The sequence below is a fragment of the Gymnoscopelus microlampas genome, assembly GCF_963454915.1.
Source record: "Gymnoscopelus microlampas genome assembly, chromosome: 8".
NCBI classification, from domain to species: domain Eukaryota; kingdom Metazoa; phylum Chordata; class Actinopteri; order Myctophiformes; family Myctophidae; genus Gymnoscopelus; species Gymnoscopelus microlampas.
The window spans coordinates 33,517,641-33,646,420 of NC_139945.1; the positions used below are offsets into that span (position 1 = coordinate 33,517,641).

Sequence of the window (128,780 nt, forward strand, 5' to 3'; positions counted from 1 at the left end):
CTGGGACTATTTTTAAATAGTTAAAATAGGCGATACAAGCTCACAATGCGATTTACAATTTAGGCATTTAGGCATTTAGCAGACGCTCTTAATCCAGAGCGATTTACAGTAAGCAAGGTAATACATCAAATGCATAGAAATAGTAATCTAGGATCATAATATGTAAACCAAGAATCATCAATCTAACAGCTTCCTATCCCCCCAAAAAATCTATAATCTCTACATTGAAACTATTCAAACTATAGGATGGCAGGTCAACAATGGCCTGGCATCTGTCTACATAACATGGTATCTAATTACATTTTAGCCTTTGCATAAGCTTGCAAGCCTGCAATGCGTTGCTGTCTTCTATTTTTGCACATTTGGCACTGCACGTGTGAGTATGTCACAAGTGTTGGCACACGTGTCCGTCTCCGGTCCAGTGTTCAATTTGTATAGGCTATGTACTGTAAACGGCACTTTTCTGACCTCTGACCTCACTGGACGGTCCGCCACACTTTTTTTTACACCTGTGCCGCTTAGCGGAGAGTGTGGCGTTGTAGAGGGGGTCTCCCCGAACGCGTGAATATGTCACAAGTGTTGGCACACGTGTCCGTCTCCGGTCCAGTGTCCAATTTCTATAGGCTATGCACTCCTTTGAACAGCATTTATCCATTTAGATACATTTTTTATCTTTTAAAAAACGTTTTAAAAGATAGAAACATAATATGTGTTGTATAGCTTCGTTTAAATTCTTAATTTATAGTTTTAATGTGCAAATGAACCGTTTTTCAATGGTTTTCAATGGTTTCTTTTTACTCTAGAGGATACTCTTATTCTGAAGAGATCGTCAACCGGAAGTCTTATTTCTGCTCCGTTATTTCTGCTCACGGAACACAGCTCAGTGCAGCTAGAGTCTAGAGCAGTGGCCCTCAAACTTTTTCATGTCAAGGACCCCCAAATTGACACTTATTAGCCCGCATGGCATTTATTTCTCTGGGACCCCAATTCATATTGTAAAATCAATGTTAATTTAACTCTAGAGTGTCCAGGTTCCATTTGGACACTCTCAGACAGACCCATAAGGGTCCATTTGGTTCCTATCCATCATTTAGCTGGGGACCCCCTGGCCTGGAACCCCCTCAAGTACCCCTGGGGGTCCCCGGACCCCACTTTGAGAACCAATGCGCTAGAGTCTAGAGTCCGCCTACTACTGTATCCGGTATTTTGTACGCACACACCCATGGAGATATCCTTTCCGAATTAGCAAACTGGACATATTAGACTGAATGTTTCCTTTATCCTCATCTTGCGCTGAAGTGGTTAATGCATGTTTTGTAATAATAATCCAAATCTACAAAGTTAGCAACTATGTTTTCAAATAATTGTAGTGGAGTAAAAAGTACAATATTTGCCTCTGAGATGTAGTGGAGTAGAAGTAAAAGTACTGAAAATTGTACTTACAGAGTAGTACTTGAGTAAATGTACTATTTACTACAACGACCACAATGCAACATTCTGCCTTGGTAATAACGCGTCACATGTACATCCGGAGCATTGCGCTTGATTTCCCCGCCTTTTGGGTCCTCCTAGACAGCCAGTCAACAACACAGGACGTCTTTCATGTTTGTGTTTTTATACTTTGTCCTTTTTGTTTACACGTTAGACCCGTTTGACACAATAATGTGAGCGGCTGACTGTTAAACGACGGTTAAACTACCAGCTGGACATGTTGCTTCCGTCCGACGTAGCGAGGCTTGTATTGGGTAAGTATTAAGTCAATGTACCCGAACCCGAGCTCTCTGGCTAATGTCAACCTCTACTTCACTGCCAGCTGGGCGGCAGGCTAAAGTTAGCATTTTGTTAGCAAAGTTAGGCTGGGTTAATTTAAGTCTGAGCATAATACACATTGGTTCCATTTGTGTACACTCACTCAGAGTTGAAAATGGATACATGATTAACACCTGTCTTTTACTGTCCTGCGCACACACAGGGTATCTACAAGAAGAAGGATTATCCTCCACCAGTACATCCTTCATTCACGAGAGCCCCAGTTTAATAGAGTATGCTGAACACAGCACAGATGATGGATGTATTCCTGCTTGTGTATTTGTAAGTGGGACTGTTTTTGTTTCTAAATAAATCACACCCTTCACAAACGGCATACCATAGTTGTCATCAACATGCACCACCACGCATAACTTAAGAGTGATTGTGTACCTAGTACCCATAATGACCAATAACAGCCATCTAGACTCCTGATTTTCTTAAATGATTATTATAATACTTGTCTTATGCATGCATTATGCAACTGGCAATTGATTATTAATGCACACTGGGGAAATATCATTTCAGTCTCTGTTTGGCAAAAACCTGATCACCATCTTGAATGAGTATGTTGCTGCCAAAACTAAAGGTGAGGGGGTTTCTTTTTTATTATTTAGTTAGTATACACTGTACAGTACAGTTTATATACAGCCTAACTCATGATTTTGTGGCTATAATGTTTGTTTGGGTGTATATAAGGTTTCTCAAACATCTTGTTTGACCGCTCAACAGAGACCAGTCATGAAGTACCTCCCATAATGACTTCGCTTTGGAAAAAGCTCGATTTTACACTCAACCAAATTAAGTAAGATTTTCTTTATGTTTTCACACAATGCAGTATACTAATGATGATAATGATACCAATGAACATTATGAATGTTATTCTGAACTTTGGGTGTAAGATGTTAATCTGCCCATGAGAGCTTTTTAGACCTCTGTAAAAAAGATTCTCAATTAGATTTGTGGCAAAGCTAATTGTAACGTGTTATGTCTTCCCCTAGATCATTGCAGAACTCACCAGCTTTATCGTCATCTCAAAGAGGTACGTTTTACAAGTTGAAGTTTGAGTGAGATGTTTAGGCCTTTAATTTCGCACTGTGAAATGATTATTTGTTGATTTTCGACGTTTTGACCATGTTATTTTGTTGACACACACACACACACACACACACACACACACACACACACACACACACACACACACACACCACACAGAAGTGATTTCATCAACATGCCAAACACTGCTTTAGGCAGAGTAATAATAAACTTGTAGATGGAGGAGATAGGAGGGGTCAGCCCTTTTCTTTTATTAAACCACGTGTAAGCCCTATTTACTTTGTTGTGAGATGAACAGCGAACTAGCTAATGTGCAAGCTCACAATGTGTCACATTGCGACGCATTGTGAGCTTGTAGATGAGTTATTTTCTCTATAATGACGCCAGGCTGAAAGTAGTTAATAATCAAGGCAATTGATGCATGAATTGTCAAACGTTTTCATTTTTTCCCCCACTCAACATGTGTAACTATAAATGGCCTTATGTAATGAGCCTCTTCCCTTTTGCAGCGCGTTCACGGACGGCAAACATGAGAATACAGCAAGCCTTGACCATGTCCCCCACTGGCAGCCTTGCATGCACCACAGATACTGAGATAGGCTCAATCATCACCAGCAGCCTCGTCCACACTTCCCACGGTATGCTGGGCCATTCCACTCCTGTCAACTACTCAACACATGAGACCAGAGCCTCCTCGGTCAGCAGCACACCCTTTCAAATTCACGACGGCAGCAGATTGGTCACCATGGGCAGTAAGTACTTTGAACATTAATATTTGTTGCTGTAATATTAGGCAGTGCTGCTGGTTGGGGGACATTTTTGTCTGGGCTTCACATAACAGCATGTAACTGATTTAATCGTGTTTGTGGTTCAGGCAGCAGTGCTAAAATGTAATTTAGATACTTCGCACAGGCACATGACTATATTAGAGGATCATCCCAGGTTAGAAGGTTACTTTGGGGATAAAACAAGAGAGGCGAGGTTGAGATGGTTTGGGCATGTGCACAAGGAGAAATGAGGAGTACATCTGTAAAAGGATGCTGAAGATGGAGCTGCCAGGCAAGAGGAGAAGATTGGTTGGAGTGACAGGAAGACGCAGAGAACAGAAACAGATGATCTGCTGTGGCAACCCCAATGGGAAATAACCGAAAGAAGAAGACACAGATATAAATACAATTTTAAAAGATCAAAGGAGTTGTTTTTTATTTTAAACTGGAGTAAGTCATATGTTGTCTGCCAGTGGTGGGTCTTATTATATTTGTGATGCACTTCATTGCTAAAATTGGTAAATATTTGCTTTAAAGGGGATTCACCAGTGCACATTCCTGCCCCTGACCCCCGAATAACACCAGCCCAGATGTCTCCAGGACGACGGAAATGGTGAGAGATATTATTTTGTTGTTGTCTTTGGTTGTTTTTATGTTTTAGAAAGTACTAGTGAGCTGAACAGCAAACTAGCTAATGTGCATTTAGCCATTTCTAGTTATGTGATTAATTTATTATTAATTCTTCACTTGATTAGGGACTGGTTTTGTCCCTGAAATTGATGCACTATTAGAAAAGCAAGAGGCGATGCAATATACTGTACCAGCAGAAAGCCAGTTGTGGTCAGCTGAATGGATAGAGAGGCCACCTGGAAGACTCTGTTGAAGTGACCCCTAACTGCTATCCGGGAGCTGTATTACCCATTTCTACCTGTTGTAACCAGGGGTTGCGCTAGGATTTTAATCTGCCGGTCCCAATGTCCGGAAGGATTCAAATTATCAAAGGATTCAAGACATCTGACAAAAATAACGGTCATAATTATTTTTATGCATTAATGACAGTGCGTAAATACAGCCTAACACCTAGGCCTACAGCATTATATTTTGGATTGAGCTATTTGAACATGAACCATCATAATATACACATTTTATATCGCAGGGTTATCTTACACAAATACATTAATTACCTACATTACCATTTGCGCATGCTGTGTGCGTAATGGTTTCTCAATAATCAATTGCGTTTGAATGCATTTTCTAATCAAAGGGCACTGCACAAAATTGGGCATTTCAGATCAATCCTTCATAACGTGGCTCAGCTGACCTGTTAGGGCAATACATTATAGACCACTACTCAGTACTCACTCACAGGAGGTTTTACTGTATAGTTAGACAGTGGGTGCCGTCCGTGCCGGTCCTATTAGTTAGGATGAGTAAATGCAGAGGATAAATTTCACGTATGTGCAAATGTACTGTAACAAAAAAGACCCCAAAGGAGTGGGGACCATATTGTATTGGGCACATACTGATGACATCAGCAATCTGCTGTATATATGGCGATATAAGTGGCAAGGACTGACAGATGCAGAGATCTCCATATATGGGCATATTGGTGAGATTGGCGGTGCGACCGGTGTGAGGTCCACATAGCAGCCTGAACCTCTATTTGTAATCTGTAGTCTGATATCTCTTCTACTGTGTTCAGGGATTCCCCTAGGAGGAGAGGTGGTGGTCTGGGTGGGTCCAGTGGTACCATGATGAGATCCAGCATGACTGTCAGTAGCCTCACTGTAGAGCCCCAGCCTGAGCAAGATGTCAATGAGAACTCCAGCAGGGCGCAGGTAATGATTCCAGCCGTGTGTGTGTGATCGTGTTACGAATGTGTTGTTGTTTTTAGCTGTAATGTCTTTGCTGCTGCATCAGACTTCTGATGCGAAGTCTGAATTGTTAGCAGAGGAAACTACAATAACTAGTGCCTCATAAGCCATACGCTGCATGAAACCCTGGTCATACATTTTGTGCTTTACCAGCATATTTTGTGTCCACAGCAAATGGTGATACAAAATGCACGAGAGAAGATACTGGGTGACAGGTCATTACAAGAGAAGTTGGCTGAAAACATCAACAAAATCCTTGCGAGGTAACAAATATATAAGATTTTTTTTTTATTTCCTGGTCCCGGTACCACACTTGGCATCACTTGTGGGACAGGTGACTGCTTTGTCAAATGTGACTTGAACAAAAGCCTGTTGTGAAACACGCCTGTCTTCTGTCTGTTGTCTGTGTGACAGTGATCCAACCCCTCAGACATCAAAGACATCCTGTAGCACGATGGAGACGGACCAGTCTATAGATGAAATCCTGGGACTGCAGGTGCCGACCTTTTACTCCCCATGCTAGACTACTATAGCAGACTCTACATTCAACTTATTTAGTATGGTGTTCATGTGCTCATAATTATTTGGTAAGAATTCCTTAACCAACTGACATTAGACAAAGCCAGATTAAAGACAAAAGCAATTATGCTCATAATCATTGTAACCAACCTTATATACTAAGTTGACCTGAGTCCTCCAGGGGTCTATACTAGGCCACCTACTTTAATTATTTCTAAACTCTGTCTAGACCAATCTCTTCACCGAAAGTGGCCAATCTACAAGTTCACAACGTGTCGCAACATGTTAGATCTGCTATTTTCAGTGGATGTTCGCCCCAGAATAGGGACACCAGGGTTCATGTGGTTAAATAAGCTGTAATGAATGTCTGCGTAATTGGACCACCTTCCATTGTGACATTTCTCCCCAGGGGGAAATCCATATGAGTGATGTTGCCATCCATGACATATTGGAACAAACAGAAAGTGACCCTGCATTCCAGGCTCTATTTGACCTCTTTGACTACAGTAAGCATTTTCACCAGTCATATTTTTATTTTCATGCAGAAATATTTTCATACAAGAATAAATGTGGTTAAAAAAACAACAAAATGGTTAAAGAACACCCGCATAAAAGCTATAGTCTTAAGTGATTCTTTAGTATAAGTGTCCAACCACAAGCTCTCTTTTGACAAGAGACATTGTGCAGTTTCTCAGGTTTTCAAAATATGTAAGTTTTAGCTTGATTCCTATCTATTTGCAGATAAAACGAGAATCACTGAGGAGCCAGAAGATGGTGTTATGAGCAGTAGCCCTGAGGATAATACTGCTGAGTCTACTAGCAGGATTCCTCAGGATAAAGAACAAGGTATTTATTTCCTGATGTATGTAAATTGGTTCATACGGTATATACAGACCATAGGCTGTTCTTCAAAGTTGCACCAACTTAAGATCATGTGTGGGAATGTGTGCAGTTAGACCCAATACCATTTCAGAATTATAAAATGTTGTGTGTTTTGTACCCAACATTAAATTTGATTAATTAAATGAGAATGAAGGACAACATTGGACAATCGTTGCAGTAATTTAACTCATGTCATCTTCCAGTTACGGCTCCCAGAGACAATACAAGTGCTCAAGATACAACATGCACTGCTGGGAGGACAAAGTATGGACAAGAGCCCAATAACAGAAAAAGCAGAAAGCCCGCTGCCCTCAGTTTGTTGAAGAAGACGATACTTGGGCCGAGTAGCAAAAGATCCAGAATAGAGGCCAGCACGGCCAGGCTGATAATCTCGCAGCAAGGAACCTCCTCATCTACTGCTGCAGTGAACTCTAACAGGGGAGACAAGGACTCTCTCTTCAGGGGTGATGGAGTTGTAGCACCCATGGATGTTCAAGAACCTCTGGATCCTCCCCCACCACCTCCTATCCCTCCTTCTCCTACTTGTCTCCCTCCTCCTCTGCCCCCTACTTGTCTTCCTCCTCTTTCTACTTGTCTCCCACCTCCTCCCACTACCCTCCCTTCTCCCCCTCCTCCTCTTCCCCGTACTTGTCCCGCTCCTCTTCCTTCTACTTGTCTCCCTCCTCTTACTTCTCTTCCTTCTCCCGCTCCTCCTTCTCTCCCTTATCCCCACCCGCCTCCTCTCCCTCCTAGCAAAACAGCCTCTCAGGAGGTTTTGGAAATAACAAAAAAGGACAGCTGCAGCTCCTCCACTGGCCTCAGTGCATTGTCTGCTACATCTGCTGCAAGTGAGACTATATCACCGTCAAATGAGTTCCAAATACAGGAGGATAAACAAGCACAGAGGACAGGAGCAGGTCGTAATGCACAATTATCAACATTCCATGTTCCTACTATAAGTATAAGTTCTCAGTTCACTCCTGCTGTTGTTTCACCTGTGCCAGACAAAACATTCAAAACCCCTGCGGAGACTGTTCATCTACCTCATGCAACTGTGGCAGTGCCCAGCGAGGGCAGCTCGCTGAATAGAACAGCAGCCGCTTCCTCATTAACTTCCCCTAAATCAGCCTCATCCACACCCATCTCTTTCTCCACGCCAGTCACAGCTATGCCAGGTCCATCAATAGTCCTATCCAGCACACCCAGCCAGGGCCCGGTTGACCCTGGGAATATAGTGTCCCTGAAGATCATCATCAGCGACGAGCAGGAGGAGACTTCTTGCTCAACTGACCGTGTGTTGACTCAGGCCATTTCCAGCATCTCAGACGACAAGATCCCGACAATATTCCTCACCTCCCCGGCCAATTCACCTGCCAAGGCCCCACACAGCACACCCTTAACAGCCAGCCAGGACGAGACCATTCTGGCAGTCAGCAGCCTGCAGAGTTCGGAGGTTCTCCAGCCTGAAATGACAGATGTTAACTCTTTTAGCAGGAAAGCTGGGTTCATTGTAGGTTCTCCATTAACTGGGACATCTCAGGCCCAGCCCAGCTACATAATTCAGTTACCCATAGATACAGTTAACCCCACCCTCCCAGGGCCCACTACCAGCTACATCCTGGTGACTGACCCTTCTGCTACAGACCCCCTCGCCAGAAATGTGTTGGTACCAACTGTGATCTCACAGGGGCAGCCATTGCCATCAAGCCAGTACACTCTGGCCACACCACCCAGAGGCCAAAGCCACCTTACTGGTAAGAGAATTATTCAAACCTCAGTCTCATGCCATATTCAAGTATCCTTGAGCACACTGAACCAAATTCCAAATTAATTATGAAGTTGTTTTTGGCAATAGATTATTGCATTTTATTGAATCGTGAACTATGCTTTTGCACTCACTATTATTCATCCTATTGTTCATCCTCATTTGGTCTTCATTCCTTGAGCAAGATGCTGAATCCCTGCCAGCCCTGTTTTGTTGCTGATCTTTGATTGACTTTACTGTGAATAGGTGAACGAGAAGCATTTCCTTTCCCGAATCAGTGGCACTTTTTCAAAGATATTCTATATTATCGTTTATGCTCTTTCAGGATCAGCGCTTGTCTTCCAGTCACCTGTTGGGTCCATGATGCTGCCCGTGTCTGTTATGGGTCAGAATACTGCAAGCCCAGGGAAGTTTCAAATGGTATCCAATGAGGTAAGCAAATATTGTTTTTTACATAGAAATTAATTAATGTATTAATTTGTAGTGTACAACATCAATAAAACATAATAAGCAATGTCATATAACACACGCTGTCTTTTTCAGCTTGTTACTGTGCCTAGCCCTGTACCAATAAAGCAGCCAAAATCTGTCAAAAATAAATCCCCCACAGTGGCCCAGAAACAGTCAGCAGTCTCAAGTAAGATTTATTTATAAGTCACTGCATTACATTTGTGTCATCCTGCATTGGTCATTAACAATCTTCTTCTTCTGCATTTCAGGCAAAACAGGAACTGCTGAAGAAGAGTTGGTCAGCAAGGTGGTCAAGGTGGTCAAGGTGATCTCGACAGAGAAGACAGGCCAGCAGAAGTTAGCTGCCGGCATGAGCCCTGGTCATCGTAGGATCCTCTGCTTTGACGCTGCTGCAGACCCCACACCACCACATACCACCAAATCAGCACTACCCACCACACCTCCAACAACAAACACTCCTGTGTCACCTCCCCTTCAGCTCACTGAGAAAGCTAATACTGCACCAGTTCGTCGAGGAAGGCCTGCTATTTTGGGTGGCAACAAGCCCAAAAGGACGATTAAGGCTCTCGAATGTACGGACGATACTCAGGTTGGGCAGGGGTCAGAGGTGGCAAAAGAGATACAGGAACCCCTGCCTCAACAACAGCAACAGAACGACTCTGTGAGAAAGACGCCACGCAAAGAGGGTCATAAAGTCCTTGATCAAAAATCCAAAATTGCAAGCGTCAGTGTGGTTGACGGCTCACAGCCTGAGTCCTCAAAGAAGTCAGAGTCTGCAGGGAGATCAAAATCGTATGAAAGCAAACGCATCAACGAGGACAACAGCAGTCAGGCAAAACCTAAGGAATCCCATAGTTCAAGGTCAGCATCGTCTGACTCAAGGAGATCAAAATCATTTGACAGCAAACGCAGCAACGATGACGACGACAGTCAGGCAAAACCTAAGGAGTCCCGTAGTTTACGGTCAGCAACGTCTGACTCAAGAAGATCAAAATCTTTTGATGGCAAATGCAACGATGACAGTGGCAGTCAGGCAAAACCTAAGGAATCCCATAGTTCACGGTCATCATCGTCTGATTCAAAGCAACGATCAGGGAACAGGAAGGAGAAGGAGGAGACCAACGGGAAAGAGCCTGCAGAGATGGCTCCAGCCAAGGCACGCGAGGGATGGCCAGAGAGGAGGGCTTCCTCTCAGGAATCTCCTAGTGTCACAGCTAACAAAGAGAATGAGGTGGAGGGGAGCAGGCCAGAGCAGCAGCAACAACTACTATCGCCTTCCTCAACACCACGAGAGTTCAGCCCACCGCCTGTTACTCCACCGACCCCCAACAAGCAGTCCAAATCCAGTAAGACTACACCTAGGACTCCGTCTAAGACCAGCTCCCTCACAAAACAGGCATCTGAGATGCTCCAGGACTTCAAGGGACTCAACCCTCCTTGTACACCAGGCAAGGGGTCAGGCACGGGCTGTCCAGACTTTCCCCTGCCCCGTACCCCTGGGATTGATCGTGTTCAGGAGGACTCGGTAGACCAACCCCGGACCCCCGCCAGACAAAGGCACGGCAGAGATGGGGAGGGAACTCCCAGGCATCTCCTGCCACCTACAACCCCAGAGCTGCCTGCCTGCAGCCCAGCCAGTGAGGCTGGCAGTGAAAATAGCATCAACATGGCTGCTCACACTCTCATGATATTGTCACGCGCCACCATTGCCAGGACAGGCACACCATTGAAGAACAGCCTGCGCCAGGATGGGACAGAAGAGATGCCTCCTACATCATCTAAGACCTCCAAGAAGCGCAAGCAGCCCTCTCCTGCTCCTGCCAGCCCCCAAGCCAAAAAGGTGTCAAAGCGTTCATCCACTGACAAAAAGAAGGAAAAGGTGAGTCTTATGTTGAAATCTGCACTCTATAGTGTACACTTTGATTAACCGACTCTTTTGATGCATTTATTTATTTTATTTTTATCAGTGGGAGAGGGAGCAGTGCATTGAATGCAGCACTGTTGAAGAAGAAATCTGGTGAAATGTTTTCATATGGAAATGAAAACTAATGCACCTGGGGATGCAAAAAGTCTTATTCTTCATGTCTCTCAGTCCCTGAGATATGAAGGATTTATTTAACTTTGACCTTGCCATTATTGTGCCTTTGACTGTTGATATTTTAGACCCAAAATGAATTATCTCTGTGGCAGTCCTGCTGATCCCTCCCACCAGGTTTCATGAACATCTACCCCTCCATTCTCAGTTTTGACTTACACCATGATTGTGAGTCTGGTGGTCTTTAACCTTTTCCAACCCAAAATGTAATCATCTCTTTGGGGGAGACAATTGCCCACCAAAGTCATGTCATGAAATTCCTGTCTGTCTGTTGAGTTCACACTTCGTTCACAGACAGAATTGGTCCATTAATGACATTTGATAGCATGTTGTGTAATGTCTCCTTTCCTTTCGATATGACCAATTGTGTAATTTTGACCATGGCCTTTTCAGCCCCAAAGTTAATCATCACTTCGGGTATACCAAATAAGTATCACCTTAGAATAAATAGTAAATAGTCTTCCCAAACATTTGCACTTGTAATCCGATTCCTTAGTAATGCTAATACAAATCAGCCAATGTTATATAAATACCATTTAAATACCATTTATATAACACATTGGCATGGTTTTTAGATTGATGCTATGTTCATTGTTTACCTGGTATCCTAATTGTTTGAGGCTCTACACTGTTCTCTCTGCACTACTTATGTAGCCTCGGAAACCCAGCCTTTTTTTTTGTTTCAAAAGAAAAACGTCTGGGCGAACGGTGCAGGAACGATGGTCTTAGGACCTTGTTAACTCCTAACCAACCAGAGTGCAGAGGGGCGTCGCTCTAAATTTGGTGACGTCAGCCTGCTCCGTGCACAGACCTGGGGGGGAGGGGAGGCGGGGACATAGATTGGTGAAGCAATCGGAGGACGCGCCTGCTCCGGGCGCCTGGGTTTGGATCCGCCCTTCGAGACCATGGATTGCTCTCGTTCTCTCAGTCTACTACTTATGTGACTTGACTAGAGTTCATGCTATAATTGTAATGCTTTCACTTTTTATAGAAGCAGAAGAAAGTGTTGGACTGCTTCCCAGATGACTTGGATGTGGACAAGTTCCTCTCCTCTCTTCACTATGACGAGTGAATATGATCACTAATCACATCATGAGAGGGTTCCCGGATGCTTACATTGCTGTCCAGGAATAGAGCAAGCCATCTACTCATATCAGTGCCTGTGAATCTTCTTGGATACTTTGCCTGAGACCTTATATGACAGATTCTGGCGGAATCGTGGACCTCTGTCACCGCTGTTTTTTCCCTAATAAGTCATTTATGTCATTATCCATTTATGTACTGATCTAAATGGCTGCAGAGTTGATCAAGAGCTTTTTATTACAGCTTGTAAATTGTACAGGATATACTGACGGTTAAGAGCTCTATTTCAGAACATACAGCTAACATTGACTTGTGCAATTAAAATAAATTCTGCAAATATCCGTGATGGTACTTTGCAGTAAAGTGAAAAATCGTATCTACTCATGTACTCATCTTGTTCTGGAAAGTCTAGTTCACTCAAAAATGTAATGTTAATATGTTTATAGATGTGAATGCAACATTGTGTATATATAAAAAAGAAAACGTTTTTAAATGTTTGAGAAGGATATTGTCAGTTTGAAAGCAGAGACAACAAACTGTTTCAAACCTGCTTACTCAGGCTTTAATTGGACATTCTCTAGAAAAATGTTTTAATAAACAGATTAATTGAAACCTTTTGACTTTATCTTTAAATTCACTGCAGTCAGTGAAAACCACCTTATGTCTTATTATAGGCTGTTAATTATAATCATACATACTGGGATTTATTGGTACCTGGTTAGGCACAGTAACAAGCTGAACAAGACAGCATGTGTTATATATTGCTTATTATGTTTTATTGATGTTGTACTTTACAAATTAATACATTAATTTCTATGTAAACACCAATGTTTGCTTACCTCATTGGAAACCATTTGAAACTTCCCTTGGCTTGCAGTATTCTGACCCAAACAGACACGTGCTGATTCTGAAAGAGCTTAAACGATAATACAGAATATACTATTATTGTCCCATACATATATGAACAATTCTGACTATTTAGGGAGAACTTGAATGCACATTAAACAATATTTAATAATATTTTTTTTTTTTATTAGATCAATTCATCACCTCAATATAGCCTGGTAAACCCTCCCTCCGGAAATCTCATTTCTATTTGATTTCAGGAGAGATAGAAATGAGATTTCCGGAGGGAGGGTTTACCAGGCTAACCTCAATAGCCCTATCTGATCAGTCACAACTCTACTCGTGGCAAGAAATTGGGCCACTTCTCACTTCCTTCACCGGTGTTAAGTGCCATTCACACTTACTGAGCACTATAACTATATTGTTCACCATTGTATTTTTTTTCATAGTCTGTGTGAACTTCACTTGACTTTTTAAAACACATTTTAAAACTATATGTGTATAGTTCTAGTGCTCAGTGTGAATGGCCCTTTACCAATGGGCCATGATCCAACCACCCAAATTGTGAGGAAAGCTTTCGCAGAAAATAGCAGATCAACAAGCTTAATGTATAACTTGTTGATCGGCTATTTTCAACAAAAGCTTTCCCCACAACAGAAAACAAAATACACTAGCATAGAGCCCTGAGGGACTCTGCTCTAGTCAGGGTGCTGATAATGTGCATGTTGGCTCCCAGGAAAGACTGTGCTAAACTAAACTAAATGAAATGTAACCAACCAACATTTGCCATGTCACATATGTAGAGCCTAGCGTCATTATTTTTAGAAATGAAAAGAATTTCTGGCAGCGGTGGGATTTGAACCCACGCCTCCGAAGAGACTGGAGCCTTAATCCAGCGCCTTAGACCGCTCGGCCACGCTACCTTGTCGGCGTTGTGACGAAGCTTAATTATTGTTTCATTATTTTTGTGACATTTACTTCTCTGTCATAAGGGGTATTAATTTATCGAATAAACAAATAATGATCAAAGCATTGAATAGTTTCTGACGACAACTCTAAATGATCTAATATGATGAAGTAAATTTGTCCACCTCCTATTGGACCACATTAATGTACTTCTGGGTCGGGTCTACGTCCTTATATCACAATAAAAGTTTTACAAAATTGAAGACTTACTAAAGGTATCGTTTAATTTTGTGCCCATTTCAACACGGATGAAAACTGTAAACGCAATGTATTGATTTACATAATGTGTACACAAAGTGATGCTTATCAATAGTTTTAAAAAAAAATCAAAAATAGCTCCCCGCAATGACAGAAAACAGAAAATACACTATTATTGAGCCCTGAGGGACTCCAGTTACCCATATGGGATTTAAGTGGTCACTTAAAGTGGTTAATGAATACATATAGCTGAACACTATCGTGACATTTTATTTTGTTAACAGACTGATGACTGACAGTTCGTTTCCGGGTCACGTGAGGAGGACAGGATAAGGTATGACTGTCCATTTCACCATCCTTTGGGATTAATTTACCCTGTTTGTGCTTTGTCTTCTTCGTTTTTATGACCTAACGGTAAAAGAGGAAGTTTTTTTACGTCTTTTTGTAATTTTGAGGCTTCTAAATGTTAAGCCTTTATGTTGTTGTTTACCCCAACAACCTATACTTGACTTATCATGTTAGCACCGTGGCTAAGCTAACCCCGGTTAGCATGATGAGGAAGATGATTCTACTGTAACACGCATCTGTCATCTCATCATACACCACATGATACTTGCCTTTAAAAAACACCCCATTAAGCTGTCTGTGCTTCATCTGTAATGTAATGTCATCATTCTGCCCATGATTTCTGTTTTTTTTTTAGGGATTTTAAATGTGTCACAGGGCTGTCAGAAAAATAAAAAGGAAAAATAGATAAAGATTTAAACCAGGGGTCTTCAACAGGGGGTCCTCGGAGTTACTACAGGGGGTCCGCCATTTTTTTTGTGTGAAATGATTTTTTGTTTTACCTTAACCGGTTACATGTCGGCTTTCCGACGGTTACTACCGCACGCGGAAGCCACGTCGGAGTAGTGGGATGTCGGAATGGAAGACGGTAACCTAGCATCCCTTTTCTGAGTAGAACTTTAGCCACAAATAGCAGATCTACAAGCTCACAATGCCTCGCGCTGCGAGGCGTTGTGAGCTTGTAGATCTGCTATTTTTGGCAAAGAGGTAAAGGTGTAGAGGGGAAAAAGAGCAGACCAAGTAAACAAAAAAAGTATAATCTGAAACACAATTTTATGCAATATAAAGGGGGTCCCTGCTTCATCCGATTACCACAGAGTCACAGACAACTTGAGATATCCTGTTTTTGGTAGGAAGTTGGGGGGGCGGGGGGTGCCCCCACTGCCCCAGCAGGACGGCACCTCCAAATCTGGATAACAATGCCTGTGCTGTTGTATGTACAGTGAAGGGGAGGTCACAGAATGGGAGAGTCTAGAGATATAGGACCATTGGTGGAAAAAGTACCCGCATTGTTTTACTTAAGTAAAAGTATCAATACTGCAAAGTAGAAATACTCTGTTACAAGTAAAAGGAATTAAATTAAAACATTTTAAAATGTACTTAATTAAAAGTACAAAATTATTGGTATCAAAATGTACTTAAAGTAGAAAGTACTCATTATGCAGAAGTTTTAAAATGTATTACATTTGTTTTTGGGCTGAAGTGGATGTTTTGTAATAATCAAAATCTACAAAGTAACCAGTAACTAGGATAAGTAAAAGTACTGAAAATTGGAAATACTCCAGTAAAGTAAAAAATACCTAAAAATTGTACTTAAGTAGAGTACTTGAGTAAATGTACTTAGTTACTTTACACCGCTGACAGTGTGCGTACAGTGAAGGGGGAGGTCACACAGAATGGGAGAGTCTAGATAGGGCAGTGAAACATCGTTTGGTTTTGGTTGACCCCCATCGCCCCACCCACATAACTAATGATCTCATCCTGTCCTTAGATTACCTGACCCACTAGCTGGTTGACATGGCAGCAAATGGAGCAAGTTGTGAACAACGGGCGGGAGCTAAAGACAGACAGAATGGCAACTCCGCAGGTTGGTTTCTAACAAACTAAAGCTGGCAATATATTGTTTTTAAATAAGCACGTTGATGTGAGGAAATGTCTTCAGGAGCACTTCACCCAATTTCAGCCTAATCTTCATATAATTGGTCCTCCTCACTAATGCTCATTATGGTATGATGATGAGCATTAGTGATTATAAGATTATAAGATGCTGATGACACAATTTCCATCTACTCACTCTGTGTCTCATCAGTGGGCTATGGAAAGTTCAGAAACCTGCCTACCAATGACATCATCGCTGGGGATTTCAAGCTAATGGAAACTACAGCCTTTATCTTCCTGGGAAGTTAGCATATTGAAATAGAAGCCATGTTCTTGCATTCATTTAAAAAAAAAGAAGTTTGAAATCTTGTTTGAAATGACCAAACCTGCCTACCAATGATGTCATACTTAATCAAGTTTCTGAACTGTCCACAGCCCTCTTCTGGGACACAGACTGAGTAGACAGAAATTTTACCATTTTATAATGAGCAGGAACAATTATAAGAAGATGGGTTCGAAAATTAGTGAAGTGGTCCTTTAAGAAAATGCTATGGTTGTTATCAGTAAAAGCAAGTATCACTGATTACAACAGCAATACTTGCCTATCATTAACAGAGAGGAGGCCGTAAAAGTGAAGGAAAATATGGTTTACTTTCTGTTTTACCTTGATTTGACTTTCCATAAGCATAAGGGTATGGGATTGACGTGTCTTGGACATAAACATATCTGGTGCTGTTATATGTGTCATGGATTTAACATTCGCAACTGAACAACCTGCTCAAGATATGATGTCTAGCAACAATGAAGAAGTAAGTATTACACTAAATCAGGGTGACGACAATTCTGATTGTGTGTGTACTCCAGATGCTGCAGCCAGAGAGAGGAGACAGAAGGATAAGGAGGGGCGCTTGTCTCTGGTTTTGTGGAAGAGGCCTGTCACCACGCTACACTATTTCCTCCTAGAGACCCTCGTCAAGTTAAAGGAGTTGACTTTAAAGTAAGATTTTGAACCGTTGGTTAGTTCTTGGAGACTTGTGGTTGTGTGTCAGACCTGTGGTTGAGCACTATTGTGGGTGTTAGCTTTCAGCTTGTGAAGGTTGTTGCAAGGACTCTTCTCCACAGTCTTCTCTGTCATTGTCCTTTGGGCAATGTTCAATTGAGCAGACATTTCTTAAATAGTCTTGAAATAACAGGGTGGCCGTGGGGGAGGGAAAAGACTTCATAGCACCCGTTACCAGTCAGCAGATGAAATAGGATTAATTATTTTTGTGATGGCCACCGATTTTACACACACACACACACGCACGCACGCACGCACGCACGCACGCACGCACACACACACACACACACACACACACACACACACACACACACACAGTTAATAAGGTCTTCCATGTATTTTACATGTTTTGATTTTGCCTGCCTTCCTGTCTAGATTGTGGCGAACCCGGGGCACAGTGTTGTTTTTCTTGGTGGTGTGTTCTGTCTTCTCCGTCACCTATTACACTGAAGGAGGCCACCAAGACGTATGTCTTCTTCCCATTTGTTTTTCTTAGCCTTGTTAATATTTAACTACACATCTCTGTCGTTTGTCTATAAAGATGTTTAAAGGTGAAAGATAAGTCACTGTTTGCTCAGATAAACAACATTCCCTGAAGAAAGGTCATCTCATTATGACATTTTCAGGTCATAATATTATCCCTTGATTATTAAGGATTTAGGTTTAGTATCTTGACATGTTGTAGGTTGACAAATGTGGGGGTTTTTTTTTCATTAACTGCCCAATTTGAGGGACTAAAGTTTGATTATAGAATCTGAATGTTTCGATATGTATCACTACTGTAGTGCACAAACATTAAAGCATGGGTGGGCAACTAACCTCTTTTTGATATACCAGGTGATCAGATAGGGCTAGTGAGGTCATCAATTGATTTAATCAAAAAACAACCATTACTAACCATTATTGATTGCACAAATCTTTTCTCCCTAGATAGTCAGAATTTACTCTATTTACTCTATTCAAATATTGACTCATTCTTTCTAAGGTTTTATTAACCACTTAACCAATATTCAATTTGATATTGTGCTTTGTCATCGGACAAATAGCGCTGCTATGCAACGTGTCGTGAACTTATAGATTTTTTGGAACATTCACAAATTAGGCATGCTAGGTTGAAAGCAAAATGTTATGTAAAAAGGATGCCCACCCCTGCATTAAAGTCAGAGTTACTGAGTTCAATTTCGTCTAGGTTCTCTCATCACAATTATTTGACTCTGACCCATACTAAAGTTTTGAATATAAATTTGATCAAAAGAAGTAAAAAAAATATTCACCTTCAAATCCAGATTAAATGTTCCCAGGCAGACTAGCAGTGATGAACATGTCATGCAGTAATCATTCCTACAGCAAGCATGTACCACAAATAAGTACTAACACGCCATACAGGCAATATTATTGAAAGCCTAAAACGTATGAATTATACTTTTTTATTTTATTAAAGCCTTAAGTAAAACTACCTAACACAATCTGAAAACATCTTGAAGTGCAAGTCAAATGGGAAAAAAGTAAATCAAATATCAAACTAAGTCATAACATTGAAATAACCCTGTCCATTGTCCTTCCCTCCGTGCATCTTATCCTCTTCACTTCCTCTCCTGCAGTATGTCCGGTACCTGGAGAAGAGGTTTCTATGGTGTGCCTACTGGGTAGGCCTTGGCATCCTGTCATCAGTTGGCCTTGGCACTGGCCTGCACACCTTCCTGCTCTATCTGGTAAGAGAGCGCTTCATAGAGCATGTTGTAGGGTGAAGATGCCTTTAAGGAGCCACTTGGAAACTGGTGGGTAGCCTGCCTGGCTGCACAAGCACCACCTTGCTACTGTATGACCAGACTGTAGAATGGTTAGAATGTAAAAAAAGGGTTCGAAAATATAGCGTTTTATTTTTATGTTGATAATTATTCAGCTTTCAGCAATTTCTGAAGTTGAACAGCTTCCTGGCAAAGTCGAGACACAGTTGAGAGCCCTTTGTGTATCCCGGCCCCGGGTACCTCTGTCCTACATATGATTTTGCAAGCCCGTTTCGGAACTCTTCCCAGTCTTTTAGTCTGGCCGTCAGTCAAGGAACTGTGCCAGACTGGGACTGCATACTCCAGCACCGGGCGGCGGGCGCACGTAGCCTGTGTAGATCAAAACCAATTCAGGACCTTGGAACCCAAATGAAATAAATGATCAAATAAAAACATTTACTCGAGGCCATTGTTTTCTATTGGCCATTGTGTGGTCCGTTTATTTATACAGATACAAATGTGCAGCACTGAAATGAAATCTGAAGCCTGAGTTATACTTAGTTGTGTGTGGGTGTCACATAAGGGGTAAAAATAGCTGATCTACATGCTCATAACGCATCACAGTGTGACGCGTTATTATGAGCTTGTAGATCAGTTCCTTTTTGGTGCACGACACCAAATGTCTGTGTAAGCTAGCTCTACCAGGTACCTATTCTAAAAGCCACCACATGGTGGCCCCATGCTCCTTGTCTGTTGTCATGAACAGTGTGCCCACTGGCGCAAAGCCCTTCCATCTGTCACCCACATCTCTATGGACGTGGCCCACAATCTCAGAGTTCAGTGACATTTGTTCCCTGATGAGCGATCTCAGAATGACTTTGTGGTTGAGTCACAGCGCGATGTGACACTCGTCTTGGTTGTGGTGAACCTGAGCAATTGAGGAAAGGGAAAGATAGGGAAGTGATTCTGCACACGTGCCCACATTTAGGGAGGAGATGTGGCCTTTTTTTGTAGAACATACGCAGATGTTTCTCCACTGACTCAGCTATTTCCATTTTCATGAAATTGGTGGTGGTGGTGGGGGACATGAAGTATGAAGTTTTGGCTCAGAAACAAGCAACTATTTACCTCTTCTGTTTATGTCAACTGTCTCTACTTAAACATTCTGTGTCCAGCCTAACTTCTGGAGCTGTGTGTGTGTCCAAGAGGTGTCTGCTGACCCCTTCTGGTGATGTCCATTGTCTTGTCGATGTATCCTCTAGTTTAGCTGTGTGTGTGTGTGTGTGTGTGTGTGTGTGTGTGTGTGTGTGTGTGTGTGTGTGTGTGTGTGTGTGTGTGTGTGTGTGTGTGTGTGTGTGTGTGTGTGTGTGTGTGTGTGTGTGTGTGTGTGTGTGTGTGTGTGTGCATGTGTAACCCATAGTGCGTGTCATCATGCATCTTCAGTAGGTGTGACCTCACTCGGGAGGTTTCTTTCCAATAACATGGCGCCATCATCTCCCCCATATGGAACAACCTCACCTCCCGTAAAGCTACATTCTTTTCAGAAATGGCTTATCCCTCAAACTAGTTTTATGTCTGATGCTGGGTTTCAATTATTTTGTCTGTGGAACCACATCCCCAAAAGTTTTTTTTTCCCCACCCCCGTTGGAGCCAAATTGGTTTTGAAGTTTATTGTGGAATCTAGTCTGTCAAAATGCAACATCTTACTGCTTTTAAAAGGTTATCAACCAATGTATTTGTTTTTATTAGGTCTGTAGCATAACTTGTGGCTTCACACAGACTTCAGCTGCTGCTGACCTATTGCAGTTTTCTCACAACCATAATGATGTGTTCCAGGCTAGCAGTAAAATGCCATTTTAGAATAATTTGCCAGTGAGATTGTAGACTTGTGAGGAATGAGTGTAATCTCCCCAGCAAATCTTATCTTATTTTCCCCCTCTCTCTATTTTAAGAATGTATGAGGTATGTTCATAACATGGTACCCACCGGCTCGGGGATGAGATCAACAATGGTCAGGAAACTCCCCTAATTGATTCCGAAGGGCCACAGACCACAAATGTCCCCCTGGAAGAGTTATTCTCTGGCTTAAGATCAGGGCTCAAGAATTAATAGATAACCCCATAGAGAGGAGATGAGATCATTCTCCTCTTGGGGGGGAGTGTATATACACACACACACACACACACACACACACACACACACACACACACACACACACACACACACACATGATCTTATGATTAATCATCATTTTATGCAGGTCATTCTTATATACAAGGTAGTTGAAAATGCATGTAGTATGGGAAAGGAATATTTTCCACTAGCCAAACACTGAAACATTTTTACCGTGGGAGTTTTGTCCACTACAGTCAGTGTCTTTTCTTTGACTAGTAAGAGTGAATTTGGTTAACATTGAATTCCAAGCTGTGAGCAATAACGTGTAAAGTTCCCTGCCAATTTGAAGTAAGGAGCAACTCTTTTGGCTTCAACAAACAAAGCAGGTCACTGCTGCCCCCGTACACCCCCTATCTGATGAGTAGATGAGAATATGGTTTCAAGTAACGAAACAAGGGTTTAGTCTAGTCTTGTTACAGCTGACTCACCACATTATGGCGAAATGTGTGTGAATCTTTAATGGAGTGCCTGTCTGTGGTGAAAGAGACCTGTATTGTGTAAACAGGCTACCCTATGTCTTTCTATTCAAAACCCTGTGGAGAATGCTTCTGGCAGAGTAGCGGTAATCAACACTGACTAATTGTGAGCTGTCTGTCTACAGTGTCTCAGTGTTGGCTAGCCTATATCACTGTAAGGAGGCATAATAGAGTTGCTGTGCTATGGTTTCAGGTGAGCCTACTGTTACCTAGGCCAGGTGGCTAAGCCTAACCAGCCTGCTTCTTGATGCTGATGAATGGTATTGCATACCAACCTGTCAAAGGGGGCTAGGTGATTCAACTAGGTGTGCATGGGCTTGTGTGCTCATGCATCGGTGGAGAAGATGTGAAGGGGGGGGGGGGGTCCTCCTCCGAACAGTTAGCAACTTTTACATTGTATTAACCCTCCCTAATGGTGTAGAAATGTGTCTATACATGCATGTATACGCACCATATATACACACATTTTTGACGTTTAGCTGACACTCCCATCTTGGGGCCACAACCGAGGGCTGTAGGGAAAAAAGTTTTACATTTCGTAAGGTAAGGTGTTTGTCACTATTAAGTTCGTCCACTGCTCACAGTCAGCCAAACAACGTATCTAGTATGAATCACTGTGTCTGTTTGCATGTACAGTAGGAGTGTTGCTGTGTTTAGATACAAACATATGTAGTTTCCAAATAATGTAATAATTAAACTTCCTGTCCTTCCTTCCTACAGGGTCCTCATATAGCGTCAGTGACCCTGGCAGCTTACGAGTGTGGCTCCACAGACTTCCCTGAGCCTCCATACCCAGACCAGATCACCTGTCCCCAGATTATTGGGTCAGAGAGCATCACGCTCTGGTCCATCATGTCCAAGGTCCGCCTGGAAGCCTGTATGTGGGTGAGTATTACTAAAAAAGAGAAAAGTCTTAACAGTTTGGCCTCCCTGTCCAGTCCTTAGTTAATATTGCTAGCAGAACATTGTGCAGTTTTTGAGCAAAACGTTAGCTTCTGTGCTGTTTCTGGTGAGTCTGTTCTCTCCTGCAAGTTAAGCGGCATTCATATTATAAGCCATGGCTGCATCAAAATGCAATTAACTTCAGTGCCAAGTGTTTAAACCAGTGGTTTCCAAATGGTTTGTTTTGGGCATGTCATTAAAGGCACAAATTGTACATTTGAAAAAGAAAATCCCACACAAATCTTCCAAATTAGCAAAAAAAAAGCAGATCTACAAGCTCACAACGCATCACAACAAGATGCATTGTGAGCTTGTAGATTGTCTATTTTCACTATAAATAGAAGGTAGGTGTGCCTTTTTTTTTAGATTTTGACTTTTTGATTTTCAAAAAACACTGGTGAAGGCCAGAGCTATTGAGTTATTACACTCCCATAGACGTCCATTGTAAATGAAGAATATACATATAGTATTTAATAGATTATTCCCAAAACCAACTCCAGGTTGATTTGGAATTCGTGTCAGAGATAACAACAAGAACAAAACAAATGCAGAAGTAATGCTTGCCACACTGGGCAATCAGTAGTTCCAAACACTACTGTGTAGTTCCAAATACTAAATCCTCTTAATGGCTGTTGATGGATCATGTGATTGCCTTGCGGCAAGATCAAAGAGTGTTGTAGCTCTCTCTTTCAACGGGTCTGGTGTAGGCTATGTCTGCTGTCAGTTTCAGTGAGTTACTTTACACCGGCCATTGTTACGTTTTGGGTTTGTGATGTTATGCACGCAGCTTTGATTGCTCTACTTTTGTGGAGACATAAATACAAACCCAAACAAGATTATCATTATTTTATTGTGGCATTCATTTTGTTTTAGGGCAAGATTATTAGCTATATAATTTTATTGTGGCTTTCATTTTGTTCATTGTGTTAAGAAAATGCCTACAGTAATCACCCACACTTAGATCACAGGTGCCACAGACGTTTGTCTGAGCTCAGCACTTCCTCAATTTGCAGACTGAAAAAAGCGTTTTAAAATTCTACTTTATTTGGGTTACCTGCATGTGTTGAAAGAAAACATTAAATGTTTTTATATGAATGGATCATTTCCTGTATGTGCTATGCGGGTGAATGCAAGAAGATGTTTTTCTTTTTTGAAGAGACTGACTGGGTGATGACAAACATAACTTTCATACATGCACCATAAACTGTGCAAGTGCAACCTGAACAATGCTGTTGCACATTTTGGAGTGTTAACCACATGAACCCTTGTGTCAATATTCTTTCCATTTTATAATAGGTAAACATTTGGTGAAAATTGCAGATCTACAAACTCACAATGCATCACGTTGTGAGCTTGTAGCGTGCCTATTTTCAGTGAATTGATTGGTGTAGAGGGGGATGGGGAGATTTTAAGATGTTAATAAGTGTGTGTGTGTGTGTGTGTGTGTGTGTGTGTGTGTGTGTGTGTGTGTGTGTAGGGTGCTGGCACAGCCATCGGGGAGCTGCCTCCATACTTCATGGCTAGGGCAGCTCGCCAGTCAGGTACTGATCCAGAGGATGAGGACTATGAGGAGTTTGAGGAGATGCTGGAGCAGGCTGAGGGTGCCCAGGTCAGAATCACCAATATGCTCGCTCATTCATTGATACATTTTTTAAAATTTTATTTACCTTTATTTATTCAGGGTAATCCATTGAGAGCACGCTCTCTTTTGCGAGGACGCCCTGAGTACAGCACAATATACAATACAAAGCAATAAACAGTGAAGTAAGATATAGTTAAATATAGAAAAACATTAAAGAAAATAATAATAATAATAATAATACAGAGAATACAACATGATGTAAGATCACATTGGGAATGCAAAAAAATACATACACATGCCTCTATGGTAGTCCTGGCAACTTTTAGATTGTGAGGGGATTTTGAGGTATCTTTGGGATATTCAGGTTAAACGGGAAACTTGGGGAAGTTAACATATAGTAGTACAGTCAATACTATCATAGTACATAGTACAGTCAATACTATCATGTTCTAATCAAATATTGGATAACACTTTCAGAACAAAAAGCCAATAACATGAAGTGTCTTTTGTTCATTGTCTTTAAAATGAAGGGTATCATCCATTACATCCATTACATTAAAATAAAAAGCACACTTGTTGGTCAATATTGTTTTGGCTATTTTTAGATGAGGAAACACCCTGGAGAGCCACATCTACATCTGAACCGAAAAATGTATTTCCTCTGGTTCACGCAGGTTAAGGTTAGAGTGGATTACCACCACTATGTACTCTTGCATTTGGGTCTGTGGTGTAACTTGGTGTGGGTGTTACAAGAGAAGCTAGTTTCAAACTTAGACACTGCTGCTCAGGGTGGCATCTGAACAATGGGCAGCCTAGCTCTGGTCCAGGCTCCCTGGACCAGAGCTAGGTGGCCATGGGGCCATGGGGACAAATCTCTTGAGCATCACTTCCACTAGCCATGTCACAGGCATTAGCTGCCTCACCTAAGATATTGTCTTTGACCTTGACTTTGTTTGTTAGCCTAGTTGTTTATACTGTCAATGCCCACCCCATGCTGTATTCTGTTGCCTGGTTTTGTCACGCTCCAAACAAAGCGCCAATGCCCATGTCCATGTCCATAGAGCCATTGTCATCATTGTCCACAGCTTGAGTCTGTCGATTGGCCCCAATAGCTCACGTGAGTTCAGTGAAAGCCCCTCCCTTACAGTTCCAGTAAATGTGTGTATTGAGGGGGTGAGTCACTCTCAGCACAACTCCCCCTTTAATCATCCCTCAGGCCTTGCTCTCCCTCCTTCCCTCCCTCTGTCTTATTTTTCACCGGCCTCTAATTTGAAGGACAGACGGTGTTGTTGTCAGGGACTGTGCTCACATGACTGGCAACTGCTGAGATCAGATGCTGAGTCAGCTCAATGGAAATCTGATATACTCATCTTAAGTTGTCTTGATCACCTACTGTCACCTCACCGGTTCTCAGCTGAAGAACCCCGGGGGTCAACATCACATGAGGATGTCTTCCGGATGCACAATATGCATACTTGTCATCTGTTTTCCTTGAGGGTTATCTTGGAACTTGTTGTCAGATATGCATAAGCCAACAAAGTATGCATTAGCTAACAAAGCTCTTGAAACGTAACGTGTCACAAGACCATTACATTGATGTCAACAGTTGGAGAGCTGCTGGCTTCAGTGTGCTTGATGCATTCCTTGACAAAAATGGCAAAAGTCAAGAAAACTGCACAACAGTGTTGGGGTGATGACCTGCAGAAATACACAGTTAAAGAGAAATCTGATAGTACATCTGTACTGTTGATGAAAAACAAAAGATTTTTTTAACGAAAACTTTACTTTTTAAATCAACAAATATTGCAATTATTATTACTAAATCTGTGCATCATCAGCAATAGGAGTGTTACCCTGATTGTGTCTTTGTAGGCTAACCCACATTTTACATACACAATGGATTTCCAATGGATTTTCTGCATTTGGGAAGATAAGAAGATAAGCTCTGAGCAAACAGCTGCTCATGATATTCAAACATTTGAATATCATGAGCCAAAATGATTTCAACTCAACCTTTTTTTCCCCTAATTGTTTCTCTTTTTGAACCACGCCAATTAACCACATGTTCCTATTCTGAGAGGTACATCTTGTGAAAATAGATCTTCATGCTAGATGTGCTATTTTCGAGAGATTTGGCGTAGAGGGGAAAAAAGAGGGGACCAAGTGTAGACCCCTTAGGGACTTTACGTGGTTAATATAAAAAGCACATAAGTCAACAGTTGAGATTAATACATCTAATTTATGTCAGAACATGAGAGCCTTTGTATTCAGCATGAATAGGAATTCCTATGCGTGAAAAAGCTATGGAAATCTTCCGAGGGAACCGATTACTAACTCACTTCAGGCTTTTAGGACTACAAACTGTTAACACTATAAATATAAAACTATCTCTGCTTTTGTAAAAAAAATATATATATCTTTTAGAATAAATAAATATATAATTTGTATTCTTTTTCTTCTTTTTTTTTTTTTTTACCATAAACCAAATCTTATATCATGAGATTCAAACAAATGTCTAGACTAAAAAGATTTGGCATGACCGGAACGTGACAAATTCTTGTCTGACACATCACTAGCACTGTGATGTTTATTCAGACAATCAGCCAGACATTTTTAATAGGGGAGGCTTGGCCCTCAAAGCTGCATCCTTTTATGTAGATCAAAAATGTCTCCAGGATATTGAATTTGGGAATCACAAAAGGGGCATTATCTAGAAGAGGATATCTTGGCTGAAATGGATGTCTCATCAAATGGACTAGAATAAAGTTAAACTTAAGTGAATAAATTATGTACAAACAATGAGCATTTGTGTCATCACCAGTGGTGGAAGAAGTACTCTTTGTAAGAAGTAATCTTTGACTTCAGTAAAAGTAGCAATAGTCATTATTCAGAATGCCATTTATTATTCAGAATCTCATGTTATTGGACTACATTTATTGATCATTACTATGTCCCATCAATTCAATATTACAGCTTGTTAAAAGTGGAGCTCATTTAAATGACTCTATTCTGTGTATTGCTGAGTAGCTTTAAAAATATATATCATGTTATTTGTATTAATCTAAATCTACAAAGTAACTAGTACAGTAACTAAATATTTTAAAAAATAAATCCAATATGTAGTGAGAGATGCACTACATGAAATGTAGTGGAGTAGAAGTAGTAGTTTGAAATAGAAATACTCAAGTAAAGTACAAGTACCTCTAAAGTGTACTTCAGTGCAGGAGTACTGTTCGTCACAAGACTGAAATGATTAAAGTGAACTCTAAAATGGTTGCCAAAGTGAAGACTGGAGAGATGATGGGTTTTGGGCTTTGCCTATTCCCTGACCTCCTGCATGGTCTGTGATCTTCACCATGAAAACCACAGACATTCCACCACCCCACGGGTGTGGAGATGAGATCAAAAGATCTCAACACTCCAGTGCCAAAGAGTTTTCACTTGTAATACAGCCAAAATAGCAAGGAACTGAAATTACAATTAGATGTTAGACAGTTATTGAACCACAGAGCTCTTTATAACTCTCCCAATGATATGATGAAGCTATGCTATCGGGTAAAACCCACATAGATTTATTTATTTATTTTTGGTCCACAAATGAAAACAAGTTGTATTTTTACATTGCACATTAAATGACCTTTCATTTTCCATTCAAGTACAAATTAAAACTAAATTGAGATTTACCTGGCTGCAGCAGTTTGTCTATAATGTGCATTCTGACATTAACCAAAGTTGAATTCCCTTTGCAGGATTTTGTCTCTAGAGCGAAGCTTGGGGTCCAAAATATGGTACAGAAAGTAGGATTCTTTGGGATCCTGGCTTGTGCTTCAGTAAGTGAGTCTTTTTTGACCTCGACTAACTTGATCATAGAATCATGTTATATATCTATTACAAATATGTATCATTTATCGAATCTATCTACAATAAATATATCATCTGTCCTATCTATAAAGAATATAATAATACAGTATACGGTATACAATATATATATATATATATATATATATATATATATATATATATATATATATATATATATATATACAATTCACTACAACATCACTGCCTTTTGTGATATTATTTTATATATAACCAATATCTATCTCATTTCTTTACTGTCTGTTTGCAATCGTATGCATCGTATGCAATAATTTAGTGGTTGCATATCGCCATTGTCGGGCAGAAACCTTGTATGTCCAAAACTGTTACTTTTCAGTAAATGGAGAAAAGAACATATGTTCCAATCCAATGGATCCAATGTAGCTGTTAGTATTTAGCTCTTGTTAATACTTTTCATTAAACATTTTCAATTTCACATCCCTATTTTGGCCAAGTCTTAAAGGGGAAAATAGCGACACTACCATACGACAAAGTCTAAAATAGGGCATTCATTTATGGGAAAAGACAAAACAAAACAAAAAGATGAAATATGGCGGTACAAGGTTTCTGCCCGATAGTGATGATGATATGCACATTTTTATTCTGTTACTAATTGGCTGTATTGTTTAGGCTGGTTATTATTTGGTAAGATTGTTTGATTGTCTGTTTTTCTTTATTCTACTTTTCTTTTCTTTTTTATAGATCCCCAACCCTTTGTTTGACCTGGCTGGGATCACCTGTGGTCATTTCATGGTCCCCTTCTGGACATTCTTCGGCGCTACACTGATTGGCAAAGCCATCGTTAAGATGCACATACAGGTACATAGATCCTTCTACTACTAAATGTTTTGTCTTTTTAAGAAAGATGTGTACATGTTTTTGGTGTAAATGTTAAGTTTATAAAGCATGAGAGTGAAGCATTGACTTTTCTAATGTAGTTTTCTAATGTATGTATTTATTGTGGAGAACAGAGTATGGTTAGGTTCTCGCCAATGGCAGGGCGTCCTAGTAGAGCCTGTACCCCATGAAGGCTACATCCTGACAGCAGCTGGCCCATGTTTGAATCCTACCTGAGGCCCTTTGCATTCCTATCTCTCCCTCCTGCCCCTCCTGTGTCTTCATTGTGAAGCAGAAAATGCTGGAACCAGTATTTACATTAATGTTATGTAACCCATTTAGACCGGGAATGCATCTGTGTGTCGTTTTTAGATTTCTTTGGCTATTCAAAAATAGCAGATCTACAAGCTCATAGTGCTTGTAGATCTACGTTATGAGCTTGTAGATCTGTAATTTTTTGAAAAATCGTGAAAATGTGTGAAAATCTTTGAATGTAAATATTTTTAAAGTGAACATTTTTAACTAAAATCTTAGCTTCTGGGGGTGTTCTACAAATGTTGTCTAAAACATTTTTTTTGAAAAAAAATTATGTTGCCATAATGTCGGTGGTTCTCAAACTTTTGGAACCCCAAAATGATATGTATTTATCCACGGATCCCCATAAGCAAATAATTGAGTTAAAATTATTAATTATGAATTTAAATTATATAATTATTAAAGATTTGCACACATTTTCACAATATTTCTTTTTCAAAAATAGCAGATCTACAAGCTTGTATATCTTTTTTTTTTAATAGCCAAATAAATCTAAAATGGCACAAATGTGTTTCAGGTCTTAAAAGGTTAAAAGAAAATGTGTTAAAAAAATCCCCACACCTAGTTATATCACTAGCAAAGTTGGTTGCAAAAAGTGAAGAAAAGGAAAAAACAAGGATTATTAATATATTTTTTCCATTCACATGGTAGGTGGGAAAATATATACCACTACCAGTGTTTCTCGCCGTTTTGGTGCTCAGGACCACTATTAAGGTGGTTCTCATGGACCACCTGTATATATGCCTGGGACCACTAACCACTGGTTGAGAAACATTCATGCACTAGACTACTATGCGTGGGGTGTCTTAAGATCAACCATAGAACTTGTGGGAGACTCCTAAATGCACACTTTTGGTAAACTATTTCTGCTAGCGCACTGTTCCAGTTGAGTTTTGGGATGCATCCAGACCATATGAAGGCACACCAGATGAAAGGAGAGGAGACTCTTTAAGAAGTCTTTTAACGAGAACCATGGCATTTTTTTTCTTCTTCCCCTCTCAAATCTACAAGATCAAAAAAACTCTCTTTAATTACCAAGTGTATTGTTGAGTCTGCCACACCAGTGACTAATATGAGCCCAGACGGCGAGAGGCTGACTGGGAGTCTACGAGTGACTCGCCCAGCCTCGAACCCCACCAGACCTATCCATCCCCTCAGTGGTACCAGCCAGTGACCTCACCAATAGCCTTTCTGACAAACAAAGAGCCTGCAGGGGTGCCTGTTCAGGAGGATGCAGAGTGGACTTGAAAGGAGGAAGTGGAACAGACTATAGTCTATGAGGAGAGTCCACAGCAGTGTGAGAAAGGCAGTATTTGTTGTACCCTAACCCCTCTCGGACAATCACGTATCATATCCTGTCTGATGGAGTCCGGTCCTTGGGGGGGTAGGGGTGTGTGCATTGGTCATGCCGTTTAAAGCTGATCAGATTCAGGACAGGAGTTTAGTGTTGTGGTTTGTGACCCCCCCGCCTCGGCGCCCTGTGAACCACATAAAGCCCCCTGCAGGTCTCAACCCCCTGCCATAGCGCTATGTCTGAGCTGTCTCTGTTCTTCAGTCTATCTTTATGATTCATCAGAGGCTTGTGTATGATGGGGGGGGGGGGGGGGGGGGCGAGGGTGAGATGTTAATGCTTTAGGTCAACGGTTCACAAACGGTGTACCGTGAGACGAGTTCCAGGTGTGCCTTGAGACACCTCAACTACACATTATTACTGCAATATATACAACTATAAAAATAGTATGCATTCTTATTTAATTTACTCTATACAGTACACTAAGTACTTTGCACACTCATTTCCCATTACAGAGGCAAATTTTATACAATTGAAAAATATATTTTATCACTTTCAACCTGGCATCCCTATTTTGGTCATTACACACACACACACACACACACACACACACACACACACACACACACACACACACACACACACACAATCTACATGCTCTAACCTGTCTGTCGCAATGCTTTGTGAGCTTGTAGATCAGCTATTTCGGAGTGTGCCTTTTTTTATACTTGATTTTGACATGCCCATTGATGACATGAGAACACCTGCACATGTTCTCATATGTCTAGTCTGTGGGCTCGGGCTCCAAAATGGGAATAACATTTCTACATGCTACCATGCATGTCATGTGCTGCTAAAACTAAAACTACTTGCTACTGACATGTAGTAGCAAATATGCAAAGTGAGATTCAAAGTAGGGATTATTTGTTTTGTTTTTTTGTGGATTTTATATATGCATGTACTTGTGTGTGTGTGTGTGTGTGTGTGTGTGTGTGTGTGTGTGTGTGTGTGTGTGTGTGTGTGTGTGTGTGTGTGTGTGTGTGTGTGTGTGTGTGTGTGTGTGTGTGTGTGTGTGTGTGTGTGTGTGTGTGTGTGAACATTATCAAGAAAGTAACAATAACTTCAAACCTGATTAATCACCCTCACCATCTCTCATTGACTTCCCACAGAAACTCTTTGTTATCATTACCTTCAGCAAGCACATAGTGGAGCAGATGGTGTCACTTATGGGGTAAGTGTGCGTCTGTCTGTGTATACAGTACTGTATGTGTGTGTGTGCAGCAGAGACTGGGTGAAGGTGATTTGTTAGTTTTTCCTTTTCTTTTTTATGGGGGGGGTTGGGGGTTTACATTTGAAAACAATTTAGTGATGTTTTTTTGACCACTGATTGTTGATCATTCCATTGTGAGTGAATGCTCTTATAGTGTGCGTGTCTGTGTTCTGCATTTCCCACAAAGGGTATTTCCTCTCCTCACACGCAAACCCATCTCCGCAGCATTGGTGGTCAAGTGTGTGGGGTCCTATCAGAACAGGCAGCGTTGTGATCTGACTCACCCAATTCAGCTTTGACTGAGACAGAATCTACCCAAGGCAGCAGGAAATACAATTATAGCAGGATTGATTATACATAAGCAAAATAAACTGTCACACAATACACTCCAGGCTCCTACGGTCACGCAAAACCAGTAAAAGTTGAGGAATCTTTAAAAGAAAAAAGGAAAATGTGAAAAATTATGTGGGTCATTGTTGCTTAAAGAGCAGTTAGATTTCCACAAGTAGCGAGTGTGGATTTTTACTAGATAAACAAGAATTTTATGTATGTTAAAAAACTAATATTTTACCAAATATTAGTTATTGAGGATCAGCATTTCTAAATCTGAGGCCATGGTTCTCAGCAGGAAACGGGTGGATTGCCCACTCCAGGTAGAGAAAGAGTCCTTTACCCCAAGCGAATGAGTTCAAGTACCTCAAAGTCATCTGTGAAAGACTGAGTAGAGCCGCCACTCCTTTGCATAGTAAGGAGCCAGTTGAGGTAGTTCAGGCATCTAGTGAGGTTTTCCATGCACGCCCAGCTGGGAAGAGGCCACGTGGGCAGAACAAGGATCAGGTGGAGGGATTATATCTTCACGCTGGCCTGGGAACGCCTCGGGATCCCCCATTCAGAACTGGCTGATGTGGCTGGGGAAAGGGAAGTCTGGGGTCCCCTGCTGGAACTGCTACCTCAACGACCTGACTTTAACCCATTAAAACCGGGAACGCATCTGTGTAACCACTAACCATTATTTTAAACTTTAGCTATTCAAAAATAGAAGATATTGAAAAAAAAAAAAAATGAAAGATTTTTTTTTTAGCAACATGAGTGTTCCAGAAAACTGTTAGGATTTAGAAGACATTTTGTAGAATCGAATCTCAGGTCTTAATGGGTTAAATAAGAGTTTGAAAATGGATGGTATTTCTTGGAATAGCCATGATCAGCAAAAGAAAATGACACAGAATGATCAGTTCAAAAAGAAACCGTAGGCCATGTCAGTTACTGAATCCGTTTAACACATTAGAAATGGGAAAGCATATGTCATTTTAGATTTTAGCGTTGGCTATTCAAAAATAACAGATATAAGTGTACAAGCTTTTTCATCTTCTATTTTTGAACATTTTTGAAGAATCTTGAAAGAGCTACTGGTTTAGAAGGAATTTGTAGAATCGAATTCTGTCTTTTTCCATCTCTCCAGCTGTTTAGTAAACAGATTTTGTTTTGGTGCAGTGTTAATTTTGACAGCAAATTTTGATTTAGTCTTAGTCTTTTGAATAACACACCATTTAGTTTTAGTCCTATTTTAGTCTTCTGAAAATTGTTTAGTCTTAGTCTTAGTCTTTTGAATAACACACCATTTAGTTTTAGTCCTATTTTAGTCTTCTGAAAATTGTTTAGTCTTAGTCTAGTCTAGTCGACTAGATATCAAAACCTTAAGTCTTTTAGTCTTAGTCTTAGTCAAAAACAATTACACTGCAGCATATTCTGATTTAGTCTTAGTCTTAGTCTTTTGAATAACACACCATTTAGTTTTAGTCCATTTTAGTCTTCTGAAAATTGTTTAGTCTAGTCTAGTCGACTAAATATCAAAAACCTTAGTCTTTTAGTCTTTTAGTCTTAGTCTTAGTCGACAAAATTAACACTGTTTTGGTGGGTTGCAAATATAATCCAATCAGGAGAGAGAAAACCTTTATCGCCTTGTGTCCAGTTCCAATTTTGTCTGCTCATTTATTTGTTTCATCACTTCCAATTTCACTTGTTTAATCTATATCCTGTATGAGTTCCTTCTCCTGATTGGACGACATTGCTATCCCGACCTGAAGATTTTTTTATTTGTTTCATTATTTCCCCTCTCTTCTTGCCATAATTGATAGTTACAAGTGTACAGGTTTGCCTCTTAGGCAATGTTACTACTATTTGTCCAAATCTAAGAAAATCTTTACTTTATAAATGTGGCTTTTCTAAAATGAAAATGTATTGAACTAACATGAAAATCTGACTCTACCCTCATTTTGAGATGGTTCTCAGAAATTAATAGTTGTATTACTCTTCAGAAGATTACTCATCTCCTTCTGAGGATTTGGCAACCTTATTTTGATTATATGGAAACATTGTCCCTACCGTTATTAGAGATATTATAGTTTGGTAAGTTATTTCAGTCTAGTCTAGACTTAAGTTATTTAAAATTCACACAGTAGATTTGTCTCTTCTTTTTGTTCCTTTTCTTTTTTTCCTTTTGTACTTTGTTTTTTGTTGTTTTTATATTAATTGTGATTGTTAGGGTTAGGGCAAAAAATCTAAATAATATATATATATTTAAAAAAAAGAAGAAAAAAAAGGCCCACTCCCGGGCCGATTCCCGGGCCCAGCCTGGGAATTGAATTTGGGACTCGCTGCCAGGCATCAGAGTCTGTGTTAAGCGCCTTAACCACCCAGCTGTCGGCGCCCAAGAATATAGAGATATTTAATACAATATTGTAACAAATAAATATCACTTACAGCACCTTGAAGCTGTTTCTCTGATTGTTTAGAATTTCAACAGAACAGAACATGAGAATTTCATGGAAAGTAACATTGGGTGCAGTTTTGAACACAGTGTATGACTTATCTTGAATGACTCATTATGATGTGTGCAACTGATGCACAAATGCTGAGTTGGGTTTTGTGTATGTATGTTTGTGTGAAAGATAGTTATGGTGACTCAGTCAACTAGCTTGGTACCCTATGAGATAAGCAATTATCCAATTTACTGTAGCTTTAAGTGTGTTTAGCAAATTGACTCATTTTCTTCTCACTTTGTCTAGTCATGTCTAAAATAATTGTTTATATCCTGAGCTGGCTCAGATGGATGTAGTAGATTTGTATTGCCTCCATGATATGTAGTATGATGGCAAATGAAGAAAAAGTACATTATATTTAAATGATGCATTAATGTTTTTGTAATTGTCTCAAACTGTACCAATGTTAAACCTAAATAGCAGACATGTATTATCACCCCCTATCCATTACATGGGTAAAACGGTGAATAACTCCATTGCCGACATTGTAGCCATTATGATTGGCCCCCTAGTGAGCTAATCCTCCTCTCCTTATAAGGGCGTGAACCCGCCCTGATTGGATAGCTTTCCACTCATACGGCAGCACTGGTGGTAAAGGCAATGACATCATGTCGACTCACTTCCTGGTTGAAGAGGCTGACACAGGCTCCTATAGAGACCTGAGGGGTATAAAGGCAAAGCTGTGGAGGTTCTGCTTCAGTCCACTCTTCTGCCTTACTTCTCACAAGGCAGAGTGGGAGAGATAGAGGCCTACTGTAACAGGGAGCCTAGCTGGTGTTGATGTTACTGTGTGCCCAGAGGACTTTGAAGGAGCACCGGCAGTGTTCTTTGAGTTTTCTCTCACAGGAACTAAGGATTTGGGGTCTTAAGACTTCTCTCTCTGCCCTTTATCACAGGAAGACTTCAGAACATTTAAAAGTAAGTGAACTAACATTCCCTCTCTTTGTCTGTCTGTGTGTGTCTCTCTCTTTGTGCGGATGTCCCTGGGGATGTGGTGTCAGGTCTGTGCCCAGGATAGGACCATCTCTCCAGAAGCCCTTCAGTCAGTACCTGGAGGCACAAAGGAACAAGTTGCATCATGCCGGTGAAGGCACACCAGCGGTAAGAACAATGCAGACTCAGCCAAGCATCATTGTCAAGAAAAAACCTTGTATCTCTTCTGAACTTGTCTGTAATTAATTAAAATGGCCTACTGTATGCAATGCATTTTGAAAGTGTTTCATAGGTCCAAGCGTTGATACTTTAATGTTTTTAACTGATAAGAGTACATAAATTAGTAAACACCACATGCCATAGGGATAGAATTCATAGTATTTGTCATTATCTAACAGACATCCAGTGATGCAGAAGACACAGCAATTTAATGGATAAAATAAATATTCACAGCCTCAGTGGTGATGTTTAAAAATTCCTATTGCTATATAAGTTGAAAATTGTATTGTCACTTGCGCGTACAATACAGCTGTGGCTATATAATGTGTGTGCACACACTGTATATACTTAATATACTGTATGTACATATCATAAAAACATCAGCAATTATCAGTTTCTTTTATGTCATGGCTGTTAGTAGCATCCACCATCAAACCATGTTTCCTTTTGTGTTTTCTAGAGTGAGAACTGGCTCTCATGGGTGTTTGAGAAGGTGGTGCTGGTTATGGTCTGCTACTTTGTCTGCTCCATTGTTAACTCAATGGCCCAGAGCTACGCCAAGCGGCTTCAGCAGCAGATGCACTCGGAGGAGAAAACCAAAACCAAGTGATGATGGTAAGACCCCAAGCGGTCTAACCAACCAACTTGACTGTGTTCTTATCGCTGCTGAGAAGGGCCTGTCACTCAGCCACAGCCACTCAGACTTACAATCTTAACAACAAACCTCACCCCTCATCCATTCTTAAAAAGAGGCTGCAACGCTCAAAACCATACGCTATTGTTTTGCGTGTGTGCGTTTTGAGGATGTATGTACGTTTCTTTTTTCTTTTTTTTTGTGCTCGATTTGCCCTTCAGGCTAGTTTGTAGTTCTTCTTCCCTCCTTTGTCATCTCTTTTTTCTCTGTATAGCGTGATCTTTTCCTGCTGATCTTAACATGTTACTATGATGAAGGCTTAACCCTTTCATAGACCTCAGAAGTTGAAGCGGCAGCTGGTTGGTTACTGCTGTCTGCAGGCCGTGCCCATGAGCTGCTATGCCTTATGCAAGAGGGAGGGCCTGACTTCCATTGAACACAGTTCTTAATTGATAGACTTGATTTGTATTTAATTTTTCTAATGGTATGCGTGTTTGGATGGAACATGGAGCCTGACTTTTGTTTGTGTAACAGTGTTTTTGAATAATATTTCTTTTGTTTGTTCAGGGGTTTAATTTCCGTCATGCCTTTGTCGTTTTGTTTGTGGGATTTGCCATTCGTTTTTAAAAAGAAAAAGCAATATCAAGTCGGGTCAAGGTATTGATGGTTTGCACATCCTGTAAATATCTAGATAGCTTTTTTTTTGGACAGTATGCGCACATCTATTTCTATTCAAATGCCTGGGTAGAACTGAAGTTGAACCAAAAAAAACGGTGATATAATTTCTAGTGTAACATTATACACTACAGTCCCATTTCTATTCTGTACATTTAGTTTAAGTCTTGATGAGTATATAAAATACCTAAATCATTGCACTCCTGAGTTTGTCATCTTTTCGCTTTGGTTTTCCATTGTAGAAGATTGAGACTTGACCCGAAGTGTTCGTCACGGACAGCTTCATTGCAGCTGTTATAGAAACGTTTTAGTTTTTCAATTTTGTAAACATCCAAGAGAATGCATGATATTCTCTTAGAAGACCATGTCATCTGTGAGGTAAGTCAACAGTTGTAGAACTACCATTTTGTGGATGGATTGTCATTACTATAATAGTATTTTATTTTCTCAAACAAACTCACCTTGTGGAAAAAAAAAGGTTTGAAGTGTATAAATGCAATCAGACATGTGATTACAGGGTTGTTTTTTATATTAGTGGAATGTGTTTTCTGTACCTGCGCTGTGCTCATTCAGCAGATGTACTGAGTATCTGGGATGTCTGCCTCTCTTCCTGTGACACCCCCTACCAATTGAAACATACTGTAGTAGCTAGATTGTGTATTTGGACGACGCATACTCAAGACTTGCCGTAGTTTGTGGGTCTGGTCCATCGCTCCTCTCCCGTCCTGTCAGCTAGCTTATCAGACTGGTGTTGGCTGTTAAAAATATCCCGGCAACAACAGTCTGTAAGCTGGCTGAAGTTCTGGGCCTTCCCTCAGCAAACATCTACGCTGGTCTGCCCCAAGAGGAGCAGCACTCCATTTTCCACAATCCACATAATGTGGTACGAAGATCCTTTCACCATACTTGATTTTTGTCAATATTTGTCCTGTAAAATTAATCCTTTAATAAAAGCATATAACAAAAAAATAATTTGTCTTTGCAATACTTGGAAAAGAATCAAGGGGATTTATTATGTCACTCATGTGTCATTCCACACATATCTTACCAGATCTATTCAAATGAAATGTATTACCAAAATATAGCTTTAAACCATAAGACTTTAAACCTAAACTTCAGCGGTACCACAGTTTTATTCTAATTACTAATAATTCAAGGAAACTTTACAGGGCCGATGCAGCTGTAACCTCGGCATAGAAGAAACTGCTCAATGCCAGACCGATAATGAGCCATTATTTTGACTTTCTTGACAGCATGGGTATTGCAATTAAGCATTTAATGTGTCCTAATTTTTAAACACTTTCAACTTGGCGTCCCTATTTTGGGCATGTGATAAGGAGAAATGTTTCATACATTTTGAAAAATAGCTATGAGTTCACAATACGTGAGATAGATCGGCTATTTTGAAAAAACATTGTGAGTGGTTAAAGTCATGTTTTGCATATATACTAAATGTTCTAAAACAAATTTGATAAATATTAATTTAAATATTTTCATTCAAATTGCACTTCTTGACAAAATATTGTTCAAAACATATGTGATCTGAGGTCTAGGACTCAAATCGGTATCGGACCCAAAACTGGCTTCGGTTGGGCTGTAATGGAAAGCTACTAGACAGACACCTGAAGGAAGACGCTTAGGTCATCACATTAACCACAGGAAAACACCTGTACCGTGTCAGCAATTTAATTCTCTGGCAGGTCACTTGAGTAATTGCAATTGTAAATGATACTATTATTACGACTTTGAGTTATGATACTTAAAAGAAACGGGAAAAGATGTACTGTATCCATTTATTTACATAAATTATGCTCATAGATATCCCAAGTCCACAAGCACAACCAAAAGGTGCATGTTTTGTTTTTCAAAGCAAGGAAAGCTGCCTGTAGCTGGAGATAACTTGTTCTAGAGATGCAAAACTGTCCAAGAAGTCCTGCTCAGAGATCCCAAACTTGGTGTACTAATTGATGTAGGCCCTAGGACAAAGACATTTTTTTAAAATACACAGGAAAAAATAAGAAATTTAAGTGTAATATATACAGTAGCATTTCAGGAAAGAAGGGGTTTTGGGGCATTTTTGGTCCTGGCTGGTACTGACCAGGGTTGCAGACTTCTCGTACTTTATTAAAAGGAATAGGGAATTTCCACAGGCTGAAAGCTTCTTCTGATGAGAGCCAGGAGGTGTATAGGGCTGGATCCTGAAAGCTCCCTGTGTACATGAATTCATATTCTTTAGATAATAGTCAGAAAATACTGAAACAATTTAGAATGGAATTAAATAAATGTTATTGATAACTATTTTCTGTCATACCTATAGCGCCACCCGGTGCTTACTTACATACTCATACACAGTACAAAATAAAATACACTTAACATGCAAAACTGAACAAAGGCCAATTGCTTGATTCAATAACTTAGTCATTTTCCCAATATTACTTAATAATACTTGTACAAAAAATAGCCGATCGAACAAGCTTGTAGATCTGCTATTTCTGGTGTGCAACACCAAATAAATGAAGCAAATCAAGGAAGAAACATTAAAAAAAAAACGACATTTATTATATTTTCTGATAGGAAAAAAATCAACCCAGACCAGAGGAAGCTAAGCACAGTATTGAGGGTACTGAAATAAGTAGAGTCGCCTCCACCACATTTTTGGGAATAATGGTTGATGAAAAATACCTCTGGAAAGAACACAATGACCAGGTAACAAAAAAGTTTCGAAGTCAGTGGGGATTATCAGAAAAATCTGCCCATTTCTAAATAGAGCCTGTTTAAAAACCCTATATTACAGCCTAGTATATCCTTACCTAACCTACTGTAATATTGTGTGGGCTAGTACCTACCTCAGTACTTCCAGCCAAATTCCAGCATTCATTCTTACCCAACCAGGCAGGCGAATCAATTACATGTCCCACTATGTACCACCAACAGGGGGCAGTTTGCCATAAAATATAAAGGAGTTTCACTATGACATTTCCATTTACAGCTAGTAGCTACCACATCCTCCCTACCTACCTACAAAAGAAGCCTAATATGTAAATTGAATTGTTTTTAACATGAAATAACTCAGATTATATGTAATGTAAACGGTGAGGTTCTCGCATAATATGTATACAAAAACTGTTGTGCAAATCAAATAAATCATATCAGTATAAAAACAAAGTATAAAAAGACTTAAGTGAGACAGATTCCTGACCTGTGTCTGCACTGTAAACGTCTTTGCCTCTCAGTATGAGCAGGTTGGCCAGTGAGGCGTTGAAGCCTGCTCCTCTCACACTCCCTCCAGTAGGGATGGGAGGAGCACGCACCTGCCAGTCTGAAACACAGGAAAACATCTTCAAAATGTGGACAAGAGGGATTGACAGTAAGCACTTAAATGCAACATGTTTTGCAACAATTATATAAGTGCTCCGTCTAGAAAAGCACCTGTGTGTGTCAATAGCGATGACACCATAAAGGCTGCTATCGTACGAGTTCCTGCATTTCTTGACTCGTGTGTGTGTGTGTGTGTGTGTGTGTGTGTGTGTGTGTGTGTGTGTGTGTGTGTGTGTGTGTGTGTGTGTGTGTGTGTGTGTGTGTGTGTGTGTGTGTGTGTGTGTGTGTGTGTGTGTGTGTGTGGCTCTAACCTAAGGGGTTTCTGCTGTAGGCTCCATAGGAGTTGGTGGTGAGTGCAGGCTGCAGGACACTGCCCAGCTGATGATGAGCTATAACCCTGTTAACGTCACTAAAAGAGATGTGCTTGATGTTCAACAGCTGAGCACAGATCCTGTGCACCGTGTCGTTCTCATGCACCAGAATGGCGTGCGCCAGTCCATATAGGTGGGACAGCGTCAGGACAGAATTGAAGTTCTGAACTATCACCTAAAAGAAAAACAGGAGAAGAAAACAATTTTATCATTTGACTTTTTCAGAGATGATCAGGGATTGATTCAGTTGATTCAGTCGAGGCCTACAGTATATACTCTTTGTCGTACAACGAAGAACGCAAGTAACCGATCTACAAGCTCACATGTTGCATCGTCGCAATGCATTGTGAATTAGCAGATCTACAGAGTTTTTTTCTATAATTGAAAATGTTTGCCTATAATGCAGTGGTTCTCATAGTGGGGTCCCAGGGGGTCCCCAGCAAAACATGTTAATATAGCATCACAATCATTTTTGGATGCTTGTGCATCTGCTATTTTAGATTTTTTTTTTTAAATCTTGAAAATGGTTGGGAAAATCTTTTCACAAAACATTTTCAGAAGGGGGTCCGTGGCCAAATACATCAATTTGGGTGTCCTTGACACGAAAAAGTTTGATAAACACTGCTATAATGACACGTCCAAAATAGGGATGCTAGGTTCAAAGTGGTTAAATGGGATGTAGCTGAGGGGTTCGTGGTGACTCAGCCAGTTAGTGTACAGTATGAGCTGCAAGGAGTCAAGTTCAAATCCGACACCCGTCTTATCTTGCATGTCTCTCCTCTCTCTCTGCCCTTGGCTTCCTGTCTCTCTACACTCTCCTATCTGAAGAATGAAGCATAAAAATATCAGACTGAGGAACAGGGTAAAACGTTAAAACATTAATTCATTATTTTCCTTATGGTTATCATGAACTAAAGCTCTCTGGAGTCAGCTTGATTTATTATTTATTTAATTCATTTTATCTTTTTAAGGTCTTTAACGTGTGAAATGTGAAATACGTTTTTGATTAGATTTACACTGCAAGTATTTGCTTGGCAAAATACTGTACAGAGTACAGAAACAACAGAAACGCCTATTCATTCTTAGTTGTACAAATAAGATGTGCAACTTAAATCAGGCATTAGCCTGCCATACCTCTCCAGTGCTATAGGGCCAGGTGAGGTGGTTGATGATGAAGGAGTCAGGGTACGCCTCTCGCAGACACTGGGTGACATAGGTGCCAACCCCGGATCCCGTGCCTCCAGCTACACTCATCATGGCCATGAACCCTGCCAGTCTGTCACAACGCTCCACCTCTCGTCTCACCAGCTCCTCCACCGCCTCTCTGTGACGTGGACCATGCACACAAAACCTGGAGAAAGAGAGAGGACAGCATTACAGCGATTGGTAAAAGAATGCGTCCAACTCCATACTGTACAGTATGTACATGTACATTTAATTCAATGAGTTTATTGTCATAAAGGTTTCTTACATCTGAACCACTTAGAATATGTGCTCCATATGCTTATGTTCTGAATCTCATGTTTGTATATAAAGCTGTGTCTAAGCTGTCGCACATGAAACCCAGGATGGCTTATCATAACGTCTCTCACGGGTGGAAACCTCATTACGTCGAAAACTGCTACTTTTCAGGATTCAAATTCAAAGAAAGCAAAAGTAGCAGATCGCCAAGCTCAAAACGAGCTTGTGGATCTGCTACTGTTGAGTGATGCTGCAGTGTGACCAAGTAGGGCGTTAATTTACGAAAATACAAGTTAAAATATGGAGATAAGAGGTTTCTGCCCGACGGCAATGATAGGAAAACTGTATTATGTCTTTGATAGCGCTCAGCAGTGTTGCCTGCCTGTGCATGTGTACAGGGTGAACAGCACCAGAGAACTGATGCTCCCCTGGGGGGCGCCAGCACTGATGATCAAGAGGTTGGTCAAGAGGTTGATGTTCACCTATTGCAGTGTTTTCAGATGTCCTTATGAGGCATGAACCCGCCCTGATTGGATAGCTTTCCACTCATACGGCAGCAATGGTGGTAAAGGCAATGACATCATGTCGACTCACTTCCTGGTTGAAGAGGCTGACACAGGCTCCTATAGAGACCTGAGGGGTATAAAGGCAAAGCTGTGGAGGTTCTGCTTCAGTCCACTCTTCTGCCTTACTTCTCACAAGGCAGAGTGGGAGAGATAGAGGCCTACTGTAACAGGGAGCCTAGCTGGTGTTGATGTTACTGTGTGCCCAGAGGACTTTGAAGGAGCACCGGCAGTGTTCTTTGAGTTTTCTCTGACAGGAACTAAGGATTTGGGGTCTTAAGACTTCTCTCTCTGCCCTTTATCACAGGAAGACTTTTAAAAGTAAGTGAACTAACATTCCCTCTCTTTGTCTGTGTGTGTGTGTGTGTGTGTGTGTGTGTGTGTCTCTCTCTTTGTGCGGATGTCCCTGGGGATGTGGTGTCAGGTCTGTGCCCAGGATAGGACCATCTCTCCAGAAGCCCTTCAGTCAGTACCTGGAGGCACAAAGGAACAAGCTGCATCATGCCGGTGAAGGCACACCAGCGGTAAGAACAATGCAGACTCAGCCAAGAATCATTGTCAAGAAAAAACCTTGTATCTCCTCTTCTAAACTTGTCTGGAATTAATTAAAATGGCCTACTGTATGCGATGCATTTTGAAAGTGTTTCATAGGTCCAAGGTTTTTAACTGATAAGAGTACAATAATTAGTAAACGCCACATGCCATAGGGATATCATTCATAGTATTTGTCATTATCTAACAGATTTTCATTCTGTGATGCAGCAGACACAGCAATTTAATGGATAAAATACATTTTCACAGCCTCAGTGGTGATGTTTAAAAATTCCTAGCCCTATAAGTTTAAGATTTTTATTGTCACGTGCACGTATAATACAACTGTGGCTAAACAATGTGTGTGTGTGTACATACTGTATACGTACATATCTCTTTAAAAAGAAAGAGATATGAAGTGTGCATCTGGAGGACTCTGCTCTCCCGTCCTGTCAGCTAGCTTATCAGACTGGTGTTGGCTGATAAAAATATCCCGGCAACAACAGTCTCTAAAGCTGTCTGAAGTTCTGGGCTTTCCCTCAGCAAACATCTACGCTGGTCTGCCACAAGAGGAGCAGCACTCCATTTTCCACAATCCATACTTGATTTCTGTCAATACTATCTGTCCTGTAAAATGAATCCTTTAATAAAAGCGTATAACAAATATTTTGAATTTATCTTTGTCATTGCTACAGTAATAACTCAGAATCAAGGGGATTTTTTATATTTGTCACTCATGTCTCATTCCTCACACATCTTACCAGATCTATTCAAATTAAAAAGGTATTACCAAAATGTACCTTTTAACCTAAACTTCAGCAGTACCACAGTTTCATTCTAATAACTAGTAATTCAAGGAAACCGCAATTTACAGGACGGATGCGGTTTATTTTGACATTGGGTTTTGGCAATTATGCAAAAATTTAACAATACAGACAAAAAAGAAAATAAAAAATAAAAAAATTGAAGGGAGAGGAGAGGACAGGAAGAGAGGAGATGAAAGGAGAGGAGTGACAGAGGAGGAGAGAGCAGGAGAGGGAACAATTCAAAGATTAAACTAGTGTCAAATTTGATAACGTTGTAATAATACAACCATGCCAAGGAATGATCTGGTTTTGAATATTTTGCATATATTGTAGATAGACCCAAAGCAATGGTGCATAAGGCTAAATTAAAATGAAGGAAGCTCACAGTGCATTATGATTGCAAATCGGTTCGTGCGACTGTACTGTAAGTGCAACACACCCCGGCCCATTTGATTAGCTACACTTGCACCACGTTCAGTGGTCTCAAACATACAGTATGGTATTGTTCAAACTACATACAGGCACAACTAATTTATTGAATAATGCCTTTTTATTTATAACTATTAAAAGTAACATTATTTTTTATCTTCAATCAGCAACTCTCCTATATCCTAAACGGTCAAAGTCTCTCTCTCATAAACTTCCAGTCAGACTGAGCTTAACCCTAGACGGGCATGTGCCCTCCATAAATGATACTGTATGTCTGTCACTGTAATAACTGCTACTTAAGTAACAGAGCAAATAAAGTCCAAGAAAGCTCGTTCTTTAAGACCAGGGAAGTCAAGTGGCATACACATGTGGGGACATTTTGTCTGCGGGGGAAAAGAATGGACTGTTGGACAAGGCTGAAGTCCTCCGGTTGGGTGTATCCCGCTGTAGTCATTTCAATCTATGGCTTTTTTTTGCCAACTGCAGACCTGCAGAACCCTTTCTTACTCCATACCTCATAGGACCACACAAAAACATCTCTGAAGAAGTGTTAAGATGGATGCGGGCGCACACCCAGTTCTCCGGCACAGCCCTATTCTAGCCCTATGTTTTGCAGTTCCCACCCGATCTGAACTCGCCTGGTCGATGCAGCCCGACTCAGACCGTACTGAATAACCAGGAGGCAAGCTTGGCCAATGTCTTCAGACTAGGAGTCAATCTACGATAACTGTTGACGCTCCAGCGACCACAATTCTATTTAAGGCTCACAGCACACAACTTTTCAACCCCTTCGGGTCTTCCTCTTCTTTCTATGGTGTGTATTTGTGAGTCCAGCACCTGCAAATTTTTACGGAGATGTGCGTGCCTCCCTTTTTGTTCTGAAGTCTACGATAACCACATCCTTATTGGAGCCTGTGTGTGTCCTCCAAGAAGGATGAAACGATTAAGTGGTCTAGGACCCAATGGTCTACTCTGGACTCCATCCACGCAACAGCAGGCACCACGCATCCTTTTCCGCATCTACAAGCTCATGACGCATCACTGTAGATCTGCTATTAAAAAAATATATAGACTTGATTTAAATTATTCAAATTGATTCAAATTACTTAACACCCTACTGATGTATCTTTGAAAATGCCATACCAACCTTCAGTCTTGCAGGTTATTGTGCCATGCTGCCCCACAGTAAGGGGCTAGAGGGTCTTTCTTCTCATTTTCTCAATGAATGACTCATTCATTTTGCATTTGTGCATTTCCATCATGATTCTTGAAATGTGGCTCCTTTATTTCACAAAAAGAGTACCTTGAAGATGCAATTTGCCGATTTAATTGTTCTGCTACTGAAGAGTTAACTTTGGACCTTAGCTCAGGGCACACGTTCAAGCTCCTCAATTTCTCTTCTGGTTCCTCTGGAGGAACCGGTCATACAAGGCATTCCTGTGACTTGTTTGCGTAATGGGGTGGACTGTTGTAAAGGGATCGCTGTCCTTTGGTGGTGGTCCTAGGGGGTACCTTTGGTGCAGATTGTTGACCCATAGCAGTTGTACTTTGAGGGTTTTTTCTTCAGCACGCTTCACATTCCCTGCCATCAATGGATATAATCGGCCGTCATCTGGCTGGAAGAACATTTGACAGCTACAATTCTTCATGTGTCTGGCAACTTGTCCAAACACATCAGATATGAAGCATGTTGAAAATGTCCTGAAACCCAGTAAGCCGTCAACGTGGTCCCTGGCAGATTCGGCCCAAAACAAGGTTTACATAGTAAACTACTCCATGAGGGCAGGAGAAGTGCAATACACCACCTGTGATGACAAACATAGATATATTAGTATAAGAACCCTGAGACAGGCCAAAAAACTTTATTTGTTTTTTACTTTAATTAGCTATTTTCTTCTAAGCATGTACATAGACTGCAACAATCATATAAAACAATACAATCTCAGTTTTCACTACCTTTTTTTCTCCCACCTTTAAAAACAAATGCAAATTAGGCATTAGGAAAATATGCCCGAATTTGCATAACTTTCCAGAATCATCATTGGAACATTGAACATTGGACAAAGCCAGAGTCAACATTCTTATTTCATTTTGTTAAGATGTTGGAGTCAAAGGTTTTTAACGAGGGAATATTCAATATCTGGCTCAATTTTGTGGCTCTGGCTCATGGACTAAATGCCTAATTTGCATATTTAAATATACAATTTCAACTCAGGAAGTTTCATTATGATAAGTCTTTTTTAAATTTTGTCATTTTTTCACCTGTCATGTACGTATGGGGAAAATACCAGAATGTGTGATAACCATGAAAAAGCTACTCCTGTGGAGAGGTTATCATATATTTATTTACTTGTATTGACCCTATGAACAATTTAATATAGGTTTGGTTTTGCCCACTCTTTCGATAATCATTGCTCAATTTTGGGGCTCTGGCTCATGGACTAATACACTGTGTTACACATAGAAATATCGACATTGTGGCCAGTTCATAACTCTTAGGTGTTATGGAGTGACATGAATTAGTGCGTCTGAAAAGTTTGGTTTGTAAAATAGGGGTTGGTTTTAACATATACGGTAACCAGTGTTGGGGGTAACGGCGTTAAAATTTACAGTGGCATCGGTGTTAAAATTAACGCTGTATACTGTAACGGAATACTTTTTGGGGTAACGAGTAACCTAACGGTGTTAAATTTGCAGTAGAGTAATCGGTTACTAGTTACCTTTTCCAAAATAATGGCGTTACTTAGTTACATTTAAGACCTAATTTCTTGCCAGAAATTAAAAGGAAAATCCATCCGACACATTTGAGGTTTCCTGATCAATGAATGAACTTGCTTGTCTCTGTCAACGCCACAGAGACTTGCACTGATGTTACGCAGAAAATGGTGACCGGGCCAGCAGGCGGTGGTGATTACGTTATCATTCTATTCGGCTCTGTATTCAACGGGTCACCACTTATGGTGTAACACGCAGTAACGTAACAGAATACTTTTCAATGGCGGTAGTCCTGTAACAAGTTACTTTTAAAAGTAACGTTACCCAAAACTGCATATACAATGATTCTAAAACACTCGATCATTTTTATATATTTCTTACCGTGGTTAACCTTTCTCCGTGCTTCTCTTGTGTCTCGAAAGTTGAACAAACTCGATCGAAAGTTTGACGTCATAACCACGTGACTGAAAGGGGATGCAAACATTCTTTGATATCAACCTAAATAATATAAAAGACATATGTACAATTATGCTTCACATAAATGTCTTATATACTCATTCATTTATTGTATTGTATTTGTTCAGTAATGTTTGCTCAGCGGCCAGAACCAAACCAAACTGATCCCTCTGGGCTATGGGATGGAAGGAACAAACACTGTCCCGTGTTTCCTTGTTTAGCGTCTTCATACTTCGTGCAAGACAGAGGAGCAAAGCTGTTACAAGTAAAAGTCCAGAAGTCTAAATTTACTTGGGTACAAAAGTATTGGTATCAAAAATGTACGTAAGTACTCATTATGCAGAATTACGTCCTAGGTCTAGGGTCCTAGACCTAGTTTTAGGGTCCTAGGTCTAGGACCCTAAACTCTGGCTTCGGTTGGGCCGCAATGAAAAGCTACTGGACAGACACTTGAAGGAAGACGCTTAGGTCATCACATTAACCACAGGAACACACCTGTACCTTCACTACCTTGTCAGCAATTTAATACTCTGGCAGCTCACTGAGAGTAATGTCAAGTAAATGACATTATTATTAAGACTGAGTTATGATAGTTAAAAAAATGAATAAAGATGTACTGTATCCATTTATTTACATAAATTATGCTCAGATATTTATCTGTTAACTTCATCTCCCAAGTCCACAAGCACAACCAAAGATGCATGTTCAAAGCTAGGAAAGCTGTCTGTAGCTGGAGATAACTTGTTCTAGAGATGCAAAACTGTCCAAGAAGTCCTCCTCAGAGATCCCAAACTTTGTGTACTGATGGATGTAGGCCCTGGGACAAAGTAAAAAAAACACATACAGACAAATTATACATTTAAGTGTAATATACAGTAGCATTTCAGGAAAAAAGGTTTTTGGGCATTTGTCATTTTGACAGATAGATTAGAATTCCTGGGGAAGATTCCAAATTGTATCAAAGTTGAAAGTTGTAAACAACCGTTTACCCTGCACACACCCATTTATAATAAAGTTATCACTACAGCCAAAATTCACAAAAGACCACTCTTTGCACATTCTTTTGTGAATTTCAGGGAAGGACATAACATTTGAGTAAAAAATAAGTTTAAACTGCATTCAGTTTGCAGAGATTGGGTTCATTCATATAATGAGGGACAACTCACCTAGAGGCAAACATATTCCAGGCCTTCCCCACCATGTTATCAAGGGGCTGGAGTAGAGTCTGGCTGTTACTGACCAGGGTTGCAGACTTCTCATACTTATTAAAGGGAATAGGGGATTTCCACAGGCTGAAAGCATCTTCTGATGGGAGCCAGGAGGTGTACAGGGCTGGATCCTGAAAGCTCCCTGTGTACATTAATTCACATTCTTTAGGTAATAGTCAAAACATTTAGAATGGAATTAAATAAGTGCTATTGAAAACTATTTTCTGTCATAGCTATCGCGCCTCCTAGTGCTTACATACTCACTCATATACGGTCCAAAAGAAAATACACTTACAACATGCAAAACTGCTTAGAAAAAAGCTAATTGCTTGATTCAATATTTGTTTGTATGTCAGAAACTGAACAATGTGGGCTATTTGAATTTTATTTTTATTTCTGTTATTTTATTGCGTTGTGTTGTATAATTGTGATATGGATCTCCCTGGGTCTGAAATAAAGATTGAATTGAATAACAGACATTTTCCCAATATTGCTCCCAATCTTTTATCCAGTGAGTGTAATGCCTGATTTATACTTGTAGCTTATCATATCATGTACCTAAAATAGCCTAACACGCTCACAACGTGTGACACGTTGAGCTTGTAGATCTGCTATTTTTGGTGTTCAACACTAGCTGTGCAACAATTTAATTTAAAAAACTAAAGTGAGACAGATTCCTAACCTGTGTCTGCACTGTAAACGTCTTTGCCTCTCAGTATGAGCAGGTTGGCCAGTGAGGCGTTGAAGCCTGCTCCTCTCACACTCCCTCCAGTAGGGATGGGAGGAGCACGCACCTGCCAGTCTATACCTGAAACACAGGAAAACATCTTCAAAATGTGGACAAGAGGGATTGACAGTAAGCACTTCAATGCAACATGTTTTGCAACAACTAAATAAGTGCTCCTATGGGGTGAGCCGTCTAGAAAAGCGCCTGTGTGTGCGTGTGTGTCTCAATAGCGATGACTCCATAAAGGCTGCTATCGTACAAGCTCCTGCATTTCATGACGTGTGTGTGTGTGTGTGTGGGGATAATCTCACAAACCAGTGGGCTGATCAGTATCAATATTTCTTGTGCACGCTGCCTGCCAGTAAGCAAAGGACATAACTCCTCAAATATTTACGCATATTTTTTATAATTTGATAAATATTTAACTATTTAATACTAGTTCATCATAATACTGATGGCCACATAAGTCATATGATGTCCGAGATTGCCATGGAAGCCTTGCTATTATCAGATCTTTTCTAGTATATTTTATGTTCGTATAATTTGTATTTGTGGGTAGTTCATGTTTTTTTCTTTTTATATAAAAATATTTTGAGGCAGTATTTTGAAATATTTATATAGGATAAACAGACAGGATACAGAGGGTGAAGGACATGCAACACGGACTCGAACCATGGACGTTGTGATTTTGTCTACACACTATCCTGTCACCACCTACTGGTGCACACTAGGCCCAATGTTGTTTTGATGGTCCTACATAATGTGCCATGTTTTGAGATCAGTATTGACTATATTTCAGCATTTACATCACGCTCACTTCATACTCAATTCCTTTTACAACAACCAGCAAGTACAGTACTACACTTTCTGTTTAACTAAAGCTCTCAATTCTTTCTGCAAAGAATTGTCACATTTAATCTAAAATAACTGAATTAATGTCCTTTTGTAACAAATTACATGTTCAATGTTGAACAGAACTTAAGTCGGGTTTCCACCAAACCTACCTTCCTCCATCTTGGCGTTGGAGATGAGCATCTGGCATAGGTGTTTGAGCAGGCCAGGCCAACTGAACACACTGTAAGCCAGAGAGGAGCTGGCCATCTGAGGAATGGTGGACAGGCTCAGCAGCTTGTATTCAGGATGACACACCAGGCTACTCAGCAACTCACCTGAGAGATGAGTAAGTGTGTGAATGAACGCAAATTGTAAAGTGATTTGGATAAAGGCGCTATATAAATTGTAACAAAGATGACAGCCATATGAAATGGCTAAATAGCTAAACATTGTCATTACATGCTTGAAGTTTGTGTGTGGCTCTAACCTAAGGGGTTTCTGCTGTAGGCTCCATAGGAGTCGGTGGTGAGTGCAGGCTGCAGGACACTGCCCAGCTGGTGAGCTATAACCCTGTTAACGTCACTAAAAGAGATGTGCTTGATGTTCAACAGCTGAGCACAAACCCTGTGCACCGTGTCGTTCTCATGCACCAGAATGGCGTCCGACAGTCCATACAGGTGGGACAGCGTCAGGACAGAGTTGTAGTTCTGAACTATCACCTAAAAGAAAAACAGGAGAAGAAAATAAATGTATAATTTGGCTTTTTCAGAGATGATCAGGGATTTATTCAGTTTAAGGACTATACACTTTGTCGTACAACGATTAGTGCAAATAACCGATCTACATGCTCACGTGTGAGTTTGCAGATCTTCTATGTTTACTATTATTGAAAATGTTTGCCTATGACGACACGTCCAAAATATGGACACGTCCAAAATATGGAGGGGGGGGGGGGGGGGGGGTCCCAGCAAGAGTTGGCTATTCAAAAATAGCAGATATACAAGCTCACAGCGTGTCACTTCGTAACCACTGGGTTAAGGGATGTAGCTGAGGGGTGCCTGGAGCTGCAAGTTCAAATCGGACACCGCTCTTATCTTGCATGTCTCTCCTCTCTCACTGCCTTTGGTTTCCTGTCTCTCTACACTCTCCTATCTGAAGAATGATCATTATTTGCCTTATGGTTATTATGAACTGAAGCTTTCTGGAGTCATAATTCTTAATTATCTATATTGAATTAATTAAGTTCACAGGCCTTATGTTTCCTTTAATGTGTACGTCCATTTGATTGATTACACTGCAAGTAATGTGCGTAGCATTATACTGTAGTGTACACAGAAACAAACTTTCGCCTGTTTTATTTATTCTTAGTTGCACAAATAAGATGTGCAACTTAAATCAGGCATTAGCCCGCCATACCTCTCCAGTGCTATAGGGCCAGGTGAGGTGGTTGATGATGAAGGAGTCAGGGTACGCCTCTCGCAGACACTGGGTGACATAGGTGCCAACCCCGGATCCCGTGCCTCCAGCTACACTCATCATGGCCATGAACCCTGCCAGTCTGTCACAACGCTCCACCTCTCGTCTCACCAGCTCCTCCACCGCCTCTCTGTGACGTGGACCATGCACACAAAACCTGGAGAAAGAGAGAGGACAGCATTACAGCTATTGGTAAAAGAATGCGTCCAACTCCATACTGTACAGTATGTACATGTAATTCAATGAAAATAAATTCAAGATTATTGTCATAAAGGTTTCATACATCTGAACCACTTAGAATATGTGCTCCATATGCTTATGTTCTGAATCTCATGTTTGTATATAAAGCTGTGTCTAAGCTGTCGCACATGACACCCAGGATGGCTGTATCATAACGTCTCTATCGGGTGGAAATATGGAGATAAGAGGTAACTTATCACAGCAACGATAGGAAAACTGTATTATGTCTTTGATAGCGCTCAGCAGTGTTGCCTGCCTGTGCATGTGTACAGGGTGAACAGCACCAGAGAACTGATGCTCCCCTGGGGGGCGCCAGCACTGATGATCAAGAGGTTGGTCAAGAGGTGTGATTCACACCTCTTGACCAACCTCTTGATCATCAGTGCTGGCGCGTGTGATGCAGTGTTTTCAGATGAACATGATGCTATAGTGTGTTACGGCTTAATTTAAGTATATTAAAACAGTCTAGTATAAGGCCCTAAAACAAAACTGCATTCAATCTTCAACCAGGTGTTTTATTTAATACATTGGCAGAATCCACATTGTTTGCATTAATTTGTCTCCAGCATATCAATATAATCAATAAATACTATCACATTCAGCAGAGATCTTTTAAGTGTAAAACTGCATTATGTAAATATTACAAATAAATATAATAATAAGATTGTGACTGTGAGCACCCTTGGCTTCACTTACCCATTGGCCCAGTTATTTCCAGAGCCCTGCTTCTGGCTGAAGTAGGAATGATCTCCATATCTCCACCTACCAGACTTGGCAGCTTTGGCCATGCTGTGATTTATCACCTTGGGTTCCATGTCAATTAGTACTGCCCTGGCCACAAGATCTGGGAAAACGACAAGAAGACACATGCACTCATGTATGTTTTGACAGACACGGATACATACTGCACGTCCACGGTTGTTTGAAGAACCTACCCTTTAAAAGAAAAGTGTAAAAAGTTTTAATGAATGTATCCATTTTTAACTGAGTGGACCCTTAACAGCAGTGGTTGTCAAGAGTCGTGTCCAAGGGTCCTTGAGGGGGTCCCCAGCTAAATCATTGATAGTTAGGGAACCAAATGGACCCTTGCAGGGCTGTGAGCCTGTGACTCTGACAGTGTACACATGGAACTGTCAGAGAGTTATTATGGGGGTCCAATGCATTGCATTACAAAAGTGTGAGAACCACTGCACAGGGTCCATGTGGTTCCATTTTGTACACTCTCAGACTCAGATTTACAGTACATTATCCACACCCCACGTTCTGTCATGTGTCCCTTTACCTTCATCATGAGCTGTCTGGTGGAAGAAGCGCTCCACGCAGGCTTCGCTGTATCCTTTCCTCTGAGCCTCGGCTGCATCGTTACAGATGACGCCAAACAGCTCCTCACCCACCTGGTTACCACACTGTCCCAGCTGCACTGTGACTATGGACATGTTGCAGTCCGAACAACAACTACAACAGTTGTTGGACTCATGCACGCCTTTCCTCAGGGGAACAACGAGAGAGCGAGAAGGGGGAGAAAGTCATCATAATGCCTTGGAAGAAAAGCCAAGTTTGATATTTCTGTTGCGCGCGTGTGGAAGTTGTGCGCGCTTCCTGTCCCTTCCGTGTTACACACACAATGGTGACCTTTAGGTATCTGTGTTCGCTTTGAAAACATGTAGTTCTGCAATTCTTATGGGACTTGTCTTGTGCGAGGCGGTGATATATTCCCATCCATCTACACTTGAACCTTTCTTTATGACAGTCCAATGAGTTTTATTTGTGAACAACATGATCACCGTGTTCGAACAGCGACCCCTGGAGTCACCGCACACGATGGGTCACCAGTCTCCGTGTAACACCTACAAAAAAATGTGAATTCGAGTCGACCCCGCCCCTCCGGGTCGGCCGCGCAGTGCGCATGCTCCGTGTAGTAGCCGGTTATGGCGGCGGTGTGTGTTTGTCCATGAGGTTGTACGGAGAGAGAGAGAGATATACAGAAAGAGAGAGAGAGAGAGAGAGAGAGAGAAGACTAGCTATTCTCACGGTCTCAATCCCAACCAAAACACACAGCCATGGCTGCTGTGTTCGACATCGATCTGGACCAGCCGGAGGAGACTGTCTCCGATGATGAGATTGAGGAGGTACTTTACAGTAAAACTGTGTGTGTAACTGCAGGGACTTTGACAGTAAAGCTGTTCCATAGCTGTGTGGATATACTGTGTGTGTAACACAGTACAGTAGCTGTTAGCATGCTAGGCTAGCGGCACAGCCAGGCCCGTCTAGTTGAACTGCAGCTGATGCTGTCGGGGCCTCTTCCTTTTTTGACAGCAGTGAAACTGTAGTAGGCTAATGTTAGCTCTGATGTTAATGCTTGATGACAGCCACCATGGATCGAGCTGTCACTTGTTCTGCGTTGGTCCAGTATTATTAGTGACCTGTGTGGTACTTGTTGCTGCAAATGCTTTACAGAGCCGGGGATTTGCAATCTGACAGCTATCGATCGTAGTACTATAGTGATGCGATGCATGCCTCCTCCACCCACTGTACACCCTGCCTGCAAACAGAGCCTTATGACTTATGACCGAGGCGCTGCTGCAGTGAACAATGTGCCTTGGTTGCTTTCTGCCATGCAACAGTTGATCTGACTGCCAGATCTGGCCACCAGACCAGTCTGCTGCAGGGGATTGCAGTACAGTTTAGTGAACTCTGTGCACTCATACTGTAGATTGCTGTTTCCCAAACAGTGGGTCGGGACCCATGTTTGGGTCGCGGACCAATTTTTATGGGTCACGAGTAAATATCCCATTTATTTTGTTTCCTACATGAATTATTTCAAAAGATTTTAGAAAAGACAAACACAAAAAAAGCACAACTTTTCACCAATTAAAAACAATTCCAACATTTTTCTAAAGTTTTAAATAAATAAAATCTAAAAATTGCCATAAATAACATTTCTATTAAAAAAATTAAGAAGTTGTGAGCTTGTCCCGGGCAAACATCTGATTTCTCTTTTGGGTCTTGAGCTAAAAAGTTTGGTAACCACTGGTTTAGTGAACTCTGCACTCATCATAGATCACAGATGATTGGGTCTGCACAGTTCACTGTACTGTACCATGGCATGTTCTGTATGTTGACTTTACTAGAAGAGTCTCTCTTCTGTTAGTGGCAGCTGTGGATTTCCTCACGGTGTTTGTTAACTGTTGTCTACTACAGTACAGAGCAGACACTCTTGCCTAATGTCTTGCATCATGTTTACATTTATGTGGCAAGGATTAAAGCATTTCTTAAAAATCACAGCATGGCCAAAGTTGAACACTGTTAACCGCTAAGTTAATCGTATGACAAATAATTACATGTTTAAAACACTTGAATTGTACCCCCTCTTGTCTTGTACCCCACATTTCAGCATCATTCATGATTGAATTACTGAAAGGACACTATTAGCATCTGTAAGTCTATACATGACAGATAAACCACTGTAGGGCCACTTTGTTTATTTATTGAAACCGCAGCTGCGCACATAAATTAAGTGATAAAATGTTGTGATGAAAGGCAATGAAGAAAGACATGCCAAACTAAATTCATATTGCTGTTCGTACGCCAGCTGTCAGGCAGTCTCCATATACTCTTGTCCCCTCAGTGGAGCGCTGTAATTAAATCATGGCTATTTTCTATTTCCTCTGCCAGGCTCAAATCAATGATTTCATGGAGCAGTGCAGCGGATTTGAGTTGTAAGTACTTACCGTCATGCATGTATTATTTATGTATTTTTGTTTATGTCCATTGTGTGTGTGTGTGTGTGTGTGTGTGTGTGTGTGTGTGTGTGTGTGTGTGTGTGTGTGTGTGTGTGTGTGTGTGTGTGTGTGTGTGTGTGTGAGCATGTCTGCGAGCATGTCTGCGAGTGTGTGTGTCTGTGTGTGTGATTATGTGAGATTAATTGTCACTCAAATAATTGTGATTTAATTTTGTTTGGCGTTGAACATGTGAATTATGAATAAAACAACTCTGTTTGCCTTTTAGGCTTTGTAATCAAAAATTGCACAGGGCAGATAATGACAAATAACTTAAATACATTATTGACATATTTAATCATTTTCTACATGTACAAATAGCTGATCTACAAGCTTACAACACGTCACAAAGAGACGCATGGAAACGATTATGACAATTATGCAAACATAATTGCGATAATCTCATATTTGCGATTAGATGATTATGTAATAATTATGACAGGCCTACATGCATGCATATGTACAGTATAAGCTTTGTGAAACTGGCGGGTATTTGAAATGGATTCAGTACTGTCGGCTCTCTCTCCACACACAGCAACATGGACGACTGTGAAAAGATCGAGATATCGGAGGACAACGTCAACAAAGGAACCGAAAACATCAGACCTGAATGTTTTGAACTGCTGCGAGTTCTAGGAAAAGGCGGTTATGGAAAGGTATTGGTGTGGTTGATGCAAATATGAGTAAAAAACATGCATTAACTCACTGACATGCCTGGACCTAGCTCAGCAGTTCAGGCATCACACCTGTAACTGTATTTGACATCACATCCTTTTCACCTGGGATACATGTCAGACATCATATCGTCTCCGTCGGGTGGAAACCTCATATGTCCAAAACTGCTACTTTTCAGGATTAAAATTCAAAAGTAGCAGATCTACAGGCTCAAAACATGGCGCCGTGTTTTTTTCCGAGCTTAGGGATCTGCTACTTTTGATACTTTTGTGTGACGCTGTAGTATGATCAAGAAGGGCATTAATTTATGAAAAAAACACAAAAAGTTAAAATATGGGGATACAGTAGGAGGTTTCTGCCCGACAGCAATAATATGTACTATCGGGTGTTGATGGCACTCAAGAAGCAGAATGTTCCCCCAACACAACATGCACATTCACACACTTGATTTTGCCATTCTAATGTGAAGCAATTGCTACATTTTGTTGCTGTTGGGCAGAAACCTTGTATCTCCATGTTTCAACTTTGTTTGTATTTTTGTAAATGAATGCCCTACTTCATCATACAAGTGTCGCACAAAAGTAGTGGAAAATAGCAGATCTACAAGCTCACAACTCGTCACGATGCGACGCGCTGTGAGCTTGTAGATCAGCTACTTTAACTATTTTAGATAATTTTTTGAATAGTAACAAAAAAATAAACGGTTTTGGACATACGAGGTGTCCACCCGACAGTGCCGATTTGCAACGGTTTATTTCATAGTGACAGATGTGTTAATACACTCTCTTCCTGTCCAGGTTTTTCAGGTTCGAAAAGTTGTTGGAGCTGCTTCAGGCAAAATATTCGCTATGAAAGTCCTAAAGAAGGTACTTGCCCCCCCACCCTCCCTCACTCTGTCCCTTGAGCAATCTTCTTCTGAGCAGCTGTTGACATACTGTACAGTACAATAAATCATCCACACATAATGATATGAAGTGCCTCACTGTGGCTTTCAATTTGTACACTTCATTTTAGCCCGACCGATGATGCCATATTTTTGGGTCCGTTGCCGATCCCAATTTTGGAGTGTCCTAGTCGACCGATTACTGATGTTTTCACTGATTTCTAAAATTGCTAAATCCATTCTAATCAATATGAAAAACTAGATTCAATTTTTTTATAAAATGAAAAAAAAAAAAGGCTGATCAGCAAACTCAATGCGTTGCAAAATGTGGCATGCTGTGAGCTTGTAGATCAGCTATTTTTGAGAATGCTTGAAAATGCTTAAAAATTTGGGTCGATAATGACCAGCGGCTGCATAATTGCAGAAACCGGTCGTCAAAAAAGTCAAATAGTGGCCGATATATCGGCAAAACCGAAATATCAGTCTGTCTGGCTCTACTCTTAATAATATGACAACAATGACAATTGAAAATTGTATTATGTTGTTTCTGACTGCAAATATTTGCTGTCCTTGAAGCCAGTGGTTGGGTAAGATATGACCACTAGTTGGTAGATTGCCATTTGTGCAGCCCTGCTGCAGTCTTGGCTATTAACCCATTTAAACCGCGAAAGCATTTTGTGTCATTTTAGATTTTAGCTATTCAAAAATAGCGGATCTACAAGTTAAAGCTTGTACATCTGCTATTTTTTTACATTTTTGAAAAATATTGAAAGTTTGAGAACTGCTGATTTTAGAAGGAATTTGTTGAATCAGCCTCAGGTCTTAATGGGTTAAAAAACTAAAGAAACTGTCTCAATCTATTAGTTTCTGCCTATAGCCACACACCCTGGGCAAGACCTGCGATGTTGGTTGTCTAGGAAGTTGACAACCGGAAATGGTTGAATTTGGCGGAAGTACCGCCCAAGGAAATGACGTTGATGCTTTACAAATCTGTTAACATTCTCCGTGAATGAAACGAGTGTTGTGATTGGTCAAAAAATATCGTTTCCGGGGGAAACGGAAATATGTCCACTCAGGACTTCCTAGACACTCGCTGCTTTAGGTCGTGACCAGGCTCTTCTTTTCGCAGATGAGTGAGGCTGGGACCGAGGTTAATAGCCACACTGCTTCTGCTTGATTAGCTAGCCAAATGTCCACTTGAACATTTGATAGTTTAACTGCACGCTGCCCACACAGCAGCCAATAACCTTGATTTATACTGCACAATGCCCATCAAATATGTAGTTGAATTACTAGGTATTATGATCGTGGTAAATGCTGAATTTATTTTGCTGGGTAATGGGTATTAGACAGCAGATTGTTTTCAGCTTCTATTATACAACCAAAAAGCTTAACAATTATTGTTTAAGTTACCAGTACAGAGAGGTAATATTAAGGCATAAATACATGTACAGTATTTGTCACGGACGGACAGTGCATTCACGGTAACAACAAAAAACCTGCAGTTTAAGAATATTTATTTAAAACTAAAATAGGCCTTTTTTATTTCATTCCCATACTCCAATTGCATTATGATTCATTCCCATACTCCAATTGCATTATGATTTACTGTGACAGATTACCTTTTGTATCAATATTCTCAAACTCTGGGTGGTGACGCGAGGGGGTGCGGCACCTGGGGGGTGAGGTGGGGCCACAACCCTAGTTCCCGTGGCTAGGGGGTGAGTAATTGATTGGAAAAAAGTCATAGTGGGTATGAAGTATTTCTTTAAATTAGCCAGAGAACCTGCTGAATTGGTTTCTGCCCCGTCTCTCATTTAGTTCTCTGTTGCTGGGAGATTTTCCCATATATGTTGCCCCTAAAATACATTTCCTAGTGTATCTCGGCTTTTGTGACATGCTGTTTTCGTGCGTTTTGCGATCCGCCAGGCTATGATTGTACGCAATGCTAAGGACACAGCCCACACCAAGGCAGAGAGGAATATTCTAGAGGAGGTGAAGCATCCATTCATCGTGGACCTCATCTATGCCTTCCAGACGGGGGGAAAGCTCTACCTTATCCTTGAGTATCTCAGTGGTTAGTACAAAGCCACACACACACACACACACACACACACACACACACACACACACACACACACACACACACACACACACACACACACACACACACACAAACATACAGCCGCATATTTTAACCACTTTTAACCCTGTTTTAGCTACAGTATATCAATATAGGTTGCATTTGAAATAAAATAATGAAAAAAAGGACATTTGCTGTCATAATGTGATGCATTGTGACCTTGTACATCCACTATTTTTATTGCGCAACACCATCGTTCAACGCAGTATAAAATAGGGCTCAAGTGGTTATGCCCTATTTTATACTTTGAAAATATATATAATTGAAATAGCTGATCTACAAGCTCACATCATGACACATTGTGAAGTTGTAGATCTGCTATTCTATTGGTTTGTAACCACCAAAATGAAATTTGTGTAGTTGTAATTTCAGAGATTCAACAATTCTATGGTAGTTAGTGTTTGAAGTGAACACATTCTTAACACTTGTTACACTATGCCCAGTTCACAACAAGATTGATGTCTAGCCATTCTTTCCACCCACTCTTCTGTCTCCAGAGATTCCATTCAACCCACTAGACATTACTGTCTCTTAATACTGATGGGCTTGTTTTCGTGTTGGGGTAGACTCATTTTAAAAGCTTTAGATGTAAAGTGTCCTAAATATGTGGGTTACCACCTACGTGCACTGTATAAAATCATTGGTGTATTAACTTAAAAATATTTATTTAAAAAAACAGGCCGAAAGATTTAAAGAAATCGAATAAAAAACTGCATATCAGCAACGATATGCATCAGGCAGCGAACAACCATTTGACCATATGATCTGTGGGACTGGAACCCCAATCTACGCTGTAAAATCCTCAGTGTTAATTGAACTAAATAAATAAATAAAAAATAATAATAACTGAGAGTGTACAAAACAAACATTTGTATCCTCTCTGGAGTTACAGACCTGTAAGGGTTGACATTGAGACATTGAGAACCAGTGTAGCTGATGACGAAGCTAATGCTGTTGTGTTTTTGGACTCTGCAGGTGGAGAGCTCTTCATGCAGTTGGAGAGGGAGGGTATCTTCATGGAAGACACGGCCTGGTGAGTATCTCTTAACCCATTTAGGGCGGGAACCCCTATTTGTAACTAACTGTACCTTTCAAGACGGGAACCCCTTTTGGAGTTCCTGTTGCTATGTACAGTATATAGCAAAATAAATGTTTTGATTAAATCAGAGATGCTGCTAGCCCTGCGTCCTGCGTCTCTGACGCATTAAACCAACCATCACTGCGTCCACGGGACGCATACAACTAAAGCGAGCCGTGAGCCACGCAGCCCTGCTCCAAAGCGAGCCGTGACCCGCACGCCAAACCGAGCCGTGAGCCAAACCGGGCAGCGACCCACGCGCCAAACTGGCCCGCGAGCCAAACCGGGCCGCGACCCGCGCACCAAACCGGGCGGCGACCCGCGCGCCAAACCGAGCCGCGAGCCGAAACACTGATGCGCGACACGTTGTTTTCAGATAGTTATTTTCGGTGCGACACAAGCATAAATCATTTGAAGGGAATCCCACTTTTTAAGAAGAAAACACCCGAGCAATAAATACTGCTGCAAACATCTACTTTTTACACCATAATCCAAAGATTGTCACCGTTTGTGTGTAGCTTCTACCTGGCAGAGATCTCCATGGCCCTGGGACACCTGCACCAGAAAGGCATCATCTACAGAGACTTGAAGCCTGAGAACATCATGCTTAACAGCCAAGGTGTGTGTGTGTGTGTGTGTGTGTGTGTGTGTGTGTGTGTGTGTGTGTGTGTGTGTGTGTGTGTGTGTGTGTGTGTGTGTGCGCGTGTGCGTGTGTGCGTACTGTAGGGTCACACATCCACACGAGTATAGTAGAATTTGAGAAATAGACATTGTGAGGACCATTTTCCTAAAATATTTTCCAAAAATCCATTTGTTATAATGTATCATTTCTCTTCCAGGGCATGTAAAATTGACAGATTTTGGCCTATGCAAAGAGTCCATCCATGATGGCACCGTTACCCATACCTTCTGTGGTACTATAGAATACATGTAAGTCAGTATTGCTCCCTGCCTTTCTCATTTGTTAACACACTTCCACACAAATATATATATACCGGTACTACGCAAATGCTCCCACCTTCCGTCTATCTTCTTAACAATGTGTATTTATGCTTTTTAGGGCTCCTGAGATCTTAATGAGAAGTGGACACAACAGAGCAGTTGACTGGTGGAGTCTGGGTGCTCTGATGTATGATATGCTTACAGGAGCGGTGAGTTCAACAAATTAATTGACATATACATTTAAAAAGTGAACTACCGGTACTAGAGATGAAACGCCCACTACCGCAGAGACCTGGGTTATAGGCTTCTTGGCTTGGCTGGCAGGTGTTCCGGGTGGGAAACCAGCGAGGGACCATGTCCATGTCACTACACAGTGACTCCTCCTGGCTGGTCACAGGAAACTAGGGAAGATAGCGTGAACCTCTGCACACATAACACGCACACCTGTGAAACTCCCAGTTGTCAGGTGAAAAGAAGCAATTGGCATTGACTAAACTGGGCAGAAAAAGGGTGAAAACTCAAAGGAGAATTTAGGGGCACTGGTAGCTGACAGGTTTGTGCGTTGACCATATGATTGCAGCGTCCCTAGTTTGATTTTGGGCTCCTTTGTTATCATCTCCCCTCAGTCCCCTTAGATTAAACGGTCCTGTCTGATCATTAGTTTTTATTAACTGATTAAACACAGATGACACTGCTTTATTCTAGAGTTGATTAGAGGATGTGATGGGATAAAATGTCCTTGATGTTGACAACTCCCACTTTTAACACATTGACTGCCATTGATTTCAGATTTTTTGCAGTAGACTGCCAGAGATTTTTCAATGAAAAAACAAAAGTACTCAGGAGCCGAGATACAGAATTTTGAAGTTTTAAGTTAACAAGGAAGTGGATGGGAGTCTATATCTTCGAAAAATCATATCTCCTTGGTCTTTGGGTCAAATAAAAAAATATATATATTTTTTTTTCTTCTTTTTTTCAATAAAACGCAGATCTGTGTCTTTGGCAGCCAAGTGATGGTATTCAATAGAACTTAGATCTTCGTTTTTGGCAGCCAATGTGTTAATTAAAGGCCAATTTATAACACTTCTACCACTTTAATTCCATCTTGCTGTTGTAATTACATTACATTCCTTTCTTTTTTTTTTTGTTTCTTTTTTTAGCCACCATTTACTGGCGAAAACCGAAAGAAGACCATTGACAAGATCTTGAAATGCAAGCTGAACCTTCCACCATACCTCACACAAGAAGCTAGAGATCTCCTAAAACGGGTAAATGTCACACCCCTACAAACTGTTTTACTAAAAACTGTCCAAAACTAGAAAGATTGCATCTGCAGTAGTCTGGGAGATTTCGCCTCAGAGCCTGGACAGCAGGGGAACTGCGTTCTGATTCAAATCAACAGCCAATGATCTTTCCCTGCAAGTTTCATGAAAATCCACCCTTCTGTTCTCAAGTTGTTTTGCTAACATGACCTTCACTCAACTCTGTTAGCGAAGACAATGAAGAGTTTACATAAAGTTATACAATTTTAAAAATATATATTTCACATACTTTTCAATAATGTATTTGTTCTTGACTGTCCTGTGCCCAGTTGCTGAAGAGAAATGCGTCATCCAGACTGGGAGCTGGGGCAGGAGATGCTACAGAGGTGCAGGTGAGAGGAAAACATGAGTGTATTAGTGTACCAATAGCACTTTTAACCATTTTAGATCATTCCTGAGTATCTATTAAATACGCTGATTTTAACACTGAAAATATCTATTTATAATATATATTCTGTCCATTTTTGGGGGGTCATAACTCATAACTGCTTATTAGATAATAGTGATTTATTATTATTACGTTTTTATTTGACACACAAAAGACTGTAAAACACACATTTAGCAATGCCTTAAATACATTCACTGACTGCTCTGATTGGCTAAGTGCAAGAAAGCCTGGGAACAAGGTCAATCCACAATCTAGTCAGTGAACTAAAGTCTAGAAATAAACACTGAACCCTGTGGTGTTCAAACGTTTCTCTCTTCCACGTACTGAATGCTTGTGCGAATGTACGCCTGTATCTGATTGGCTGGTTCTCTTGCTCATTTGCAGAAAAAAGGTCGATTGGCGCATCGATTGGCCAGTTTCGCTTTGTCTTGCGTTCTCTGTGCCACCATCTTTAGCGTCTCAAATTTTGCCACTCTACACTGAAGCTGAATCTAAAGTGCCGTGACTCTCCTTCCTGCAGGCTCATCCATTCTTTAGACACATCAACTGGGAGGAGCTGCTGGCCAGGAAAGTGGAGCCTCCCTTTAAACCCTTCTTGGTAAGTTGTAGCCAAGGATACATGTACTGCTAGGTTACCGTACCATGACTTTGTTAGATATTGCGATGGATCGCGATTATTCATTTATGTGAAATTAGTTGCAAGATTGCTCATTTAGTATCAACTGTATGCTATAAGAGAAGAATATAATAACACCAATACAAATAATTTATTGGTGTCTGTCTTTATCAAGGTTTTATTATCTTCTTACTTAAATAGGTTGACTGTATATATAATATTGTATTTTTATAAATTGCTGAATTCTAAATCAGATATTTGTACAGACACACATACATACATACACATGACACACTTGCAAATGAAAATTTTATCAAGTCAAAAATCACTTGAGAGCATTGAGAGCAAATGTCTTGAGAGCATACATTCATAGCATGGATCTTACCAGTGGGAAAGGTACATCTATTGTGCAATCAAGTCATAGGCCTGAACTAGATTGGTTGGATTTTGAGACGGCAATTCAACCCAGGTGTTCTCCCGTTTCAGGCCCCCGCCTTTGTCAGTGGACACACCTGCTCATGTTTCTATGTACCTCACCATGTTTCTGTTCTCTTCTCTCTCCTCTCAACTGTAGACCTGTCACATTTCATACATAATGGCCTGATCGCAATTATTTGAGATAATCACAGTTATCCACTTAACCCATTTAGGCCGGGAAAGAATCTGTGTCATTTTTAGATTTCTTTGGCTATTAAAAAACCAGCAGATATACAAGCTCATAGCGCGGCACAGAGTGCCGTGCTATGAGCTTGAAGATCTGCTATTTCTTTTAAATCGTGAAAACATTAGTAACTGAAATCTTTGCTTCTGGGGATTCTACAAATGTCTTCTAAAACAGTTTTCTGAGAAACGTATGTTGCTAAATGAGTGGTTCTCAAACTTTTCCATGTGAAGGATCACCCAAAATTACATCAATTTGGCCACGGACCCCCAACTCAAAATATGTTGTTCCAGGGAGCCCCAGACGCACAGATTGGAGTTGAAAATGTTGGTTTTAAAACGCATATTCAAAGATTTCCACAAAGTTTCCACGATTGTTATTATTTATTTATTGCAGATATACAAGCTCATAGCGCGCGCTATGAGCTTGTAGATCTGCAAAAATTGATTAAATAAATGATTTTAATATCATTTGTATTTTGTATATGTTCCAGTGTTCAATGCCAGAAACACAATAAAACTGTTAATCGCAAATCATTTCAAATGTCTTGATCGTGATAGCCCTTACTCAACCGCTAATCTCCTCTTATATCTCCTCTCCTCTTCCTCTGTGTCTTTGCAGCAATCCGCAGACGATGTGAGTCAGTTTGACTCTAAGTTCACCAGTCAGACGCCAGTCGACAGCCCAGACGACTCAACCCTCAGTGAAAGCGCCAACCAAGCCTTCCTGGTATGTACTGTACTGTGCACTCCAGCTGATGCTGCTTTCGTTTTGTTTTTATGGGTCGCGGGTAAAGTTTCCTACATAAAAAAATATATAATATATTATTTCAAAAGATAAAAAAAAAAAAGAAGTCACAACAATAATTCCCCAAAAAATCTAAAGTGATTCATAGATGAAACTTTTTTTTAAAATATATTTAAACAAAGTTTAAGAAGTAGTGAAAATAGCAGATCTACAAGCTCACAATGCGGCGCGAAGCAACGCGTTGTGAGCTTGTAGTTCTGCTATTTTCACTAGTTTGGGTCCCGGGCAAACGTCTAATTTCTCTTTGGGTCTTGAGCTAAAAGTTTGGGAACCACTGATCTAGACTAGAGAACGCTTTTGAACAAGACAGGTGAGTCACATCATGGCATTATGCAATAACGGCAATTACATAATCAAACACAAATGTTTTGCACTCCTTGTAGGGTTTCACATATGTTGCTCCATCGGTCCTGGAACACGTCAAAGATAGGTTCTCGTTTGAGCCAAAGATCCGCTCGCCTCGGCGGTTTTTGGGGAGCCCAAGAACACCTCTCAGGTATGCCAGCAGATTTGATTGATTGATTGATTGATTACTTTATTAGTCATAAATGTAAACGGCACAAAGTACAGTCAAGACAGTAAGGCTAAAAGGATAACACAAAAAAAGTCCTGGAGACTTGTTTCCATTGTGGTCCTATGTATTCAATTCATCAACATAGCATAAAGAATAACACAATAATACATGTCATCAACAAATACAAAACGCTACATGTAAAATGGCAGAGAATGTCAGCTCCTTTCCATGGGAATTGTAGCATTTACCTCCCCCTGTGGTCTCCTGATAGAGGATTTTTCGGGACAGTTTTGAAAGTTGCCTCAAACAACTGCGATCAGGCTATTATGTAATAATTGCGTCAGGCAATACATTTCACATGTTCTGTTGTCCCTCCCTCCCTCCTTCCAGTCCAGTCAAATACTCAGGGCCCGAGTGCTGGGCCCGTAGCCCTCTCGTCCCTGGCGGAGGAGCACCCGGCCTCCACCATGCGCCCCAGGAGCAGGCCATGGAGCTCTCCACCCCAGAGCAGATGGACGTCACTGCCAGCTCCGAGGCGTCGGCGCCCCTGCCCATCCGCCAGTCTGCCCAGATGAAGCAGCAAGCGTACCCTGTTGTTGCTAAGCGACCCGAGCATCTACGTATGAACCTATGACCCGCTGCCAAGCATCTTTAGGAGAGTTTCTTTACTTTTCTCTTTTCTTTGTCGATATTTCTCTTCTTTTTTTTAAAGCTTTTTTAAAAAGCAAAAAAACTAAAGAGAGAGACGGATACTAGAGACAATGAAAAGCGCACATCAACACGCATATGCCGTACTACCTGGAATTAGTGTGTGTTGTGTGTGTGTGTGTGTGTGTGTGCGGGGCATGGAGCTGTGACTTCATTAAGCAGCGAGTGCCACACTGACTACACCATCACTACCACATCCACCTTCCCTCCTTCTGTTCCTCGGGTCTCCTTTGGCCTTCATCTTGTGCCCCTTGACCCACGCCCCCCCCCCCCCCCCAAGCTGAAACCGGACTAATAGGACTGGATATCTCTTTGGGATCTACAGCCTTTGTACGGCAGTGTCATACCTTGGACTTTAAAGAATGGTGATATTGTATCCATACAGTATGCCACTCATCATTTACACTAAAATGCAGTCAAAGTCGGTCTACTGCTCTAGACAGAGATCCAAAGCGCTTTGTGCTATTCTGAATGAACGCCGATAGGGAAATTGCTTCCATTCAAACGGTTGGGAGATTCTGACAGTATTTCTTGGGAGAACAAATGCTTCCTAGGTCTGAATGAGATCAAATGATTTTTTTGTTAATTGCAAGGAAGAAAAAAACAAACATTTGGGAGCAGCTTTGATGAGTTGAGGTTCTGATAATGAATATAGCTTTATGTCTTAAAGATGTTTTAATGGATGCATCAACTGTGCTATGTATCAATGATGGATCAATGAGCCTCAATAAAAAAAAACACACAAATGTTAACTTTTTACATTCTCTCACTATTGGTGTCATGGATGACTTATTGAATGGCTTGTTTGATGTGGTAGTTGGACCCACACAATCGCTGACTTTCAGTGCATAACCCTCTTGATCACTATCACTAGATCAGCCAGCACATAATCAGGCATAATTGTGCTTTATGTGTCAAAACTAATTGTCACGACTCACTACAGCAGTGGTTTACAAACAATAAATCAATTTGCTAGTCAAAATCTCAGGGCAAACCTGTATTCCTAGTGAAAATGGACACGCTTGTAGGTTGGATATTTTTGCCAGGCACTGACCTACTCTGGGACCACGCAAGTCGGGTACGAAGCAAGTTGGGAATGCATGCCTCCCTGTTTTAGCAATACCCGTTGTACTTATCTGTTTGACTGTGTCCCTTTTGTGCCCATATATGGACTTCTGTGTAAGGCATGCCAAAATATGGAGTCCAGGCCAATCTATGACATCACATTGATGACGTTGGTACTCCGTATATTTTTAGCGGCGCTAGAGCGGATCCTGCTCTATACCTGACTTTGTCCGTGTTCACCGTCAACGTTCTGATTGGTCAGACCCGTCGACGCTCTGATTGGTCAGACCCGTCGACGCTCTGATTGGTCAGACCCGTCGACGCTCTGATTGGTCAGACCCGTCGACGCTCTGATTGGTCAGACCCGTCGACGCTCTGATTGGTCAAGCTTCACGTGACACATGGCTATAAACACATAATAAACACATATCGATGACATAATGTATTCAAAGGCGCCGCTACCTTCACACAGGGTGTGATTTTTGGAGATCTACTCAACCGACACGCATTACTCAGAGCGCCAGGATAGTCTTTATACTGTATAATTGTGTACAAGTGAACTGGTGAAATCAGAGAGCGATGGTTTATATAACTGTCCGCACTCCAGAATTATAGTGTCCATCTTGGCATGTTACGTTTGTGACATTCAACATGGGACATGCGGGGGGGAAATGAATACGAAATTTCACATCACCTATAATATGTCCAAAATAGGGACAGCAGATTGAAAGTCGTTAAAATACCATTTTAGGGTGTAGAATTTGCCTCTGGTTTGGAAAATAGGTGTGCAAAGGCAAAGTACTGATGTAGTAAATTACTAAATAAGTCACACCTGTTTGTATAGTTATATATATATTGCACACCATAACTTGTCGCACAGCACACCAGTGTGCTGAGACCACTGCACTACATGAAACCCTAACAGTGTTATGCTGGTGCTCCTCCCCCCTCCCCTTGAGGATGCCCAGGAGACTGTGGAGTGGCGGAGTTGAATGTGGCATGTCTTTGTCACTTTTCTTATTGGTGGTGGGTTTACAGATCCCATCTGAGCTCTGGAGTGAGTTCAAACTGGAGATTAAGTGTGAAAATTGACCTGGCCGCAATCCCACCTCAAGGGAGAGAAGGCCATGGGAGAGATAATGGCCCACTGCCAAAACACAACCTAGAAATATTTCCTGTGCTGATCAGACCTGTAGAACTGTACACTGTTTACAAACAGTGGGTCAGGACCCATTTTTGGATCACGGATAGATTTCTATGGGTTATAAGTATCCCTTTTGTTTACGTTTCCTACTATTTTCTTCTTCTTTTTTTCAAAAGATTTTGAAAAATCAATTAAAAACAATATTGTCAGACTCAGAAATTGAAAGTTCAGAAAGTGAAAATAGATCTATAAGCTCACAACTGATGCGACGCGTTGTGAGCTTGTAGATCGGCTATTTTCAATATTAAATAGGATATCCATGATATATTTTGTATGTTTCTCTTTTGGGTCTCGATCTAAAACGTTTGGGAACCACTGGAGTGGTATATAGCATCTTCATGTCTCTGACTCATGCATTATCAGCTCAAGTGGAAATTAAATTTGATTAAAGCTGCAATATGTAAGATTTATGTCCTATGACTCAAACCCTGGTTTCCTCCCACTGACATTTCTACAGCTAAGCTAAGACAGAAGTTTGAGCAGGGGAGGGATGCATTATGCGCTGGGCTTCATGCAGTACTTCTTGTCAACCAGTAGTGGTCATACCCGGCCACAGGATCTAAATTTCCCACTAGAAGAACAGGGAGACCACCTCCTTCCATCGCAGTGTGGTAGTTACATTGTATTACAGGTAGGTTAATAAACAGAAAATACATTTTTCAGGTTGGTTGCACATTTTCAACCAATCAGGAGAGAGTGCCCATTTATCAGCTTCAATTTGATATTGTTCCAGTTCCAATTTTGTCTGCTCATTTCTTTTTGTCATCACTTCCAATTGCACTTGTTTATCCTGCATTTTCTCTTTATTAAAGAGCTGGAGAGACAGGGAGACCTCCGTTACTGAACAAACACTAAGTCATTTAACACTTTTTTAAAGGAATATCACTTACCCTACCTTTAACATCTACCAATCTAACAATGAATACAATGTTTTATTCACAAAAAAAAGTTGCAGCTGTAAGTCAAATAAAACTGTTTTCGCATACAGAAGGCAAGTGCATAACGTTTTTATTACATATAGGATTTGTTTCAAATCTACTCCATAATGCATCTTGTAAATGTGTATAAAAGTTCATTTGTATTCATTTTTTACAATTTACATCATCTTACTGTTACCCTGTGCTTACGTGTTCAAAGAACAAAATAATTCTGACTCCATTTCTGACTCAAACCACTAAACAAATTAGAGGTAAACGGCAACACCCAAACAAATTGACACTAAAATTACAACCCACCACAATCATATTTGTGAACAACACAATAAATTCATAAATATACATACAGTACATCTCAATGACAGAAAGGCTATTGGCATGTAACTGGCGAAGTCTGTTATAAATTAAAATGAGTCAGATACTTTGATTTAATTCATATCAAATTGATTGGTATGAAGGTAAGTGTCTACTCATTGTACATGAATATGTACGAAGAAAGATATTTATGATAATAAAACCTGACCCTGGACCTGTGGTAAGCATAAAAGGCATCATGAAACTTGAGCCCGACCGATTTGATGCCGATCCCGGAGAGTCCTAGACCACCGATACCAATTCTGACGGATATTTTGTCAAAAATCTATTTGAAAAAACGTAAACATTTAAACCCTATTCAAAAACGTTTTAAAATAGACGATCTACCAGCTTACAACGCAACATGTTGTGAGCTTGTAGATATATTTTTGAAATTTTGTGGGAGTGTTTTTAACATGTTCACCAAGAATGACAAAACATACAGTAGGGCCAGAAAGTTGGAAAGTGGTTAAAAATCAGGACCCATTAGCTGCATAACTGCCGGACAAATAATGGGCGATATATCGGCCAGAACAATGCATCGGTCGGGCTCTACATAAAACCACAGACACAATGCCATAAAACAGTATAATAATGACCTAGTGTTTTCACTATCATCACGTCAATTACCATTCAGAACCCTTCACCATCATTCATCCTTGCAACATAAAGTGTGATTCTGTATTACTATAAAACACTTCCCTTTCACACAACAGCTGGCTGCTCGATGCTGGTTTTAAATAAATACTGCCATTTTCACTCTTACTGTATATACAATACTGTGTTCATGAAATGGCTTCTGTCTTTGATATTCGTCCACCAAAAGATGCCAGGTCAAGTCAATGGGAGAGTTAAGATTAACCAACATTTGGCTGGTGGGGTAGTGTGAATTGTGGTAGTTATATAAGTAATGAGACAGCCAGAGTGATAGACGTTATAATTCTGACAAGCTTGAGAAACACAAACACCCCAAACTAGAGCCTGACCAGTGTATTGCTGCCATAGTAAAATAAAATAATAAAAAATTCACTTCTAAATACAATCAATCACTGAATATGAGTATGTTGTAGTATTCGTATTAGTCATGAGTAAATGAACCATGAATCCAGAAATCGTACATTGGTCAGGCCCTAATCTGAATGTCACCTATTAATAATGAATCCTAGTTTGATGGTTAATAGCTGCACTGTACAATATTTTTGAGAAATAGGGAGTACATGAATTGGATTACAGTAAAAAATGTACTACGGGCAAGTTTTTCCACTTGAAAATGTGTTTTCCGTGAGCAATAGCAGTTGAATTACAACAATAATCAGGTTATTTTTTATTGTATTTATTAATAAGTGAATATTTGGTGAATTACTCAAAAGTTAAACATTTTACCAATTGCTGATAATGCTTGCAGATTAAACATTCACTATGAATATTCTTCATATTCCATACCATTATTTTGAGTGATCCACCAAATTGTTATTAATGACATGTTTACACAGGTAGTCTCCCTACAAACCTGGGCTATTAAACTACAAAAGGTGAACAAAGGACTAACGCCTTTTAAGGTAGAACAAGGCACCAAAAAAACAACAACATTTTAACCTTCAATTTCAACCTGGATCAAATGGTATCTGCAAATAATACTTGGTGTTTGTTTTCAACCTGTTTGCAGTGGAATTTACTACATGGCATTTCAGATGAATTGTCCAAATACTAAATTCTATACCGACCTTAAAATAATTAATATTAAATACTATACTGACCTTAAAATAATTATCTGGATCATTATAACTCCAACGGGCCAATTAAAACAAAATAAGCATGAATTGCAAATACTATCTGACCCAGGTCTGGTTTGGTTTATCCATTTCAAGCAGCATAGAATGTTCTAAAAGGACACAAAGCTTCAGTTTCCAGTATTCATTATCTAACGTACAAGTGACTTGCTAGCCTGAATGAGTCCTTGTTATTCCAGGGGGACACAGGTAGGAGTGAGACTGAGAGTAACATGTAGCCGTCCTTTCACCTCCACAGAGGGAGCGAGGGAACGGAGGGGTCAATGGTCAATGAACAAAATGAGAGCTTTTTCCACAGTAACAACTAGAGGCGGAAAGCAGGGAGGGAGCCAGGCAGAACTGGACGACAACAGGAGCAGCTTTGTGTGGGGTGGGATATGCATAGGTGCACCAGTAAGAGTCTTTTTTCCACTGAAAGAGAATGGTCAGTGGATGGCTTTGCACCTCCACGCTGCGGGGCTCTGGTCCTGGAGCCGCCTCATTTTCTTCCCCAGCCACAGCCACCAGGCCAAGCCAATCACAAAACAAATCACCGACTCTATGTAGTACCCGTCCAACACCGTCACGCATGCGCCGCCCTCCTTCACGCACAGCTGAAGGATGAAGTGGGGTGGTGAGGGAAGGGCATGAAAGAGAAGGGAAGAGAAGTCGATATATTGTCTTTATGTAAATATGATATTGTTGCATAGCTCCATATTTATTTGTATTCCTTTTTTTTCATGAATGAATGCCCCATTTTATTCTTCATCATATGACAGTGCTATGCAAAAGTAGGCGATCTAAAAGCTCACAACATGATACGATGCGATGCGCTATGATCTTTTATATCGGCTCTTTTTGAAACGTTCTGAAAAGGTTTGATCATTTACCGCCAGAACGACATGCCCAAAATAGGGAAGCCAGGTTGAAAGTGCATGGTTAAGTCTGTCTGTGGATATTTATGAATATTTAACCAGTGAAAAGTATTAACTGGAGCTTATGACTAAATAATAACTACATTGTATCCAGATCACGACACAGGTACTTTGTTCCGTTTCCTGAAAAGTAACGGTTTTGGACAAGGTCTCCACCCGACAGCAACGATTCACATTTATAGAAATGATATTCATACCGTAAATGCCATCGCAAACACACACAATCCCCACAACCTCTCTCTCAATCTCACTTATTCTCTCAAATCTCTTTGCCTCGTTCACTCACTCACCGCTGCGTTCTCTGGGGAAACACAGGTCTGTCCGACGGCCCCCTGGCATTCCTTGGAGGTGAGGGGGTCTACCAACCACAGGGCCACCGTGGACGGCCAGTTTCCTCCCAGGTTGGTGACCGTGTTCAACAAGGTCATGTACGTCCCCCCAATCAGCGGGTCACTCACTTGAGCGTTGAAGGCCATGCTGGAAACATACATGCCGTATAGCGCCACCTGGTAGTCAAAGCAAGGGAAAGAATCGTTCATATAAAAAACGTATTCATATGAAATACCGGTACTTTCAAATAAATCCAGGGCCATGGGGGCAAACCGGTACGACCGACCACGGCTTTATGTTTTGAACTGAATGTAAATTAGAAACAAATAATAATTGCTATTAGGTCTTCTAGTGAAAAGGCAGTGGTCACACAAGTTTACCAAAAGCTTTGTCCACTAGAGGGCGACCTCTCAAGGTGAGATTAGTCTAGGTGAGTATAAGGAGGAGACAATTTGTGAAAGAGCGACAGAGAGAAGCCATACCTGGTGCAGTGCGTAGCTGAGCAGTACTATAGCGTAGTAGTAAACAGGGAAGCCCCCTTCCTCTTTCAAACTGGGGGTGTAATACACCAACAGAGCATACTCCAGACCTATCAACAACCTGCCACCAGAGCACAGGAACACTGTTAGAACACAGCTACACGTGCACATAGTGCTGGAACACTGCATTAACACAAAATGCAATCATTCACGCCACTTCGATATATATATAAACACTGAAATGTGAGTTTTCAATTCCACCAGAGAACAGTAGACACACTTGGAGAACACGCGCTGGAGCAAATCCCTTTCAGCTCAGTCAATTTCTAAATATAAACACCAGTCACAGTTCAGCAGCCAGTGATACAGCATTCAATCTTATGTATTTATTCATAGGCTGGACAAAACAGACCTTGCAGGTTAATTTAGGTTCACTATAGATCCACCAAAATGCAACCACTTAAATCCCATGGACTGCTTTTGCATGCTTGCATGTGCATATGTACAAACATACACATGTCTGTCGTCTATGCAGTATGCATGTTAGGGGTGGCAAACTACATTGCAAAACAAACAAAATCGCAGTACAGTCTTCTATTTCACAATAGTATTTTGTGACTTTTACATCAGAGGAAAGGTTTTTTCTGGACAGCTTCCTAAGAAAGTATTGTAGTGTTGTGCAGAATCCCTTCCCTAGAAATAAAGTCTGTCAAAAAGAAAAAGATTTGTCACATATATTGTATACTGTCAAAATCTTAAACATTCACAAGCATTCATTTCATTATGTTAAAAAAGCTGCTTCCCCATATTTCACAACTGTAGCATGTGACAAGAAGGTCTTGATGCCATACAACCCGGAAACCTATATTTATGCTCAGTCGCACAACAGTGTCACATGCCAAAAATAGCAGACCTACAAGCTCATGCAAGCTTGTTGGCCAGCTATTTTTGACGTGTGACATCATCGTGCGACGAATATGAATCGGGCTTAGGGACCATGCATATTCCTACCTAAAAGGGAAGGACCGGTAGTAGATATCCAGAGGTCTAGGCCCTGCCGTGTATTTGCTGATGAGAAGTGGCAACATGATCTGAAGGGGCACCATGGGTACTGCCAATAACGCCAGCTGCTCCTTGGGAACTCCTGCCTCCACCAGCTTGAGCCCTGTCACTGCATCCGCTGCAGAGAAACCAATCTGGAACAAACACGCAGAGTGAAAAAAAGCAGACATACTCATGCACACGCCCACATGCACAATACACACGATAAAATGCATTTACATACATTTCAGTAGTTTATGACCATTACACAGGGTCATTTAGATAAAGCTTCATCTGGGTATGGTATAAACTCAATGACTTACAGACACATTGTATATAAAATCCAATACTACTTTGGGGGAATGCATGAAAACTGTTTTGTTTGTTTGTTTTTGGAATGAGAAAAACAAGTGTGTCAAAATTAACACCTGTGCATTTATAACAGCCTTTTCAACAGACTAGTTTTAATATGAGGCATGCTGGATCACAGTTTTCAATTCGTTTGACAAAGGGGAATATTATCAATGATATAGAACACTAGTGAAATTAAAGTTAACAAACTAAGGGTAAATGGTAAATGGTGCATTTATATAGCGCTTTTATCCAAAGCGCCTTAGATAGATTGTGCATTACATTCACCCATTCACACACACATTCACACACCGATGGCAGAGGAAACCATGCAAGGCACCAACCTGCTCATCGGGAGCAATTAGAGGTTCAATGTCTTGCTCAAGGACATTTCGACACTAACTCTGGGGGAACCCGGGATCGAATTGGGAACCTTGCGGTTTCCAGTTCACTCTACCCGGCCACTCTACCCCTGAACCACTGCCGCCAGTAATGAAACCATACAAAGTGGTGATAAACCATAACCATTTAGGACGGGAACCCCTATTTGTAACTATACCTTTCAAGACGTTTTTTCAGAAAACTTAGGTCAGGATTTAGAAGGCCTAAGGTCTAAATGGGTTAACTTTTGGAGAATATTCCAGTGAGCGGACTCTATTTTTTCACTAATGAAAGAAGCCAACTTAAATCCTATATTCATCATTTTATGTTGAATAGCATTGTTGAATAACACAACACGCAACTCGTTGTGAGCTTGTAGATCTGCAATTTTTGCCCAATGTTCGCCTATACCCTATAGGGTTCATGTGGTTAAAAGATGCTTGGCTTTAAAAACTAGCAGTCAGGTACCTTAGCAGTGAGAAGCAGGCCACAGAAGGTGAACACAGCGGGCATTTTGATGATTGAAAACAGCAGTTTGTAAGTTTCCGTGACACTCTGTGTCTCCTCCGGGATTCGTTTCTTTCCTTGGACACGTTCACGTGCACTCTCCTTTTTAAATATGGCCACCAGTGTCGTGGAAACCAGGAACACCATTCCCCAAAAGAACAGGAATTCTGCAGGAAAAAAAGCAGTTTTCACATATTTGTCTGATCACAAAAACATATTCCTCTCTTTAAACATCATGTTAGTAGAGATGCGTGGGTTTGCTGGCTGTGACGTCATCCTCATGCGCATGCGTTTACCCACCACTGTACGATGTGGTTGAAATTATGAGTCTCACAGACACAGAAAGGGAGTGGCAAACTATTTTTGAGATGCAATTCATTGGTGTGCGTCAGCGTCCCTGCTAAACTAAGCCGAATCAAGTGGGACGATCTTTGTAGCTGCACCAGAGACTCCTACAGGCTTGGGTGGCACCTGTCAGCGGGGGGTGTTGAATGGGAGGAGTAGGATGGAGACACTATGTCCTCCCGGTGGGTCTCCTCAATGGCAAGTGAGCCAGTAGGGTACAATAGCAGCGCAACACAGAAATGTGTGGGGAGGATTAATTGGCCTAATGACTAAAAAGGGGTACAAATAATTGGCTACTCAAAAAAATCAAATAAAAAGAAATACGATTTCCAGCGAGGTTTGTGTTGTGGTTCAATTAGCTTTATAAACACCTTTTTTTTATGAGCCAATTAGGACAGGTTTCAGTTTTGCTGCATAGGCTAGTGTAGACGACTGGGGGACTCCAGGCGACTAAGTATATAGGGTTTAAGTGGTTAAAATGATGAGTGTGACATGGCTCCATACCTGCCAACGTGACAATGCCTTTGCTCTTGGGGACTGTCCTGAGGTATTTGTTGCAGAAGTCTGCAGACTCCAGAGCTAAGAAGAGCACATTTCCCAGGAAGTAGCCAGCTGTCTGGCCGACTGAGTTGCACGTGGATGCGTAGCCCACGTTCTCTCTGGACAACATAGTCAGGGCCCAGCCATCCACAGCTATGTCCTGTGGGGCAGAGAATGAGAGAGAGATAAGAGATAGAGAGAGAGGGATAGAGCATGTGAATTTGTGTTTCTTATCCATCTACCACACAAATTATGTGAATCTTTCGGTGTGCGTCAGTTTGCCTTTCCTGTCTAGTGTCTACTATGTGCGTCCTCACACTGTCAGAATGTCAGAATCTATGCTTGCTGTATGTCTGTTGAGCACATGAATGCATGCATACCTGTGTAGCTGCCAGGAATGCTAGCATGAAGAAGACAATCGTTAGTGTGACCACATCAGGCCCTCGTCCCTCCTCACTGTACAGCAGTGCATCCACTCTTAGAGAAAGGTAGAGCATGAACAGACCCAGGAGGTACTGAGTAGGTATCAGCCATGACTTCCTACGGAGAAGGAGAGACAGGGGCTCAGAGTGAACAAAATTACATGGGGAGGACACAAGAATGCAATGGACAAGAAAAGGTGTGCATTTCAACTTGTATCTTTTACGCTTTTATTTTAAGAAAATTATAATTTAAAAAAGAGGACCGACTACAGCCTAATTACTGGTATTTTCATGTTTCAAAAAAAAACACCGGCCAGTGAAGTGTAAATTAGACTTACCTTCTCCCAATCCTGTTAATGTAGAGTGCATCCACCAGTGGAGCCCACAGCAGCTTGAGGCTGAAAGGCCAGAAGACGAAGCTGAAGAAGGCCTGGTCCGTGTAGCTGACATTCTTACTCTGCAGGATGAGGGGGATGCTGCCAGCCAATCCCAAGGGAATCCCCTGAAGCACATAGAGGAAAAGGAGAAGTGAAACATTCCCCAGCTCGTCGCGAATCCCCGGCCTCACTTTGGGACATCCGCTGTTCTCCATGTCCGACCCTCTGAGGAGATCAGCCTCTTCCTCCACCTCTGAGCCGGAGCCTTCCCTCATGCTCTCGGACTGAGGGCCGGCGCTCACTGGCTTTCTCTGCCGTCCGTTTTTGTGAGTGACCGAGTCTGGCTCCATGATGGCGGAGCAGTGGGCATCAAACCAGCTGTGCCCTCCAAAATACTGGAAATGGACGAGGGCACGAGAAAGGAAAACAATAATGTTCAGACAGTGCAGTGCAGCACGGCATCTGACCAAACTTAGGCTGAAACTTTTGACTGATTGGCATTCACACAATGAATCAACCACCAACATCAACTGGTCATTTTGGCATCACCACCACCATATCTAGACTATCACACATATGTTGTCATTACGATTAAAGGTGGAGCTCTTAACCAACTAGGACAAGACAAGTCAAACAACATTGTTCTAACAATGTTGAATGGACGTTGTGAGTGACAGCATAAATAAAGTAAATAAAGTGGCTGTCACCTCAGCTCACCTGGCTGCCAGCCAGGCTAGAGCACAAGCAGCCAAGCAGGTATACACTATGGTTGCTATGAATTGAATTCAAGGACCTCAATGGAAACAAGACCTTTTTGGACGGGCCTTTTAGTCAAAATGCTAATAACTGTACTAGTGCTGTTTTTACATTATGCCTAATAAAATATTCAATAAAAAAAAAAGTAAAACACCCAGGGATAGCTTGGTTAACACTTCTAAGAAGTAAGAATCCACACACACACAAAAAGAAAACCCGACAATGAATCAATAACCGTGAGGGTATGAGGGCTACAGACAGACAAAAGTAGCCTAAATTAAATCAATGGATGCATGCATACCTGGTGATGATGGAAGCAAACCTAGCAACATGTCAGGTATAACGGTTGACAAATTAAATAATCGACAAGAAAACAAAGCCACTTGAGTTTACGTTCATTCGGCTGTGAATGAATTGCATCTCAAACACAAAGCAAAGATATGAAAATAGCAGGTACCCGTTTTTAACCTGGTTTACATCAACAGAACAGACAGTCTCAGCCAACAGAGAGGACCAAGGAGGAAGTGTATGTGTGCAACGTTGAAATGTGTCCGTTAGTTCAGCTGACGTGTCCCTGTTATATTAAATATAGTTCCTATGAAATATAATACCATACACTGACTACACAAATCCAGTTTTTATTTCTTTTTTGCTAATAATTGATTATGATAATGCTATTAAAAAATAAGTAAGACTATATTTTCTATCATATTAGGCCTGTGTTAGCCTTGGATCAAGACTATCATAGATGTATTGTCTGACTTTTACTTCCGTATCTACGATAGTCTTGGCCTGCACCCCCCAGTGCGTCCTGCACTTTCACCAGTAAAACCTGTACTTCTCCGTACATTTACAAAAAAAAAAATAAGTTGCTTAACCGGTTGCCCCAAATGTTAACTCACCCTTTGGAGTCTTTTTGCAATGTATTAGTTCGTATTTTTTTTTATAAAGAAGTGTTTTCATTCCGTCTGTGTCGGAAGTTCCCTGTTCTTCAATGAGCATTAGTGACGGGGCGCATCCGGTGAAAACAAGAATTACACTCAATGTCACGAGGAAGTAAACAGGGGGGAATGGCATTCGGCCACAAGCGGGATTAAAACACATATTTATTGAAAAATACGGACTAATACATTGCAAAAAAGCTTCGAAAGGAAATTTAACATTTGGGGCAACAGTGTAAGCACCTTATATATATTATTTGCACATGTACGGACTGGCCTACTCAATTCATGGATACATTAAATGACAGCCAGATATAGGCCTAGTGGAGGTGCCTCTGGTGTTGTGATAATGGACTAGCCAAGCAGTAGGCTACTTTAAAACAATTTTGACTCAAAAAATAAGAAAGCTGCAAGAACTGTCCTTTTGTGTTTACCCTTTAATGTTTTCTAGTACATCGCCCTGGCTCTGATGTTATTGTATTGACAACTTCTTTGTTTGTGTTTGTATTTTATTATATTGTATGTCATGATTGTTATAAATAAAGATTTGTGGGGAAAAAAGGCTACTAGTGGGTGGCAAATGAAGTATTAAAAACTTACTTGAGTACTAAGAACTTGAAAAAAATCTGTATTTGTATTTGTTATGACTTTCTTTCAAAGACAAATTGCCTTTTTGACTCTGATACATTTCAGGCAAATGAAGTGACCCCTGGCCCTGTGACTTAAATTTACAAATGTTTGAACATTTCTGAAACGTTTTTTTAATTTTGGGGGGAATTTCATACATTTCAATACAGCAATGCAATGTTATTAAAAAGAAAATGTACTTTGTAATTTGTACTTTAAAATAACTATGTATCTTCATATAATTGGTCCTCACTAATACTCATGCAATTCGTTTCTACTCGTTCTGTGTCTCATAGGAGGGCTGTGGACACTTCAGAAACCCGCCTACCAGTGACATCATTGTTAGGCTGGTTTAAAAAAAAATAACAAGATTTCAAATTTCTTATGTTGATTTTATTAACCCAAGAATAATGGCTTCCATTAGGTCTATTAGAATGCTAACTTTCCAGGAATAGAAATTCCTGCCGTTTCTATTAGCATGGATGATGTCACTGGTAGGCGGGTTTCTGAACTGTCCACAGCCCTCCTCTGAGACACAGACCAAGTGGACAGAAATGGTACCATATTATAATGAGCATTAGCAACTATGGTTAATTTAGGGCATTAGTGAGGACCAATTGAAGATATGTTGAAAATGGGGGAAGTCGTCCTTAAAGTATTTTTAAAAGCAAGTGCTCCAGCACTTTAACTCGAAGTACAAATTTGACTGAGCACCTTCGTAGTTGAGTAATATTTGACCAAGACTGCACCTAAACACTTCACTGTATTTCCGGTATACTATCATAGACAATCAATGTGTGTGTGTGTGTGTGTGTGTGTGTGTGTGTGTGTGTGTGTGTGTGTGTGTGTGTGTGTGCGCGCACACACACACACACACACACACACACACACACACACACACACACACACACACACACACACACACTCACACTCACTGTGTGTGTGGGTGAGAGAGAGAGAGAGGCCCAGTTTATTTTGGCATAAATGACATGTTTGTGTGTGTGTGTGTTGTTGTGTTGTGTTGTTAAGTATATCTTGGCTGAAAAGACTTATAATGCAACCATCGCATGAACAAGGCTACTGCTGCTCCACATTTCAGGGAATAATGAATGACTGCATGCTCCCCCGTCTGATTGCTTTAAGTCGCATGTGAAAGTGGTTATCAGTCCAGATGGCATGTGATCATGCACGGGCACATTTGGTTGCATCACCATGTGACTACTTTAGGACTGTGTGCTCAGATATACAGTGCAGTGGTGGAAAAAGTATACTCACATTTCTTACCAAAAGTATCAATACTGCAATGTAGAAATAGACTTTTACTAGCGTTACAAGTAAAATTCAAAATGTACTTGAGTAAAAGTATAAAAGTATTGGCATCAAAATGTGCTTAAAGTACCAAAAGTAAAAGTACTCATGCAAAATGTCCCATTTCAAATCGTTTGAAAATAGCAGATCTACAAGCTCACAATGCGTTGCATCGTGACGCATTATGAGCTTGTAGATCGGCTATTTTCAAATGGCCAAAATTCATATATAGGGCTGAAGAGGTCAATGTATGTTTTGTAATAATAATCCAAATCTAAAGTAACTAGTATAACTAAAGTTTTCAAATTATTGTAGTGAATTTGCCTCTGAGATGTAATGTAGTAGAAGTAAAAGTATGGGAAATTGGAAATACTCAAGTAAAGTAAAAATATCTAAAAACTGTACTTAAGTACAGTACTTGAGTAAATGTACTTCGTTACTTTCCACCACTGATACATTGTTACACACTGTTGCAAGTTTGTAGAATGGTTTTAAATATATGGGGATATTAGGCCTATATGTGTGCATGCATGAATGCATGCATACGTAATGTGTACGCATGTGTTTTGAGATAGGAAGTTATGAACAGCACACCAGAGTTCTCAATGCGTTCTGCAGAGTGATGGTATCTTTATTACACAAACTCTATGCGCAACACATTTGTTAGTAAACATTTAAGCAGGGGATTTGAAACCCAGGTAGCCAATATGATCTTCTATCTTTCATTTTTGTATGATTACCACTGGTGTGCATCTTTTCAAATAGAGTATACTGTTATACAGTAATTATGTGTGTGTATAATTGCTACAGCCCATAATGGTTGTTGTCATACCTTTTAGAGTACACTTGCTGCTTTACCAGTTCTATATCCAGAAATCTTTAGTGTTTGAATGGTTTTGTGAATCCCAAGTCAGACAGCATTTCCATCTCTGTATAATTATGAGAGCAGAGAAGGCAATTCTACAGCAATCCAGAGGACCTGTGATCTGCAGATGTAGTCCGTTTACTCTATTTCTCTCTCCCCCCTGCTTTGCCAGCAGAGAGAGGGGAAAGTAATTTGGGATCAAGTGTAACGGGACCTTGTAGGGGAAATCCACTGAGCAACAGATCTTGTTGATATGTTTTCAGGATTGCAGGTTGCAGATCCCACACAGCTAATGTTTCACAAAACACTCACATCATGCAACTAAAGCCTGGCCACAGCAACTAGCAAGTTGGGCTGGGCGATATATCTATATTATATCAATATTGTGATGAGACTAGATATTGTCTGTGATTTTGGATATCGTAATATTGTGAAATGGCATAGGTGTTAAGCCCAATTTTATGCTTAAAAATGTAAAAAGATTAAGAAAAGAAGGGGACAAAAAAAATCGTTCATCTATTTTTTAATTTATATACATTTATTGTATTTAAAAATAACTTGTTATTATCGTCACAATATCGGTATCAAGGTATGTGGTCAATTTGTCCATATCACCCAGCCCTCCTAGTAGTAGTTTATTTTGGTCATAAAAGGAAAATTCTAAATATTCATCATATCATATCATGTCATATCATATCATATCATATCATATTCACCCTTCTGACACTTATACATCTACCTTTTTTGTTGGTTCTTGTCTTAGTCCTCTTAAAAATACCAAATCCCCTTAGGTTAGACCTGCTCTCTCTAGACTCAAACAGCTCCTGCATGGATACAGCATGTTAGCAGATGGTTATGAGCCTTAAACATTGTGACTGCAGTATTAAGGTCGACACGATCATGTAGTTTTAGGGTTTTAGAGTGTTTGATTGAATGAAAAGTAACACATAATATTTAGCCTGAACACACTACAATGAATGCATATTGTATAAGTTGCCCCAACTTCGTGAGAAGGAAACTGCCCCAGAAGTGTTAAGAAACAGATCTGAGTTACAGATGTCCTCCAAACCAACCCTCCCACACATATTGTTTCATTTCACTATTACATTATAATATGTCTGTTTCAGTACTATCTGTTCTCGGGTCAAGGGGGTACAGGACTCTATGCACAACAGGCATCAATCACTGTGTTATATAATCCTTCAGAGCACAAGGTGGAATCTCTCAGCAAAGAGACACATTCCTGGTCTAGCAGCACAGAAAGAGACAATTGTTCCATCTTATACCAAAAAAAGTTGTGGTGTTCAAATATTAATAGTGCGAAAGCATATAGCCTTTATATTCAACTGAATATAAACATGTTTTGATATTACCTCTACATTGTCAGCAACCCTGATCATCCATTTTCCATTCACATACTGTACATTTTAAAAAGATTGATGTGAACTAGTGTCAAGAAGTATGTTCTGAGTAACAAGCCTGCACACTTCTAAGTGCCAAAGTGTGTTCCTCACTGAGATCACAAATCCTCCCTCGTTAACAGAGTCCACAAGATGACAGCAGTGCTGACATTGGGCCATCTTCTTGACCACAAGTTGGGATTGTGCCAGAACTTGTGTAGTGTCTTCATTTTCTGCCCCCTGTCTTAGATGTTGTATTATTGTGTCGTATGTATACATGATACATTTCTATGTATTTCTAAAAGCTTTTCTAGTTTTAATTGTCTCATTTAATATTTTGGTATATATAAATATAACGTATATACCTTGAGGGTGTTCCAGGGAGTCCCCAGCTAAATCACTGATAGTTAGGAACCAAATGGACGCTTACAGTTCTGTAACTCTGACAGTGTACAACAATGTAACCAAATGGACCCTGGACCTGTATCATTTGGTTCCTACACTGTCAGAGTTATGGGGGTCCGTGGCCTAATGCATTACCATACTTAGGGTCCTTGAAATGAAAAAGATTGAGAACCACAGCTTTATTAGAGGACCACATCAGGAATACATTTTTCAAAATACTTTATGTGTTAACTGTATATTGTGTTTTACTTGTATACATTTTTTACCAAATAAAATCAATCAATCAATGTCAATTTAAACGTGTCCATCAATTTTCTTGTTTTAGTGTAACCCAGAATATTTGTCCTGTGTAAAGTATTTTCTGATATGTGTGGAACAATGCATTATTAAGTGCAACTTCCCATTTTGGCTTTTTGAGACAAAAGGAAACATTGTCTCTTTCCCCTACTGGAAACTAAAGTTAGCCCTAGAATGACTGTGATATTAGCCTACCAATACAGTACATGTCATGTATTCCATATGGAATATATGAAATATCTATGGAATATCACAGCCATTCTAGGGCTACTGCCAAGTGTGCATCCAATCAAAACGAGTTGACAAACTTTACAATTTCAGGAATTAAGGAATCAATGTAAACAATTTGGGGACACAAACAGATTAAAGTGGACATCTGTATGGAAAATAAATACAAATAAAAGAAAAAGGAAAAAATCTCAGTTGTGTGTTAAGTGATGTAAAATAAAATTAAAATAAACACCGAATCCGTTCATTTTTAACAAATTCAATTAATGTCAGATCCACCCCACATTCACTTATTGCTCCACCCATGAAGCCGAAAAATACATAATCCCGAATTTTTGTTCCCACGCAAGTTCTCCTCCTCTATTAGCCGACGAGCGGACGGTGATTTACGGCAGACAGACAGTCAGACGTCTCTCCACCGACACACACAGCTCTGCTCTCCATTTGAAACAGTAGTCGGCGCGCTGACCCAAGAGCGTCTGTCTCACTGAGCTGTGTGTGTGTGATCAGATCAGGGACACCGAGGGACACAGAGAGAGAGAGAAAGATAGAGAGAGCTCATTCCACAACACTACAGTCATCCATGGCTCTGTGCAACGGAGATAGCAGCAAGGTCAGTGGAGAACCAGCTTTACTACAACATGGACTCACAGGGTGGGATGTGTCTGTGTGTGCGGCGCCGCTAAACGGGCTGACTTGATGTTAGGACTCGGGGGTGCCGGGTGGTGTTGTGTTGTGTTGTGTGGTCTAGTCTCCCCCCTGTTCATGATGGCCTGTGTGGGGGAAAGTTACAGAGTGTACCGTGCACCACCAGCACCATCCTGTTGCAGTGTGTCCCGTTAACATGTTGCTGCTGGTTAGGAGATGAGATGGCTGCTGCGCCGGGCCGGGTCGCGGATCAAGGCAATTGATCAGTGCCATCGTTTTACTTCACTTTGAGTGATCGCACTGTGCTGATGGGTCGTTGAGACTAACCGCTGTCTGCCTGTCTTTACAGCACCTCGTGGATGGTAGCATTGCTCGGCTAGCTTAGCAAGCAGCAGCACACAACACAGTACTGGCAGCTAACGAGCTAATGCTAAATACGGCTACACATTAAGAGTAAAAATAACAGGGATTCGCCAGTGATGTCATAAGAAGGCGTCGTCTAGTGGAAGTGATCCCTTTTGCCTTTGACTAGACCTAGACTTTGGGTTTGGGCATGTCATTTTAGGCCAAAATGAAAAATAATATTTATAAATATTATATTTACAAATATATTACATTTATAATAGAAACATGTGTATACAATTTCTGTTTGAAAATAGCAGATCTCCATGCTCTACTCGCGCTTAGGTAAGAGGCCCATGACACTACAAACGTCCCTGTTTGTGACATCACTGACCTATCCTAGGTATCCAATGTATCTTTATTCTAACACTAGTGACACTAAAAGCTAACTCGGCTAGCTAGACAAGAAGACAAAACAACCAACAGGATGTCATGGCACCTCATTTCAACACATACTCAAACTAACATTGTCCTTGATGTAGTGTTTATTGTGTTACAGTAAATAGCTGTGCGAATCAGTATTTACCAGTCGTGACTGTCCAGAGAGCTGCTGGCTGTCATGTCAGATAGTTTTGATTTATGTAGGTTACTACTGATCTCAGTGGTTCTCAACCTATGGGAAATCATTTGCATTTACTTTACTGAGGGAACCCAGGGGGGTCCCCAGATGACAGTGAAGTGACTTTTAAGACCTCAACAAAAATAAGGAAGAAAAGAAAAAGACCATTACTGCATATAAAATAATCAAACTATACTATAAAAAATGCTCAAACACTGGCCAAATTGTCAAATAATATAAGAAAGAGGCAAATATTGTGAATATAGCCAACGCAAGGCGTTGTGAGCTTGTAGATATGCTATATTCACAATATTTATCTGTGAAACTGAGTCAAACGAAATGTTATGCCTCAACTCCTACAATGCCAAGTGCTTGTCAGGATGGGGGGTCCCCAGTTCAAATGATTATTTTGGGGGGTCACGGCCGGAAAAGATTGAGAACTTATATCACCAGCCAATGTCTGACATTATACAATGTCTTACTGGCTGTTAGGTATCAAATCAGAGTCAGATTGTGATCCTGTTCCATCTGACAGCGGCGTTGATATTGATATATATATTCCAGTATGTACAACTGTCTTTTGGTGACAGTCAGTGAATCACAGGCGGCGTTTCATTTTCAATTTTCATTTACTTTCATTTATTCACTTTATTTGTGTCAGGTACAAAGTACATTTAATCTCAAGCAAATACAAAAGATGCCATGTAGCTATGTCTTATGTTTCTTGGTGAACAAACAGAAGTGTTTTTCTCAAACCACGTGGGTGCATGATATTGCTGTCCTTGCTGACCCTATGTACTCATACAGACTGACAAGCTATCATTCCCCTAACCCAGTGGTTCTCAAACCTTTTTAATTTCAAGGACCCCCATAACTCTGAGAGCGTACAAATGGACCCATTTGGAACCCCCTCAAGGAATCACGAGGGTCCCTGGACCACACTTTGTGACCCACTGCCATAACCCCCATTCATTCCCACACACAAATGCACACACACAACTTAAAAAGACTGGCTGTGAACAATTACCCTCTGCTAGGTCAGCTGAAGTGCTACGCAAGTTGGCCTCTCTAACAACCCTATGTGTCTTAATGGAAAGTTAATGTCATCACGACATGTGATTGTAGTGAGTGGCTGAATGGATGCAGCACGTTTCACGCGAGTCTGCTACTCAGTATTTGAGCTCACATGTCCATAATTGTGTTAGGTCATTTTGTTAATTCTGAGGATGGACAGCAGGCCCAAATGTCGTTTGATAAAACTTCATATGGAGAGTGTGCAACACCCCCCCCCCCCCTCTTTTTAAGGTCATTCCATTCTGTCACATTCCTCATGGCGAGGCCAAAGGTGAAGGGATATTATGGATGGGCTGAAGCCACCATCACAAATTGTAGACATGTCCTCGTTTGATTGAATACTTTATTAGACAGAAATGCAAACGGCACGGGTACAGTCATGATGCATTTGGGCTAAAAGGATAACGTAAAAAAGAGTAGAAAAGGGGGGGGGGGGGGGGGGGGGTGGATGAAGCTAGTGAATGCCATCACCTTTTCTATGGGAGAAGTGAGATTTACCTCTTCCTTTGGCCTCATGAAAGATGGATTTACAGGCCTGTTTTGAAGGAAACCTTTGATCCACATTTTTTAAGGGATGGTGTCAGGGCATTCCACACTTTGGTGGCAGTGCTGTAGAAAGAGAATTTGCCCATGTTTGTTCTATAGGTGGGAGTTACGAGATCACTTTGTTTTGGGAGGTCTGAAGCTTAGTCTTTAGTGACATTGAGATGTTGGAGAACCAAGAAGTGCAAGCATAGTCAAAGAGTGGCATTGAATTAAGCCTCCGGCAAGAGTCCTGAGAGCACGGAAATTCTGCCCCAAAATCTTGTTCTTTGATTACTTTTTTGATCACCTTTGATGCAATGCTTTCACCATGTTTTTCACCTATCAGTTTGTTGTCAAGAATACATCCCAAATAGTCGATCTACAAGCTCACGACGCATCGCACTGCAACATGTCATGAGCTTATAGATCGGCTATTATCGGTGTGTGACACCGGCATGCAATAAATAAATCTGACTTCATGCGTGTGATTGTACGTTTTCTGAAGCTTGTTGTTCTTTTTGAATACATATTTTCTGTGTGTGTCCACAGCTGGACATCAGCAGCGCGGAGCAGAATGGGTCATGCGAGGGGGCCGTGGTGATCCTGGACGCAGGGGCTCAGTATGGGAAGGTGATTGACAGACGGGTACGGGAGCTGTGTGTACGCTCTGAGATCCTGCCCTTGGAGACTCCTGCCTTCGCCATCAGAGAGCAGGGCTTCAGGTGAGAGTAGAAGTCGTTGCTGTCGGGACAGAAACCGCTTATCTCCATATATATAGTTTTTGTGTTTTTTCGTAAATTAACGCCCTACTTGATCATACTATAGTGTCACACAAAAGCATCAAAAGTAGCACATCCACAAGCTCGAAATGTGGCGCGAAGCATTTTCAGCTTGTAGATCTGCTTCTTTTTTCAGGATTTGAATCCTGAAAAGTAACAGTTTTGGACATGAGGTTTTCACCCGACAAAGACATACATCGTCACTGTCAGGCAGAAACCAGAAATGTCAAAAAACTTTGCTTTTCAGGAAATGGAACAAAATAGCCTACATTTTCAATGGATCCAATGTAGTTATTTAGTCACTAAGTACTACTTTTGATTGGTAAAGTATTTATAAAACCCATGAACAGACTTTTCCTCTTTTAACCTGACATCCATATAGGGTATGTCATTACAGATGATTTTTTTTTTAAATAGCAACAATAGACGTAGTAGATCGGCTATTTTAGCTACTTTTGCGCGACACTGATACGATGAAGTATGAAATGGGGCATTCATTTAATAACATAGAAATATGGAAATGCAAGGTTTCTGCCTGACAACAATATTAAAAAATATGTTTTCCTCCAGGATATTTAGTACCCGTATACAGTATGTAAGAGCCCTTCATAATGTAACATAATTACAATTGAACTCTTATTTCCTGCTTTTTCATGTGGTAACTGCATGAATTAATCAAGGCTGTCACAGTTTTTCCTTTCATTATTATACGGCACAAAGTGTCTGTCTCATTATGCTTTGCATAATTCTGGAAGTAGATCAAATCGGCACCATTGGGCACTATTTCGTTTTTTTTTATTTGTAATGATTATTTTTCTTGAATTAATCTCCTCAACTTCTCATAGTGTTTACATGATAACATATTTGATTTAATGAAACAATATGTTCCCAGCTGTTTCAATAGCGGCTAGATCTTGCAGTGCTTATGTAGGTTGTTAGATATTAAAGCAAATCCATCATATGGAATGCTGCTTAAGTTCTTCAACAAGTCCTATGTTGTTAAAGAAGGCTTTTTTTGCCTGCTGTGGCCATCAATAAAATTACAGCATTAAAACAGTTCTATAGGCCACTTCTGAATGACTGAAGTCAAAGACAATTTAGTTTGCTAGTTTACCAGTTAGAATTTGTTAGAATTTTATTAAAGCATTGAAGTAAATTGAGTGCTCCAGTCCAGTCTTTGGCCTCAGGCGTTCAGAAGAGGCCCATAGAAGTGATGTTTATCTTGTGTCCTTTCTGAGAGCAGACCTCCATTTGGAGATTGGCTGAAGCACAAGAGACCCTGTCAAAGATACAGCATTATTTGAGTATTTTTCTTTTAAAATTGCCAATCCTGGTTTCTTTATTGGGGTTTGTGCACATGACTTAATAGTTAATGACAGAGCAGACAGCCAGCAGGAAATATAAAGATATGCCCCTGCCATATATTTTACCATAACGTGATACCACATGTCTGTCAGTCATTGGCTGCTGCCACACATCTGACTGCAGTGTGCCCTTGGACATGGTGATTATATAGAGCAAGCTGGACAATGTGGTGTGAGTCAGCTCGTTGAGGTTCAGTACCCAGCATTGCCTGGGTTATTGTGTGGGTAAAATATTGTCTCTCCCGCACTCCTTCTCCCTCTGTCTCTCTCTATGTTCTGTGATGTCAGGCATGTCCATATTTTGGCCACACAGACACAACCACAACTTAATTTAGATGTGTAATTATCCAGATAATTGGTCTGTAGGATGGTTTTTAGAATGTAAATGTAAAAAGTGTCGGAACTCTTCAAGGTGTTGAGACATCATGACTAAAGCCTGATTTATACTATGTTGTGTGACACCGTTGCACAACGGAGTGTAAATTAAGCATTAGCTGTTAGAGAGTCTGACTGCCTAGTAGTTTAAAAGCTTCAGGTTTGGTCACCTAGTGCAGCGGACAAATAGCGTCTGGCGTCATCTGCTAGATATGTGTATTTTCAGCTGTAGTCGGACCTTGCAGAAGTGGCAGTTGACCTGACTGCAATTGGTGTTCATGGTCAAGTCAATCGATCGATGTACAATTGAATTTTAGTAGGAGAAAGGGAGAAACGCAAGATTTGCTTTCAACATGCGGCTGTTGATCAAGCCATCATGACTCAACGATACAGTACATTTCACATTTGATAGACTACTACACAAAACTATAACTTGGGAACGTATAGTATGTGCAACAAAACCTTACTGTATAGAATTACAGGTTTTCAAGACAATAATTGGATTGTTAAATGTCGTAGGCTGAGTTGCAGGCTGCTGAAAGCACATTTTTTGGGTATTATGGTGTTCGGTGGTTCACTGGACCACAGGCGGATGGCTTTTAAAGCATGCGTTGTTTCAAATTCAGTCACGGAAGCAACACAGGGGCGTCGTTCAGTAGGACGTCCCACACCTAAGACGTCTTCACGAGAAGAAGAATATGAAATGCCCTGTATAGTCTCAGCATATGAGCATTAGCCTTTTTCCAAAAGCATGACCTTAAGTATTCAAACATTTTCTGCTTTGGAGAAGGTAACAGAAACGTATGGTCTTCCTCTACACACTGGTATTTCACATTGACAACAAAAATAAACACACATGCAATAACAGACTGGTGAAACATCTTATTTATGAAGGAGCCCGTATGAACAATGCCTGTACTCTTTATAGAAGCTTTAGGAATATGTATACTGTTACCTGGCTCAAGAATACCTCTGCTCACTTCCAATTGTGTTTCAGGCCTTATACTACTTTTTTAAATCACCATCTTCTCTTTTCACTCCTTCTCTTATATCTCTTTACTCTCAACTCTCCCCTCAGAGCGATCATCATTTCTGGAGGTCCTGCCTCCGTTTATGCAGAAGACGCACCCAGGTTTGACCCAGCCATATTCACTATCGGGAAGCCTGTCTTAGGAATCTGCTATGGCATGCAGGTACACACACATCGCATCATTAAAAAAAAGAAAGAAAAATAATTATTTGTTTTTTATTTATTTAATAATCAAGGGAGTAGTTGAGAGCATATACCTGTTGTTACTTGCAAATGTCTGCATGGGGTAATTGATACGCTCACACCTGGAGGCTGTCCAATCACACTACAGTCTTGTACTGTTGTTGGTCACCGAGCAGCTATACTTGAACCCTTTTGAAGTTCCTAGCCGTGGTTAGTTTAGTTGTTTAGGGAGGGAGGTCTTTTCTCCACGGAGGATATCTTTTTCCATTCAGCTAAAGGAATCTGAACAGGCGACCCTCGAGTTACAAGCCTGCATGTCTTAATATCCAGGCTACTGCAGCAGTCACAGATCTGAGTGTGTGAGCGCTGAGAGTATCCTCTTGTCTGCTTCCAGATGATGAATAAAGTGTTTGGTGGCACAGTACACAGGAAGAGTGTCAGGGAGGATGGAGTGTTCAACATTGGACTGGACAACACCTGCTCTCTCTTCAGGTACAACGGTGATCAATGCAGATTATATGAAAATAAAGTACTATACTTTCACGTTCTTTGTCCTAACGTACTTTCTGTTAACTCATTGAGTGCCCAAATTATTTCTGGCTATTTCTGGCCAGTGCGATTTTAATTTTTAATTTTTTTCAAAGCAAAAAAAAGGGCTTTGGAACCGAGATACAGCCTTTTTCAGTTATAAGTTAAACAAGGAGTGGATGGAGCTGCAAATCTTCAGATAATGATATCTTTTTTTTTTTACTATTTACTATTCAAAAACACGTGATTGGCACGTTGCACCATAGCGGTGAAACACGCGAATGGCACTCAGTGCTATATTTGATTAAAATCTTTAAAATAAACTAATACTGTAGTTGAGTATCAATATTTGATACTCACTATGATTCCTAGTGGACCAGAGAGAGATGGAGAATAAATTGTAGAGTAGGTTTAGAGGCAGTTTGCTTGGCATGTCTTTGGCTTGTCCCTGTGCCATGCTCACTACATAACCTGCACACACATTCCACTGGACACAGATGTTCCACAGTTGACACAGACAGACACCACAGTCTAAAATAGGAACCCACATCTTTCTTGCCCTCACTCTCTCACACACAAATAGAACCTCCACAGGAATAAGTTATCCACATTATACCACCCACTTGTCTGACCTCCTTTAGACTTGCAAGCCAGTCTCTCTAAATGCTTTGCTAAACTAGAGACAATCTCCCAGCTTTCTGTGTTAAAACTGGGCAGGAACAATTGGAGAGATAGAAATAAAAAAAACCTGCATGGCAGAACCAATCCAAAGTCTTTAGGGCGATCCCTCGTATTGTGGCGGTGACCGGACTGGGTTTCAAAGCAGTAGGTGAAGGTTTAGGTTTGTTGGCGCACTTAGTGGCTCTACCAACCAACTACCAGACAGTTTGTTGGCAGAGATCTCAGATTGTTACTGCGAGACTAGACCTCTTTGTGTGTGTGTGTGTGTGTGTGTGTGTGTGTGTGTGTGTGTGGGGGGGGTCCGTCCAGAGGTCTGCAGAAAGAGGAGATGGTGCTTTTGACCCATGGAGACAGTGTGGACAAGGTGGCTGATGGCTTCAAGGTGGTGGCCCAGTCAGGGAACATCATTGCTGGTAAGACCCGGCCTGAGCAATGACAGACTTATCTATCAAAAAATATGGTACCCAGTATATTTAGTTTTAGAATAAGAATCGGCTTTATTGTCACATCACAGGTTTACAGAAGTAAGCAAGTGGGTGAAATTCGTAGTTCTATCGTATTGTTATTTCCATTGAAAAAAAGAAAGGGGGGAAGAAGGGTGGGGGGGGGGGGGGGGGGGGCAAGGGGGAAAAGGGATCAATCAAAGTAAACAAACAAATTACCTACATATATTTACACATAGTACCTGAGATAAGATTTAAAGGTGTGTGAGCATAGCAGCAGATGTATACTGTGCATGATATACTATGGACGTTAGTTACGGTGCTAGAAAACAGAAAAAAAAAGACAAAAGTCAGTGCGTTGTACATGGGATTAAGGTGCAAAATGTCTGACACTTTTAAGTCACTTTTAAGTGACTGACACTTTTAAGTCAAGTAGCAAGGACAAATCGTAAGTTTTAAGTGACGTAACAAGGACCAATCGTAAATTGAATAGCTTTGAACTTGCAATAAACATTGTTTGTTTAATGTTTTTGTTATTGATGATCCCCTCACCTGATAATTTTTTTTACCCACAAGGTATTGCCAATGAGCAGAAGAAGCTGTACGGAACACAGTTTCACCCGGAAGTAGATCTGACGGAGCGGGGAATGGAGATGCTGCGCAACTTCCTGTTTGAGATTGCAGGCTGCACCAGCAACTTCACTGTACAGAACCGCCAAGAGTCCTGCATCGCGGAGATCAAGGCGAAAGTAGACAAGTCTAAAGTACTGGTGAGGAGGAATTTGTATGTGGGTCAAAAAAGTATGCAGTCCAAGTACTTGTTGTTAAGCCACCATTACATAGAACCAAATCAAAGATATCTACATATTGTTGCTGTCGGGCATATTCTAACTTTTTGTGTTTTTTTCATAAATTAATGCCGTACTTGGTTATACTACAGTGTCACACAAAAGTAACAGATCCGCAAGCTTGAAACACGGTGCGAAGCGACACGTTTTGAGCGTTTAGATCTGCTACTTTTGCCGTTTTTGAATTTGAATCCTGAAAAGTAACAGTTTGGGACAGGTTTCCACCCGACAGATGATATATATGCACATAGCATAATCCATCTGAACAGTATATACATGAGATCATGATGAGGGGCATAAGGTTAGGCACAGAGGTGGTAGCACCTCGGTAGGTCAAAAGGCAAACACAGAAGAAAGCTGTGGTATAAATGCAGGGAGCAGCGGTGGTGGTGTGTGTGTGTGTGTGTGTTTGGGGGAGGGGAGATTAATTGGAGCAAATTAAACTCAAATTAAAAATCCTTCTCTGTTGGCTGAAAGCAGTTGCTCCAGTCCCCGAGCTCCTCCAAACTGGACTTCCTCTCATGGGAGGGAGAAAGGAGGGGGTATATATAATTTGGCCTCCTCTCCTAGTTAGACATTATTTTTGCATTACTATATTTCTTGTATGTTAGCGTATTGGATGATATAATTTTAATATCCCATCAAGAGGAATATATATTTCTATCAACATTACTGTGTATCTGTGTAAGAAGACAGAAATAGCCAGCAATCAGAAAAGATCCATTCGTCCATGACTTCTTCATGATTACAGAAATATCACCCGTAGAAGCAATTTTAAGATGGCTTTATCACCTGAAAGTATGAATTTTAAATAAAAATGCAATTCGATCATTCTAAGAAAATCTAACAACTGGACATATGCTTTCACAAATGGTTGACCATAATGTCAAATATATTGTGTATTGTAGTCAATGGGCTAAACCTACCAGGCCACTGTCCTTTAAAGTAGTAAAATCCTTTCACTGGTTATTTACTTTTGTGACCAATAGAATAAATCAATAATGCACCATAGTTTTCACCTGGTTAATCTTGTTTCATTCTGTATAGTGAATTTATTTTTGTGTAAGCGTTGTACTCTTGCCTGACGTATGCCTTTCAGTATGTCAGCTGATAATTGCTTTTACACTGTAACTTGTTGATGTGCATCCACACCCATTAACCCATTAAAACCAGGAAAGCATCCGTGTCATTTTAGATTTTTGCGTTGGCTGTTCAAAAATAGAAGATACAAATAGAAGATACAAACTCACAGCGTGTCACTTCGTGCTGCGCTGCGAGCTTGCACATCTGCTATTTTTGAACATTTTCAAAAAATCTTGAACGTGTGAGAACTACTGAATCAGAAGGCATTTGTAGAATCGGCCTCAGCAGACACATGGTTTACGTTTCGTTCAGCTCTCTGACCTGTGATTGTGATGACACGGACAGGTGCTGTTGAGCGGCGGCGTGGACTCCACGGTGTGCACAGCACTGCTGAACAAGGCTCTGAACAAGGACCAGGTGATAGCGGTTCACATCGATAACGGCTTCATGAGGAAGAGGGAGAGCCAGAGTGTGGAGGAGGCCCTCACCAAACTGGGCATCAAAGTCAGAGGTAGATAAAAATAAAGTGGTTATTTGTGGTTATTCTTATGTATTTAGTTAAATATTCTCAAAAAAAACATCAAATCTTAAGTGTCTCAAATTGGTTTGAACATGTTTGACATTTTTGACAAAATATCTGTCTAAACATTGGTAATCAGTGGTGTAGGACTCTCCAAAATGGGATCGGCATTGGTCCCAAAACTAGACAAGGTCATAGTGGTGGGTTTAACGGAGCCCAAGATGGCTATCACGTCTCAATGAAAACGTTTGCTGTGTATATTGGCCAGACCGATATCGGACGTTATTTGACTTTTTTGATGAGTCATGATTTTTAACCACTTTCAACCTGGGGTCCCTATTTTGGTCCATTTTTTTCAAAAGTTTTCAAGTGTTGAATGTGACTTGCTGTGAGCTTGCAGATTGGCAATTTCTGAAATATTTCAAATAGTGATTCAGTTTAGTTTGTGTTATATTAGAATGAAACTTAAATCAAATCTAAGTTTTTCTAATTGATTAGAAAATGTTGCATTTTTGACAAAATATTGGTTAAAACATTAGCAATCTCGGAACCCAGATTCAACTGAAAAAGGAAAAACAGCGACCTCTGTTCGTCCCTCCTCAGTTGACTCTGGGCCAATGCTAATGTGGGACCTGTGCGCACGGAAACAGGGTTTAAGTCTGCCTTCAGCGCTCCACTTCCGGGTGGTGCGACTATGATTTCATTCCCACTAACAATATTTCTACACGGAACACTAACACCACTTCTCCCAGAGAACATGGATCGTTTTGGTTATAAGCCCACTTGTTTCTATGATGAAAGAGTAAGTTCAAATGTGAATATCTTTCCGTGGTTTTGTCTGCTCCACGGACGCTATTGTTAAATTAGTTTCCGGTAGTTTCCAGTAGGGAAAGATCGACGGACACGTGAATCCCACCCACTACATTTGATTGGGTAACGCGCGGCCTGCTTCCTGATCTGAAGGCACGCCCACTCCCACACAATGTGTACACGTTAGGACGAAGCTTCAGGACAGATTCTCTCACGCAGTGCAGAATCTATTCTTGAGAGATTAAAACATTAGTAACCGGTTGTCTAGGACTCTGCAAAATCAGGATTGGCATTGGACCCAATAATCTGGCATCGGTCTCTAGTGCTGTGCTTGAAATTAGTTTCTGCATGCGTGTTCTGATCCGTTCATCCTTCTTTTTCTTCTGCCGCCTTTTTGACCATTGTGCTCTCTAAACATCTTTCCAGTGGTGAATGCAGCCCATACTTTCTATAATGGAACGACAACCCTGCCAATCTCAGAGGAGGACAGAACCCCACGGAAGCGAATCAGCAAGACGCTCAACATGACCACCTACCCTGAAGAGAAGAGGAAGATCATTGGAGACACCTTCGTCAAGGTGGGATTAGCCACTTGTTTATTTTTACCTGCTTGTGTCTGGTTGTTGTTGATTTATCCCTCATATTTACCACTTAATCTGTTTATCACACCTTACTTTTTGATTTACTTCCTGTATTGTCTAACTGGCTTCCTGGTTTGTTGACATCCCCAGGTGGCCAATGAGGTGATAGGAGAGCTCAACCTGAAGCCTGAAGACGTTCTCCTGGCTCAGGGTACTCTCAGGCCTGACCTTATCGAGAGCGCCTCGCACCTCGCCAGTGGCAAGGCTGAGCTCATCAAAACGCACCACAATGACACTGAGCTCATCCGCAAGCTCAGAGATGAGGTAACGCACGCATGCATGCATGCATGCATGCGCACACACACACACACACACGATCATACAAGCAAGCATATACACCAGAAATGGCTCAATAAAGATCTCTCAAATCCAGAATACATTGGTATGTATTCAAAGAGCCAGACTAGTACCGATCTACAAGTTCACAGATTGTAGATCAGCTATTTGTTAAAGAACCTTAGAAATGTTATTTTCACCTATAATGACATGACCAATATTGGGAGCCCAGGGTGAAAGTGTTTCAATAACCATGCTTTACACGCACAGTGACGAGGTGTTCACCACGTAATACTTCTCCTTTCTACTCTGACTCTGCGTTGTTAGTTGCATTGCTGAGCCCACTCCTTTGCCATCTTGCAGGGAAAAGTAATCGAGCCACTGAAGGACTTCCACAAAGATGAGGTTCGAGCGCTGGGGAGAGAGCTGGGTCTGCCAGAGGAAATCGTCTGTAGACACCCTTTCCCTGGTTAGTACTGCACACACTCACATGCAACCCAACGGTTGGGATTCTTCAAATCTGATTTTTCAGATATATCACAGTGCTTTGTAAAAAATATCCTCTCCCTCCCTCCCTTATGTAGGTCCTGGTCTGGCTATAAGGGTGATCTGTGCAGATGAGCCCTACGTCTGTAAGGACTTTACTGAGACCAACATTATCCTCAAAATCGTCTCGGACTTCTCCGCCAGTGTCAAAAAGGTCAGAACAGCTGCCCAGTGTGTTGGCCACGACATAGACGGCTCATGTTCGTCTGGAGTCCTGTGTTGCACATGTCCTTCTCCCCCTCTGATGGGACACAGTTAATATCGTGTCACAAGAACCATGTTTTATTCCATAGCTATCAGTTGTTCGATGGGACCATGACGTGCATGATGCATGTTGTTGGTCTGAGTGTAGTCAATTGATTTGTAAGAATTTATATAAAAGTATCTCATTTGCATACATTCAGTCTCATACATCAACTCTGTATCCCTCTCCTTAATGCATTTTTATCTCTCTTTTCTCTTTCCCTCCCTACAGCCCCATGTGTTGCTGCAGAGAGTCAGATCATGTATATCAGATGAGGAAGAGGAGAAACTCATGCAAATCACCAGCCTTCATTCACTCAATGCCTTCCTACTGCCCATCAAAACTGTCGGAGTCCAGGTAGCCCAAATGAACAAAGACTCTCTGTACATCAGTTATTCCCATCTCTGTAAATTAGTCTGTTCATCAGTTAAGATGTCATTAACTGGTAGTCTAATGATCTGGCGAGATCTAAATTAAATATAGAGGCTAAAACAGTTTTGAAACTATTTGGAGTTGGGGGGGGGGGGGGGGGGCGGGGGGGAAGCATTGCTGAACAATGCCCAGACTTTCGGGAGGTTGTTCATATTGATACGGTATCAGGATTGGTTTCCAAAGCTGGGCGTGGGTATGTTAAAGATTGTTTTCTCTGCTGTTCCAGCCCTTACATTGAATTTAGATATCCTCAGACGCATCGGTAGGCGAATATCTCTGAACGTGGTACTTGGTGAAACCAGCTTTTTTAAATCCAATCAATTTATGCATAAATACATCCGATCCATTGAGACAAGTGTCCGTTAATCCGCACACACTACTGTACACTTAGCCAACTTGTTTTTTCCATGTGGCCTATGTACGAAAGGAAAGCAAAGATGCTTTTAAAAATAGCCAGCTTTCACTTTGAAGATTGTGCCAACATATGCTCTGAATTGAAAGTAAGCAAATGGTTACTTGGAGGGAGAGAAAAATGAAAGCTGGCCTTGAGATCGAATGAAAGCAATGGACAACTGAAAGTGAATGAAATCAGACCAGACCAGCATAGCAGTCAGCTGTGTTTGTGTGTGGAGTGTTTTGCTTAGTTGAGACGTCTGCAGAGGTATGGGCAGACATAGGCAGATGTTTGTCTCCATCTTCTTCATAAGCATAGTTTAGTGGTAAACCACCACCCGACACACCCACTCACCCTGGCACCTCCTCCCTTCTCCACTTCACTTTCATTCTTTCTTCCTGTCTTCCAAAGAGCTTTAAAACTGCCATGGACAGTGGTGGAAGAAGTACTTTGTTTTCTTTTTTACTTAAGTAAAAGTAGCAATACCACAATGTAGAAGTTAAAGTCCTGTATTCAAAATGTAACTCCTACTACTAAGAGTACATAAGTATTGACATCAAAATATACTTAAAGTAACAAAGTAAAAGCACTGAAGTAGTTTTTTTAGTCGATCTCTGCTATTTTTGAAAAGACAAAGTATAAAATACGGCTTTTTGTAATCTAAATCTACAAAGGAAATTGTAACTAAAGTTTTCAATTAATTGTAGTGGAGTAGAAAGTATAATATTTGCCTCTAAGATGTGGCAGAGTATAAAGTATTGAAAATGGGCATGCTCAAGTAAAGTATCTCAAAATTGCAGTACTGTACTTAGTTACTTTCCACTAATTTGGTCATGGATAAACTTTTTTTCCCCCTTTTTGTTTCTCTCCACTCCTTTAACGGAAATGTGGTTTATTTGATTGCATCAGCGCTGCTCAGTCACAAACCATTTAAAAGAGGGTGAGTGAGCTTGACTTATACACTGTCCCACTATAGCTACAATAACAATAATGGTGACTACTTTGGTGATTCAGACACACCCACTCACCACAGCCAGCCGGTGTCATCATGGTGGGTGTGGCTCTGTTACTTCCTGTTTGAATCCACAGAGTGCTACATTTCCCCCAAACCTCGGACCTGGACGCAGCCAGGAGACTGTAGACAAACACCGTAAACGTATACCTCTGAGTTACATGTACTGTAGGTGGAAGAAACAAGACTAGATCAGTGACAACCAGCCAGGTTATTTCAGAAACCTATTTTCTCCATATCCTTTTCATGTTTTTAGCGGCGCTAGCCGCTCTATATATTAGCCCTCTATACCTGGCTTTTGCGTCAACGTTCTGATTGGTCAGGCTCGCCAAGGTTCTGATTGGTCAGGTCCGTCAACGTTCTGATTGGTCAGGTCCGTCAACGTTCTGATTGGTCACTATTCATGACATCACTATGTTACTATTCATGACATCACTATGATGTCATGAATATAGAATTAGATGTCTATATAAACAATGACTAAATAAACAATGAGTAATATCTAGAAATATTTAATAATTTCATTTTATTATTCATTTGGCTAAAGTCTCCTTCTAGGTATTTTGTCACATATCTATGACAAAATATATCAAAGGCGCCGCTACCTTCACACAGGTGTGATTTTTTTTTTGTGAGCGGTGCAACCGCTCCTATAAGAGGTTTTAGGACCCATCCGTGGTGAAAGTTTTTCTTTCCGTCGTGAAAATGTGTCTTTCGCTGTGACGCCATGCTGTGGAAAACACGCCCATAGGCTAAAAAGAAATCACACCCAGTGTGAAGTGCTGTGATTGGCTAGTGAGACACATGATGAAATTAACTTCAAACTTCGCAGACGCGCTGTGATTGGCTAGCGAGACGCATGATGAAATTAATAATAATGTAAAAAATGTAAGCACGTCATACTACAATGTCGAACTAAAAACTAAAGTGATAGTGAAAAGTACCAGTTTTGGACATACAAGGTTTCCACCCGACAGCGACAATATAGAACCCATTACATAGAAAGGGGTTTTGTGTGACGCTGTAGTATCAAGTAGGGAGTTAATTTACGAAAAAACACAAAAGCTAGAACATGGAGATGAGAGGTTGCTTCCCGACAACGACGATATGCCGACGTTGGGCATGTCCAGACAGACCCTTATGGGCATTTCGGTACGCTCACCACAGACACCTCACACCACATTTTTTAACTTAGTGCTACGGTACTTCACCATCTTTGACACCGTGTGTCCCAGTACTTCAATAGTCACCATCTTTGACACCTTGTGTCCCTTGCTCTTCAGGGAGACTGTCGGTCCTACAGTTATGTGTGTGGTATCACCTCTAAAGAGGATCCTCACTGGGACTCCCTCATGTTCCTTGCCAGACTCATCCCACGCATGTGCCACAGCATCAACAGGTAACGCATGCACAAACTCAACTCAGGAACGCTACTTTTTACATATTTATGCATATACACACTTTTTCGTTCTATCTACATATGCGTATCTATCAGTCTATCTCTCTCTCTATTACTGCCTTCAAGTGAAGGCAGTAATAGAGAGAGAATCATACTGAGCCTGTTTGTTTCCCCTTAAAACCCCTGTAACCCACGGTATAAGTTGAAGTTTGTGAAGATGTACACCGTACAGTATGGTTACAATTTTAAAAGCTCACTTTTGGAAGTTATTAGGTTTTAATCATTTCAGCTGTGTCCGATTACAAGATGACGGAACAGTGTTGCTTTTGAATTGGTACACCTACTGTAGCAATTTGTAAGCACCAACACACCTGTATCTCATCTCTCTCCTCTTCCAGAGTTGTGTATGTGTTTGGCTCCCATGTGAAGGAGCCCCCCACAGACATCACGCCAACCTTCCTGACCACGGGCGTACTGAGCACACTCAGACAGGCTGACTTTGTAGCCCACTCTATCCTGAGGGAGTCTGGTAAGGAAGTGTGTGTGCATTTGTGTGAAATGTTTTAAAGGGGGGACATGTCGAATTTAATGAAGCATCTTGTGACGCACAGAAGGATCTGGTGTGTTCAATTGCGTGCAAAATGTAGGATGGTGTTGCTCCCCGAGAATAGCCGATCTATAATCTCAACGTGTTGTACTGTTGTAGATGTTGGTTATGTCAAAGTTTATAATGAACAATGTTAAGAAGTCACCAAGCAGCACCCTTCAGTCCAGTGTTACTTTACTAAGTGTCCCCGGTACAACACCAATACTACAGTGGGGACTGAGGAGATGTACTTGTCAATGTAATTTAATGATTTGATCTCATAATGTATCATACAATCTGTGACATCTTGTTCTCTTTCACTCTCAATCCTGCCTATCTTTCATACTTATATTTTCTGCCAGAGCTGACTAATGAAGCAGCGATGCTCTAAAATGCTTTTGAACATAAACAAGTGCCTTCCGTTTCATAATCTGGGGATAATTCTCTTCTTACTTTTCTTTGACATGATCTCCCTCTCCAGGCTACTCTGGTAAAATCAGCCAGATGCCCATCATCTTGACCCCCCTGCACTTTGACCGTGACTCCCAGCAGAAGCAGCCGTCCTGCCGGCGCTCCGTGGTGGTCCGTACCTTCATCACCAGCGACTTCATGACGGGGATCGCTGCCACGCCTGGTCAACACATCCCCGAAGAGGTACTGGTGCTGTTTAGCCTCTCAACTCAACTGCCTTTAACTGACAGTTAGACATGGTGTACATTAGCCTGCTGTATGTTAGCCTTGCTATTACTTAGACGTCGTGGAACAGATTCTTGCAATCTAGGTGTTTTTACAGACCATTATTTTATAAGCCAACTAGATTACCTCCAAGTTAAGGTTGGCTGTCTGTCAAAGTGTGTTGAGGAAGTATGAAAAAAGATATAGTTTATTTTTACTCCATGTGTTGGGTGAATATTTATGTAGTAGTGCTTCTATTGGTGTTTTTTCACATTTTACTTCATGCATAACAATAAAGGATAATTCCTTTTAACAGGTCGTTCATGAAAGTCCTTGCGGTCTTGTTTCCAATGAGAACCTGTGAGCAATTAGGGGTTAAGAGTCTTGCTCAGGGACAAATTTCATTTCATCGACACATATGCTGTCCTGGCCGGGAATCGTACCTGCGGCAACCAGGGCCTCTGGCTCCCTTACCTAGGCGGGATCACTAACCACTCAGCTATGGCCGCCCAAAATCTCAGTGGGTTAACTAAAAACATGTGTGCTGTTTATCTGCTTCTGCAGGTGGTGCTAAAGATGGTGAGCGAAATAAAGAAAATCCCAGGCATCTCCAGAGTCATGTATGACCTGACCTCCAAACCACCTGGCACCACGGAGTGGGAGTAGAACCCCAAGAGAACCGCACGCACACGCACACGCGCACAGACACACACACCCACCCACCCACCCACCAACACGCACACATGCACACACACACACACACACACACACACACACACACACACACACACACACACACACACAGTCAACATAGATACCAGAGAGGGCTGGTGATCCCCTCTCCTCTTACCTTTACCAGGTTGTCTTTCCTCCTTACTACTCCTAACACACACACACACACACAGTCCCATGCACCCCCCCCCCCCCCCTTCACCCTTCCTCTCTTGAACATTCCCATGGAAGGCGGGCAGTACTGTGACCAGCGGGCGCACCAGGCCGCTACTACTCTGCTTCCCCTCCATATTTATATATATTTTTGGCAATGGGGTCTGATATTGTTGTTGGTTATTGATAGTATAATGACAATTCATTGTTATTATTTTTTTTCTTCTCATTCATGCGTGACAATGCATTTCTTTCTTGTCTCTGGTGGAAAAATTAACAGCTGCTTCCGGTTTTGAGGTTGGCCATTCGAAGGAGAAAAAAAAGCGTTTAGAAAGTGGACTTTAGTGCACGGCGTGCCTCAGGTTGTGTCATGAGATGAATTCATTCAGAAAACTAAATGGAAACATAATGTCATTGAAATGGATGAATGGCTTACCAGCAGTAAAAGAAAAACCCAGAAAAAACATCCGTCGCTTTTTGCCTTTCTTTTTTTTTCTGTCTCAACTTATATTTTTACTGTTATAGTTAAGGCTATTCTCAGCCTAAGACTGTTCTCCCTATATATAATATACAGTACATATATGTGTTCATTTTCCTACTGTATACTGTGTTAAGCGTGGCAGGGTCTACCTGTCCAAAAAGTAAACTAAAGAGAGAAACTATATGACCAATTAAACTATTTTTAGATTCTTTTTTTTTGCCAAATGTAGAATAAGCTGTGTTGATATATCAGTGGTTTCTGATCTAGTCCAAACTGGAGTTATTGGCAGGTGTTGCTACAGTATAGCTACAGTGAGCTGTGGTCCACCAGAGAATTACTTATTAACCACATGAACCCTAGCGTCCCTATTCTGGGTTGAACATTCGGCAAAAGTAGCAGATCTACAAGCTCATAAAATGCAACATGTTGTGAGCTCGTAATGGGCTGTTATCGGTGAAGATATTTAGTGTAGAGGGGGAAAAAACAGGGGGCCTAATATAGACCCCTGGGGGACTCTGGTCAACTAAGTATATAGGGTTTAAAAGTGGTTAAATATCACAATGTGCAGGATAACCTCCAAAATGGTGGGTGACCTTTTTGTGTGTGCCTGTTTTTTATTTTATTTTCTTGAGTTATTTTAAATGTGAACTGATCTGGACTTAATGCTCGCCTCCTGAAAGGCTGATTATAATTTGTTCCATATGCTGCAATATATATGCTTTTTATGAGAAACAAGAAAACAAGAGGACTGACTTAAAAATTAACAATTCTTAACTAGAGTAGAGTTGATAACTGTTGTATGCATTTGTCATTTTCATTGCCATTTGGCTGCTCCCATGTTGTGTGGGAGCAACGTTTTTGCACATTCTTAATTTCTTAACCCATTAAGCCTTGATGCTTCCTGACATAAAGGATAGTACATTCATTCTCCGTAGTGTCAACGGTCCAATTAAAAGGGTTCTGTCTGTTGTCACCTCCAGGAGACCAGACTAAAATGGGCCTCCAGAAAGGCATTACTGGTGTATTTGCTGTTCAAGCATACAGTATTTTCTAATCCCTCATCTCACTCCTGTCATTTAGTCCACAGCAGGTACACTGCAGAATCCTGAGTCTTAATTTAACTCTTGACAGTTTAAATGGTCCATTTGGTTAGATTTGTACACTCTTTGAGTTAGAAGAATGAACACTGAGGATTTTACTGGGCACAGTGCTCAGGTTTAACTGAGTTTTGTAATGTTTCTCCAGCCACCACATGGATCTAGTAAAGTCTCTGACTGCGGTCTCATGGTAAATTGATGCTTGGACACTTGTCGCTCCAAGCGTAAATTTGCCTCCATGCCTCCTGAACATACTTTATTGTCTTTGTGCCTCTCATCCATTTCCTTCATTTCAGTGGCAAAATCACTCAAAATCCAAAATGAAACTGTCCCTTAATTCGTCTAGTGTTTCCCCCCCTGTGTTGCCTTTTTATGTGTATGTGATGATACATGTCTCCATAGAAAACGGCTTGATATTAACAGACATTTAATTTTTTAGTTGGATTTGCAATATTGAGATAAGATTAAGTTATGCAATTATGTCTTTGTTTTTTGTTCAAATAATGCTCATCCTCCTTAGTAATGTGCCTCAAACCAAGCCACAGCATGCAGTTTCAACTATGATGACATTTGTATAATGAAAAATTGAGCTTTAATAAAGAAGTCCACATTGAGATCATTGTCTGGTTTCTCATTTCACCACAACAATTATAGTGAAGGCCTTCATTTGATTTCCTTAACCACTTAATACTTGACAAATGGAGAAATAAGCCACTCTACAAGCTCACAATGTGTTGCGATGCATTATCTTGTGAGCTTGTAGATCTACTATTTTCACTAGTGGGTAAGTATCAGTGGTCTGCAATACGCTATTTGAAATCAAGCTCTATATCCCACTATTTTATTTTTTCTGTGTACCTTGTTAATTGATTTCTTGCAGATCTCATCAATTACAAGCAGAAGGCTGTCATGTGCACTCAAAAGGATCACGAGAGCTCAGGGACCAGTCACATGATATACTGCAGGCCTATTCCCAGGCGTCATATTACGTGAGTGATGATCATGATAATCATTTAAATCTCCGAATATCGTAATGTTTCGGGTGATATGGGCATCTCCCTTTTGGTTTTAATTCATGTAAATGTAACAAATATGCATTGCCTGTTGTAAACAACCGTATTATCAGGTACTGTTTGTGTGTAATTAATTCGATTACGATGGGCACCTGCTTGTGCACCGTGCGTGCCTCTCATATACTGACTTGTCTCAGGAGAGGCCTCGGGGCCTGCGGGTTCAGGTGTGTGTTTCCCTGCTGATTGAGACAAAGAGGACAAGCTCACTCACTTGTCAACACGCTAATAATAATTAAAAGAAGCCCAGGGGACAGTGCGGAATTTGGAAACAGTATCCAGGCTGTTATTGAGCGACAAGCATCACCAGTGTCCTGTGACCACTGTTGCGTAAAGAAAATACAAGTTGCCGCACGCAGCTGCCAATTAACTCTGGGCCTGTGGCAGTGTTCTATGTGTCTTGTGTCATTTACCTGAATTCAGGGGAATAATCAGATTGGTATTTAGACAGGCGGGGACCTTAACTTATTACGATCTATTGCTCAATTTATTGATGATTCTGGTTACAGACCCCTTGGGACCCCTAGCCTCGCTTGGTTGGCTCCAAGTCAAAAGGATATCTATGCTTCGTGGTTCTCAAAGTGGGGTACACGCACCCCCAGGGCCAGGGGTCACCAGCAAAATGAGTTAATATAGCATTAAAATGTATATTTTATACTTTGGCTATTTGAAAATAGCGATCTACAAGCTCACAGCGTATTGTGAGCTTGTAGATCTGCTATTTTTGAAAACCGTTGAAAAATCTTGAGTAATTCTTAAATAGTTTCATATGAATCTCATTTTATGGCGGTCCCTGGCACAAAATCTGTTCAGATTGGGATCGGTGGCCAAATACATTATCAATTTTGGGTCCTTGACATGAAAATGTTTGAGAACCACTGTCTATCTATGCCACTGATAAGATGATAACACTCTCCATCATTTGTTGCCATATCTACTGTACAAATGCATCATTAGTCTTTTCTGTCCAATGTGTGTTCTCCACGCAACAGTATCCCATAGAGAATAGATGCAGACACCTGTCACAGTTGCCTGTTCCATTACTGCCTGGTAAAGCGACAACTCTGTGGCTAGGTTTTTTACGCCATAGCATGGAAATTAGACGACTTTTGTTTGGATTATGTGCATTTTTCTACATTTACGCCTCAGTTTCAGCGAGATCCACTTGCAAGCTGAAGGCCAAATTCAACTTGAGTGGCTACAAAGCCACTCAAGCTACAAAGAAGGTGGTAATCGGAGGGATGTTTCCTGTTCACCAACGTATTGCTGCCGTTAAACGCAATACCTCCAGAAGCCCTGTTTCCGCAGGGTGCGAAGGGTGAGTCCAGATCATTACTTGGACCCAAGGGTCCCCTATTTTTATTTAAAAAAGTAAGAGCTTAATGAACCTAGCTTGGAGAGAAACTTAAAATGTAACTTCTGTTTGAACTAATAATTATGGGACATAGATCTCACCTAGTCTATAGTGAGATCTCGTTTCCTAGATTAGTTGAGGAACTGTTACAGGGGCCCATTAGGTATAAGCTCTTTATACTGTACATTGTTTCAGGTGGGCTTCAGTCAGGCCTATGATATTTGGCCTACATTTAACATAATTTCACATTGATTTGATTTGTCTTTAAACCATTAAATTGTTAAATTCACTTGGGAACGCTTGTGTGTAGAAAGGTTTAAATAAAGAAAAAAATAATCTCATCAGGTTCAGAATGAGTTCTGCCGGGATTTTAATGGAAAGACACATTTCACCGGTATCAGGATATCAGGGGGAAGATGTGCCGTATATTTTGTGATGGCAAGGTCGATGCCACCTCCTCTCTCCCATTCTAATGCCACCCTGTGCTACTGTCCCTGAGGATTAGCACACTCCATAAACAACTTGAACAACAATCTCACATTATGTAGTTACTTTTGCTCGCTGCCATCCATCAATGTGTTTCTATTTTAAGATCTTACCTGAAGCTATTTTGACAGCCTGAATCTGTAGGAGGCTAGCCGTCTACAAATGTGTCTGTGTATTCGTGATCAGTGCCACATTTTTGTGAACTTTGACAGCAGGCCAAGGAAGTAACTTTATGCCATTTTAGATTTACTAGCGGTTCGGGCCTTACGTTGTGGCTGACATCAGTGCATGTTATGTTAGACACGCCCCCTTCCTATATAAACCATACAGTCAGTTCAAACTCCATTTAACCATGTTAGATTAATTTAAAACACACAATCCCTGGTTCTGGTGACTGATATTGTCCTTCTAATGCGTGACTGGGCCGTGTTTTTCCAATTACTTTTTTCATATATATTTTCATATATATTTTTAGCGGCGCTGCTCTATACCTGGCTTTTCCGTCAACGTTCTGATTGGTCAGGTCTGTCAACGTTCTGATTGGTCAGGCCCGCCAAGGTTCTGATTGGTCAGGTCCGTCAACGTTCTGATTGGTCAGGCCCGTCGAGGTTCTGATTGGTCAGGTCCGTCAATGTTCTGATTAGTCAGGCCCGTCGAGGTTCTGATTGGTCAGGTCCGTCAACGTTCTGATTGGTCAGGCCCGTCAAGGTTCTGATTGGTCAGGCCCGTCAAGGTTCTGATTGGTCAGGCCCGTCAAGGTTCTGCTTTGTCAGGCAAGGGGACTATTCATGACATCACTATGATGTCATGAATATAGAATTAGATGTCTATATAAACAATGACTAAATAAACAATGAGTAATATCTAGAAATATTTAGTAATTTCATTTTATTATTCATTTGGCTAAAGTCTCCTTCTAGGTAAGTTTTTAGCGGCGCTAGCCGCTCTATACCTAAAGGTATAGAGTCAGGTATAGAGGATCCTGCTCTATACCTGACTTCGTCCGTGTTCACCGTCAACGTTCTGATTGGTCAGACCCGTCAACGTTCTGATTGGTCAGACCCGTCAACGTTCTGATTGGTCAGACCCGTCAACAAAGTGATTGGTCAAGCTTCACGTGACACATCATGGCTATAAACATATTATAAACACATATCAATGACAAAATGTATCAAAGGCGCCGCTACCTTCACACAGGGTGTGATTTTTTAACATACATTTAAACCTTGCTACACATGCGTAGTTACGTTTTTAGGCAACGGTTTCTGTTGTTGTCTGACATCAGTACATGTTGTCCACTGACAGACCATCAGGGGCCCGTATATGGGGTAGGCTGCTCTGATGTCATCAATATGACGTAATGGTCCTGACAGTCTGGACTCCATATTTGAGCATGGCTAACATGGGACTCCATAATCTCTGATCTCCAGCAAATTGAACCCTGCCGGTGAGAGACTTGAGGAAAACTAATTCCACTTATTCTCCACTCAGATTTAACTTCCGTACATTTCGCTGGACCCAGACTATGCTGTTTGCCCTCGATGAGATCAACAAGAGTCCCGACATTCTGCCCAAAACGGAACTGGGCTACGTCATTTACGACTCCTGCTTCACCATTTCCAAGGCCGTTGAGGGCACACTGACGTACCTGACAGGCCAGGACGAGGCGGTCCCCAACTACCGCTGTGGCGATGGGGCCCCCCTCGCCGCTTTGGTGGGCGCCGGCGGCTCGGATCTCTCCATCGCCACTGCTAGGATACTGGGGCTATATCACTTCCCACAGGTAAGGCTCTCCTCTCCTCTCCTCTCCTCTCCTCTTGCTGCCTTCTCCTCTCCTCATCTCTCTCCTCATCTCTCTCCTCCAGGTCAGCTACTCCTCATCCTGTTCAGCCTTGGAGAGTAAGTTCCAGTTCCCCACCTTCCTGAGGACCATCCCCACTGATAAGCATCAGTCTCATGCCATGGCTCGGCTGGTGCTGCATTTTGGATGGACATGGGTGGGCACCATAGCTGCTGACGATGACTATGGCAAGTATGGCATCAAGGCCTTCAAGGAACAAGTGGAGGATGCCGGCGTCTGCATCTCCTTCTCTGAGACCTTGCCTAAGGTGAGAAGCACTCTGTCTTGTCTTGTCTTGTCTGTCTGTCTGTCTGTCGAAAATAGCCAATCTACTGTACAAGCTATTTTCCAAAAATGGCGAAAACTCCTAACAAATGTTGACAACATGAAAATGTTTGAGAGCCACTCGCTTAACACATTAAGACCGAGAACGCATCTGTGTAACCAGTTATGACCATTATTATATACTTTGGCTATTTTTTTATTTAAATCGTGAAAATGTGTGCAAATCCTTGAATATATATATATTTAAAGCGAACATTTGTAACTCAAATCTTTACTTCTGGGGGGTCCCTGGAACAAAATATTTGACAAATGTTTGCTTTAAAAAATATATATTCAAAGATTTGCAAAAATATTCACGATTTTTGAATAGCCAAAGAAATCTAAAATGACAGAGATGCGTTCCCGGATTGAATGGGTCAAAAGCGTCATTTCATGAATGACACTCCGTCCAGGTCTATTCCCCGGGGGCCATCCAGCGCATCGTAGACACTGTGGTGGAATCCACGGCCAAGATCATCGTGGTGTTCGCCTCGGACGTGGACCTCAGCCCTCTGGTCCTGGAGCTGCTCCGGCACAACGTCACCAACCGCACCTGGATCGCCAGCGAAGCCTGGGTCACCTCCGCTGTCATCAACCTGCCTGGGGTGAGTTCTGGGGTATAGCGGGTCAGGTATAAATAAAGCACATTCCTCCGTCTTCAACCGAGCCACTGCGAAAGTAGCATAAATGAGAAGAGGGCTCACTTCATATCACTCACTTTTAATGCTCCAAACTTTATTTACAGTAGCAAATAACGTGACTAGGAAAAAAACTAATTCCTACTGGGGACAAATATGATGACATTAAGTGTGTCTTTTGATATGTTTTCACCTGTAGTGTGGTCTTGTTGTGTGTGTGTGTGTGTGTGTGTGTGTGTGTGTGTGTGTGTGTGTGTGTGTGTGTGTGTGTGTGTGTGTGTGTGTGTGTGTGTGTGTGTGTGTGTGTGTGTGTGTGTGTGTGTGTGTGTGTGTGTGTGCGTGCGTGCGTGCGTGCGTGTGCGCACGCGTGTGCGCACGCGTGTGCGCACGCGTGTGTAAAGGCTAAAATGTAACTTGGATAGCATGTTATGTAGACAGATGCCAGCTCTTTTTCAAAGACATTAGATGGTGGGCCAGAACACAATCAATGGCTAATAGTTATAAAAGTTACTACATAAAGATGTGGTATAACAATTGATAGAAAAAGCATGTGGAATCAAATGTTACATGTGCACACATAAATGTTTATGTAATCCTTTTTGTGCAGGCGTCATCCTTGAATGTTTCCCTCAGAGGATATTTAGTGAACATTTTATCTCGAGACAGAGAGTACTCCTTTTCGAACAAGAGCTCTTTCATGGTTCAAGATGTCTTAGAATGGAGAGAGACAATGTATCATTTAAGGCATGTGAAACACAGCTTTGGTGTGTTTTTTAAACGTGAGAGGAGTTTTTCATCCAAAAGTCTCTAGAGGAAAGTTGACAGTGAAAACATAACATTCAAAGAATGGAAATAGAACTATTTGTTCATCATACCTGATTTCATCAATTCAAAGCTATTGCTGTCCATATCCTACCTGGACTGTCAGTCAGCTATTGTAAATTATTTACAAAATTATTTGTCGGGCCAGATATTATCGCTGGTGGGCCAGTTCTGGCCCACGGGCCGCCTGTTGCCTACCACTGCTATAGCGTGTATAGTTTCAATGTAGGCTGATGATAGGTTCTTGGTTTACGTCTGTATTAGTTATTATTAGATTTTTGGTTTACTTATGTATTACTTTATTATTAGATTACTATTTCTATGCATTTGATCTATTATTGATGTATTATGTCATAATACATCATAATAATTATGATGTATCATCTTGTGTCCTTGCTTACTGTAAGTCGCTCTGGAATAAGAGCGTCTGCTAAATGCCTAAACTGTGTGTGTGTGTGTGTGTGTGTGTGTGTGTGTGTGTGTGTGTGTGTGTGTGTGTGTGTGTGTGTGTGTGTGTGTGTGTGTGTGTGTGTGTGTGTGTGTGTGTGTGTGTGTGTGTGTGTCCAGATAAACCCAGTGCTGGGTGGTACCCTAGGCTTTGGGCTGAGGAGAGCAGTCATCCCAGGACTTCAACGCCATCTAGCGAACATAGACCCATATATCGATGATCTCACAGAGACATTCTGGCAAGAGGTGTGTATTGGTATATCCACCTACCCGTGACAATGGGGTTTGGGGGTTGTGTATCTGTCGCCATCCTCGTATTAGTCACATCCATCCAGTATCTTGAAAAGCATTCTGAGACTTATTTGAATGTGGTGCAGGATGCTTTATAAATCATTTGAGCAAACACACTGAAAGCTGTCAGTGGCTCTCAAAGTGGGGCCCAAGAGGGGCTCAAAGTGGGGCCCAGAAAAAATGAGTTAATATAGCATCAGTTTAGCCACTTTAACCCTATTTTATACTTTGGATATTCAAAAATAGCCGATTTACAAGCTCACAACACGGCACTATGCTATGCATTGTGAGCTTGTAGATTTAGAAACATCTTTGAACATTGTGAAATATCGGGAATTATTTTGGAACATTTTAACAACACAAATCTTCTCTTACGGGGGTCCCTGACACAAAAACAATCAGATGGGGGTCTGCGGCCAAATGCTGTACATCAGTTTCGCTGTCCTTGACGTGAAAGTGTTTGAGAACCACTGATCTATGTTTACAGGCGTTTAACTGTACAACAAACTTTACCAAGGCTCTGAAGCAGGCCAAAGCCAGGGCCAAGGCGGCTAACCGCACTCTGTCCAGAGCAGGGCGCGCTGTGCCTGACGGTCTGTGTACAGGAACGGAGTCTCTGATGGAGCTCAATAACACATACACCGACGTCTCACAGCTACGAATGACGTACAGGTCAGTGTTCATGATGAAGAGGTGGTTCCAGTGGACCCCCAGCGAAGTTATCGATAGTCAGACTTAGGACACAAATGGATCCTTACAGGGCTAGGGCTGTGACTCTGATCGTGTACAAATGGAACCAAATGGACCCGTAAGGGTCCATTTGGTTCCATTTGTACACGGTCAGAGTTATGGGGGTCCGTGGCCTAATGCATTACCAAACTGGGGGTCCTTGAAAAGAAAGTCTGATCTGAAGGACGAAGAACTAAACAGTTTAAAAAATCTAAATACAGGTAGCGCTTCCTATGAAGCCCATGTCTACTGTATAATGCATTATAAACACAGTATACATACATTGTAATCTGCTTATAACACTGTATAATTATAGTTATAAGCAACCATGAAGGCTCATAATGCTTTATAACAATAACACATTCTAAAACATGTATAATGGCACAATGTTATGATTGTTGGACACTCACTGGCATTTGTTTTGTTGTTGCAAGGATCATATTATTGTAATTGTCATAGTTGTTATACATTATGATACTGTACATTTTTATTGCATTATAATCAATTGCTTCATAATGCATTATTGTGTGATTATCTGTCACTATAAGTTTTCCTCTTAAAGCACCCAATTGGAATAGACATGTGTTGCCAATTATACAGAAATACCACTACTAGTGCAGTATGACTACCAACATTAGTAGTTATTATTGCTAAAATTATGGTTATAACCAGTATTACCTCTCGTATGACCATAGCAGATGCTAAAGCTATTACAACAATAATAATAATAAGGGTAATAATAATAATAATAATAATAATAATAATGATGATATGTCTGTCCACAGTGTGTATAAGGCAGTGTATGCAGTGGCTCATGCCTTGCACAACCTGGAGTATTGTGTGGTTGGACAGGGCCCTTTTGCCAAAAACAGCTGCGCTGACATCACCAACTTTGAACCATGGCAGGTGTGTGTGTGTGTGTGTGTGTGTGTGTGTGTGTGTGTGTGTGTGTGTGTGTGTGTGTGTGTGTGTGTGTGTGTGTGTGTGTGTGTGTGTGTGTGTGTGTGTGTGTGTGTGTGTGTGTGTGTGTGTGTGTGTGTGTGTGTGTGTGTGTGTGCGTGCTCGTGTATGTGTGTGCATTTGTGTGTGACTGCGTTTGTGTGTGTGCATGTGATTGTGCTCACTTATATGCGTGCACATGTGTCTCAGAATATCTTTTAGTAGAGAAATAACACGTGATACGCTGAATCCGTCCCATGCAGTGCAGGGAATCAAGCTCATTGCATTTTCCTGTGAAGTGAAGTCCACCTACCTGCCATCGAATGTTAAAAAACAAGTCGTTTTAAAAGCTATTTGACAGAATGTGTGTCAAGTGACCTTCACTCAGAACCAAGCACCATTTGCTGTATACTGTAGAAGTGAATTACTGCCTCGCAATTTACAGTTTATTTTATCGAATTACCTTTCTTGCTATGAATAGCTATGTGTGAATTTTAAACCATTGTCGGAATACATTATTCTATTTACGATTGTGAGCTTGTAGATTGGCTATTTTTGGCTAATGTTCCCCCCAGAATATGGATGCTGGTTAACAAAAGTGACATTTTTGGCATATTTTGACGATTGTGATAATATTATTTATTTTGGCCACAATAAGCGTGACAGAACATTTTGACATCGTCTCTCATCCCTACTGACCACCTTGTTTGTGTAGCTGATGTACTACCTAAAGAATGTGCGCTTCAACGTGCCCCACACCAATGAGGAGATCTACTTCAAGAACGGGGATGTGGATGGTTACTATGACATCCTTAACTGGCAGACCAAAGAGGACGGGACCATTCACTTTGTCACTGTGGGGAACTACAGCGCCGTGGTGCCCGGAAACGCCAATATGATCATTCTGAACAGTTCCATCATTTGGAATAATGAAGAATTCCAGGTCAGTGCCACTGTGTGTGTGTGTGTGTGTGTGTGTGTGTGTGTGTGTGTGTGTGTGTGTGTGTGTGTGTGTGTGTGTGTGTGTGTGTGTGTGTGTGTGTGTGTGTGTGTGTGTGTGTGTGTGTGTGTGTGTGTGTGTGTGTGTGTGTGTGTGTGTCACTGGGGCCACTGGGGGGGGGTTAGCAGAAGGAATGTATACAATAAAATAAAAGCAATATAAAATATATTTTCAAATACAAATATATTATAATTATATCAGCTGCTATTCAGCCTGGACTTGAAATTAACGATAGCTTTTGTCGACTTGATGCTTGCAGGTAAACCGTTCCACTGTTGTAGAGTATAAGAAAATGAGTCCTTTGCCCTGTAGATTTTAAATTTGCATGGCATTAGTGCAAAGTCTGTGGATCTCCCTCTGTTAGAATAGCTGTTAACATCGCTAGCCGTAATTGCATAAATATTTGGGAGCCACATTGTTAACAATCCTGTGAAGGATTATCATTTTAATATGTGATACTGTTGGTTTTTAGCGCACAATGAATTTCACACGCCTTTTACTTGTAATTGGTATAGTTGACAATAAAGTTGAACCATGAACCTTAATACTCTCTCTTCTACTTGGAGGCACTTGAGGCTAATAAAAGCAGGGAGGAGATGTGTTTTGGGGTGGAGTTTAAGGACCAGCCAAACGAATTTATTTAGAGACGTCTGCAGCTTCTTTTTTTTAGGATCTGAGGGATGCTAATGTATCAGGATATACAGGCATGACATTGAAGTGTCCCGGCCAATATTTCCAGAGAACTTCTTTCAATTAATGTTGATATTTTAGCTAGAAAGGTTGCTTTTTGATTGACCTGTGAGATACAATTTAGTGCCATACTCTCCAGATAGTTTATTCTCTAATAAGTAACGTCATCCTTGGCTGTAACTCCAGATATTACCACTCTGAACCCAGGAGACCTTTATAGTTTTGCATTAGACCCAAATGTTTTTCCAAGATGGAGAGACAACTTATAGTCTTAATAACCTGATGCTGATTTTGTGGAGTCATTTTTCTAACTGGGGACCCCCCAAAATAATCATCATTAAATTGGGGACCCCCCACCCTGACAAGCACTTGGAATTGTAGGAGTTGAGGCATTACATTTAGTTTGACTCGGTTCCACATATAAATATTGTTGTTGTGAAAATATATTGTGAAAATAGCTGAACACCTCGCGTTGCGAGGCGTTGTGAGATTGTAGATCGGCTATTTTCTTTTTTTTTGCCCCTCTCTCATATTATTTGACAATTTGACCAATGTTTCACCAGTATTAATAGTATAGTTTGTTGATTACTTTTGATGCATTAATGGCTTTTTTTTAAAAAGGTCTTAAAAGTCCTTAAATTGTCACTTTACTGTCATCTGGGGACCCCCCAAAAGTCATGTTAGGACCCCCCTGGGCCCACAGGTTGAGAACCACTGGACTAGGAGAGCTGAATCATCAGCAAAAATTGAGCATATTTAGCACAACATCCCTGGCTCCCCCCTTCTCTCTCTGTCCTTGCCTAGTACTGTACTGTATGCCTATTGTGTACCAGCTGTTGTCTTCACTGTCCTCTCTGAATAAATCAATAAAGCGCCATAAAATATCATTCTTCAAAATTAAAAACTTAGCCTATATGCTTGTTTCTCTCCACATCCCCTGGCAGCCTCCTCGGTCAGTGTGCAGTGAGAACTGTCAGCCAGGCACCAGGAAGGGCATCCGACAGGGAGAGCCAGTGTGCTGCTTCGACTGCATCCCCTGTGCCGATGGGGAGGTCAGCAACGCCACCAGTCAGTATACCTTCCATCTTCTACATTAACCCCATTTACTGCCTAGAACGACTAAAACGACTTTTGTCCCATAAGCCATGCCTGCCTAGAACGACTAAAACGACTTAAAAAAAAACAAAACATTTTTTTTTTAATTTGACCCAAAGACCAAGGAGATATGATTTTTCGAAGATCTAGACTCCCATCCACTTCCTTGTTAACTTAAAACTAAAACTTAAAAATTCTGTATCTCGGCTCCTGAGTACTTTTTTTTTTCAATTAAAAATCTTGGCAGTGGGCAAACGCGGCCAGAAATAATTCAGGCAGTGAATGTGTAATCATGTGTCATTTGTTGATTTCTTTGGCTATTCAGTAATAGAAGATATACAGTACAAGCTCTATGAGCTATGAGCTTGAGCTTGTAGATCTGCAAAAAAAAAGATTTATCATGCAAATTTTGATTATATATATATTTATTTTTTAAAGCGAACATTTGTAACTCAAATCTTTCCAGAATAGTGATGCTAGGGTTCAAGTGGTTCTAAAGGTGATATTGAGAAAATGTTATGTTGGAAAAATTACAAAATAAAATCATACATCCACTGAGCTTTTTTTTTTTAAAAGGTGCGGAATAAGTCAAGTATCACATTCACCCCAGAAAATATAAGATTTCGGAACTATTATTTTAAAGGATTAGTTCACCCAAAAAATGACTTATTTTCTATTAATTGCACACCCCATGAAGCCCCATGATTTTGTTTTTGTTTTTGTCGCATTCCTAAGCTAATAATTTGATAACCGGTGGAAAGATGCTAATGTATCCGCTAGGAGACACAAAGTAGTCTCTTTGAGTCTCCTACCGGAAATAATAGAAAAACAAAAACATTATTAAAGGAGTAGTTCACCCAAAAAATGAATTATTTTCTATCAATTACACACCCCATGAAACCTTGAATTCATGGATTTTTTAAATGTTTTTGTTAACAACAATCATCTTTTGCCCAAGTCCAAAAAAATGATTGTTTTTGGTTTCCTCTTCTTCATCATCGTCTTCTTCATGGTTATTCTTCTTGTGTCTCCATCTCCTCCACCCGCCTCACACGCTCTCAGATGCTCGTGAGTGCATCCAGTGTTACGAGGACGACTGGTCCAACCTGGCCCATGATGAGTGTGTGGCTAAGATCATTGAGTTCCTGGCCTTTGGAGAGATTCTGGGGATCATTCTCATTGTCATCTCTGTCTTTGGGGCTCTGATCGTCATAGCTGTGATGGTGAGAGATTAGCTTGCAAACATATACATACATACAGTGGTGGAAAGTAACCTAAGTACATGTACTCAAGTACTGTACTTAAGTACAATTCTGAGGTATTTGTACTTTACTTGAGAATTTCCGATTTCTTTTACTTCTACTCCACTGCATCTCAGAGGCAAATATTGTACTTTTACTCCACTACAATTATTTGAAAACGTACTAGTTACTTTTGATAATTTTTACAAAACATACATTAACCACTTCAGCCCTATACATTTCGGGCCATTTGAAAATAGCCGATCTCAAGAGTATTTCTACATTGCAGTATGATACTTTTACTTAAGTAAAACATTTGAGTAGTTTTTGCACCACTACATATACACGCACGCACGCACGCACGCACGCACGCACGCACGCACGCACGCACGCACGCACGCACGCACGCACGCACGCACGCACGCACGCACGCACGCACACACACACACACACACACACACACACACACACACACACACACACACACACACACACACACACACACACACACACACACACACACACACACACACACAGAACTCCCAGCAATAATTAAAGTTGCTTGTCGCTGGGAACTTAAACATTGTTCTGAACAACATTCAACAAACCAAGCCGCAGGCTTTAAAATTGAGAGATGCTTTAAAAAATATATAAAACAGCTGATTTTTCACAGTAAAATTGTCAGCGTTAATTTATCCATTTGTAATTCCCAATATTCTCTAAACAGAGGATTTTACTGTGTAATTCACGTACAGTAATCACTTGAGGCTTATTTTATACACATACGATTGTCGCAAAATAGCTGTTTTACAAGCTCACCATGCGTCCCATCGCAACGTGTAGTGAGCTTGTAGATCGGTACATTTTTCAAATGTCTTGTAAATTTCTGCCTATAATAATGACAATATAAAAATATGAACGCCGGTTTGAAAAGCGGTTTTGAAGTATATCGTCTCTGTCGGGTGGAAACCTCATATCTCCAAAACCGTTTCTTTTCAGGATTCAAATTCAAAAGCAGCAGATCGGCAAGCTCAAAACGCGCCGCTTCTCGCCACACTTCGAGCTTAGCGGATCTGCTACTTTTGCTGCTTTTGTGTGACGCTGTAGTATGATCAAGTAGGGCGTTAATATACAAAAGAACACAAAAAGTTAGAATAATGGACATACAGAGGTTTCTGTCCCGACAGCGACGATATAATGTCTATTTCTGTCCGTCCCTCGGCACAGGTGGTGTTCCTCATGAACCTCAACACCCCTCTGGTGAAAGCCAATGACCCCGTGCTGAGCTTCACGCTGCTCTTCTCTCTGGTGGTCACCTTCCTCAGCTCCATCGTCTTCCTGGGAAAACCCGAACCCTGGAGCTGCATGACCAGCCAAGTGGGCCTGGCTCTGGGCTTCGCTCTCTGCCTGTCCTCCATCATGGGTGGGTCTGAAGCCTTGTTATGCTTAAACACTTCAGATATATTTTTTTAAAGCAAACATTTCTAACTCAAATCTTTGCTTCTGGGGATTCTACAAATGTCTTCTAAATCTTCTAAATATAATCTAAAAAATAAAAAATTTGGAACAAATAGCAGCAAATTGTCTATATTTTAGTTTAAAAATTAGTATTAAACTCTTTAAACATCTCCTTCCCATTTCTCAGGTAAGATGGTAGTGTTGTTCCTCAGAGCCCGGGCTGTGAAGACGGCCCGCAATAGGGTCAAAGCGGCAGCCAGAGCTGCCAAAGCTGCCGCCGAGGCAGCAGCCAACGCTGGAGATCCTGATGTCGTAGCAACCAACACGGTCCCCGTCAAGATCGATGACAGTCCCATCAAGAACCTGGAATCTGACACTCTCACTTTCATGCACCAGAGGGTGATAGCCACCGTGGGGACAGTGATACAGGTAAATGAGAGTGTGGAAACCAGATGTGTAGACCATTTATTTGTTCTCAAAGTTGCAGCCCTACTCTGCGGTGGTTAGGATCCCTGTTTCTGGATGCAAACTTACCCCTGCCTTTGGGCGGCCATCGAGGTCTAATAATAATAATCATTATTATTATCATTATTATTATTATTAACTGATCTGCTCGACACGTTGTGAGCTATTGGCTATTTTGGGGGCGAAGAGATTTGATGTAGTTGATGGACAAAAGTGGTGCAAGTACTAACAGTTGCAACTCAGGTCAGTTTTATTAAGAATGTGATGCGAGAGTGTTGGTCTAGCCAACACCAACTCGGGACTCCTGGATCGCTGCCCTCCACACTCTCCTATCTAACATCAGGGTCTTGAGCTCTACAGTGTTGCAGCAGTGCATCTACCCACATACAGTAGGTGGTACACGTCTTCTTGCCTTTCCTGGCGTTGCCATGGGTTGGCTCCCATAGTGTCAGTTTGCTTGCCTCTAGTTCTGGGTGCCTGACGCAGTGCCCTGCCAGCCTCATCCTTCTCTCTCTGACTTTGTCTGTGACTCGTAGGTCCTCATAGAGGACCATATTTATTTTTTATATATTTTTTGGCTTTTTCTGCCTTTATTGATAGTATACGGTACATAGACAGGAAATGGGGAGAGAGAGACTGGGACATGCAGCAAAGGTCGTCTGGATCTGGACTAGAACCCACGACACTCTGTCAGGCTGCATTGGAGCCTAAGTGCAGCAGTCCGGGCTGAGGACTACATTTCTAATGTGGTCCGTCCATGTGACACCTAGGGCCATTCGTAGCATTCTTGTGTAGACTCCATCATTTCACTTAATCCTTACTGTCTCTCCCCGCCATCTTAAATCCCAGGCTATAGCATGTACAGTGTGGCTCTGCGTCCTCCCGCCACACCCTATCAAGAACATGGCTAACCAGAATGTGAAGATCATTCTGGAGTGTGATGAAGGTTCTGTCATCTTCATCTGTGCTATCTTTGCCTACGACATCCTCTTGGCCCTGATCGCCTTCATCTTCACCTTCGTAGCTCGCAAGCTGGAGGACAACTTCAAGTATAGTATTCATCATACACCCATATCACATAATCATTTGATATTAATTTCCTATGCTCTTAGTCTTATTTTGTTGCTAATTTTGTTAATCTACACCTTAGTCTGGCATTTGGGCTTTCAAAGGCGTCTTGTTTTGACAGTAACATGGCATGGTAACATTTGTACTTTCCAATCTATCTTTCAGTGAGGGGAAGTTTGTGACATTTGGCATGCTGGTGTTCTTCATCGTGTGGATCTCCTTCGTGCCGGCGTACCTCAGCACCCGTGGCAAGTTCATGGTGGCCGTTCAGATCTTTGCCATCCTGGCCTCCAGCTTCGGCCTGCTTGCGACCATCTTCGGGCCCAAGTGTTATGTCCTGCTACTTAAACCTGAGCGTAACACAGAGGAGATTTGTAGACCCGTCCGTTCTCAACCTAAAGATGCTAGCGCAACTGGTACCTCGGCCTCGGTGGATACAGCTACTACTGCTACTACTCCATCTACAGACACTCCTAAATAGAAAAACACAGCGTAGTCTAACCAGGGCAGGCTTCAGTACGCTTTCATTAAAATGAATTAAAACAGACAAGGTTTTTTAAGGACCATTGAGGGCCCATGATTGATACTGGGAACCACAGACAAATTATGTCAGCTAGTTTCCACAGTCCCCCACAAATGCCTCTAGGTGGCATCAGCACCAAGTCAACGGGCCACGGGTCAAAGCTGATTCCTTGAAGCCTGGTTCCAGACCATAGACACCGCCCACTCTCTGAGTGGACTGCCTCTCTTGGTCTGGTGTTGTAATGTGACTTTATTCGGTACAAAAAGTACCGTCCAATGAGAGTCGGAGGTGGGGGTGGGGATCACTTGTGATTGGTTTACGGAAATTCTAAACCAATTCTAATTGGTTTAGGGAAATTCTAATCCCCTCCCCCTTGTAATCGCATACACTGGAGCTAATGTCATGTAATGGCTAGACTCCTTGTCTTTAAATCTGTCGAAATTAGGATTTCATATTCAACCTGAAATAAATGACAAAGATGGCTTCATCATCACTTAGCCAACAAATTCCAAATGATATGTTCAACGACGACTGAAAGTCATCTGACCCCAAACCTGGTGTGTCTTTCATCCAAACATATTTGGCTAAGGTTATACAGCTAACATCGAGTCTATGCTTTTGTCAAGAGGTATACCACCCACCGACATTCTTTTCCCTGATGTACATTTAGCTTGTTTGATCCGGTGCTGGTAGCTACAGTACTTACATTGTAACAATAAGTTAACTTCCAGTCGTCATTGGCCATTTTTGTCTTTCTGTGTCACTGACACTCATTTTAAACTTAAATTACAGCCTGGGGTCTAGCTGCTGTTTTTAAGAAACATTTGAACTGCCAACCCATTTGGTAATTTCTCCAGCTTTGAGGTTCAAGTAATTAAAGTGGACCTATCCTATCTGCTATTAATTGCTCTTGTGTATCGTCCACCAAAAGTACACAAAGATATTATTACTAAATGTTCTGACTTACTCTCCAACATTATGCCCTGCTTTGATCAAGTTCTGATTCTTGGTCCTGTTAAGCCTCTCGTAAGTGATTTTGTGAATCTGGTCGAGTTTTTTAATCTTGCTCTTCTTAATACACATACTTTAAGATGCCACTGTAGGCCAGCGGTTCCCAAACCTTTTCAGCTGAGATTCAAAAGAGAATTTTCAAAAATGACATTATGAATTGACCACTTTAATAGTGAAAATAGCAGAACTACAAGCTCAAAACAAGCTTGTAGATCTGCTATTTTCACCATTTTGTACGTTTTCTTTTAATGTATGGATTGTGCGATGATTTTTTTAAATTCTTCATCAGCAAAGTTGAGGACATTGCTATATAGTGTTTGTTCAGTAACGGGTGTTTACCTGTCTCTCTAGGTCTTTAATAAACAGACAATACATTTTCTGTTGCCAATTTCAACCAATCAGGAGAGAGTACTGATTTATCAGCTTTGATTTGATAGTTTTCCAGTTCCAATTTAGTCTCCTCACTTCTTTGTGTCATCACTTCCAATTGCACTTGTTTAATCTGTGTCCTGTATGAGTTCTCTCTCCTGATTGGATCAAATTTGTATCCTGACCTGAAAATGAATTTTCCGTTTCCCAATTAAGAGATGGAGACCCCTGTTAATGAACAAACACTCCATAGCAATGATTGCTATCTCAATATAGAGATATTTAACACTTATTTTAGCAAAAACAATATAACTTACTATACCTTTAAGTCAATGGTTATATGTGATTTAGCTACCTCCTGCTCTGTACAGCACTTTGGTCAATGAGAGTCGTTTCTAAATGTGCATTATAAATAAATTTGACCCGAGGTTAACAAGGTTAACTCATGATTAGTTGTGTATGTTGAAGTAACATTGTTACTTCAGTTGATAACCTCAGATATATGTCAGGAATAACAGGTATGTAATTATACAAAACATGCCTCTCATATTTAATGTGAGTTACAATACAAATTCTGTATATGTACATGTTGGTGACAGATGTCTGTCATTTGTGCAGTAGGCTACTATAAGCCAGACAAAACGTTTCACTGGAATGCAATTAACTATTGGAACCACTAACCGTAAGCTTTTTTTTATGATGCCACCAATTGAAATGACCGAATAGATATTGAAATGCCTGTACTGTTGAAGGTGATTTGTCTTAAAGCTGCAATCCGAAACTTTTTTAGTAATAATAATAATAATCATAATACGTACAATTTATATAGCGCTTTTCTAGGTACTCAAAGTCGCTTTACAGAAACAGAATAAACTTCAACAAGGGGATTATGATTAGGTAGGGAATGCCAGTCTGAAAGGGGGGTTTTGAGTGTGGTTTTAAACATGGCAAGGGTGGGGGCAGATTTTATGTGAGCTGGGAGTGAGTTCAATAGGGAATAATCTTATGAACTGAAATAAATATTTTGATATACAGTACATATTTTTGTAGTTATTTTATTCACTTTAATTACATTTTTCCATTTTCCTCTTCTTTCCAATTGGACCTCTGGGGCCCCCTGGTGGACAAAGCCCCCACTTTGAAGACCTACAGATGTTGTACTGTATGTTTGTGCAAACTGTGGATCAAGGAGTACTGTGGTCCAATGTAGCAGCACCTTAATTTGAGATATCAAGTACTGCAGTACTTGATATCTCAAATTAAGGTGCAATCTTGCAGCACACAGATACAAACACAGGCTGGAGAATAAATACTATACATCAATTAAATCTTTGGGCTATAGGTTGATGATGATACTGCTCAAAGACATTTTACTTACTGAAATAAGGCTTTCTTTCCCTGTTGAGCAGAAAAATGGGATTAGAAGAAATGGAGGTACGTAATCAAACCCCATGAAGCCTTCTGGGCTGTGAGACTGCTTATGAGGTGAGATAAAAGGCTATTACACTGCAATAGATTGATAGCTTACTGCTGAGACCATAAAAAAAGAGGAACTTAGGCGGATACAACAACGCTTTGTGGAATGCTAATAAGTCTCCCAGAGGCATGGTATTGTGTTTTTGCGTGTGTAACACACACACACACACACACACACACACACAAATATTATATGACTTTAATAATCCCTGTGCACGATCTAGCAAAGAAATATTCTCTGTTATTCTGCCATTATATACAGTACTGTAGCTGCATCTGTGTCCCATTCTCTTTTAATTAAAATGTATATATTTCCCCCAGACTTTCACAAACTTTGCATTTAAAGTTTGTTCTAGTACTCTGTGTCCCTGTGTGCAGTGCACATTGTTGCATATTGTGTCATACTGTGTCTGTCTGTGTCCTTCTGGCAGTGCCTGTAAATGTGTTGCTGTCGGGCAGAAACCTCTTATCTCCATATTCTAACTTTTTGTGTGTTTTCATAAATGAAAGCCCTACTTGATCACACTACAGCGTCACACAAACATCAAAAGTGATGCGTGAGGGGGCCATGTTTTTTCAATTACTTTAAAATAAAATAAATGAAAAAAGTAGTTGAAAAACCACGCCCCCCTCACGTATTAGAAGGACAATAGGGCATCGGAGTTCCCGCCCACTTCCTGGTTCCACTGCAAAATACTCAATGCATTTTTCCCATTGACATTTCCAAAAATATTTATATCAATTAATTTATATCAATTAATTTAAGCCTAGAATCAAGCTATCCAGGGTCCTGGTGAATCATGACCATAAAACGTTTGATTCTGTGAAAATAAATAAATAAATATAGTATATCATATAATTAAATATAAAACAAAAAAAATCACAGAAAAAAATGTTTAATGGTCATGATTCACCAGGACCCTGGATGGCTTGATTCTAGGCTTAAATTAATTGATATAAATATTTTTGTTAATGTCAATGGGAAAAATGCATTGTAGTATTGGAGTATTTTGCAGTGGAACCCGGAAGTGGCCGCAACTGCGATGCCCTATATCAATATAAAATGGAGTTTGAAGTTACAATGGGTTTGAATAGAAAGGGGGCGTGTCTGATCAAATTAATATCAAATATCTATATTTACTGAATCAAGCAACTTAAATACTGTCTGGGGTGCTCACAAAAGCCTGAGTTGTTAAAATGACCCCAAACATGTTTGAAGGTGAAATATCCCTTTAAGTTTGTGACAATATAATGGCTACATTGGATCCATTGGAACGCAGGTTATTATTTATTTTGCATATCGTTCGTTGCTGTCAGGCAGAAACCTTGTATCTCCATATTTCAATATTTATTTTTGTAAATGAATGACCTACTTCATCATAGTGTCACACAATAGTAGTGAAAATAGTGCTTGTAGTTCTGCTATTTTCACTATTTCGAAATGTTTTTTTAATAAATGATAATAAAAAAGGACATACAAGGTTTCCACCCGACAGTAACGATATGCAAGTTGCTGTGTGAATGGTTTTCAAGGAATCTGTAAGGCTGTCAACTGTGGCACCAATCAAAGGTGTCAGTGCGGGCCTGTTATAAATTGCCATGGTGACAGTACAGTGATGGAATGTGTCTATATGATTTACTGCCAGCTGACAAGATACCAGGTCACCAGGAACCACTAGGATCAATGTTGTTGCTAAATGTAGACAAATGCTCTGCGTGTGTGTGTGTGTGTGTGTGTGTGTGTGTGTGTGTGTGTGTGTGTGTGTGTGTGTGTGTGTGTGTGTGTGTGTGTGTGTGTGTGTGTGTGTGTGTGTGTGTGTGTGTGTGTGTGTGTGTGTGTGTGTGTGTGTTTGTTATAGTGTATAGGCTTTAACTGTTAAAACCATGCTACGATTCCTAGAATATTTTTTTGTTTTTGATGGCGGTTATCTCGCACGCACATTACTTTGGGGGTCATTGTATTAACTGACATTCATTCCATATACCACCCTAACCCTAACACCAACCCTTTGAAATTTAAGTACAAATCTAATTGGGGACCCCAATGTGACATGCTGACCCCAATCAACTGGTTTCATGTCCCTAAATGTGGCCTATGACAGGCATGCATGCAGACAGACAGACAGACAGACAGACAGACAGACAGACAGACAGACAGACAGACAGACAGACAGACAGACAGACACGTTGCACGCACGCACACACGCCCTTAAAAGGTTAGATAGGATTAACACCATAGAAAAAGCTTCTTTTTTTGCTATAGGACTTAAGGTTAGAGTTAAAGTCAGGGTTAGAAGTTGGGAATGACCCCTATGCCAGTGGAATGTCCCCCCTCCCAGATATAGCAGTGTGTTAGTAGTTCCTCTTTGCTCCTTGTTCAAAGACATTATTATTAGTGTGGGACATTGTGAATGGGATGCCTTTAAACCTTTAAACAGATATGTCTTTACTGTATGTGTGAAAACATGTAAGCATGCGTCTCGTTTTTAAATGAAAGGTCGCACCAAGCATACCACTCATGTCATAGAACTCCACAACTCCACTCCTCGTACTTCTACCACCGGCCCATCAAACAACTACTGGACTACAACACCGGTATCTCTAAAAGGCCAGACAAACTGCTGTCTGCACCAATAGAACAGTGGTTCTCAAAGAAGGGTCCGGGGACCCCCAGGGGTTCCCCAGCAAAATATGTTTAACCCCTTTATCCATATTGTATACATTGGTAATTCAAAAATAGCAGATCTAAAAGCTCACAGCGTGTCACTTAGTGCCACACTGCAAGCTTGTACATCTATTTTTTAACATTTTCGAAAAACCTTGAAATATTTGAAAAAACTTGAATTGTTTAACACAAGTCTTCTCTTCTCTATGGGTCTGGTAGACACAAGCCAGGTAGTCTTGTTTGATCTATATAGATGCATAGCCTATGCATCATTAGTTTTGGACATCAATGAAGACAGTCAGCACTCAGCAGCTACTTACTCATCATTTTGTCGGGTTGCCCGTCATGTGTAACCGAAAACCACAGCTTTGTTTCTCGCATGAGAAGTTCAGATGTAACTTCCTTCCTCTTTTTACAGGACACTGTTTGGCTGGAGAGCTGCTCTGTAGTCACCAGCCCATTGGTTGATACAGACTTGTAGACAGGGTTGATGAAATCACTCAATCTAGCAACTATAAAGGGATAAAAACTCATCTCAGTGGTATCATGATGGTTTCTTTTAAGCAATTCCTTCAGTTTTTCTGTTGGACTGTTGATGTTTTGTTATGGTAAATGGACTGCATTTTATAACACCTTTCCAGTCTTTCTGACCCTCCAAAGTACTCTACACTACACCTTCTCGATCAGATTCAGAAATGAAAGCAACTAGTGGCACCTGGTTCTGTTTCAGGCAAGGAGACAGATGACTGTGTTTAACCACTTGTCTTGAACCCCAGCATCCCAATTTTGGGGGAAAGTGGGAAACATATAGCTGTGTGTGTGTGCGTGCGTGCGTGCGTGCGTGCGTGCGTGCGTGCGTTTGTGTGTGGTCTGTGTGTGTGTGTGTGTGTGTGTGTGTGTGTGTGTGTGTTGTGTGTGTGTGTGTGTGTGTGTGTGTGGGCCTAGCCTACAGGGTGTTGTGATGCGTCTAGTGCAGTTGTTAGAGGGAAGGTTGCATGCGTACTTCCCATCTGCTTGCTAACCTCTCGCTTTCAGATACTGCCGCTGGCTAGCCCTTGTGGTGAACGGGGAAGCAGCCTCTGGTGTAAGTCTTCTCCTGCCAGTACACAGCCTCTCCTTCACCAAGACTCCTGCCAGGCCTCCACGTGGCCACGCACGGTAACTGGGGCCCTGCGGCCCCAGGCGAACGTGGTAGGGGATCTCGGAGCTGCAGTGGTCCCCAGAGGCGTGATGTGCAGGCCCACAGTGTGGACACGCCCTGGCATCAGCCAACCACTGCCCCGCTGCCTTGTGGGTTAGTCTGGGAGGACAAAAGGCTAGGGGAGCACACCCTGAGAGAAAAGCAAGTGCTGGCAGGCGCACCATAGGCGGTCCTCCAACAGACTGGAATTCCGGCAGCCTCCTGCAGCTTTGAGGAGGTGCCGGTCGTCCTGGGTTCCCCTTGCCATCGGATACAGCTCCCCACAGCGAAGAAGTGATGCTGGAGTATGCGCATCCCCTCCGTCACTTAAATAAATTCAGGCGCAGGTATCTGCTACTGGTAAGCAAGTGTGTGTGTGTGGGGGGGGGGGGGCATGGGCATATATTCATATACAGCTGATGGTGCACATGGACAAGGACTATTTGCATGTGACAGACAT

At 41.1% G+C, this 128,780-nt stretch overlaps 8 protein-coding genes across 13 annotated transcripts; 5 read left to right on the forward strand and 3 right to left on the reverse strand.

Annotated features, from left to right (window-relative positions):
- The first annotated feature begins 1,573 nt into the window (after positions 1-1,573).
- On the forward strand, positions 1,574-12,914 carry npat (nuclear protein, ataxia-telangiectasia locus). 2 transcript variants are annotated; one of them, XM_084064777.1, is made up of 17 exons: positions 1,574-1,745; positions 1,973-2,091; positions 2,335-2,395; positions 2,506-2,611; positions 2,808-2,848; positions 3,372-3,614; positions 4,167-4,242; positions 5,332-5,467; positions 5,675-5,766; positions 5,918-5,999; positions 6,432-6,528; positions 6,764-6,868; positions 7,108-8,658; positions 8,995-9,101; positions 9,213-9,306; positions 9,389-11,019; positions 12,227-12,914. In XM_084064777.1, the coding sequence occupies exons 1-17, from the start codon at positions 1,709-1,711 to the stop codon at positions 12,305-12,307; spliced, it is 4,659 nt and encodes a 1,552-aa protein (XP_083920903.1). In that variant the 5' UTR covers positions 1,574-1,708; the 3' UTR covers positions 12,308-12,914. The 2 variants fall into 2 exon arrangements, with proteins under 2 accessions (XP_083920903.1, XP_083920904.1); XM_084064778.1 differs by having other exon boundaries at positions 2,539-2,611.
- A 1,707-nt stretch (positions 12,915-14,621) lies between these two features.
- vmp1 (vacuole membrane protein 1) lies at positions 14,622-37,306 on the forward strand. 3 transcript variants are annotated; one of them, XM_084064787.1, is made up of 12 exons: positions 14,622-14,662; positions 16,166-16,261; positions 17,137-17,269; positions 17,708-17,798; positions 18,934-19,044; positions 22,431-22,595; positions 24,130-24,261; positions 27,984-28,064; positions 28,816-28,932; positions 31,726-31,787; positions 35,647-35,746; positions 36,258-37,306. In XM_084064787.1, exons 2-12 carry the CDS (start codon positions 16,192-16,194, stop codon positions 36,405-36,407), a joined length of 1,212 nt encoding a protein of 403 aa, XP_083920913.1. In that variant the 5' UTR covers positions 14,622-14,662; positions 16,166-16,191; the 3' UTR covers positions 36,408-37,306. The 3 variants fall into 3 exon arrangements, with proteins under 3 accessions (XP_083920913.1, XP_083920914.1, XP_083920915.1); XM_084064788.1 differs by having other exon boundaries at positions 14,656-14,742; XM_084064789.1 differs by lacking the exon at positions 14,622-14,662 and adding an exon at positions 15,242-15,262.
- A 154-nt stretch (positions 37,307-37,460) lies between these two features.
- On the reverse strand, positions 37,461-42,840 carry LOC311050555 (tubulin delta chain-like; the record flags this gene model as incomplete). The annotated part of the gene is made up of 7 exons (XM_084064641.1): positions 37,461-37,477; positions 39,205-39,315; positions 40,306-40,425; positions 40,736-40,970; positions 41,930-42,146; positions 42,635-42,700; positions 42,809-42,840. 7 exons carry the CDS (start codon positions 42,838-42,840, stop codon positions 37,461-37,463), a joined length of 798 nt encoding a protein of 265 aa, XP_083920767.1.
- Positions 42,841-48,215: 5,375 nt separating this feature from the next.
- tubd1 (tubulin, delta 1) lies at positions 48,216-53,837 on the reverse strand. The gene is made up of 8 exons (XM_084064786.1): positions 53,524-53,837; positions 52,938-53,085; positions 51,942-52,158; positions 51,013-51,244; positions 50,696-50,860; positions 49,647-49,772; positions 48,923-49,106; positions 48,216-48,573 (listed from the first exon to the last, which is right to left on the reverse strand). Exons 1-8 carry the CDS (start codon positions 53,675-53,677, stop codon positions 48,468-48,470), a joined length of 1,332 nt encoding a protein of 443 aa, XP_083920912.1. The 5' UTR covers positions 53,678-53,837; the 3' UTR covers positions 48,216-48,467.
- A 341-nt stretch (positions 53,838-54,178) lies between these two features.
- Positions 54,179-67,515, forward strand: rps6kb1b (ribosomal protein S6 kinase b, polypeptide 1b). Its single transcript, XM_084064785.1, has 15 exons — positions 54,179-54,370; positions 55,917-55,960; positions 56,556-56,676; positions 57,493-57,561; positions 59,508-59,655; positions 60,697-60,754; positions 61,318-61,418; positions 61,639-61,729; positions 61,860-61,950; positions 62,902-63,009; positions 63,333-63,395; positions 63,972-64,049; positions 65,350-65,457; positions 65,919-66,031; positions 66,440-67,515. The coding sequence occupies exons 1-15, from the start codon at positions 54,302-54,304 to the stop codon at positions 66,681-66,683; spliced, it is 1,506 nt and encodes a 501-aa protein (XP_083920911.1). The 5' UTR covers positions 54,179-54,301; the 3' UTR covers positions 66,684-67,515.
- A 2,502-nt stretch (positions 67,516-70,017) lies between these two features.
- slc33a1 (solute carrier family 33 member 1) lies at positions 70,018-82,418 on the reverse strand. 3 transcript variants are annotated; one of them, XM_084064783.1, is made up of 9 exons: positions 82,257-82,418; positions 77,754-78,187; positions 77,374-77,533; positions 76,958-77,153; positions 76,070-76,275; positions 74,840-75,024; positions 73,832-73,949; positions 73,310-73,525; positions 70,018-72,698 (listed from the first exon to the last, which is right to left on the reverse strand). In XM_084064783.1, the coding sequence occupies exons 2-9, from the start codon at positions 78,140-78,142 to the stop codon at positions 72,531-72,533; spliced, it is 1,638 nt and encodes a 545-aa protein (XP_083920909.1). In that variant the 5' UTR covers positions 78,143-78,187; positions 82,257-82,418; the 3' UTR covers positions 70,018-72,530. The 3 variants fall into 3 exon arrangements, with proteins under 3 accessions (XP_083920909.1, XP_083920908.1, XP_083920907.1); XM_084064782.1 differs by lacking the exon at positions 82,257-82,418 and adding an exon at positions 79,006-79,073; XM_084064781.1 differs by lacking the exon at positions 82,257-82,418 and adding an exon at positions 78,850-79,060.
- A 2,554-nt stretch (positions 82,419-84,972) lies between these two features.
- Positions 84,973-105,753, forward strand: gmps (guanine monophosphate synthase). Its single transcript, XM_084064780.1, has 16 exons — positions 84,973-85,232; positions 88,377-88,549; positions 91,424-91,538; positions 91,953-92,050; positions 93,077-93,180; positions 93,787-93,980; positions 95,487-95,652; positions 96,898-97,049; positions 97,203-97,376; positions 97,752-97,857; positions 97,973-98,088; positions 98,410-98,535; positions 101,300-101,415; positions 101,814-101,944; positions 102,483-102,655; positions 103,241-105,753. Exons 1-16 carry the CDS (start codon positions 85,203-85,205, stop codon positions 103,340-103,342), a joined length of 2,076 nt encoding a protein of 691 aa, XP_083920906.1. The 5' UTR covers positions 84,973-85,202; the 3' UTR covers positions 103,343-105,753.
- Positions 105,754-107,300: 1,547 nt separating this feature from the next.
- On the forward strand, positions 107,301-121,685 carry vmn2r1 (vomeronasal 2, receptor 1; the record flags this gene model as incomplete). Its single annotated transcript, XM_084064779.1, has 14 exons — positions 107,301-107,527; positions 109,541-109,832; positions 109,915-110,157; positions 110,627-110,818; positions 112,241-112,366; positions 112,899-113,083; positions 113,926-114,046; positions 114,795-115,022; positions 116,714-116,837; positions 117,927-118,087; positions 119,333-119,528; positions 119,751-119,992; positions 120,878-121,077; positions 121,262-121,685. 14 exons carry the CDS (start codon positions 107,301-107,303, stop codon positions 121,575-121,577), a joined length of 2,853 nt encoding a protein of 950 aa, XP_083920905.1. The 3' UTR covers positions 121,578-121,685.
- Positions 121,686-128,780: the final 7,095 nt, after the last annotated feature.

Excerpts from the sequence above, each read along its gene's own strand:
- tubd1 (XM_084064786.1), bottom strand. The coding sequence starts at position 53,677 with ATGTCCATAGTCACAGTGCAGCTGGGACAGTGTGGTAACCAGGTGGGT. Across the intron at positions 49,107-49,646 it reads CGTTTACAGTGCAGACACAG|GGAGCTTTCAGGATCCAGCC; the intron begins GTTAGGAATCTG and ends TAATGTACACAG. Across the intron at positions 48,574-48,922 it reads TGGAATATGTTTGCCTCTAG|GGCCTACATCCATCAGTACA; the intron begins GTGAGTTGTCCC and ends ACTTTGTCCCAG.
- slc33a1 (XM_084064783.1), bottom strand. The coding sequence starts at position 78,142 with ATGGAGCCAGACTCGGTCACTCACAAAAACGGACGGCAGAGAAAGCCA. Across the intron at positions 77,534-77,753 it reads ATTAACAGGATTGGGAGAAG|GAAGTCATGGCTGATACCTA; the intron begins GTAAGTCTAATT and ends CCTTCTCCGTAG. Across the intron at positions 73,526-73,831 it reads TCAGCTACGCACTGCACCAG|GTGGCGCTATACGGCATGTA; the intron begins GTATGGCTTCTC and ends TTTGACTACCAG.
- rps6kb1b (XM_084064785.1), top strand. The coding sequence starts at position 54,302 with ATGGCTGCTGTGTTCGACATCGATCTGGACCAGCCGGAGGAGACTGTC. Across the intron at positions 54,371-55,916 it reads CCGATGATGAGATTGAGGAG|GCTCAAATCAATGATTTCAT; the intron begins GTACTTTACAGT and ends TTCCTCTGCCAG. Across the intron at positions 63,396-63,971 it reads GAGATGCTACAGAGGTGCAG|GCTCATCCATTCTTTAGACA; the intron begins GTGAGAGGAAAA and ends TCCTTCCTGCAG.
- gmps (XM_084064780.1), top strand. The coding sequence starts at position 85,203 with ATGGCTCTGTGCAACGGAGATAGCAGCAAG. Across the intron at positions 92,051-93,076 it reads AACACCTGCTCTCTCTTCAG|AGGTCTGCAGAAAGAGGAGA; the intron begins GTACAACGGTGA and ends GGGTCCGTCCAG. Across the intron at positions 93,981-95,486 it reads TAGACAAGTCTAAAGTACTG|GTGCTGTTGAGCGGCGGCGT; the intron begins GTGAGGAGGAAT and ends TGACACGGACAG.
- npat (XM_084064777.1), top strand. The coding sequence starts at position 1,709 with ATGTTGCTTCCGTCCGACGTAGCGAGGCTTGTATTGG. Across the intron at positions 5,468-5,674 it reads AGAACTCCAGCAGGGCGCAG|CAAATGGTGATACAAAATGC; the intron begins GTAATGATTCCA and ends TTGTGTCCACAG. Across the intron at positions 9,307-9,388 it reads GAAACAGTCAGCAGTCTCAA|GCAAAACAGGAACTGCTGAA; the intron begins GTAAGATTTATT and ends TCTGCATTTCAG.
- vmp1 (XM_084064787.1), top strand. The coding sequence starts at position 16,192 with ATGGCAGCAAATGGAGCAAGTTGTGAACAACGGGCGGGAGCTAAAGAC. Across the intron at positions 17,270-17,707 it reads TTAAAGGAGTTGACTTTAAA|ATTGTGGCGAACCCGGGGCA; the intron begins GTAAGATTTTGA and ends CTTCCTGTCTAG. Across the intron at positions 28,933-31,725 it reads TCGTTAAGATGCACATACAG|AAACTCTTTGTTATCATTAC; the intron begins GTACATAGATCC and ends GACTTCCCACAG.